Source organism: Mixophyes fleayi, chromosome 6 (genome assembly GCF_038048845.1).
Source record: "Mixophyes fleayi isolate aMixFle1 chromosome 6, aMixFle1.hap1, whole genome shotgun sequence".
In the NCBI taxonomy this organism is placed as follows: Eukaryota; Metazoa; Chordata; class Amphibia; order Anura; family Limnodynastidae; genus Mixophyes; species Mixophyes fleayi.
The window spans coordinates 75,983,161-76,104,640 of NC_134407.1; the positions used below are offsets into that span (position 1 = coordinate 75,983,161).

General features: G+C 40.6%; 1 protein-coding gene across 2 annotated transcripts; it reads left to right on the plus strand.

Annotated features, from left to right (window-relative positions):
• Nucleotides 1-2,199: 2,199 nt before the first annotated feature.
• On the plus strand, nucleotides 2,200-69,864 carry LOC142160299 (putative G-protein coupled receptor 142). Of its 2 annotated transcripts, XM_075215219.1 has the most exons (3): nucleotides 2,200-2,417; nucleotides 38,914-39,075; nucleotides 68,844-69,864. In XM_075215219.1, the coding sequence occupies exons 2-3, from the start codon at nucleotides 38,937-38,939 to the stop codon at nucleotides 69,719-69,721; spliced, it is 1,017 nt and encodes a 338-aa protein (XP_075071320.1). In that variant the 5' UTR covers nucleotides 2,200-2,417; nucleotides 38,914-38,936; the 3' UTR covers nucleotides 69,722-69,864. The 2 variants fall into 2 exon arrangements, with proteins under 2 accessions (XP_075071320.1, XP_075071321.1); XM_075215220.1 differs by lacking the exon at nucleotides 38,914-39,075.
• The last annotated feature ends 51,616 nt before the right edge of the window (nucleotides 69,865-121,480 follow it).

The following is a 121,480-nucleotide window of genomic DNA, read 5'->3' on the forward strand; positions in this document are numbered from 1 at the left end:
TTTGATTCTGGAGGACACAGGGAGCCAGTGTAGGGATTTACAAAGTGGTGCAGCAGATGTGGAGCAGTGAGAGAGGAGAGGAAAATCAGTTTTGCTTCATCATTTAGATACTGAACATGATCATTCAAAATGGTGTGATATTATCTAATGAGCTTCAAAAATGGTTCAAGTTTGATCATTTAGATCGCTTATTACCTGGAAATAGTTGTATTGTTGTGTGTTGTGTGTTGTCACACTGAATGATCACAATTGAGTGTTATATCCCAGTAAAACACAAGTATTCTACTGAAATATATACTATTATAACTTGATATTTAAAATGTGTCAAATTGTTTCCTGTGTGGACAACTTAAAGGAGAACCCTATAACAAAAATATAGGGTTCTTAAACTTTATCTCTCCCCAAGTAGTAGATCCATCTCCTTTCCATGTTCCCAGCGCACATCCAAATAGTTGATAACCCTGCACAGAACTTTTTCTATCTGAATTTCTTCTGAAAATTAGCAAGCAAAACAGTCATAATTATTTAATATTCACGCTGGATTACTTATTAATTTATACAGCAAGCCTCATGCTCCAAGTATTTTGCAATAAACAAGACTAATTTTCCAAGTTCTTTGGAATAGAAAGCAACTCCTTCACTATAAGCTTACTTTGTATCCTGGCAAGGTCATACTTGCAACACTAACTATGAATGGGATAGCGCTGTTCCTCCTTACTGAAGAGCTCTAGGCTACCACTTCAAAGTCCCCCTATTATAATACTATTTCCCAAATGATTTATATACAGTTTACGATATCACCATGAAACTAATAGAGTACTTAAATGCTCACACATTGTAATCTACTTTAGATCATGGATTAGCAATAAGAATTCAGGTTCTTAAATTAGACATGCACCAAATCCCTGATTTGGTTCAGGACTCCATACAAACCTAAAGATTTACAGCAAAATTCGGGTTCAAATAAATCTTTATTATTAAGCCATCTTCTTAGAAATTCTAGTTGTCCTACAAATGAGCCTGAACCGCCTAGAGTTATTATTTCCAGGTTGTAAAAGTAAAGATAACGTATCTGAATAATTAAGTAACGGAAAGAAATACCAATACATGCCATATTTTGTGTAAATCGCACACTGGTTATTGATGATTATGGGCCTGATTCATTAAGGATCTTAACTTAAGAAACTTCTTATTTAAGTCTCCTGGACAAAACCATGTTACAATGCAAGGGGTGCCAATTAGTATTCTGTTTTGCACATAAGTTAAATACTGACTGTTATTTCATGTAGCACACAAATACTTGATAGCTCATTTGTACACTGAAATTTAAAGTTGATATTTGTGTGCTACATGAATAAACAGTCAGTATTTAACTTATGTGCAAAACAGAATACTAATTGGCACCCCTTGCATTGTAACATGGTTTTGTCCAGGAGACTTAAATAAGAAGTTTCTTAAGTTAAGATGCTTAATAAATCAGGCCCGATATCATTAACAGGTGACATACATTGAATTTTTTTTTTCCTGTGCGTTTTTTGGGGACTGCCTATTTCACATATGTATTGGATGTATCGCTACACCGGATCCTTGTTGAATATCAATATGCATATATCAGATTTTTGTGCATTTTTTGTAAAAATGCAAAATATGTTCGGTTTGCATGCCATGATGAATCAGACCCAATATCTTACAGTTTAGGCTCACCTGCTTCAAAACTTTAAACTACTTTAAAATGGAAATTAAGGTTTGATTTTTTCAGCCATTTATCAAAATCCTTTTTAACAGTATACACAATTTGGACAAATATTACACCATGGGGGGAATTTAATTGGCCACAAGGTGCCGCTGAACATCGCCTCCATGTCTGGATGGACACATTGCCACCCGATACGGTACAGATATCTATGCCCATTTTCCCTAGCATCTCCATGGGATGCGAGTGGAAATAAGCAGAGATTTTAGTAAAAACACGTCCGCGTGGTGTCACTGTGGACTGTTCCAGAGACTCATTGTGGAATCTCACGGCCAATTCCTGTGCATCCCTAGTACACATTACCCAGATCTATTGAAGCCACTACGCAGAATGCAATTTAAAAAGACATGGATATAACAAATCATACACAGTACAGAGTCATTTTCTGGATTAAATATTAGCTAGTAAGTTGTTTGTAGAGGATTATAAAGCATTAGAAGATAGAGTGCATTATATACATATGAATACAGATAGAGAAACACACCTCTCCTCTATGTCACACGCACACTGTTTGCTCCTCGCTCCTGTCCCTCCAGCAGCAGGCTTATCCTGCAGTCTCTCTCCTCTCGCAACGTGCTTGGAAATGTTCAGCTCAGTGGGCTCTTGTAACAACAGCAGACACCAACCAATGTGACCCAAGGGATGAAATATGAAAAGGAGCAAGGTAAGATACAATTATTGACCACCTTTTAAGGTGTAACTCTTGTGAGATATGAATTATTATCTGATGATTTTATTTAATCTGCATCACATAAATATATGTAAATATGATTTTTAAAGTAACGCAATACAGTTTAATGTACATGAGGGGAATACATTGTATGTATTTTGAATTTGAAGTGACATATGTAAATGTCATATAACCATGTAGGTACCATGTATACCTTCAGAAAGAGCTTTGTGTTTGGGTTTGACTTTCAAAAGCTCAGTACACAGAATTCTGCATAGTACATAAAATGCCTATGTATTTTACATATAGACAAATGTCTATATATTCACACTGCAGAATATATCAAAATATTATATAATATAGTCAAATACCTTAATTTATCTTAAGGAATATATATCCATCTTTCTAATATAATAACTACCTATTTCATATCTATATATGTATAAGGGACCATATTCATACATTAACCCCCTAGTCATAAGTACAAAATAAAAGATAATGTATATACATCTAGCACTACATTTGTAGACTTACATTTAGTTACTATTAAACTGTTATTGTTTGTAAGCGGAGTGGTTAAGATTTTGGTAGCAATGTTGTCCCATACGTACATATATACAATTTCAGGCAACATCAGCTTTCTGAGATACATGAACTGGCTGTATTCCTGCACACTCTGCAGTTATTAAGACAATGTATAAAGTGCCTCAGTCACAGGAGACATATCCAGTGTTGCCTTCTTGATCATTAAACCTTTTTTTCTGCCATACATTGTTAAGAACATCAGATGACTTGGGAGATAAAATATTTCTGTATGTTTGGACTATAAAGCCTATAAACATAATTTAATTCTGCTTCAAAGCATTCACTTTTTAAAAGAAAATAATACTTCTATACTGCAGTGCTCACACAAAATGTGTTAGATTAAATATCAATTCATTTGTTTCACTAATTCACTTCAGCCATTAGACTAATAGTAATATTTTTGGAAAAGAATTTGCTCAAATCTTTTCTCTCAATCCATCAAACCAATGATCTTCTAAATGCTAAGCCTACATTATATACACTTCCTCCATGTTTGAGCAAAGACGAGATGAAGGAACAGTAATGGTCTTCAAAACATTATAATTATTATGTAACATGTTTTATTGCTTACATCTATGGGCAACTGCTCCATATTTTGCTCTATGAGCAAGCCCCCCAAGGCAATCCTAGTGCATGGGTGGCATGGTGCCAATGCACAAGAGATAGAGCAATTAATTCTATTTCGATCATGCCATTATCTGTGTGGCATGTTTCCTGTGTTCAGGTGACTGTACTCCAGGTGCTTCAAATTTCTCACACAGTCCAAATAGATATTGGTAGGTTAATGTTAGTTGTTTGAGGGGGTAGAGAATATAGATGTCCACTGCTCTGCGTACTATGGGCTCTATATATATTATGAACCTCTCAGCGGCCTTCAACACTGTGGACCACCTTCTCCTGCATACCCTCTACTGCATTGGCCTCTGTGACACTGTCCTCTCCTGGTTAACCTCCTACCTTATCAACTTTTCCTTTTTTGTCTCTAGCTTTGACTCCACCTCCCTTCCCCTCCCCTCCACTCCTCTACATCTGCTTGGCAGGGTCCTCCAAAGGATCTGTTCTTGTCCCCTTCATTTCTCTCTGTACACCTCCTCCCTTGGTGAACTTATCAGCTCTTTCAGCCTCCAGTACTACCTATATGCCAGTGACACACAAATTTACATCTACTCTTCTTCCATGAACTCTCCTCTTCCCAACTGTCGCATGTGTCCTGCTGTTTATATGCTTTCTCCTCATGGATTTCCTAGTTGTTTCTCAAACTCAATATGTCCAAAACAGAACTCATCATCTTATCCCCATCATGAGTCCCTACACCCCCTCTCTCTCTCCATTAACAACATTACACTCTCAGTCCCTCAAGCCCACTGCCTAGGTATTATCCTTAACTCCTTTGCCACCCTGCTGCTTCCACCTTTGCAACATCTCCAGGATCAGACCCTTTCTCACTCTCAATGCAACCAAAACTCTCATCCATTCTCTCACCTCCTGCAACCTACTCCTCTCCAGGCTCCCTTCTACCTGCCTCTTCCCATTTCATTGTATTGTCAACAGCACTGATCAACTGATTTCCCTGTCTTGCCGCTTTACTTCTGCTTCCCTGCTCTGCCAATCATTGCACTGTCCGCTACAGAATCCAGTTCAAACTTCTTACCCTCATCTATTAAACCCTCAGCCACACTTTTCCCCCTATTATTATTAATTATCTTTTATTTATATGGCACCACAAAGGGTCCGCTGCACCATACATAGAGCATGGGACAAAATTGGACATGGCATACAGGGCATTATAAAAATAAAGTGCAGTAAATTATTGACCCAGTTGAGCATAGGAAACAACATGGCATACGGGGCAATACAAAAACACGGTGAAGCAAATTATCAATCCAGTTATGCACAGGTACACCAGGCAAGGAGATATAAGTGAAGGCCAGGACACCAAGAAACTAGAGAGGGGAATGGGGAGGGGGGGACTGAAGCAAGCTGAACCTGTGCTTAGGAGTGTGGATCAGAGCAAGCAGAGAAGATGGGACCAAAGGCAGGGGCCTAGTGATGAGGTGTAAAAATGATATAGGGGAGCCGAGTGCAAAGGTAGTAGAAGGAGGAGGAGACGAGGATAAGAGGTCCCTGCTCGCAGGAGCTTACAATCTGGAGGGAAGGGGCAGACTGACAAGAGACCCAAAGTGGGGGGGGGGGAATAGAGGGAGAATGACAGTGAGCAATATTATGACTGGTGAAAAAGGTGCAGGTTGTAGGGGGCAGGGATAGATTACACAGAGAAAGGAAGGGTAGGCTTTCCTATATCTCCATCCACACTCCCTTGTGCCCTCTATGCTCTGCCAACGACTGCTGCCTTAGCTCCCCTCTGTGCTTCTCACACCTATGGAACTCATGCCCACCCCCAATCAGACTATCTACCGGTCAACAAAGCTTCAACACTTCCTAAAAACTAATCTTTTCATCAAAGCCTACCAGTCCTTTATCTTCTTCTTCTTCTACACCTATCCTGTCCACCTGCACGCCCCGTCAGTCACCTCTGCGTCTCATGCTCTGCATGTTGCATATAGGCTTCTCTCACGCTGGTCTGCTCCCAGCTTGTCCCCATCCCACATTCTGTACTATGTCAATGATTGTTTTATTCTACTTCCCATTTTATGGTGCTGCTGACCTTTGTGGTGCCTTCTAAATAAAAATGGATGATAATAATAATAATAATAATAATAATAATAATAATAATAATAATAATACGGTTGGCAACATTTTAAAACATTGTTGTTGTTTGCCAGTGCATCTAAGCCCACCAAGTGTGCTGCAGACTAGATGGACCTAGGTAACCTGCAACCTCCATCATGGCATGTTCACTGAACATGGTTATATGTCAACTTTTTGATTTGTATGTACTCCTTCTTAATAAATAAGAATTTATAAAACCCACAGAAGAAGGCTAGTGAGAATTGCAGTCAACGTACAAAATAAGAGTAATTTTATTGTTCTGTTGTCACCATTAGAAAAATGGGATGTTCCCAAGGGCATACCTTTAAACCTTGATTTATTATTTTTTTTAAACGTACGTGATTCGGGCCTACGCACGTCCGTATCCAACTACATATGGATTTGCAGATATGGGTCTTGTTGAATACGGTTCTAGATGTGCTCTTCTTTGACAGACACAATACACTGCAGGATATGTCCAATACATATGTGGAATAGGAAAGTTTCAAAAGAGCACAGGAAAAAAAATTATTGTCATCTGTTAATAATATAGGACCTGATTAATTAAGGAACTTAGGCAAGAAATTAAGTAGCACACAAATACTTGATAGCTTATGTGTACACTGAAATTTAACGTTGATATTTGTGTGCTACATGAAAAAACAGCCAGTATTTAACTTATTTGCAAAATAATAAACTAATTTACACCCCTTGCATGGCAACATGGTTTTGCCCAGAAAACTTAAGTAACAAAACTTGCTCAAATTCTTGCCCAAGCTCCTTAATGAATCAGGCTCATAGTCATTAATGTAAAAATATTTTTTTAAAAATTACTCCTTCCCATAAAATACATTTATCATGATGTTATTGATGTCTACTGTACATAAATTATTTTTTACAGTTGCTCCTGATTGCAAACACATATTGTAGCATGCACACACGTCTGTCATCTATCTCTCACTTGCACCTGTCCTGTAGCTGGTGCAAATTATAAGATAGAAAAACGGGTACCTTTTAGATGCCCAAAGCTAGAATCAGACGCTGCTGCATGCACTCGAGCTTGGCGCGCTCTTACTGTACATTGACTATGTCCATACGCCTGTTCCCCTCCCTGTTCTGTTTATGAAACCTTAGTGTCCTTTGCGCTCAGAGATGAATTGGACATTGCTGCATTTACTGGTGTTTAGTTGGGTTCTGGGCATGTGCTGAGCGATTTTATGCAAAATACGCCACGTATCTGCATTTACTTAACGAATCAGGCCCTAAATGCGCGCTTCAAAGTTATTTCAAAAACATTCTGTTGCTACCATTTGCTTAAAAGAGGTGAATTTTCTTGATAGTTAAAATATATACAGAGATTAAAATATTGTAGGTAATTGTTTATATAAAAACTCTAATATACATATGCACTCTCTGCAACCAGGCTATTAGGCTTCTTGGCAGTGAAAGAGTTAACACTTCAGTCTTGATCACACATATCAAACACGAATTTCATTTAATTTATCCTCCCTGTGCGGTGGTTCTGGAAGTGGACAGGGAGGACGCACATATTAACAGCATCAATTATTGCTAATGTCTTTATTTATTTCAAGCAATCAATAAAAATTTGTGTTTTGGCTTTAATGAGATCAGCCAAGTGCAGCCTCTTTGGCTGGGTTAACCTTTTGTTCCCTTCTGGATGTAATGTATTTTTACAACAGCAGCAGCTGTGTGAGGCTTGACTCACGCCGCCGGCATACATTCAGCGCAGTAACCTCATTCAGCAAGCAGACCTCTTTAGAACAAATTAACTTAAAGTCTTTGAAGACACATCATGCAAGTATTAATAATACAAATGAAAAGTCACTCTGCTAGCTTACACAACCACATGCTCCACCTTGTAACAGTTACCATCTAGCTGCCACTGACCTCCATATTATTCTCAAAGGGCCTGATTCATCAAGAAACGCATACTGAATGCAACCTGCGTTTGTTTGAAAACGCACGATATTCGGACATACGCATGTCCGAATTCAACAAGGAGCGGATCTGAACGTACGTGCGCTGATGAATTTAGGAGTGGGTCTGCTCAGCTCTACTACACAACACACTGCGGGATACATCTGATATCTATGTGGAATATAAATTTGCAAAAGAACACACAGAAAAAAAATCTATTCAATTAATTTTACCTGTTAATAACATAGGCATTAATGATACTACAGTTTAAAAAAAAACTTGTTTTGTAATTAAATACATTTATTAGGATGATCTTCATGTCTATTGAAATTAAAATATATTTTTACAATTGCTCCTGATTACAAACACATGTTATAGCATGCATGATAGTCTTGATCACTAGTAATCAGGACTTAGACTAGCCCTGTAGCTGGAGCAAGACATACAGCAGAAAAATAAGTACCTTTAAGATACCCAAAGCTTGAATCGGATGTGGCTGCGTGCTCTCCAGTTTGGCACGCCCTTACTGTACATTGACTATGGGCGAACATCCCTTCCTCGCCCCGTTCCCTCCCAGAACTTAAAAACTGTAGCAAGTATTATTTGCATACGTAGATGAATTGAACGCTGCTGCGTTTAGTTGCTGGTTCTGGGAATGCGCAGATTAAATTTGCGGATCATAAGCACAAAATTGGCATTTACGTTCCTTGATGAATCAGGCCCAGAGTGTCTAGCATAAGTTACACAACAGGCATGGCAGTTGCCCATTGAGAGGTGCATTAATTCTCTGAAGTACAATTCCCTATTTAGTTCTGTTAATGGACTTATAGCTCTCCTTGTTATAAATTATATGGATATTCAAAGTCTTTGAGGAGTTCTGGGACCATATAAAAGAAGGAGGCTGTAGGCAGCTTTTATACACATCACGTAAATATCAGGTGACTTTTAATATCTGTTATAATTTACAGAAGAATCTGCATTATTCCTTATGAGACAAGTTTTTCCAATGAACATTGAATTGATGAGATCAGAACTCTCTGATTATAATCAATGACATGAAAATTTACAGTTTATACAGATATTATTTACAGGAGTGTATACATATAGGAACATTACATTTGTATTATATTTCAATCAAATGCACAAATTAACACTAATATAATATAAATGTCCTTCTTTGAGAGATTATCAACTAATTTGAGGCGTATGTGTTGGTAGATGTTTCACAGGGTGTTGTATGAATGCAGTGGGCCTGTGAGCAATAGTAATGACAAGTAGTAGGTGGGTCATTATGCTGATGATGTTATCCTACTCCTGCACGCTCTCATCAATGATTCAGTAAGTAGAGGGAAGCGGGGCAGGCATACCCACAAATACATGTATTACTAGCTAGCGGCATAGCCGGCTCATCCATTAGGCATCCTAGGCTTCTGATGGGCTTGGATTGCCCTAACTAATTTTTTTTTTTTTTGTTCCAAATGGAGGGAGGACAGGTGACCCAAATCAGTATGTTGCATAGGGTTCTATGGGGTCTCTGGCTTGTGGGGGTGGGGATAGCAAGGTATAATTCTGAGTGCAGGTGAGCCACAGGTCAAGGGGATGGTGCATGCCACGTTGACTCATGGGCCTGTGTGCACTAAACACACTGCACCGCAGGTAGATAAGCCATACATATTTTGATGGCATACGAGGGAGCAAGACCTCTGAGTGTAGAGTGCACCACTTGCCTTTCTTTTCTACATTTTTCAAGCTATAGTGCTGCACTTGACTTCTAGGACATCTTTCTTAATGGCTTACCCCAAGCTTTACTACTCTTTATACATTCGCATGGAAAACATATAAAATTACTAACCATCCACCTCCTCCATGGTTCATATATAAAACACCCTTGCCCTTTGGCATGGAATGAAAATGTATATTAACACTAATCAGGTTATATAAATGTATTTACATCCAATATAATTTAATAAACCAAAAGGTTATAAATAAACCACAAACTAGAGAAAAAAATCCATAATATTGCAGAAACTTATTGTACATTTACATAAAAATGTATTACTCTTAAACACATTAAAAAGTTAAAACATATATAACTGGTGCATGCAAGTTTCCCTATTAATATATACCATCACACCATCTATACAATATCCACACATAAATCCATCAATAGCTCATATATCAATAAATTAGGAACTAAAAGTTGTATCCATGGCTTATGCAGAGCAACACATAGTAGAGTCTGGAATAAAGCATATGATCTAGTCTACAGAACTGAATAGCTAACCAGGGCTTGAGAAGGAGGTGCACTGTTTAGCCTTTGTACCTACACCACACACAGTGACAGGGGGTTACATAATAGCGCCCAAAGTGGGGCTCAAGCACAACAGATGGAGCTAGTGCTTGCTGGACACAGGGACTGAGTGCAGTGCACCCAGCCGGAGCAACACCCTTGGGGCAGCATGTTTAACCGTCCCTAGGTGCCCAACAGAAAGCATGGGGTATATTTACTAAACTGCGGATTTGAAAAAGTGCATATGCTGCGTATGGCAACCAATCAGATTCTAGCTGTCATTTACTTAGTACATTCTACAATATGACAGCTAGAATCAGATTGGTTCTTATAGGCAACATCTCCACTTTTTCAAACCCGCAGTTTAGTAAATATACCCCCAAGGGTGATAAGGATGATAAGGACGAGGTGACGCAAGTTGTTGTGGAGTAATTTTGTCCGGCACAGTATATGGAGCAGCAGTGTGCCCGTTGCTAATACTTATAGTGCCGCTTAACCTAGCTGAGTGGGAAGCAAGAAGAAAGAGGTTCAACGTGTGATGTGTAATTGCAATGTGACGTCTGTATATAAAGCAGTCAGAACTAGTTTTGTCGGAAACTCCACTGACATCTGAAGAGAAAAGCTCTGGCAATAGTAATAACATTCATTATGATGAATGCTGTGGCCATCATTCAGAGTGGTGTGTAATTTTGTGGCCCGAAAGTAAACATAAAATTTTGGCCTGAAAATTGTGCTCATACGTAATTTGAGTTGCACATATCTTAGTATTGAAAGTAGTGTAATACCCTGTGTGGTGTTATTTAGAGTATTACATTGAAATTGCACCTTACCAGTATTAGATAGTTCTCTTTCTGGTTTTAACACTTCAGATTATCTATGCACCAGAGAGGTAAGGAGATTTATCCAGAGATTTAAAATGAAACAAGTGTATTCTTAACTAACTTCCTTTTATTATTATTAATTATTCTGATATTTATTTTAGAAGCAAACAATTATTTTTAAACAATATCTTATCACTTTAAAACTATTTACAATTGACAAACCTTTAAATTCATCATACAAATAACACAGACATCTCTAATATTAATATATATAACTTAATTTCTCAATACAACTTTAAGATCTACATCAAATATTTCAATAACTATTTGATGAAGTGGTGCACGGGGTTGGGGCCCATAAATTTTTAATTTTTTATTTTTTTTTAGTAAGTAGTTCAAGTATATATAACATGTATCTAAATAACTGCTGATGTTTCCAGTTGCAGTGATGTAGTGGTGGGAGCTATGCTGAACTGTTATTATACAACTCCAACTTGTCTCTGTCCTCTCACACTGTCCTCAGTACATAGCTCAGTCTCTGTTGTGTGTGTACTCACAGATCTCTATACTGCTTAGTAATATTCAGCACTTTCTTTTTTCCTCACACCTCTCTTTTGCTCATTTCTTCTCTTTTTTCACTTTTAATCTGCTTATATATCACTTTGTCCAATTTTCATTCTGTTCCTATCTTTTCACTTTCCGTTATCAGACACAGGGATCTCTCCCAGCGGTCCTGAGTATCACACTCTTCTCTCCCTGTCACCCCCGGCAACCACCAACCACTCCCAACTGTCACTTCTCCCTCAAGAATTTTTTTTTTTTTTAAATCTTTATAAACACTTATAACAATTAACAAATGTAACCACATCTAAACAGTCAGGTACATGAACATAGTCATGAGTACACACATATTTACATATAGATACACCTCAGGGTACTCAGGTTTTGGGGTATCACAGTAGCACAAATTTTATATAAGTATGCAGTCGCATTAAAAGACACTTGAAGTATACCCTGTTGTGGTTGCAGCAAAGGAACGCCAATCATCACAATCATTTTCATCAAAACATCACCAAAAATAATAAATAAATAAATACATTTATAAAATGTAAAATGTTAGCTGATTGCATCTCCGTGAACTTGCTGCAGCTGTGCTTGCCATACTGTGATGTAAAAGATAGATCCTGAGTCCTGCATCTAAATGCAGGATTACTGTCAGAAACCCACACCCCCCTCTTAAGGGTGGGCTCCGAACAATAAAAGGTTTTCCCATATTCATATGAAATGTTTTTAAGATTCTAGATGCATGTATATCCGAGGCCATAACCCAGGAATGATCCTCAGGACAGTATACTTTCCAGTCTACCAAACACTTCAAGAGTTGGGTATCCTCAGAGCCACAGGTAAATCTAATTTATATGGTACTGGATTCATTTTTTGGAATATCTTAAAGGGTCTTTTGAACCTAGGTGCAAATTTCACGGAAGGTACCCTAAGACTAAGATTACGGGTGGATAACCATACCCTATCTCCAGGGGACAAAAATGGTGCCATGTGAGTGTTGTTATCAGCAACTACTGTACACAGTCTAGAAGGCTTTTTTATTCCTTCCTCGAGCCCAAATATCTGCAAAAGTTCACAGCAGAAGCCTCGGGTGCTGGAAGGGAAGTCAGCACGGGTAGGACTGGTTGATACTCATAAAGAGTAAAGGAAAGGGTACCTAGCATTACTACCAGGGGTATGAAAATTATGAACAAACTCTGCCCATGGCAATAACTCTGAACAGTTATTCTAATTATCGGAAACATACATTCTAAGGTATTTCTCAAGATCTTGGTTTAATCTCTCGGTTTGCTCATTGGTCTAGTGTAATTATTGTTTATTAGTTAGATATCTATTATTTCATAGTTAAATATTTAATTTATTTAGTGTATTACGTTAGTTTAGTATTAGAGTATTTGTTAGAGTTATCTATATGTTTTAGCTGGTAGGTAGTGTCATCTATTAAAAAGAGTAAATAATTGTTTATTGGTTAGTTATTTAGTGTTATACGTTTATTTTAAACGTGTTCATTCATCTTACACTTTATTTAGTAATCAAGCACAGTAAAATTTTCAATTGTTGTACCCAATTCAAATAAATTAAATCACACATATGTGCAGGGGCTGACTGGCAGACTTTAGCCCGGGAGGCAAGCACATAGCACTGGCCCATAAAGTAGAGGCCCCTCCTTAAAGAATGGTTTGCGGTACACTATATATTTATCAATATAAAAGAAGCCTATTTTAGTGTTGCTTAATCCATATATCAATATTTTTATGCCAAGACCCAGAGCTGGGGGGCCTGGGCACTTGAGACAGGTACCCCGTATGATGTAGCATGGTTATCATTTTAGACAAATACACAGGCAATACTGTGTGCACTACTGTTAGCTGCACACAGTTCTGCCTTCACAAGCAGTACATGGTGAAGCAGGACATATCTCCCAACTGTCCTAAGAGAGACAGTCACCCAAATTCGGGACTACCCCACCAGAGTCAAGACAGTTGGCAGACTGTCCTGCTCTCTCCTACCTGTTCTTGTCACTGTCACCACTTGTGGCTGCTGGTGTATTTAGCTCATTTGCTGGTTGTCTGGATCCTAGAATATTGGAGGCCCTATTTGGGAAAAAAATGGGTACATAAAATTTAGAAAACTCCAACCAGTCCCAGTGTTAAATCAATAGCACCCACATTTTATAATTAGGCCTCCCGCCAGCCCCAGCATTAAAATAATAATATTCACATTAGCTAAATAGATCTATTTCCCTCCAACCAACCCTGACATTAGATAGCAAACAGATTTAATATATAAACCTATTTCCCTCCCTCCAAACAGCCCCAGCAATAATATAAATAGCATTTACATTTAACAAATATAACCATTTCCAACAACAATCACAGGCATTAAATAATACAGAATCACATTTAATAAATCTCTTTTTCCACCAAACAGCCCACAATCAATAAATAATTAAAGATCCAATTACCCCATTATAAATTCATAAGCCCCACTATTAAATTAAATTGCCCCACCATCAACCCACAAATAAAATAGCACCCAATAATTAGCCCCCACCTGCACTCCACAATTAAATTAATAGCCTACCTCCCACATTATATTAAAACCCCCCTCCTTCACACACACACTACATTCATTTACTGTCCCCCTCACACACACTACATTCATTTACTGTCCCTCTCACACACATTACATTTAATTACTGGCCCTCTCACACACAATGCATTAATTTAACGGCCCCTTCACACACACACACTGCATTCATATGATGCCCCCTCACACACAGGGGCGGGCTGGCAACATGCAGCCCAGTGGGTGCACAGTCGGCCGCATCACATGACACGCAATGCGGCTGCATCACTGATGACACGGCCGCATCACTGATGACACGGCCGCATCACGTGTCATGTGATGCGGCCACTTGTGCGCTGTGGCGGCCTCATCGCCTGTCATGTGATGCGGCCGCCTGGTTATATATAGGTAATATTGTATCCATGGGGAGGGGGGCCGCCGGCCCAAACAGGGGTTATACTGAGTGGCCCGGGGGGTGATGCCTTGCTGCCCCCAGCCCAGCCCGTCCCTGCTCACACACACACTGCATTCATATGCTGGGCCCCTCACACACACACTTCCTTCATATGCTGACACAAACACACTATATTCATATGCACACACACACACTACAATCATATGCTGGCCGGCCCCCTCACACACACACTTCATTCATATGCTGGTCCCCTCACACACACTACATTCATATGCTGACACAAACACACTATATTTATATGCACACACACACACACACACACACACACACACACTACCGCACCCCCCTCACTTGCCTGGTTCCAAACAGGGGTTATACTGAGCGGCCCAGCCCGTCCCTGCTCACATACAAACTGCATTCATATGCTGGCCCCCTCACACACACACTTCCTTCATATGCTGACACAAACACACTATATTCATATGCACACACACACACTACAATCATGTGCTGGCCGGCCTCCTCGCACACACACTTCATTCATATGCTGGCCCCCTCACACATACTACATTCATATGCTGACACAATCACTCTATATTTATATGTACACACACGCACACACTACCGCACCCCCATCACTTAGCTGGTTCCATCCGCGCGCTCCATTTCTTCATCACTTCTTAAAAAATGGGACGGCACCAGTCACGTGGTGCGTGTCCCATGTAACTACAGTAGAGAAGCACACAGAGTAAGAGGGAGGGGGGACAGATCCTAATGATCCACGGCGAATGGGAGAAGGTGGCTGGTCCTGGGGGAGCCACCTAGTCTGACTGTAGGGACCGGCCCAAAACAATCTTTTTTTTGTCCGGCCCAGCCCGCCCCTGCTATGTGGTTTGAGAGCTAAAATATTTTCTTTTAATTCTAGACCATATAATGTTGTCATATCTTGAAAAAAAGTATCCTAATTTGATGTCTCTGTAATCAAGAAAAATAGAAAATAATATTTTGTGGAAATTTTTGCAAAAACACTGTAGATCTGATTCATGCTCAGACACAAGTCAGTTTTAGTAGTGCATCTTACGTGAAATAGCTCTGTGCATGCTCAGAAATTGACCTTTCACCAATGGACCCAATTGCCTGCAGATCTGAATGCAATAGACACTTATAACTGCCTATGACTGGGAGGGAAGGGTGGATGAACGTTGGCCATGTACAGTAAGTACGTGCCGAGAGTGTGCCAAGAGCGTGCAGAGAGCGTGCCAACACTGATATTTCTCATAAGTACACCTGGTTTCAGCCATATCACTTGCACCAGCTACAGAGCAGGTGTAAGTGCCAACTGATAGTAATGACTGACATGGCATAGTCTTAGTATTAAAAGCTACACGTATGCATGCCACTAGCTAGCCCACAGTGGGCTACCTTGAGTTGTGTCACTGCCTGCATTTCTTTTCCTATAAAATCCCAGGGCTAAAATTTGCAAGCCAGCCCCGGTGGGTATACAAGGGAGATTTACTATATAAAAGCATTGGATGTACTGTACACATAAGCCGCATCGTTGGGTGAACAGAACTTTGAAAGACTAAGGGGTATATTTACTAAACTGCGGGTTTGAAAAAGTGGAGATATTGCCTATAGCAACCGATCAGACTCTAGTTATCATTTATTTAGTGCATTCTGCAAAATGACAGCTAGAATCTCCACTTTTTCAAACCCGCAGTTTAGTAAATAAACCCCTAAGAGATGAAAAAAATCAATACCAGTGAATCTGGTATAAAGAAAAACCAAGTAACGTTTTGAGGATTTCCTAATCATGGACAGGTTACTCAACTTGTGCCACAAGTTCTCACAAATGGAAATCCTCGAGGCGTGACTTGATGGGGTTACAAAAGAACTGGAGCTGATTTTAGAAACAGTGCTTCATAGTAGTTAAGCAGGGGTGTTTTATGAATTTAGTGGGCCTGTGTGCAAGAGTAGTTCTTGGGTCCTCATATGTAAAAAGGAGAGAATTGTAGGGGGACATATGTAAAAAGGGAGTGGGGATGGAATACATTATGTGACATATGTTCTTCCCATGGAAAATGAAGAGGAGTGAAGGAATGGTTAGGAGAAGAACAGAGGAGGCTGAAAGAGGAGGAGAGAATTGTAGTACTATATTATAAGAGGCTTGAGCACATAAATTGCAATGTAAGTCACCACTGTTTCTATTACACAAATATCAATCGCCTAAAACTTATACTCTATTGTATTGTTTTGATCAAAATGTTATTGGATATTGATATGATGTTCACCATCCAAGCACCACTGTCCACTAATTCTAGGAGCGCAAGGATGTCTCTCAAACATATGTAAGACTGCTATATCACACAAACTATTAAGAATCGTTATATTCAGGGCCATCTTTTCCATTGGGCACGATGGGCAGCTGCCCGGGGGCCCCATGGGCAAGGGGCCCCCATAGGCACGGCTCTTAATGAGAATAAATAATCCTGCAAAAGTAAAAAACCTGAAAAAAAAACCTACAAGGGTCACTGAGCAAGTACATCTATCTATCTCTATCTCTATATATCTATATCTGTGTCTGTATACATCTATATATCTATATCTATATCTAGGGGCCCCGGTGCACTGCTTTGCCCGGGGGCCCATAATGTTGTTAAGATGGCCCTGGTTATATTGGTTTAAGATCATCCATACGCGGACTGCTTCATTATACACTTTTATCAGGATCTCTCTATAGATGTGAGACACCACATTACAGACGTTATGAATTTTAGACTGTGCTCATGTCTTTCCATCTCATGTGTTCAGATTTCTGGATTGATTTCTGCACATTGCTGCATTTTGATATCTGTATAGTGATAGATATTTCTTGTCCTACTTTATCATGGGGGTGGGATACCACTGTATTTGTGCAGCTCTCTTTGCTGCATAATCAGCAATCATCAACAAATTATTTATGTAGCAGACAATTCCGTAGCACTTTACAATTGGGGCACAGGACAGTAATAAAACAATACTGGGTAGTACAGACAGACAGGGAAGTAAGAGGGCCCTGCTCACAAGCTTACATTCTTTTGGACAATGGGAATTTGATACATGATATTAAGTGCTACATAGTGCATATTGGTCCAGCCAGAATGCAAAGGGAAAAAGTGCTAAGTGGACTTTATGATCCAGTCACATAGCAATGTTGATCAAAGGGTTGTTGTTTTGTGTTAACTGTATAAAGGGTAATAATAACGTAATCTAGGTAGCACAAACTTACCTGCTCCAGCACTGCCGATCTCCCATGTCTCTGTGCGGCCCTTCCGGGTTCGGGCTGTCACATGATTGCAGGGGGCGGAATCATGTGACAGCCTGAACCCAAAGCTTGCTCTGACACTGCAGCAGTGTCATAGCAATAGGTTTCTTTTCTAGTATGACGTCCTGTTATGCTGCAGTCTGCTGTTCTGCTTATTCCCCTGTAACTCTTCTCTAGATTGCATTTCTGCCTAATTTACTCCTTATGTACCAGTCTTTAGCTTGAATCACTCTTCCTTCGATCCTGATTTTGCACCTTGCTATCATCAGTGTACTAGTTCTCGCCTGTTTGACGTTTCTCATGGATTTTAATTTTGTAACTCTCTATTGCCAGTGTACCAGTTCTCGGGCAGCTAACCTGCTTTGGATTTTCCCTTTCTCTACTCTCTGCTGTGTTAAATCTAGTAGCTAATCAGAGGGCTACAACCTGCGAGTTCCATCCTGCCTTGCGGCAGTTCTTGGTGAAGACCAGGGAACCTGTTAGACTCCGCACCTCTGCTTGGCCAGCACCAAACTAGGTTAACAAGTGTATTCATCACCTCAGTGCTGATTTCTCTTGGTACATCCTTAAACTAGGGGGGTTAAGAGGGTGGTTGAGCAATTTTATAAGCTTGCCTGAAGAGGTACTATAGGTTTTCAGAGAATGCTTGTAGGTTTCAAGACAAGAGGAGAGTCTTATTGTATGATGGAGGGCGTTCCACAAAGTGGATGCAGCCTGAAAAATGTCCTGTAGCCAGGAAAGGAAGCCTGTAATGAGAGTGGATGAGAGATGCAGATCTTGTGTAGAATGAAGGTGTCGAGTTGGGAGATATTTTGAGACAAGTGAGGAGATGTATGTCGGTGCAGTTTTGTTGATGACCTTGTATGTTATTAGAAGTATTTTATATGGAATTCGGTGAAAAACAGACAATCAATGTAGAGACTGACAGAGTGACTCAGCAGAGGAAGAACGATTTGCAAGGAAAATCAGTCTGGCCACTGCATGGAAAACAGACTGTAGGGGTGAGAGTCTGTTTCTGGGAAGACCAGTAAGGAGGGAATTGCATTAGTCAATGTGGGAGATGATGAGTTCCAAGAAAGTTTTTGCAGTGTCATGTGAGATATGTGCTTATTCTGGAAATGATTTTTAAAGGTATGTGACATGACCTCTATATTTTTTCTGAATCAAGACAGTTAATAGACTGTCACCCACATATAATAAATAGGTTTTCTTCCACCAACTATCCATGTTATAAAAATATAGCCCCCACATTTAATACCATTAATCCACAATGCATTATTAGCCCTTACACACATTTAATAAAAAAGAGACCCCACATTACATTATTAGCCCCTACCTGCGTCTGCATTATATGAATAGGCCCACATTATACTTAGTTCCCATAATACATTAATAAACCCACACCAGTTCCCATAATATATATATATATATATATATATATATATATATATATATATATATATACTCGAGTATAAGTCGACCCGAATATAAGCCGAGGCACCTAATTTTACCACAAAAAACTGGGAAAACTTATTGACTCGAGTATAAGCCTAAGCTGGTAAATGCAGCAGCTACTGGTAAATTTCAAAAATAAAAATAGATACCAATAAAATTACATTAATTGATGCATCAGTAGGTTGATTAATGAATGAGTATAGATGTATTGGATTCGTACAGTATAAAGCAAATATAAACAGTAGACAGTATAAATATGGCACAGTGTTAAACAGAGGTAAATGTTACAGTGTTCAACTTGCAGAGCAGTATTTCTAATGGATGCTGTAGGTATTGCACTGATAAGAGTGTCTGTGCCGCTGGTAGATGGATGTAAATAGTGCTTCTGCCTGTATTAACTTTGGCAGCCTGGAATGCACAGTAGGGGCTGTAATGGTGAATGTGTATCCCGTTCAGATGTGACAAAAGTATGCAATTACCTTCTGATGGTGGTCAAACTACCATTATGGTGGATGCCAGGGGTCTTGTGCGGTCCCGGGTAGGTTGGGTAGATGCTGACCGGTCTGAGCAGGAGCGATGTCGATATGGCTGTGAGGTCAGATGGGCAGCGGTGTCCTGTCCGGGCGGTGTGTGAGCTGGCACTGAGTGCTGGGTAGTTTCCCCGCTGGTGGCTCCGATCTATGTTTTTGCCGGGCAGCATCTGTTCCTGATGTGGCTCTGCGCAGTGTGACGTGATGTCAGAGGTCACACTCTGCTGCATCCTGCATTGCTCTCAGTACGGCACCTTCTCTCCCCACTAGGAATGCCGCTCACTTAGATCACCCCGAGCATCACTCGAGTATAAGCCGATGGGGGGCTTTTTCAGCACAAAAAATGTGCTGAAAAACTCGGCTTATACTCGAGTATATACGGTATATTATATACATATTAAACCAATAGCGCCAGATTATACAGATTACTTAAAGCCAAAGCTTGCTGCAGAGGACCCGGGCCTGCCTGGGGGCCATGGTCTGCCTGTGTAGTGGGAGGAGCTTCCAACCTGATGAGGTCCTGCCCCCTTCTACTGCTTTGGAAGAGGCCCAAGAATTTGCTGTACTGGGGCCCAAAATTCCTCTTGGCAGCCCTGCTGGTAACTGTGTCAATCTGTATACATGTATCAATGTGAGCTACTGTTACTAAGAGTCCTCTCTGTTGTGTATTTCGAAAAATAATGCATTGCAAATACATCAGTTATAATGGATAAACATACCCAAGTTATGACTAATGTGCATCTGACAATGCAATGCAATGTAGAAGTTGGGTTTTTCAAGCTACATCAATGTAAAAGCAGGATTTCAGCACTTGCCAAACCAGAATGAAAAATGTAAAAAACAGCGCTGGGACTAGAATCACTTCTACTCTTTAAATGCATATAAAAAACATATAATCAAGAAAATGTATAGTTTCAAAATCTAATACATAAGCCACATTCATCAAATCCTGTGCTATGTAATTCAAGACAGTCTCTCAGATGGATCCGACATGAATCCTATGTGATCAATATAGGGCAGCACGGTGGCTAAGTGGTTAGCTCTTCTGCCTATCTTCTGGCTTATCTGTGAGGAGTTTGTATATTCTCCCTGTGTTTGCGTGGGTTTCCTCCGGGTGCTCTGGTTTCCTCCCACACTCCAAAAACATACTGGTAGGTTAATTGGCTGCTAACAAAATTGACCCTAGTCTGTGTGTGTGTTGTTATGTGCGTATGTCGCTAACCAATAACGATTGTCGAACCTCGAGTTGTGTTTCCAAAGCACAATGATTTATTCGCAAATAATAGAATAAATATGCTCAAGCGAAGTAATAGTAAATACAGCCGTTACTTATCGCAGGCGCTCTGGATCCAGTGCAGTCATTCAATCCTGAAGTCTGGGGACAAGATGTCTGCACTCTGGATCACAAGCTGCTGCTTATATACACAATCAAATACAGTAATACAATGAAGATGGTATAGCTTGCATCTATTGGTCCGGGTCTCAGGTATGTCCAAGGGGTCGTCAATTATTGGCTGGTTCATCCTAAGGAATCCAAAGGAGGGGGTCATCTCTGCAGGGGGTATGCTCTGCTCTTCCCGCCAGGATTCCTTAGTCTTAAGTAGTTCATAATTCCCTATCATTCATAACTTGCGTATGCACTCTGCGATTCCCTCGCAGAGTGAACCAAACAGTAGGATATGTAACAAGGTTCATTATGATACCACTCATGATGTTATTCCTTCAACCCGTTCCGTGTATTTCACTAATATGCATGTAACTCTGATATAACATATAAATAACTGACTATGTGTTGCAACTACCATTAATGTATACTATTTTATAAGTATGTATGGTAAAAGACCAATTACTGTTGCTGCCACGTGTAGTGGCTGCGTACGCCCTTTCACGCCGTAGCGTGCCCTTGTACGTCGATGCGTACCGTATGCATCTTTTCAGACAAAGACAACCAAGTTTGCTAGACTTTAATTGAAATGACTTTATCCAATTTGCTGACTTCGACAGTTCCACCCTTTGATAGTGTAATAAACTATCACCCAATCACCGTTTCAAGTTCAGGATTATACAATACTTCTTCACAGACCATGATCTCGGTATCTGGTACCACCCTTTCAGTCTCTTTCTCAGTGTCACTCCTAAGAGACCATTTTCCACACTTCAACACAGTAGAAACACATTTGACAACTAAACCAATTGCTAAGATGACACCCAGTATAAGGAGAAGGAGCTTACCTACACTAGCAACCATTTCCTGTACCCACTCCCCTAGACCGGAGAACCATTTTGCTGGGTTCAACCATGAGAACCAACCCACCACCTTTTCCCCGACTTCATATAACGAAGAATTATGGCTCTTTCGAAATTCCCATTTCAGCTGCAAAATTTCATCCATCTTACGGTCTATAACCTCTTTAGGGTCATCAGTATTATTAGTAATGTACGTGCAACATTTGACACCGAACTGGGTGGCCAGTGTCACACAGTACCCACCAGTAATAGAGGTGAGATAATTTAGTACCAGTCTATGTTGCACCAACTCCTTCTTGTACGCTTGTAGCTCCCTTCCCGTATACCTGAAAGTGTCATCATACATCTCGGTGATATTATCTATTAATTTGGCTAGGTCTTGGATATATTTAAAGTTTAATGTTCCCCGAGCGGTCCTGGTGAGATCTAGAGCAACCATAACTTGGAAACCAGCAGTTTCACTAATCAATTTTGTAGCTATGGGTTCCTCACCAGGAATCATATTTCTCTTGCCACGGTGTTCATACTGTGTGTGTATGTATGGTGGTGATGTAGTTTTGTGAATATCAACAATTTCTTCATGAGTAATAGTCATGATTTCAGGAACCAGTTTAGCTAAGAAACACAAGCCCTTGGAACTCGGAGTCACCCAGGAATAAGCTTTTCTTCCACAAACAAAATACACATCCTCAGGGAGAACATAAGGGACAGTATGCCCATGAATTATATCACACAGAGTTTTGATAAAACTACCCATGCCTAGTGTCTCCATCTGCTCTAGACACGTGTCGGCATTAATGACATTTTTACATTTATCTGTAGAGACTTTTCCAATGGATACCTTCTTATGTTTGGTTATACGCCCTAATTTGTGACTTCCATCAATATTCCTGCCTAGTAGTGACCTTGTGAGTCTCCCTCTAAAATGAGTGTGGCGAGCCATTGTCTGATCTGATAGGTCAGCCTCCCAATTCTCCAGGTGCTTTGCATGAGATATGTTTAGGCACAGCAAAGATCTGCCTATGGAGTATTGTCGAAGCGTCAGGCTAGGGGACCTAGTGTTATTGTACCTCCCTTCTATGGGCCTCCCACCCCTCAATTCGAGTACTTCAGATATGTTTAGAGGGAATGGCACTAGTCCTATATTATGCTGCCCTTGAGGCACGTGAGAGCACACCCAACACTCGGTTTGGTTTAGCACCTTACCCACCAGGGAGTGATAATACTCCAAAGGATGCCCGCCTATATTCAGAGTACTGGGGGACTGGCATCGTTGGATGCATCTCTCTTCAACTAGGGAGTCGCAGAACTTGCAGATACAATACTCATCAGACAATAGCCCCTCACACTGCCTCCGAGTTCCTGAGCTAGCAGACCTTTTCATAACCCCTGGACCAAGTTTGATAATGGGCTGCTCAGAGTATCCTATTAACTTTTCTTCGGCCTCCATTTCATCCGTATCACTCCCAGAACTCTCCTCCGTCCTCCATCCTCCTTCACAAAAATAGAATGTCCTAGAAAAAGTAAAAACAAGGAAAATCCTGGAACAAAAGAAAAACAAAAACCGCCACTCCATCGCTGGAAAGATAGTTCTGAGGCAACGTCTCTGGTTCAGGTGTCTCAACTGCAGGCTTTAGGTCTCCCGGAACAGGCTCACAAGTGACAGCTCTATGTCGTCAGTCTGAGTTTTGTCTTGCACTTTCTCCGGATTATGGACTCTCCTGCAGTGGGTGGAATGGACCCAAGTGTCTCTCTCTGCAACCTTCAGTGATGTAGTACTGGTCAGCAGCACTTGGTACGGGCCTTCCCAACGGTCTGTTAAACAACCTGAACGTAAGAAATTGCGGATCATAACATAGTCTCCAGGTTCAAAATCATGACAGTTCGTCTCTGGCATACCAAGTGACAGCATTTTTAGTTTTTGTTGTTGTTGTTTCAGCTGTCTACTCATTCTTATAAGATATTGTACACTCACTTCATTATTACACTTTAAGTCGTCTTGTGGACTCATGATCAAATGAGGTTGTCGTCCGAACAGTATCTCAAAGGGGGACAGATTAAGAGGAGGTCTAGGAGTGGTTCGAATGCTATGGAGGACCAACGGCAAAGCCTCAGGCCATGCCAACCCAGTTTCAGCCATTATCTTACCCAGTTTGTTCTTTATAGTACCGTTTACTCTCTCCACCTTACCACTGGCTTGTGGTCGGTAAGGGGTGTGAAGTCTGCTACTGATTCCCATGAGCTTACACATATTTTGGAAGATATCACCAGTAAAATGGGTACCCCTATCACTTTCAATGATTCTAGGGATACCGAACCTACACACAAAGTCTTGTACAATTTTCTTTGCAGTGAACACAGCAGTATTAGTGGCTGCCGGATATGCTTCTACCCAACCAGAAAACACATCAATACACACTAGCACATACTTTAAATTCCTGCACGGTGGTAATTGGATATAGTCAATTTGTATTACCTGGAAAGGTCCGTCTGTAGGAGGGATGTGGGATGGCTCAGTTGGAATAGTTTTCCCAACATTTTTCCTCAAACAAGTAAGACATGACATTGCTTTCTTACCAGCCTGAGAGGAAAACCCGGGAGCACACCAGTATGCTTTCACCAGTTTGCACATACCTTCTTTACCCAGGTGAGTCAGACCGTGTGCTGCTTCAGCCAGGCTTGGATAGGATGTTCGGGGAGCTACAGGTTTACCTTGTCCATCCCTCCAGAGTCCTGAGGACTCTTGACCACATCCCTTCGCCTTTCAGACTGCCTTTTCCTGCAGGGAACACAAATCTTGCATTTCAATTAATTTCTGCGTGTCTAATGTCTGAAAAACCATCATAGTCTCGGTCGATACAGTCATAGGTTGCCCTGCTGCCCATTTAGCAGCTTCGTCTGCCCTGTTGTTGCCCAATGACACTGGGTCTTCTTCAAAGGTATGGGCTTTGCACTTTATGACGGCTACTGTTCTGGGTAACTGTATCGCTGTCAGAAGTCCTTTTATGTGTTGTGAGTGTGCCACTGGTGTACCTGCTGCTGTCGTAAAGTTTCTAAGACGCCAAAGGGCCCCAAAATCATGCACTACCCCGAAGGCGTACCTAGAGTCAGTATATATATTGGCTGATTTACCCTCTGCCAATTCACACGCTCTCCTTAGTGCTACTAGTTCCGCCACCTGGGCTGAGTGAGGTGGGCCGAGGGGTTCAGCTTCTACCACATCCTGATCGTCTACCACAGCGTAACCAGTACATAGCTCTCCTGTCTCTGTCTGTCTATGGCAACTTCCGTCTGTATAAAATGTAAAATCTACATTTTCTAAGGGGGTGTCACGTATGTCGGGCCTTGCAGTAAAGGTCTGATTCAGGTGTTCCATACAGTCATGCGTGTCAGTATTCTTGCCTAACTCATCATCACCCAGGGTCTCCTCACCTCCTACCCTTTGTGTCTCTTGAGACACATACGGAAGGTATGTAGCTGGATTTAAGGTGCTACATTGTTTGATGGTGATGTTTGAGGGTGCCATCAGGGCTAGTTCCCACTTTGTAAATCTAGCTGAAGAAACATGTCTGGTTTGGGCTGAATTTAACAGAGCTGATACAGCATGGGGTGTATAGATGGTTGAATTATGTCCTAATACTACATCCTCGCTCTTCCTTACTAGAAGGGCCGTTGCTGCTACACTTCTGAGACATGTTGGGAGTGATCTTGCCACATTGTCTAATTGTGCACTGTAGTATGCTACTGGTCTGCTAGCGTCACCATGTTTCTGTGCGAGGACACCTGCTGCACAGCCATCAGCTTCTGTACAAAATAGCTCAAAAGGCTTTTCATAATCAGGTATTCCTAATGCAGGTGCTCTAGTCAGACTATCTTTAAGATTAAAGAACGCTTGCTCTGACTCTTCTGTGTATACAACACGTTCTGGTTTTGAGGAAGAGACTAGCTCCTGCAATGGTAATGCCAGAATAGAAAAACCTGGGATCCAGGACCTACAGTATCCACACATCCCCAAGAAAGTACGAATCTGCTTCTGGCTCTGCGGCAGGGTCATGTGTTGTATGGCCTCAATTCTGTCGGTTGTCAGGTGTCTTAGCCCCTTAGTGAGGCAGTGTCCTAAGTATTTGACCTTAGTCTGAAATGGCTGTAATTTATCCTTTGCCACCTTGTGCCCTGTTTGTGAAAGATGAAGCAACAACAATTTAGTATCATGTAAACATGACATGAAAGAATCAGAGCACAACAACAAATGGTCCACATATTGAATTAGAACAGACCCATTGTGGGGTTGAAAGGATTGCAAACAGTCATGTAAGGCTTGGGAGAAAATACTGGGGCTGTCAATGAACCCCTGGGGTAGTCTGGTCCATGTGTATTGCACTCCCCTGTAGGAGAATGCAAAAAGGTATTGGCAGTCAGGGTGAAGAGGGACTGAAAAGAAAGCAGAACATAGATCAATGACGGTAAAATGACTGGCAGACGGTGGAATCTGCATGAGGATGACAGCTGGATTCGGCACTATGGGGAGTTGGCTCTCAACAACTTTGTTAATTCCCCTTAAGTCCTGGACTAATCTATAGCCCCTCTCCCCACTCTTCTTCACAGGGAAAATGGGACTATTTGCTGTACTGGCTGTACGAATTAAAATCCCTTGTTGTAACAGCCTCTCAATAACAGGATATACCCCTAGTTCCACCTCCGGTTTTAATGGATACTGTGGGATTTTTTGGAGCTATCCTATCACTTTTTAGATTGACCATGACAGGGGCTACGTTTGCCATCAGTCCAGTGTCCTGTCCATCTCTGGTCCATAGGGAACCTGGTATTTCCAGCAACATCCCCTTTACTTGAGATGGACTTTGTTCTATAACAGGAGAGTGTAACATTAACCTTTGAGGGGTGTCCAATATATCCTGTACCTCATGTGCGACCTTCTCCGGTATATCTAAGAACACACCATCAGAAGTACAGTATATGACACATCCCATTTTACATAACAAGTCTCTCCCTAGCAAGTTAGTAGGAGCCGCTGCAGCCAAGAGAAACGAATGCTTAGTATGCAGAGGCCCGATAGTAACTTCGGCGGGTTTAGTTAGAGGATAATGTAACACTTTTCCCGTTACCCCCATAGCTGGAATGGTTTTACTGGTCACCTGTAGATTGAAAGGAGAGGTTATCACAGATCGGGCCGCCCCTGTATCTACAAGAAAAGTTTGTTTCCTACCAGCTATGTCAACTATCATTGTTGGTTCTTCACTCTGACTCTCAGTTAACCTCACTGGCTGTAGACTACAGGTATGACCTGACCCCTAGCGCTGACTATTGATTTCCCGCGCAGCATTTGCTGCCGTAATATGCGCGGGTAGATGTGAGTCTTCTAGTCTATGTGAATCCCTCCTTGGAGGATATCTATATGACCCCCCCCTATGTGTATTGAGTCTTTCCTTTTTACAATCTCTCCTGTAATGTCCTTCCTCGTTACAGTTGAAACACCTGATCACTTTAGGTTTCTTGTTATATGGGTTGTATGCTGGTGGTCGTGTATGCACCCTTTCTAGAGCCTGTATACTTACCGTCATTAACCTATCACTTTTCTCCTCCCTTTTTCTAAAAAGGTTTTTGTCGTGTTCCACAGCAACTTCTCTAAGAGAATCTACCGTGCTGCTTTTCCAACCAGGGGTTGAGGTTTGTACTCTTGTTTTTAGATTTTCTCTAATGCCATCCATCAGTACCCCTACAGCTACCTCTCTGTGATGTGGGTCCTCACTTATGTTGGATATCCCAGTAAATCGTGTTATCGCTGCTATAGCTCTAGTGAAGTAATCCGCTGCTGTTTCACTATCCTTTTGTTTAATGGTGAAAATCTTACTCCAATTTACTACTACTGGAAAATAGATGGCTAAGTGTTTGACAATTTGTTCTATATTCTTTTGGTTAATCTCATCAGTCAAGGTGTCATCTTCCTTCAACAAAGAATCTTCAATGAATTTTTGTATGTTAGTATTGGGAGGAAGACACGCCCTTAACACTACACGCCAATCCTTATTGGTTGGTTCGTGGGCATTTCCTAAGTCTTTAACAAATTTCTGACACTTAGCCAACTCTTTTCTAGGATCTGGGAATTCAGTCATAATGGAACGTAATTCTCATCTAGTCCAGGGACAATGCATTGTAACATTTCTTAAAGGAACTACACCATCCTTATCCGGTTTCCCATTGGGAACTGATATTGTGCGGACCGGGAACGCACCCTCTGGTGCACTGACTTCAGGGGACACTACAGGATTTGCTGGTTCTAGATTTAGAACGCTTTCACTCCTAGTGATCACGCTACTCTCACCTATCTCAGCCATTTTCTCGTACTTGCGCTGAGCCTCTAGTACACTAACAGCATGGGCAATGGCCGAAATCACAGTGGGTTCATCTTCACTTTCAGATACACTTGATTTAAACTGGCTTAAAACAGGATACAACTTAGCAATTTTTCTATTTTCAGTTTTAACAACGGCTGTACTTACCCCTCCCGCCACATAAGGTGGCGGGGGCGCGCTTGCGCTGAGTTCGCCATGCTTCGCAACGGTTACATCTGCCTTGTGCGCGCTTTTCGTCACGCCTACTTCCGGTTTGCATTCGCTGCTCTGCCACGTGTTACCATCCATTTGCCATAATTTTAAACAATCATTATGTTTATTCCTCACTTTCGTTGAGGTAATCAACCATATTTTATCTTATACAGTATTTAGTACCTCTGCATTAAAACTTCCTATTGTTGGGAAAGGCCTATCACAAGCTTTGGTCATCTCGACCCACGTGTCACAATACACAGTTGCGTATGCACCATATTTCTTACACATGAGAAACTTCGCTGAACCAATAGGGCCTTCCTTAGGCAGTACACTGACCATCTCTAGCGTATGCTTAGCTCCCATGTTGAACAATATACCAACTCTTTTGCTACAATCACACCTAGAGATCTCTAATGCTCGGTGAACGTATTTCCTTTAGCCGCGTTCACTCGCTTTTCTCGCCCCTGGCGAGGATCCCTAATACAGAAATATCACTGTGGGCCCCAAGGGCTATCAGCTCCTCGATACCCTGGGTCAACCACAAAATCTGCTGAGTTTATTATAACTGGGAGAACAAAGTCAATACAATCAACCAGCCTTTCCAATATAATTCCTCCTAGCTGCTTCACCAATTCGCACTCAAGATGCGGTTAGATCGCACTGCCTACCAATACTAATTATTAGCAAACCTTGCGATCTATTGGTAGCGCTTTGCGAAAACCCGGTTTTCGCATTCGGTATACCTGCCCTGTATACCGTCCTTCAGTTGGGCAATCAGCCTCGTCAGACAGCAACTGAGCACAATGAATAATGAACAGTGTATCTACGTTACAACATCACACACTATACACCTTTTCTGCGCAGAAAATCAAAAGTTCCCAACAACAGTAATAATATCTCAGAGACTTTCACAAGTAATTATACTATACATGTACAATAACTATCAAAACGATTGTTTAACCACGTGGCAAGTCTACCGGAAGTTCGCGTACGCACAGCAGGAAATACACATACGCTAAGCAATGCAATACAGTTAAAACGCACAATGACAGAAAAAAGAAACAGTTTTCTCTTTTGTCCCTAGGTTCTAGTTAGCGTGCCCTAGATAATGCAAAACGGACATTCGGTTTCGCAACACAGAGTAAAATTCAGGTTTTGAACACCATGCGTTCTTACCCGTTTATGACACGTCTCCACCCTTTGTTGAGGAACCGAAATCCGTTGGTCTTGCGTATCATCAGCAACGAAACCTCCAAAGCTCACGAGCCCCCAAATTGTTATGTGCATATGTCGCTAACCAATAACGATTGTCGAACCTCGAGTTGTGTTTCCAAAGAACAATGATTTATTTGCAAATAATAGAATAAATATGCTCAAGCGAAGTAATAGTAAATACAGCCGTTACTTATCGCAGGCGCTCTGGATCCAGTGCAGTCATTCAATCCTGAAGTCTGGGGACAAGATGTCTGCACTCTGGATCACAAGCTGCTGCTTATATACACAATCAAATACAGTAATACAATGAAGATGGTATAGCTTGCATCTATTGGTCCGGGTCTCAGGAATGTCCAAGTGGTCGTCAATCATTGGCTGGTTCATCCTAAGGAATCCAAAGGAGGGGGTCATCTCTGCAGGGGGTATGCTCTGCTCTTCCCGCCAGGATTCCTTAGTCTTAAGTAGTTCATAATTCCCTATCATTCATAACTTGCGTATGCACTCTGCGATTCCCTCGCAGAGTGAACCAAACAGTAGGATATGTAACAAGGTTCATTATGATACCACTCATGATGTTATTCCTTCAACCCGTTCCGTGTATTTCACTAATATGCATGTAACTCTGATATAACATATAAATACTACTATATTTCGACATAACTGACTATGTGTTGCAACTACCATTAATGTGTACTATTTTATAAGTATGCGTGTTTGTGCGAATGTATGGTAAAAGACCAATTACTGTTGCTGCCACGTGTAGTGGCTGCGTACGCCCTTTCACGCCGTAGCGTGCCCTTGTATGTCAATGCGTACCGTACGCATCTTTTCAGACAAAGACAACCAAGTTTGCTAGACTTTAATTGAAATGACTTTATCCAATTTGCTGACTTCGACAGTGTGTGTGTGTGTGTGTGTGTGTGTGTGTGTTAGGGAATTTAGACTGTAAGCCCCAATGGGACAGGGACTAATGTGAATGAGTTCTCTGTACAGCGCTGCGGAATTAGTGACGCTATATAAATAAATGGTAATAATAATAATAATAATAATAATAATCTAGCAAACTTAATTTCTTCTAATAAGTCAAACTATTGAGTAGTTCTTCAAATGATATAAGTATAAGAACACATTTAATTTCTTAGAACATGTGCATATAAACAAAACAGTCACTCCAATAGCGGAAACAAGCAAACACTGATTATCAAATACTTGCAGATATCTTCATGTGTCCTTTACGTTTTTCATTTGGATCTGGCAAAAACCTTCCAATGCATCCTATAAGAGATTCAGATGACGTATGGAGTAATCACTGTTCACTTAAGGGTCTATTTACTATTGGTGGTCAATGGACTGCAATAGCTAACATTATGCATCGCAACATAACATTGTAATGTATAATGTTGCATCGAAGGTATTGGCCAACACCTAACTTGTTTTCAATGCAATTCAAAAGTCCCACTGTTCTGCGATAGAGGTTGGGACTTCAGTTTGCTCCTTACACAGATGCGCTGGTCCTATGCGATAGTTCTTCTTTCTTCCTGATGATCTTCTGTGCATATGCCGGTAAAATATTCAGGCATGCACAATTAATGTATACGAAAGGCTCTAGCTAGATAAATATGAGAATGACTGAGCTGGCGTTAGGATTTTAATCTTAGCTGCGAAAGGCAAAGCTTTGTAAATTGCATAGCTTCTCAGTCCCCAAATTAATATATGGGGTCTGTGCTCATAATCATTAAATGGGTTATGGCAGGAGAATTCTATAATTTCTCCTGTGTTTAACCCTTTGTAATTAATGCAATGAGATGCAATGGCCATTTTATGGAGAAAACTACTATTTACCAAGAATGGTAACTGCCACAGAACAAAAAATGTGCACATTGCTTTAAATATGTGTATTAACCCATTCTTTATGCATATTTATATACCTGGATTTCAGCCTAATAAATCTCATGCAAACAAAACCCTTTTACATATCCATTTTAGGCTGCAATAAAGTACATTCAAGCAACTAATAATAATAGTAATAATAATATCTCTAATATTTCTTTTTCTATTCACCAATTAATTGTGAGTCTTTGCACACCTTAAATGTAATACATCAATTTATAATGGAGGCATGCCAATTATGTACTTACTACACTTACTCCTGTCCACAGACAATGTGGAACAGAAGGCAAGAATATGAAATGCAAACACTGTGAACGTGCCATAGTAGAGTAGAGTCTGCAATCTGTGTACTTAAAGAACCATACGCTGTGTATGTGCAAAATGGGACATGACAAAGTGCATGCAGCAAAATGTTCTATGCCTTGGAAAAAACCTAAGTGTGAGTTACAACATGGAAATCAAGGACAAGACAGCAGTTACTGCATTTGGCACATATTCTGAAGTAAATTTATCTAGATAAAGCAAGATGAAAACATTAGTTATACATTGTGGATCACTATAGCAATTGAACTGCTGTTTTGGTATTTAGTGAATCTGTAGTATTGAGCAAATTGGATGTAGAAGAAATTATAGGGGAGAGAACCGAAAAGCTAAATATTCTCAGCTTACATCCTACAGAGGATAAATACTAAATATAGAACAGATCTCGGTGTGGTAAATATAAAAAAAAAGTAAAAATAAATATAATTCACAACATTCCTACCTATGGTCTTTGCTCCTATAGTATTTACCATTAGTAGGAATGTGCCATTTGTATCTAAGAGAGAGACCAATGAAGCCATATAAAATTCAGCCTACCTGGGAAGATATATGAAAACACAAGTACCCAACTAATAAATAGGTATAAGGGAGAGTTGTAGACTAAAGTGATTGCATATCTGGTCAAACTAATCTCCCTATCATGTTACATTGTTTCCTCAACAAGTGGTGAATGACGTGGCAGATATATTCCCCTTCATTTAATGTAGTTACTTTAATGTCAGAGCAACAGGGTCTGTGGTGATCTTATTTCTGACCAAAGAAATATTTAAAAGATTTAAAGGGGTTCGACACCCACAATTCATTTTTACACATCCTCCCCACATGCAATGATTGTCCTCTCAGCTACGGGCACAGAGCTGCATGGAAATTTTACAGACCCAAATTCCCATGATGCTCCTCTGGCTTCCCTACTGTACTGCAATGTACCACACGTGAAAGCCCATTATAGTAAAGTTAAGCACTATTAGCTTGTAAAAAAAAAGTAAATAATTGTGCCATCTATGAATAAAACAGGTTAAATAAAATTTAATAAATTGGAGCTATGCATAGGTAGCGATATTTGTCATGGGAGGGGTGACATCAAATGTATTTGATATTGCAGTGATCATTTTTCGGTATGTGGAACAAAGACACTATATTATCCTCATCTGTTCCACATAAAATAGGTCTGTTGGTCACAAGAATCTAACAGGCAATCAAAAACTCCAATAATTGTGGTTCTAACTGAATGCAGCCCTGATACTTCAATGTATTCAGTGTCTTTACCCCACATTTGTACAATCCCAACTTTATATCTTGTAGCAAATGGTTAGGGGTCCTAAGCTTGGGCCCTCTGCCATTACCTGAAACTTGGAGCCAGATTGTACTGCTTAACTGAAGACACTGAAGTTCATAGCGCTAGAAAGCCTAAACCGTCCAACCTGGTTCAATATAGCAGAATGGTAACATTCTATTCTGACCTATTTAATTAGACTACATAGATCGTGATCTGCAGCATTTACCTTCAGATAGATACAAAAGTAGTCAGTCAATTTATTCGAGTCATGGGCTATTAGAAAAATATTGTATATTCATTTCTAATACACACGTGGGGGTAAATGTATCAAGCTGAGAGTTTTCCGGCGGGTTTGACAAGCCAATCAGATTCTATCTATCATTTATTTAGAACATTCTGCAGAATGACAGCTAAATCTGATTGGTTGCTATAGGCAACATCTCCACTTTTTAAACCCGCCGGAAAACTCTCAGCTTGATACATTTACCCCGTGATGTTAAATTATGTATAAAATCCTATAAATAATAGTTATAATGTCATTATTACATGTGATCACTTCAGTGTTCATTAGGAAAGCTTTTGTACTATGAGGAATAATGTGTTGAAGAGGAGCGTTACACTCCGTCTCTGTCTCTGGTGGTCTAGTGGCCGGAAATGCGGCTTCGCCTGGCTCCGAGCCACACCTGCGCTAATGTGCATGCGCGGCCTCTCTTTTAGTTCTTGGCTCTCTGCGTGACATCCGGCTAATCTGTGCTGCGTATATAACAGGCCCTATAGGAGGGCAACAATGCTACTGCAGTACAGTGTATAGTACCTGAGTCTGCCCTAAATGTAATAAACAGCAGTGTAGTACATAGAGACTACATGAGTCTGCTCTATATATCTGTATCTACAAGACTGTTGTTTACCTGTAAGGTATATATATATATATATATATATATATATATATATATATATATATAAACCAATGTTCCTGGTTAAGTTTTCAAACGTTTGGATTCACCTCACTCTCACATTCTGTTAAAACTTATTGCATAGGTACTGTGTCACGAACGCCCGGCCTGTCCTAGATACAGCAATCTGAACAGCTGGCCATTACTGGCCTCACCTTATTCACTTAGCAATGAATACACCATTTCTGCCACCCCAAAGGATTTATTATGGTGTCCTTATGTTCATCGGAACCACTTATTAATGTTTCACACTTAAATCACATACACATGTAGCATGAGCTTCCTAACTTCACAAAGAATCACGGAGAATACACTAGATTAAATTTATTTAATCTGAAAAATATTCCCAAGGTTTATTTACAAAAATTCCACATAGCCCTCACCCCCCATCTTTGGAGTTTAGCTGTCAAAGGACAGATTGATCTCCCAAATGTCACAGGGCTTTTCGAAGGGAGCTAGGGATGTCCTGAGAACGGAATGTTCACACAACCAGATTTCCCACCTTTGCTCGCTCTGCTTGGCTAGATGGTTTACAACTTTGGGGGCTTCAAACTCCTCCAAGATCCTATCTCTCCCTGGTCTGGCTATTTTCAACAGATTAATGACACTTGTATAAATTCAAACTCATGTCATCTAGCAAAGCACACGTTGAGATTACATTACAAGATTACATACAATATACATTGTCATACATGAATTCAACAGAAAATAGCAACCAGTCCTTAGATATACTCACATTCTGGCAATAGGTTATCCCATTATGATGCACCCCCAACTGTAAATAATTACAGATATTACAAGTCACCTCAGATTCATGTTATTTGTGTAAAAGCTACCTACTGATTCTTACTCACAAAACTTTATGGTGAGTTCTACCATCCATATGCATAACTCCCAATCCTCCCAATTTAGATGGGACAGTCCCGATTTGAAGGCTCTGTTCCACCATTCCAATTGGGTTAGCTTTGTCACGCATGTGGGAAATTTCTGAGGTATTGCCTGTTCACTTCTGTATGGTGAACGAAGGCCAACAGAGGTATTTGGAGGGAAGGAGAGTACAGGGCAGCCCAGTACTTCAAAGGCATCCAGGTATGTCCATGCCCCAATGTGCCATGGCCACACCCCTTTCCCAGTGACAGATACTAAATGTTGTGAAGTATGATATAAATTACAGTAGAGTGCAATGTCCCATAAAGTCAATAATAGTTATGATCATTAAATTATCTAACATAAGATAAAGGAAGTGGTGTTAATAGTTATGTCCCACATGAGTGTGGCCATGCAAGCAGGAACCTCCTGGTAAATATATTCAGTTGACTTTATGCAGCAGAAAAAAATGCCATCTACTAACCACAAAACTTGTGGACACATATTTTTGAGCAAATGCACCTATTTGTTTTGCTAGTGATATATTGTATAAGTGCACGTCCATTTCCCTTTTTGGGAAGTGCCTCTGTGCACATGCTCTGTGCGACATTTTTGGGATAGTAGCCAAATGGAAATGCACATGATGGAGAAAGAAATAAAACGTCACTTCAAAGTCCTGTTATCACTTTTGGACAACCTCCTTATGTAAGCACAACATACATTTTTCTCCTAAAATACTCTTTAATTATGTCCCAAATAAATCATGACAACAAGGAGACATTGTCTTTATTTCATGTGTCACATTTGTACATCTCAGTGTTTTTATTCCATTTGTACCTCTAAATGTTCTTTCCGCTTGAAATGCACCTGGATGGTACAAAAGGTTTCCCAATGTAAATATAATATGACATATCTGAAGACTCGTAAAAATCAGTTAAAGAGGTCTTGTGGTCACTCGCTAACCCAGGAACACCAGGAAAAATGTCTTCACACCTAAAAGCTTCAATTCAAGGCACATAACTGGCATTTAGTTAGGAATGTTTTAAACTTATTCCCACCAGAAGAGTTGCTGCCATCTTGATGTGCAAATTCTTGTGCTTTCTGTAACATCACAAATGGGGTATCTTGCATTTTGCAGTTGTATGAATGACCCTTTATACACACCTCCCAAATGTCCGGATTTAGATGGAAGGGTCCAGATTCTAGGGGACTTTTTTTCCAACTGCTGGGATCTGTTGGGTGATGTGGGACCTCTACCTGTGGAGGTATTTTAACGGAAGTGGAGAGGTTTGGGGTCGACCTAGTCACACTCCCAAGGGACCTAGACAGACAGTAGTCTCAACCCCAGCCAATAATTAGAAATATATAAGATCAATACCACACACAATGCAATCCCCTGCTAAGACATACCACAAACATATCTAATAGCACAGATAGTAGCTCTCTTAGGAGAAATAAGGTTGATAACATTTTATGAATTATACGTTTCTGCACAAATGATTTACAAGACTTTATTCTCAGTTGTTTTTTTTTACTTAAGTGGATATCATTGTGTTTATTGTTTTATATAATAAATATATTTATGTATTTTGAATGTTTTTATTTGATTACTCATTTGGTGGGGGGCGGGGGGTACTGTCTGCTCTTTCATATCTTTTTGAAGTGACAATGCATGGGTAACTGTAGCATGAATTCATTCCCCTAATTCCACACCTTCAAATTTTGAGAGGTATGTCTTATACAGTATGGTCTCTAGGGGCTAACCCCTTTCAGCCATTGAATGGTCGTAAAATGCAAGTGGGAAGCAAGGATATAGTGATAATACTTGGTCACAGGGTAGGAGTCGCACCTTTCTATAACATAGGAGACAACATACCTGGGATAGAGCCCTGGGTGGAATTCTCATTTTATTGAAAACTGTTCTTTTAACATGTGCATCTTTTATTTACTGAATCAAGTACTTATATCAACTTGTGACTACAGATCCACCCTCCACCAATTCATCTACATCTATTGCAATTAAGTAATGTTCTTACTTTTATATGTATGTGCTTCTGTTTTTTGTTAATGAGTAGCCTTGCAGAACCAAATTTACTACTATATAAATGTATATTCATTGGCATTGTAGATAACAAAAAGGCTTTCACTTTCAGATTTTGTATTTCAGTAGAGTGTGGTTATTTCAAAATGATCTTATTTCTAATTAATATAAAAAATGCTGAAATAGGAGTTACCCAAATTACACAAAACTAATCACCTATTCTAAAAATAGCCAAATATAAGGGGATGTTTTATAATAAAAAAACATATATTTTAATTTGCGTTTATTATCATGGGTGGTAGCTGCCATTATTTTCACAGGGACTTTAAAATGAAATATCCAGACTTCTACAGAACACTGTCCAGCTTATTGGTACAATACCTGAGGAACTTTTTCCAGCAATAACATTTGAAAAAAACATCTATCAAACATGACAGTATTGTATTGTTTCATAAAGGAAAAAGGTCTGCACAAAATTGGAGGCATTTGTGTAGTTCTACAGGCAACTGTGCAGAAAAGGTTGTGTTGCCCATAGCAACCAATCAGATTCTGTCATCTTTCTAGTACTCTACAGTCTACAAAATGAAGGAAAACTTCTGATTGTATTTAATGGATTACAGCCCCCTTTCTTAAATTTGGGCCAGTTTGTATAAATATTTTCCATATTGATTATTAAACCAGCAATATTTCAACACGTTCCTTTAAAATGAATCAATGACCTACTCACAGTGGAGTAAAGCTTATCAATTCACTAGTTACTCTGAATATCACACAGGTATACGCTACAAAATTATATCAATGGGTGCATTTTGGAGGAACATATTGAAAATATTGTGTCCAAGTGATGTCATGAGGACCAATAAATGGACAAAATGGCTGCCTCCATTGTGTGTATGAATTTCCTACATCAAAAGTGCCAATCAAAAGATCTAGGGCTAGATTTACTAAGCTGCGGGTTTGAAAAAGTGAGGATTTTGCCTATAGCAACCAATCAGATTCTAGCTTTCATTTATTTAGTACTTTCTACAAAATGACAGCTAGAATCTGATTGGTTGCTATAGGCAACATCCCCACTTTTTCAAACCCGCAGCTTAGTAAATCTAGCCCCTAGTGTTGGCGCTACACAAATAAAATAAAGCCATATTTGACTTTCCGGTAATCTGAATGTACAACATAAACCCTTTTGTTATGTTGAGCCTGATTTTATCATTATCCGGTTAGCGGGAAGTACATGAAACATAAAACCATTTCTTTACTTACCAAAAACCACAAAGCATAAAGCAAATAATACATAGTAGATAACAGGTCTATATTAGGCAAGGGCGTTGCTGCTATGAGGCCACTAGAGCACCTTATCTCAGACAGCATGATCTGAAAGATGACAGTGGGAGCTTATAACCCAGGGTTTCCCAAACCCAGTCCTCAGGGCTCCCTAACAGTGCAGGTTTTCCATATCTCCTTGCTGGAGCACAGGTGTATTCATTACTGACTGACACATTGTAATAGATCCACAGGTGGTCCTAATTATGTCACAGAAAACCTGCACTGTTAGGGAGCCCTGAGGACTGGGTTTGGGAAACCCTGTATATCCCTTTAAAACATCCCCAACTTTCAGTCACTGCCCCGGGCGCCTCAGACGAAAAGTTCCTAAATATATGCTCTCGCTGTTCTATAAAATACTACATCAGTGTAGTTCTCTTTAGTAATCCTATAACCTTTAATTTTTAACAGTCTCCTCTGCTTTTTTGTAAACTGCCACTTGGTCATTTTACAGGTACCTTGTGTTATATGAAATCAAACATCTCTCTATTACACTAAACATCACAACTATATCAGAATTGATGGTAGTAAACCCAGAGTCGATATGATATTCATACATATTTTTGTCTAATAAGTAGATGAAGTCACCACTTCTAGTCATCTTTCTCTCACCAGCGCTGCCCTGATGCCAGCTGACAATGATCCCTGTACAGAACACCAGCGATTCTCCATTACTAGACGTTGAAGAAGACGACCAAAAAACAAACCCTTCCCCATGTGTGCTGGGCAATATACCAATTATATACTACAGCATACTGCTTGGTGTTGGTTTACCAGGTAAGTTTATCTATATAATTCATTCCACAGTCATCATTCTAGTCCATCCTCTGAGGGAGCAGACTATGGCAAACCTGTCAACAGTCCCAATTTTCAGGGTTTTCCAGCAAATAAAAGGTGTGTAGCCTCATCTAAAATAAGCATGGTTTGGAAATATTTCCAGTGTGGAACATTGACAGATATGCTATACAAAAACAGACATAGAGAAATCACTTTACACCGATAATGAATGTACCATATAAAGTCTACAATGTTTATTTACTCACAAAGTAGAAATGCTCAGTACCCCATAGCGCAACTAACATTCCTGAAATTTCTGACCGGAAAATTGAGCACAATTGACCAGGTGGTTTCTTGCTTGAATGCAGGCTAAAATTCCACGTCCAAGTTCAAAAAAAGGATTTTGTGTTTTTTTTGTTGTGGAATGAGATAATTAGCTTAACTTCATGGAGTGGTGAATGCACCTTTAGTGAGGAGTTCCAGCTTTATTATTTTATCTTATTAATATAATGAGCACACATATACCAATTATATACTACAGAACTACAAAAAGCAATAGCAGGTCGCATAAGCACTCGTCTGTCTTGCATCTTTTTTTCTTCTGTATGAATGGATTTTTCACTATTAAAGGTCAAACAAAAGCCTGAGACAATTACCTGTTCTGTTTATGGTTTAATGCATTTTTTTCGTTTTCTATATATTGAACCAAAGGAATCTTAATAATGTGTATGGAGGAAAATAGAAACAAAAAAATATTATACACCATCTCGTTTCATATTTAAACCACTAGAAAGATATTGGTTTTTTTTTTTACTGCTTTTTTTCCATTGCATTTTTGTACAATATTCCTGTTTAATAGTTGTATCATTTCTGAATTTTTCTCGGATTTTTCTCGCTTTTTTTTTTATTGTATTCCTAAATCATTGTATATATTTATTTATGAGTCAATCAATAGGAGGCAGAAAATGTTTAAAAAAATGCAAAACAACCTCCAAAAAACAATCCCCCAACATTGCTCTATTTTCTGTGCCTCCTTAGAAAGTATGTAAAATAGGTTCTACAATAGACAAAGCAGCAAAAGTCATTCATTTGTATCCTAAAACATTTGTGTACCTGAAGCCAACAGCTGGTAACACAAACAAAATAACATGCCAAAAAATGTATGGGCATCTAATAAATGAATGTGCATTATTAAAAACTCCTTTGATCCCGAGGTCTATGCCTATTTTGATAGTTGCCGACTGCTCCTAATATCCAGAGTAATTTAAGTTTACAAAACTTTCTACCTGTGATCCGAACTTCCTTGGTGTCAATCAGACGGTAATAAGTAAAATATTTGTAAAAATAGCTCTTTAGTATGTGGCACTTCTGGTCCGAAAATTCCGTCATTTTGGCCAAACGTTTTGGACCTAAATCTGCCCACTTCACTAGGAAGTGGGCAGATCAGAGAGATTGTCACACTCTCGCGGGAGTCCGGGAGACCCTCGCGAAATGCGGGAGTCTCCCGGACATTGCGGGAGAGTTGGCAAGTATGACTAAATGAAGAACTGCATATCCCAGTGATGGGCAACCTGATATACTTCAATGGCCGCATGTGCAGTCCTCCATCCTTCATAAGGGCTGCACATTGCCCTTTATTTCAAGAATGAAAACAACCTTGGCATGCCCACATTACTCATTACAACATTTTCCCACATGCCCCTCACTTGCTTCAAAATTCCATAACATGCCCTCAGACCTACACAAGCCATTATATCCCACATGTGTTTCCATACACCCCCACATGTTACTTAGACCTCCTCACATGCCCACTCAGTCCTGCTTACTTTAAGCGGTCAACTATGCGCTCATCTTGCCGTGTGGCTTCAAGGTGGCCTAGTATCATGCAACGTACTGTGCACCATCATGTCACGGCCACAACTATACCAACGATAATGATTACAGGGGCCCCTGAGAGTATTTGCGTGTGTGAAAATGTTTACCTATTTACACATACTGTATATTGATATTAATGCTCTTTGGGGACAGGGCCTACGGAGAGTTGGGCCTGGCTCAGTTCTGTAGTAACAAACTCTGAACCATGGAAACACCACTTGTTACTAACTTATTGCAATATCACAGAAGTTGCAGATGTGTTGCAGATACTGTTATGGGTATTGTGTTGTAAAGTGAAAGTATAATTAATATTATGTTTGAAATTTTACACAGGGCTAATTTATCAATGAGTGACAAGCCCTATTCAGGGGAAAATGCAGGATTTCTAGGACTTTGGGATTTATGTCCTGCTTCACATTGTACTGCTTATTAAGAGCGAGCCACTTTTCTCTAACTGTAGTGTATGTTGCTTGCCCTTAACGAACAGTAGTGTGAAGCGGGACATTCATCTCAATTTCCATTGTAGTCGGGACAAAGTCCTGACTTATTAGGATAGTCACACAAAACCTGGACTGTCACACCAGAATTAGGACAGTTAGCAGACAGTGCTGTGCTCTCCTACCTGTTCATGTAGTTTTCACTACCTGCAGCTGCTGGTGTCTTAAGCTCAGTTGCTGCTTGTCTGGAACCTGGAATGTCGGGGCCCTGTTAGGAAAAAAAGGGAGATGCATAAAAAATGGAAAGTCTAGCAGTGAGTGAGTCTATTTAGGCCTCCCTCCCCCAATCTGCCCGGACATTAAATCAATAGCACCTACATTTATTAATTAGGCCTCCTTACCTGAACCCAGCTCAACTGTAAAATAATAGTATTCACATTTACTAAATAGACCTATTTCCTTTCTACCAGTCCCGACATTAAATTAATAGCATTCACATTTAATAATTAGATCTACTGCCCCGCAGTTGGATCCAACATTAAATAAATATAGTGAGGAATGCGCTCCCACTGTCCGTGACTTTGGGTGTTTACTGTATGGTGTTACACATGATTCCAGCAATTTTCTCTCACCTATCACACAGGTTAAAGATCTGATGAATCAACCCCAAACAGTGCTCACACATCCACACACACTTAGGTTATGCCACCACCTATTGAATAAGGGTAATAGAACCCCAATATACTGTCCCACACTGTCACCCAATGCTCCTTGTTACACACAGGTTAGCAATGCACACACCAGCAATCAAAGGGTTAACACCTAACACCTCAAGACTCTGTTACAGCAATCTACACGCTGGCCCACACTAGGCTCCTAAGTCAAATCATCATCATCATCATCGTTTATTTATATAGCGCCAACATGTTCTGTAGTGCTTTACAATTGGGGACAAACACAGTAAACTAATAAACAAACTGGGTAACACAGACAGAGAGGTGAGAAGGCCCTGCTCGCAAAAATGCATTAACAATTCACACATCAGCATTCAAAGGGTTAATGTGGTCAAGCAACACTCTTCATAAACAGCTAATGGATTTGAGTATCAAGGCCAAAACTTATTAAATGTTAAATTTAATATACAGGTACAGGGCATTTGGATATAAAAAGAAACACAACAATTGACATATAAATAATTAATACATAACAGTTATAAAAACGAATGGGATTAAAATTACAGAGAATAAATTTATGTATGATAATCTGCATGCCTGGGGCAGGCTGAAGGGATGGACAGTTCCTTCAATTAGATTGAGACCCCAAGAGTTGACCCTTTGCCACTTCACACATGGGCTTTTCAAGCAAACTGAAATTGGACAGCTTTCAGAGGGGCCGTGTTCATGCTAATGTGGGGGAGGAAATGTCAAATATGGTTTGCTCAAAAACATTCCAAAAGTGTTGAACTTTCTTAACTTTTCTTAGACATATCCCAGGGACATAACTCTCCCTTTGAATATACCAGGCATAACCTTCTGCACATTTACATACTAAATATGATGAAATTACAACAATATTGAATATTCCAAAAGACATGTGACTACTGTAATTTCCCTGTACATCACCATCATCATTTATTTATATAGTGCCAACATATTCCGTAGCGCTTTACAATTGGGGACAAACATAGTAAACTAATAAACAAACTGGGTAAAACAGACAAAGAGGTGAGAAGGCCCTGCTCGCAAGCTTACAATCTATGGTACAGTTGGTATCTATACAGAGTGGTACAATTATTTCCCAAAATATGAAATATAAAGGCATGTTCTTTAAAGCTGATATTTCTATATGCCTGCATAGATAGCCTTTATGTTTTGCCTTTGCCTACAAGTTATTCACCTAGCATATAGTTTTTCTTCATTTACATCTTACAGTGGTTACATTGTGTTACCCTGCCTTATTAGACAGTCTCATCTAAATAAAAAAATACAGGATCAAAGGCAATGCATGGCTGTGATCTGCATATGTTAAGTGAGTATACTCAAAAACTGTCTCAGCTTAACCTAATTACCTGGGCTCACTGACCAAATGTTTTAAACAAAAAAACCTTTATCCGAGGGGGACTCATGTACATTTCTATTTATTAATTTAATATTTTATTTGGGGCTCTGCGATTCAATATTCTATTTAGGCTTCATCCTGACAAATAGGATTCAGAATTAATAGATAACCCTATTTCCCACCACCATGCACTGACATTAAAACAATGCTACTCACACTTAATAAATATACCTATTTTCCTCCACTCAGCCCCAATATTAAGTCATTAGTATTCCCATTTAGTAATTACACCCAGTGTCAGACTGGGGCATGAAGGGCCCACCGGGGGAATGCAACACTAGGGGCCCACCAGAGGGGGTGTGGTCAGCCATCATAGAGGCGGGACCAGACACTAGAGGGGGAGTGGTCAGTCCACGAAGGACAGCTAGCACCTTAGTGTAGTATATAAAGAATGCAGTGTGTGTATAAAGAATACACAGTCTTGACCTGCCCCGTAGATTGGGCAGTACAGTCACCAAAAATCAGGATTGTCCCACTAGACCAGGATTGGCTAACCTGTGGCACTCCAGGTGTTGTGAAACTACAAGCCCCAGCATGCTTTGCCAATATATTGCAGCTTATTGCTGTAAGGGTATGCTGGGACTTGTAGTTTCACAACACCTGGAGTTCCACAGGTTAGCCAAGCCTGCACTAGACTCAGAACATTTGACAGACTGCCCTACCTGTCACGTTTACCACCTGTGGCTGCTGGTTTCTTTAGTTGCGGCTTGTCTGGATCCTGGAATGTTGAAGGCCCTATTTGGAAAAAATAATGGGTACATTTAGAAACGCCAACCATCCCTGCCATTAAATCAACAGCACCCACATTTAATAATTAGGCCTCTCCCCAGCCTCAACATTAAAGTAATAGTGCTAACATTTGATAAATAGATCTATTTCCCTCCAACCAACCCCAACATTAAATTAATAGTATTCCCATTTAATAAATAAACCTATTACCCTCCCTCCAAACAGCCCCAGCAATAAATTAATAGCATTTACGTTTAATACATTCATTTCCCACGACCATTCCTAGCATTAAATAATTGATATTCACATTTAATATATAGCCCTCCTCCCCACACTCAGCCCCACATTCAATTATAGACCCAAACCACCTCAGCATTAAAGGTCCCATCACCCCCTCCCTATAGTGTTCTCTGTGCAGCCCCCCCTCACTATAGTTTAGTATAGTCAGCCCCCCTATAGTTTAGTATAGATAGGTAGCCCCCCTATGCCACATAGTAGTGCCCCCAAAACAATGTTATGCCACACAGTAGTGCCCCAATGTTATGCCACATAGTGCCCCCAATGTTATGCCACACAGTAGTGCCCAAAATGTTATGCCACATAGTGTCCCCAATGTTATGCCACCCAGTAGTGCCCCAATGTTATGCCACAAAGTAGTGCCCCAAAGTTATGCCACACAATAGCGCCCCAAAGTTATGCCACATAGTGCCCCCAATGTTATGCCACACAGTAGTGCCCCAAAGTTATGCCAAACAGTGCCCCCAATGTTATGCCACCCAGTAGTGCCCCAGAGTTATGCCACATAGTGCCCCCAATGTTATGCCACCCAGTAGTGCCTCAAAGTTATGCCACATAGTGCCCCCAATGTTATGCCACACAGTAGTGCCCCAAAGTTATGCCACACAGTGCCCCCAATGTTATGCCACCCAGTAGTGCCCCAAAGTTATGCCACATAGTGCCCCCAATGTTATGCCACCAAGTAGTGCCCCAAATGTTATGCCACGCAAGGGACCACAATTCACACACACACACACACTATATAATATATATATATATATATATATATATATATATATATATATATGTGTATATATATATATATATATATAGTATAAACAAATGGTTAAAGAATAAACTTACCGAAATGTTGATTGCTGCAGGGCAGGCTCTCTGCTCCTTTTCTCTTCTTCAGTGGCGGCGGGAAGATAAGCTGACAGGGGGGGGGGGGGCGGGTCACATGATCGCAGCTGCGATCACAATTGAGCAGCGGGGACGGCGGGTCCTCGTGAAACGGGTAAAAGGGTGTGTGGCCGTAAGGTAGCCGGGCCTACTGGTGGTTTTACAGGTAGCCCGCTGGGCCAGTCCGACGCTGATTACACCTATCTCCCCCAATTTGCACTAATTGGTATTCACAATTAATAAATAGACCACCTACCCCCTAATCTCTAAGCCCCACACTAAATTAATAAGCCCCAAACCACCCTAGCATTAATGAAATAATGCCATCACACCACCTTAATTTAATAGTCATTACTATGACCCCACTATTAAATATTCCTCCCCATGAAATGAATTGCCACACCAATACATTTATATTTCCAACCCACTATTAAATGATACTCACCTAACCTCACCATTAAATTAATACCCATTCTCCACACCTATTAGAGTAAGAGCCCTACCAGACCATTACTTTCTTCCATTTGGCACATATCTGCAGAGACTGGTAAGAGGTATGTTAATCCTTACCGTTCCAAGCCAGTATCGCCAAGGCAGCATTATCCATTGTTTTTAATATGTACATTTTTTAATGATAAAAAGAAAGGTACTTGTTAATTATATGGGACATTGCCGCTTTAAATGAACATTCGTACAAGTCGCGATGACATCAGAGTGTAGTGCCGAAGAGCTCCCATCGGTGATGCGCACAGTCGTTTTTTAGGTAAGTCTGCTTATATTTAAATCGGTTTTTACTCAATTCGTTTTTTCTTTGTAGGTGTCCTGGCTGTCGGAATTCTCGCCATCGTGTTAACGATTACCACCGGCGTTCACATTGCCGCCCCAGCAATAACCCAGGTATATGAACCTGGGATATTGCCGGGTGACAGGGGCCTCCCACCCCGGGAAATTCCCAGGTCGACCAGGTTCACACTGAACCCGGGTCTGCCCAGGTCTCCCTAGGCAACATCACAAGAGGAGCTTTGATTGGCTCCTCTTGTGATGTTGATTTTATTTTTAGATGCAGGGGACCCTGCAGTAACCATGGTTTTGAGACAGTGTGAATGAGGTATTACTGACCAGAGAGTAGACAGGACTGCTTGCCATTTCACAACACTTTCTGTTTTTTCCCTAGGTTTAAACTGTTTATTTTTTTCCCCTGTAAACTTTAATGTTTTAGTCCTTGCTGGAGGAAAAACTTTTATTTTTCACAAATGCCAAATAATCCAACAAAAGGCAGTTGTGAATGGCTGATTTTAAGTTCAGCCATCATCACTTTACTATACTGCCCTCGGTTTCCGATCTGTACAGTGCCCAAGTAGAAAACACAGATCCCTCTAATTTTCCTGTGTACGTGGGAAAGCCTTGTGTGATTAGTCATTAATTACATTCAGTTACATTGCCCTGGTAACGTAAGGCTGATTACGTGAGAATACTCACTAATTGTCACATTACTCCTAATTCCGTTATTAAATGATTGTAAAACATTTCAGGGGAAAACAGGCATAAAAGTTGGAATAAATGAGGTAGATTATTTGTCACTTTGTACAGGAAGCACGTATCAATTGCTGCAGCCTTGTTAACCCTTTTAAGAGTAGAAATAATGTGAATTGAACCTTAAATCATAATGAATGAGCACAGAATGAGATTAAAGTTTATAGATGTAAAATTAAGCGCCTGGAAACCTTTCCTTAGGAGGAAAATGGCAACAAGCAAATCACACAACTTAAACACATCTGGAGCATACAGGTGCAATACATGCTGTATGCAGTGGAGAGCGGTATGTAATCATTATTTCACACAGGGGCACTAACTATATCAATATAAGGGGAGTGGAGGTATTAACATTGAAAATGGAGGCAGATAAAGAACTGTACAATCTGCTTAATTATTTATCTGTGTTAAGAGCACTTTTATTGTTTATCCGCATATTTATCCAAATCATTTTAATTTTCAGACTATTAAATAATGGAGAATCAGAAAAAGTCATCTATGAAGTTCAAAACACCTGCAGCGCAGTGCAAACCCAGCTTAGATCTGCTGTGCGCCTTATTTTGCACAAGTGCTTCTAGATTCCTGGCGATTTGCATGGCTTTAGTGAATATAAAAGCAGTGAGGACAGGAGGAGATGGGCAGCGTGAGAGCTTAAAAAGTATGAAGTAGGGGCACAGGTGCTGCAAATTTTGCAGGGCTGAAATGAGTTTACATTTTGCAGAGCACAAGTATCAAAATGAGACGAACCAGTGGAGAGGGTACATTTCTAAGGCCTGTGTGTGCGGAAGCACAGCCATTCCCAATCTGCAAAAGGACTTGAATTTTGCACCCATTTTTGGCTGGTGGTCGTTGAATCTCGTCCTATACTTTTAGTAGGACCAATTTTGTGCCTCAATGTTGCACTTTGTCCAGGTGCATTCTAATCAATGTAATAAAACAAATGACTCACATACAAAATTGCTACATGTAATAAACACAGTCTCCATGTCCCCATGCTTTGATGGTTAATTTAAGTCTCAAATGAGGCTTAAAGAAGCAGTAGTTTATGATAAAACGGCAAAGTATATTTTATTGAAAGAGGTAGCACTAAAGTAGTGGGAAGTTGGACTTTAAAGTGATATTTATACTTTTACGATGTGCACCTCTGGAGACTTTTCCGTATCACTGGGTTCCATTTCTAGTTGCGGAGGCGTCTCCTGAGAGCAGGGCATGCATCTTGGTAACCGGTGGGTGGACCACCCTGACGCCCAGTTTAAAATGAACACTTGAAATTTTTTCATAATGACCAATTAATAAAATAATGTATTTCACCATGTACAGAAAAAGTTCCTTTCCTCTTCACATCTACGATGTCTGGAAGTTATCATTTAAGAGGGGAACATTTGGGTCGATCTTGTCTGCTGAGTTCTTCCCATTAGAGAATTTTATTATTATTCTACTGGAAAAATAATTCGGATAATAAAATCGGATTACTCATGTATGACGTCGGCTTCCTGTAACTTCCTTCCTGACTCTAATTAGTTGGATCCATCTGACTACCCTTATGGATCTTGACTCCTGGCTATGTTCTTAACTATTTTTTTGCTTGATCCACAAACTACCTACCTTTGGAGTCTACTTCTGCTGGCGCACGTACTTGATAACAGTCAAATTCTCAGGGGGTTTAGATAAACATACCCCCTTACTGCAGTGTTCACAAACCAAAACCCAGCGGAAAGTGAAGTAAAATCCAGCTGCACCACTTTTGGAGTCTGCAGTGACCACCAGTTAACCTGTCCAGGTGCCCCTTTGCTATGCATTTCAACAAGCAATCTATAACACCTTGAATAGGACGGAGTCTTCAAATAAATGCAGCATGAAAGCATTTGAACGGGTGAACCCAGATATGCTTGTGTAACGGTGTGACAGCTGTATTAATGTCCAAAGCATGCTGCATATTATGGATAGGAATGAAGAGGCCATTTCTGTGTTTCCATCTGGACAGCTGTGTATGCAGATGCATTGAGGTGGAGGTGGGCACCGAAGCCCAGCATGAAATAGAGTGTAAACACAGAGAACCATTACAGCTATACTAGTAATGTCAGTGCCTGGACATATTTATGTAGAACCTATACAAGTATTATTGGACTGTTTGAAGACATAACACTGTGTACACCTAATTGCTCGTTATAACATATACATAGCTGATGGATTATTTGAGTACTACCTAAAACCATTGAAACCTGGGACTACCTATTACAGATTTCCTGTTTGAAGTTCTGACTAACCTGGTTATCTCACATAGATCTAACTAATACCTGGGGGTAGATTTATCAAAACCTTGCAATGCATTTAGCGTTACATATTTAGGCCTCGCCCCCCAGTGACGCAAGGCAAGTCACCAGGGGGGATGTTTAGGGATGTTGGGCGCCGTTGATGAGGAAGGTCACTTCACTGGCTAGGCATTCCCATGCGATGATGTGGGTGGCCGCGTCATCGGTGGGTATGTGGCCAACAGCATGGTTTAAAAGCACCATTGCTGGGTAAAGGGCAGTCAGGTGGCAGCCAGAGTCTATAAATAACCCTGCCACTGAGGAAATCGCATCTTGGTGATGAAACGCGTCAGTCTCACTGCACTGTGACATGTGCTCTATATACCATTCCTTGGAAGAAAAGTCAGTTCGCTGGTATTGGATCCCTAATTTCAGCCTTTCCTGAAATCCGGCTGCAGCTCTACATTTCATTGCCATCCATACAGAGCTTAGACTCTAAGAAAAGGCAGAATCCATCCTCACTTGCTGGGGGAGCCAGTTCCTTTCCGCACCTCCTAAGTTCACCACAGTGATCAACGTGGGTTTGCTGCTAAACGGTTTATACTCTAGCAGGTCATTATCCAGGAATCTGGTAAGATACCAGCAATCTTTGAGTTCTAAAGAGGCCATCATTATATACAACTTGCAGGGCTGGCTTCTTTGCTCTATTTTTCTATTTATGAGGTGTGCACATCTGGAGAAATCATTGCTACACATTGAAGCTTGTACAAAATAATGGAATGTAACTCACGGCGCTAGGAGGGTCACATAAACACAATTACCAGCATCATAAAGGATAGCTGTAACATAAAACAAATAAACATAGAACAGTAAAATCCCAACAGTGTGGTAAAGGGTCTATATATGGGTCCTGGAGACAAATCCCAATTCAGGTGTGTAGTAAATGGCCAGCTTCTAGATCACCATGTGAGGGAATCCCCCTTGGACATGCGCTTACAAGTAGTATTCTTGGACCACAGCACATCAAAAACACTTCTGATAGAACCTCTGCTCACTTCCTCCACTGAGATCTCCAATGTTGAGGACATATGAACAAAGATAGAGATCATAGCATAATAACATTTATTAAATGTATAAAAGTATAAAATACACAGAGATTAGTCTGCTTCTGGGAGCGTACCACAATGAAGAGAAAACACAGCATGTCAATTGGAAATGGAGTGGGTTCACCCAATGGAGTTAAACTCCCCAATGGTTGCAGTTCTCCTAGGGTAGTCCTAGATAAATGTCTCCCTGTTAAAACCAGGGAATTCACACATGCGCAGATGTGTATTAATTCTATAAAGTTCTTGCATCCAAAGCTCCCGTCAAGATCAAGCGCTGAGAATATATTCATGTGATTGCCAAGGGAACATTGAGCTGGCGTGATTCGTTCAAACATACCACATGACCGGACTACAAGAGTATATAAGGATATTTGAGTATGTTTCCCGTTACCTTGAAAAAGAATCTGTGCATTCGAAACGCGTTGGTTTTAACAGGGAGACATTTATCTAGGACTACCCAAGGAGAACTGCAACCATTGGGGTGTTTAACACCATCGGGTAAACCCATTCCATTTCCAATTGACATGCTGTGTTTTCTCTTCATTGTGGTACGCTCCTAGAAGCAGACTAATCTCTGTGTATTTTATACTTTTATACATTTAATAAATGTTATTATGCCATGATCTCTATCTTTGTTCATATGTCCTCAACATTGGAGATCTCAGTGGAGGAAGTGAGCAGAGGTTCTATCAGAAGTGTTTTTGATGTGCTGTGGTCCAAGAATACTACTTGTAAGCGCATGTCCTAGGGGGATTCCCTCACATGGTGATCTAGTAGCTGGCCATTTACTACACACCTGAATTGGGATTTGTCTCCAGGACCCATATATAGACCCTTTACCACACTGTTGGGATTTTACTGTTCTATGTTTATTTGTTTTATGTTACAGCTATCCTTTATGATGCTGGCAATTGTGTTTATGCGACCCTCCTAGCGCCGTGAGTTACATTCCATTATTTTGTATTATCTATCTAGGGAGCAGGTGGCTCCTTATTTATGTTTCTCTAGGCTGCTTTCAGGTAGAAGCATCAGCGCTCATTCTTGATATAATTGTATATTTTACATTGAAGCTTGTGACTAATTGATTGGATATCCAGGGATTGACTTTTCTTTTTCCTCATGAAATGGACACTAGAGTCTAGACAAATATTATTTTCCATTTTGGGGCAGTTGGTCATGTTATAGCATCCATATGCTGTTTTAAATAGTCCATATGTGGTTTATTACAGCATTGTATTTTATGCATATCCATTAATTGTATTGGTTTTATGTGTTAAAAAATAGTGTAAAATTATCTATGGTTCACAGCTGTTTTGTGGTCACAAACTCACGATTGCATATTTCCTTTGTTTTCTATAAGTACTCTGGCTTCCCGCCTTTAAGAGATCAGCAGCCATTTTAGGAGCCGGGTCCCAAGAAGGAGGAGGATGGTCCCAGGTCCCCAGCAAGGGGGATCTGCGGCGGGAGACGCAAGGTACAATGTATGGACCCCATTTAGGTGATAAAAAGAAAAGCCCCAATTTATTGAAGGGGAGTTCGTCATAGGTGCTGTGAGGGCATCCATGAAGGAGGAATAGACAGCCCCATATTGAAGAGAGCCCATCCTCAGGGGTGCCCCAAAAAGAGGTACCAGCGGGAATAGGTTCATCAAATTTTGACACAGTAACAAGTGGGCACAAAAGGGGGAGAGTCCCCACCAGTAAAGGTCCTAAAAGGAAGAGAGGAGCCTTTGAATGTGAAGTTGTCTGTGAGAGCGTGCCTGGAGAGAGAGAGGTATGGAATGGCAGCGAGAGACCCTTGGATGGGGTGAGTGCATGCCAGTTGCGAAGGGATGATATTTTGTCCCTAAAGAGTGGGAAGTTTTCATGGACTGCAGCACAGTTGAACCCTGCAGTCAGGGGAGTGTTGAGAAATATTAAGAGGCTGCATGCCTGCAGTGGAAGAATTCCTGGTGTCTGGAATGTAATATCTGAAGCAGTCCGGAAATGTTCCTTAAAAAGTAGTTGCCAGCACCAGGAGAATTGTGATAGTATGTCCCTGGTTATTTGGGACTACTGCTCAGCACTAGTAGGAAACTCCCCTTGGAAGTACCCCCCAAACACATGGTGGGGGTCGCCTCATGAAGGCAGCGTGCTTAAAGGTGTAAAGGAGGGTTACTGATGTAGGGGATGGAGTGCACGAGAAAAGTCAAGAACCTCTGGTCCATACCTACTGTGTGCCTGAACTCATGACTACACTGACTGCTTGCTGCATAATAACTTCACCAATAACACTGGATATGTGAACTGCCAGTTTTATATTATTTCTGCCAAGCGTGAGCTGGAGGAGTTGGTGATAGAATGTTGCTACATTGTAACCATTATGCCTAAATGCTGGAGGAGCTAGCGTTAAAGGAACAGAATTTTATTGCAACCTTTATGATTATGTACTGAAGGTAAAATAGTTAAAATAAAGTTTATGTTTATTTGAATCGAGATGCCCTGGCTCCTAATATTTATTTAAGTTTGCACAGCACCTCCACTAGTGGCCACTCCACATCACATGTGTTTAAATTCCTAAGTATTCAAGGGACCCCTGATTAGGGATATTACACGCCATAGCTGGAGCAGAAGAGGGGGACGACAGCGAGTACGATATTATGCAACAACAGGATACCCCAAGTAATACCCCATTCATACTGCACCAAAAACCCGGGGTTTTGCAGAGGCACGCTGAAAAACCCGGGTCTTTTTGCAGTATGAATAGTCCAACCACAAAATCCCGGGTCTAAAATCCCGGGACTTAGACCCGGGATTTTGCGAGGGGTAATTCCCGGGTTGGACCCCGCTCGCCTGCAGTATGAATGGTGCAACCCGTGTAATTCCCGGGTCTCACCATTCATACTGTAAAAAAAATAAATGGCAAAGTGTAAAAAAATGTTGCCGGCTGTCAGGGGGACCTCTGGGTACTAAAATGACGTCATTTCTAATGGACTAGAAATACCTTCTAAAAAGGAAATGTGGAGGTGTTGCCCATGTAAAACAGTCAATCTCAATCAAAGATGTGCGTACATTTGGAGTAATTGCGTTATATTTTGGAGTCCAAATGCTATTGATTGGATTGTTGGTGATGGAATGGTTTCCATCCATCAAGAGGCCTTAGTGTCTAGATAATTATATTCCCTCCTAAATTGGAGTGTTTTTTACGTATTGCAGCAAGTACATGCAGTTTTAAATATTCCACATGTGGTTTATTGTAGTGTTATATTTTATGCATAATTACTAACTTTATTGGTTTATATATTAATAAAAACAGTAGAAATTACTATTTACGGTAAACGGCTATTTTTTGGTCACAAATTCGCTGTTGCAAATTTCTTGTTTTTTTATACATCATTTATTGGTTGCTGTGGGCAACACCGCTCCTTTTCCTTTGTAGAAAGTTTGATAAATCTACCCCGGTTCCCTCTTCCCTGCCTCCCTGCACCTGGGCCCACAACTCGCTAGTTCTGCCTCTGGTCCTGTGACTATTCTAATACAATTGTTCACTGCTAATAGCAGTTTTTTTTAAAACATAGTTTTAAGTAAAATTGGTTCTCAACCGTGCTGTTTTTCTGCCATAATCAGAATTGAAGGTTACATATCATTTAGAGAAATCCTTTTTCCATCACTATCCATGTTTCAAGTTAGTCTTGTCCATATGTCTCTCCATCCTGCCAGTGTGTCTCCTAGTCTTGGCAGTGTGTCTCCTAATGCTGTCTGTGTGGCTGTTTCCCAGTCCTGTCTGTCCATACTGTCAGTTTGTCTGTCTGTCCTGCCAGTCTGTTTACCAGTCCTGTCAATATGTCTATCTATCCTGCCAGTGTGTCTCCTAGTCCTGTCAGTTTGTTTCCAGTCTGGTCTGTAAGTCTTTCTACTTTATTAATCATAGAAAAGCCTGATCTCCAGTGAAAATGGGCACACTAGCCAACCAGAGAATGTGGTCTTTATTGCATATTGGGTTTTGCATATGGTTATTGTGCTAGTAATGTATATTGTTTGTTTCGGGACACAGTGCTGGCATATTATTGAGGGTCACTTCTCGTATAACATACCTCCCAACTGTCCTGATTTAGGCGGGACTGTTCCGATTTGAGGGCTCTGTCCTGCTATTCTGATCGGGTCAGCTTTGTCCCACAGGTCGGAAATTTTGGAGGTATGTCTTATTCACTGAACTTGATTCTTCTTGATTTAATCTCTTATTGAAATATCCTCCCCTCCAATGTTTTTTACTTATTTTATTGCCATTAACTTCAATCCCAATAGATCCTTATCATGTATCCTAAAGTGAATCAACAGATTATGAGTTTCCGGTCCCATTTTAATATCCCGAATATGCTCATTTATTCATGTATGCATATTTATGTATAGGTCTAAACACCAATGCATCTACCTGCATATATAAGGGAGTAAGTTATAATTCATTGCCAATAATAATACAGATATTGACATTTGCTGCACAGGTATAGGTATTTTTATTTTATTTTATTAATTATGAATATATAATTGATTCTATACCTGGCAGGTAGAAACCTTTGATACTAGTTTGCTATCAATGCATGTTAGAATTATTGAAAGGAGTATATAAACATCACGTTTTACATAAACATAACCTTTTAACATATGGAAATATACATCATATACTATTGTATGTTTTAAAACACTTCGATCACTCACACTTTTCCATTAAAACATTCAATTTAACAGCTATATGTGAACATATTAGGAAGGAGTCACGCAAGTTATTTTGGAAAACATAATCAGAAACATACCTTCCACACTCCCTTCTTCACCTATCCAGTTGCGCCCCCATCCCAAAAATATAATTCTCACCTAATACTTGTGGGGCATTAAGGCAACCCCAAGGAGTCGGTGGCAGTATCCAACTACCCTTCCCAGAAAGGTGGAGGAGTGCAAACCCGGCAACCAAGAAATATATGTCTTATTCACTTCTGCTCTGCACAGCAGAGCAACAGTGAATGGGAGTTGTTCGTACTGGTCTGCATGGCAATGAAGGTGTTTGGAGGAAGGAGGAGTAAAGTATGGGGCAGCCAAGCACATCAAACGCACTAGGCACACCCCCAGGGGGTGTGACCAGCCTCCATCATGACGTGGCCATGCTCCCAATGTAATGCGTCACACCACCTCTCCTGATTAAAGAAAAGGCAAAGTTTGGAGGTACAGTATAACATGGCTAAGTTTAGTTTGTGGGATATTGTAGAGTATAATGTATGACTGGATGATTATTTTTAAATTACTTGTGCCATGGAAAGATTTCTTTATAAATACCTAGTCACTCTAGCTAGTAGAACCTGTAAACTTCCAGATATCTTCATTCATCACTCTGATGTCTGCTAATTTTAAAACTTGTTCAGGCTATGCTAAGCTAGGAAAATTCAGGGACTTGATCAGGCCAACAGAGAAACTATAACCCAATGTTGGGGATACACAGTTGTCTTAGTTTATAGAGTTCTATTATTCCCTTTTGGATGGAGTTCTTTTTTTGTGTGTAATTTGTGTTTATTAAAGCAGCAAGGTTAACAGTGGATTACATGGGCATTTTAAGTACAACAGCTGAAATGAATATGGTTTTTTGCAATGTAATTCAAAGATATTGATGAAGAGCAGTAGAGAGAAAAGAAAGAGGAAAGAGGAAGGAGCGTGACCACCTGGGCAACGCTAGAAAGTGTAATAAAGTAAAATGGAGGGGGGAATGGAGCTATCTGATCAAGGATTTAATTAGGAAGGAGCACTACCTGCTGGTGAGGTGGGGGGGGGGGGGGGTTGAGCTTATCAGCGGTATCAATTTTCCTGTGTCCTGATATGTGAACCAGAGACACCATGTGGCATAGTAGTCTGCAAAAATATCGGCTGAGGAGAGTATCAGCTCATCCATTGATCTACAAAATCACAGTCTCTTTGGCCTTCCCTGATGGACTGGGAGGTAATGGACATCTAGTGGGTCGGTATCACTGCTTTGGCGGCTGATATGAGGTATTTCAAGATCGATTTTTTTTTTTTTTTTGAAGGTGGAGATTGGGGAGTTAGTCTTATTTAGTAGCCAAAAAGCAGGATTGTCAGGGACCTCGTCTCACAAGATATCAGTACAGACCACTGTGACAGGATGGACCGCCTATGCCACCCTGTCTGTTGTTGCTGGGAACCGGCTGGGCTTACTTTGCCACTGTTCCCTTTCGTTATCCCAAATGAGCCCTCTTGCCTCAGTAGGGGGGGCTTACTATGCTGCCACCACTGAGCTCCTTCTATGGCACTCAGAACCACTTACATTCTGGGTAACTAATGCTGCTAGTGTACCTCGTTGCTGGTGCACCCGGACTGGTACTCCTGACCTCTCACTATAGATCAGGGTTGCTGTGGATGGATCCCCCCTGGCCTATCACACTGACCAGAGCTGCAGGTAGCAGGCAGAGCGGTGGTACTAGAAAGCTTGGGTTCAAACCTTTAGACAGAATAGAGATTAGATTAGATTTTGGGTCTAATCTGCAGATCACAGGAATACAGCAATATGGAAGATGTTTTCAAGCAGGTCTTGAAGCAAGATGTTTATTTGCTCGCACTGGTTAGAGGTACCAGTGATCAGGTCAGATGTTGAAATCAGAAGAATACATACAGTGTATGTCACGGGCACTAGGAGTCTTTACCCAGGGATCACCAGGTGGTAGGCTTACCAGAGCAATGTAGGTGGTAATAGGGTACTCTGGTAGCAGGGTGATCACGGAACAGTAAATAGCAGATGATGAGATGCTCAGGAAAGTCTATGACTAGCAACACTGGTAATATGGAGGTAATAGTACACGAGGAACTGTATGGACAAGGACACGTGCAGGTAGTCAGTGGTCTGCGATAGCAAGTTGTACCACTGCTATAGTGAGGAGGAATGTCCAACAGAAACGAGGAAGTGATGAGAGTCAGCGGTCTGCGGATAGCAAGTTGTACCGCTGTCTGGGTGAAGGAATGGAATCCAAGTGGAGGTATCCGGGGAGTCAGTGGTCTGCGATAGCAAGTTGTACCACTGCTATGTGAGAGGATACTGGAACAGGTGATACTGGAAACAGGGATCAGTGGTCTGCTACTAGCAAGTTGTACCACTGAATATATATGTGAGGAGGTGCACGGGGAGAGACTGCAACACAGGGTAAACACGGCACCTTAACACGATCCACAGTAATATGCACAATATAGATATGTATATATGAATGACTGAACAGCACTGCAAATATGGAAAGTCTCTTGAAGTAATCCGGCACAAGATAGTACAGTCAATGATGGTAATAGTCTCAGCGGATAGTAAACTCCAGAGGAGAACAAACTCAGTCCAGCAAGGTATGCAACACACCAGCACAGTCAATGAGAAGTATGCATACCGTGGTTCAGAAGCAGGCAGTCAGACAATGTAGCGATACCTGAGCGGCAGGAGGCCGGCAGGATGAGAAGTCCCTGGATAGATGAAGCAGAGGTCTAGTAGGTGCAGCGCACAGGTAAGTAAACCAACAGGGACACGAATCCACAGGAATCGGTAGAACGCGGACTGGACTCTTGGAGGACCCAGGAGAATGGTGATGATCTAGCAGCAGGATAGCGGATGAGACAAGAATCCAATGCTGACAGACGGGTAGAGACCAGCGGAACACAGGAAGGCGTGGAGAGCGGATCAGCAGTAGATGGACGATTAGCGCTGGCAGCAGCAGCAGGACTCTGCGGATCCCCGGAGGTAACCAGTAGCAACCAGCAGGTGCAAATAGCGATGGAACACGGGTGAGCAGAGTAGACCAGGAGCTGTTGATCACGGAGAGTAGCGGATGGCAATAATAGCAGCAGTCTCGAGGAAGCACGGGAGAGATGAGATGAAGACTGCAGTGCACAGGAACAGCGGATAAGAATCAGCTAACAGTCACGATGATGAAACACAGCCGAGTTGCAAGCTGGAGTCTGTAGTGCACGGAGGCAGCGGATAGGAATCAGCTAACAGTCACGATGTGGAAACACAGACGAGTTGTACGCTGGAGACTGTAGTGCACAGAGGCAGCGGATAAGAATCAACTAACAGTCACGATGTTAGAACACAGACGAGTTGCAGGCTGGAGGCTGTAGTGCACGGAGGCAGCGGATAGGAATCAGCTCACAGTCTTGATGATGAACAGGTGAGTAAATGTGGAGAGTGGCTGAAGTGCACGGAGGCAGCGGATAGGAATCAGCTCACAGTCTTGATGATGAACAGGTGAGTAGATGTGGAGAGTGGCTGAAGTGCACGGAGGCAGCGGATAGGAATCAGCAAACAGTCACAATGATATGAGATAGAGTTGAAGTGGCTTAGAAGACTGTAGTGCACGGAGGCAGCGGATAGGAATCAGCTCACAGTCACGATGATACAATTGATGGTAGAAGTGGTATGGGAACCACAGTAGTAGAAGTGGTTTGGAAACCACAGAGGTAGAAGTGGTTTGGAAACCACAGGAATCAGCAGCGCTGAACAAACGAGGAAACACCTTCAGAGACTCATGGGGAATGAGACTCCAAGATCAGGCAACGTGGTGTTGACCACAGGTGCTTAATATAGGGAGTGTTGCCTGATCTGCCAATTAAGTTAAAGGGACATACACTGAAGGGTAGGAAAGGGCTGCGCATGCGCAGACCCTCAGGATGGAGGACGGCCACGGTTCCTAAATGTCCGGGAAGAGGCACTCACGGTCCGGTGAGTGACAGTGTACAAGTCAGTGCATTTATACAGATTTGGACACAGGCTATTTTTAGAACCAGAATGTACTCTATTTACACAAACATGGATTTACATGCATTGGAAAGCTAGCCATATTTACACTTATATGTGAAATTCTAGAAACACTCTTATGTCCTACACTTGATTTTCAGATGCAGAGAATCCAGGAGCCAGTCTTAATTAAAAGTTCCTGCCTTCAATGTTGGACCTTCACACATTAAAAGATCTAATTAACATGGGGCTTTTCTTCAGACCGTTCGGAATATATATTCACACAGAACAACAAAAACCAAAAACAAGCCAGTTTCCGACATCACAATACACAAGAGGCTTTGTAAACAAAGGTTCATTGAATCAGATATATACATCAGAAGTAGGCATATCCTATAGCAAGGTTAAACAAGAGACAAATTTCTTCCCCTGGTCTCAGAAATAACGATTTCCTATCTCACAATATACACAATTTCAAAAATAAGTGCAAGTACAATTATATAAATAAGCACCCTGCGCTATGTCCTTAAAATAAATTTATACCAAAAGTTATTTATCAGTGATCCAGTTACAATTACTATAACCTGGGTCCAGAAGGGTCGGAGCATTATACAGTCCCACCATATATGAAGGGGGGGGGTACCTGAAGCATTATGGCATCTCCAACAAACAACATCCGTGACCCCCGGGTTTATTCTTGCTAATTGGGCTGGGCATTTGTACCAGCTTGACAGTACCTTGTAGTGTGTTTCCACAAATGCTACACTAGTGGAACATGCATGTATAGTTTCAAAGATATTTGACCAATTTGCATCCTGGACCCGGTCATCTAGATCTTGTTCCCAGGCTCTTGTGAATCTGGGTAAGGAGTTATACAAATTTTCGATGAGGAGTTTATAGATTGTGGAGAGGAGATGGAGAGGGCAGCTGGAGACTTTACAGATCGATTCAAATACCGTGAGATCCCTTACTGCATCTTTGCAAGGGAGCCCCGAAGTCAGGAAATGTTCGGTAGTTCCCATTTAGCTTGGACTATTTCAAAGGAAGACACACCCGAGGGACTAATCAGTTGGCCGACAGGTGCAATTCCAGTCTGTGCCCAGATCTTGAATGGACCAACCTGTAGGTCAAGTGGTAAGAGTGGATGGCCAAAGATGGGAGTTCTTATTTTAGCTACAAACAGGTGGATAAAGAGAAAAAGTAGAGGGAGACATCAGAAATATGATTTCTGTATGTGATGTCTTTATTCCAGTATCTATTTGACTGGTTCGATAAGACTGTCAAGTCTGAGCTTCCCAAGTAAAAATAGTTTAAATTAAAAAAAATTACACACAAGTGATGAGTCCTGTTCAGCTTTAGGGAACAGGCACAGCTGGATGTCCAGGTCAATCCTGGCCTGAGTCATATACACATATCTTCTGTCTGTCAGACATCGTGATATTTTCAGAAGCTTGGGGATCATAAGCACAAATCCACTTAAGTGTAAGAACAGCACAAGCCTAAGGCATTCTAATCCAAGACAAGGCTTTATTGTCTTGTTACAACGTGCTTCCGTCTGATGAGATTTACTCACATAATGCAGTTACAAGATGCTGCCCAGACAGATAGCTATATGAATTAAATGCCATGACAAGTGGGGTAATTAAACAGTCTACAAGCAAGTGTTAAAGGAAAATATAATCTATTTACATGTTTAGTAAATCCTATGCACATACATTGTTTTGTATCTGATTACTCAGTATTAAAATTACTTATCTTAAGGAGTGGAGCCTGACGCATACCAGAATGGATGCATGCTAACTTTGTTCCATAGCATACACCTCTTCTTCACCAAATGTCTGTGGCTGATTACCCCAAAAACTGCTCCTTTCTCTGAATTATAAAAACCTGCTTATTAATGTCTTCTCAGAAGCACAATAAAATGTGAGCCAGCCCAGTTTCACAGTTTTTCAAGCCCAGAGCAATGCACTTGCAGAACCTCTAGTGTGGCGGATCAGTGAAGGACTCAAGTCTGACAGACACTGACAGAAAATGGAGTGAGTACCCTTGACCTAAATAAACCTTCAGGGACACTTCCCTCTCTCCAATCCATGAACCCAATTGTACTTCACCTGGTAAGAATGGGCTGACACCCTGAGAGAAATCCGCATGGACTCGGCAGAACTATAAGGCAAGACAGAACACTAAGAGGTTTAACTTTCCTTATTAGCTTCCTCACACAATGAGCAGGATGATAATCTTCAAAATATGTAAAACAAAATAGCAGATCTAGAAGATCTTTCCAGATGAAAGAACATCAGTATAAGAGGTCTATCAGAGTCGATTGATTGAAGCAAATTGGAAAATTGTGTGCAACATGAACTTTGTCAGTTACTCACCAGGTACTTAGACCTTGACCTGACAATAGATTGTATTAGTTGACTACTTAAACTGAGGGCCTTTGATATTATCATTATGTGGTACATGGAGGCCCTTACAAAAGCTTGCTATGGAGCCTACAAATATCTAATTATGCCTTTGCATCACATCCATTGTATATCGCAGGGTTAAGGTCTATGATCCAGCTGGGAAAAATATATCTGTTTCTGTTTTCTTCAATAATGTATACCATTTTTATTACATCTATCCTTTGGTAACTGAGTACCCTTTTCTACCCCAGTCCCCGCCCTCCAGTCAGGAGAGTACAAATTCAATTCTCTTCTATAACAATTTATACCAAATGCCATATTGACATATTATACCTAAGAACTTTAGTCCAATATGCAAAGTTAATCTACACCCAGTTTTTCCTCTTTCATGGATTACATGTTACTATCTCTTAATACTAAGGCCCTTAATTGCCCCAACAAAAAACATTAGTCTTGGAGTAAGTTCATGAGTGCAGTTCTAATGTTGTGGGAGTTCAGGAGATAAAGATACTCAGCTAAAGTCACTCCAATGTTTCATCACAGGCATTATCTACTAGGCTTTTCTTAAATTCCCCCATAAGCGGAGCACAGTAGGTATTCTTTTTCACAAGGACAGTGGAAAAGCGGAGATGTCTCTTAATAATAGGAGAGCTAAAGACCAAATTATGTACATTTGTATTTATGTACACTCCCAACATCAGACAGATCTTCTGTGACTTTAAAATCTCACCCTCTATATGGATAAATAGATCATCTAGCCCTAAGACTTGGTGCCCAGTTTAAACTATTGTTCAAACTTGGCTATGATTTTCAGGATCTTTGAAGCAGTAGTATGAGCACTAGCGATTCAAGCTGTCTCTCAAAAGAGAGTACTTAGCTAATCCTACCTCTCTTACAACTCAAATTATGGTGATAGACAAACACAACATGGCATTTTTCTCTAGAAAGCTCACTAAAAACTACTGCTTAGAGAGCAATTAAATTATCTTGCTATGATTCATCTAGTGAGAGCCATCCTAAATATGAAACATAGATATTACTTAGTGGACAAAGAAGATAAAATGCTGGCCTCAAAACTTAGATACCAACAAGATTGCTCTCACATTCAAGCTGCACCGCAAAGTTGCCAGGGAAAAATCCAAGCACAGTTGGGAATATGTCTGCAGTGTATTATACTAAGTTATCAACACACAATCGTCCATGTCCTATTTTCCATATGAGATGATGGAAGCGTAGATTGTTATTAAACCTAAGCCAGACCAAGGCCCAGAACACTGTCAGAACTATAGACCCTTCCATATAGGTTAAGTCCCCTATTTAGTAGAAATATAGACAGTAATAAAGGTGACACCCCCAAAAAAATATTTAGTGCAGTTCCTCCTATCCTTCCTAATTGTTTTTCATGTCTCTTCAAAGCTCAGCTAGGCAGAGGGAGAGTAGGGAGGTTTTTATTATTTTCTCTAGGATTTAGCTTACCTGGTTCCTGGAAAGGATCTGGGAGGCTCCCAATGTTGCTTCTTTCGGGGAAGGGTGGCTTCCCTGGAGCTGTTTCTCTTCTACCCAGGGCCGGATTAAGGGAATGGAGGCCCCTGGGCTAAGGGGGCCTCCATTCCCCCATGAGGGCCCTCCCCCGTGATCCAAGCCACCCTCCCTCCCCCTCCTCCCCGTGATCCGAGCTGCCCCCCCTCTCCCCTCGTGATCCGAGCCGCCCCCCCTCCCCCCCGTGATCTGAGACGCCCCCAAGGCACTTACCTCCTTCTCCTGGCATTGCGGTCCTTCCCCGGCGCGCTGTACGCTCCTTACTGAGGAGATCTCCTCAGTAAGGAGACTACAGTGCGCCGGGGAAGGACTGCAGTGAAAGTGCTCAGCAGCATTGATTGGGCCAGGGGGCGCCCCCGTCCCCGACCGATCAATAATGCTGTTGAGCACTTTCAAGGGCCACCTGGATGCCCGAGGCCCCTGGGCTGTAGCCCAGTTAGCCCTATGGTTAATCCGGCCCTGCTTCTACCAGATTCCATTTTAGCATTCTTTCAGAGCCTTTGAGGGGAAAAGAAACTGGAAAAATGTATAAGTGGGTATGTAGAGTATGTTATAGAAATCTAGCAAAAGATTACATGGAAACATTATGTGTTATATGTATCCATAAGGAAGAAAACTCAAACCAACCCCCAAAACAGTTTAATGAATTAACAGACTGGATGAGAAAAAACTTTGTATCAATTAATGTAAGTCAGAAAACTAAAAGAGCAATTTCACATACAGGTTTGGATTGGGATAAAATGCAGGAACTATCGCCAAAGAATTAATAGAATCAAGCAAAGCTAACTCATCTACTGACAATAGAAAGGGTAGAAATTAAAGAAGAATACAGAATTTATAATCCTGAAATGGAATTTATACTGTAAGCTCCAGTGGGGCAGGGACTGAACTGAATAACACATCTTCTCAGGACAGCGCTGCAGAATTGGAGGCACTATATAAATAAATAAATGATGATGATGATGATAATAGCGATATCAACAGATTCCAGCTCCAAAGGTTGGGGTGCATGAAGTCAAAAGGAATAGACACTACAAGAACATATCCTGGAGCGAGAACAGTGTGGCGTAATACAAAACTTTATGCCTCAATTCATAAACAAACAAGGATCCAGCAAGAGCAAGGTCAAGAGCATGATGGCAGAAATATATGGAATTATGCCATGGACAGAGACAAATATGAAGTCCCTCTCAGCACTTTATACAGAAGGAAAGGACAATGTAAAAGATTAATCCTAGGGTTATGGGGTTCTAATCTCCCTAATAGTCTGGCAAATGTATGGATGACCATTTAATAACATCATTTATTACTATTACCATCAACCAACTCCTCGCAAATAAAAATATTTACTACTGCTGAAGAACTTACATGGGAGATGGACATGGGGCACAGACATTAAGATTTGGTCCTCCTCCCAATGTACTAGCCATATAGAAGCCAAACTGAAACTGTTACTGAGATAGCACTTAGACCCATGCAGATTGAATTTTGCCCTCTGTCTCCACCTTTCTGTTGGAGGATTTGTGGGGAAACTGTAGACTTAGGTCATGTCTTTTGGTTCTGATTCAAGGTTCAACCACTGTAGCTTGCAGAGTTCAAACAATATCTGAGTTTTGTGGAGTTGTTGTCCATCCAGACCCTGCTTTAGTCATAACCCATGCTTTCCTTTCAGACTGTGATAGACTGTTGAAATAAATACTAGGACATATCTTACCAGCCACTCTGACACCTATCAAGCCTGTAAGTCCCTATATCCAACTCACAGTTTAACTTGCAAGGTCAACTTGCAAAAAAAACCTTAGTTTTAGGAGGATTGGCTGCTATATATTTAAATAACTGGGAATGGTCTATTGGTCAAAATTGTATTACTTCTGATTGTCTTCTCCCTCCCGTTTTACCTTTTTTTTTACTCTAATCTTCACTGTGTCTAAATTCTGATTTAAAAAAAAACTGGAAAATAATGGAATATTGTATTTCAAATAAGATATGATTCAGTATAATAATAATTTGCTTATCAAAAACTGTAAAAAATATTGAGGTCTATGAAAGCATAACATCAATTGAGCATATTAACTGTGGTTGTTCCAGGCTACATTATTTGTTCTTTTAATATGTCCCTAATCCAGATAATGAAATAATTGTAGTCAGCTCGTGCTCTAGAGGACTCAATCCATTCAGTATTCTTCAGTAGAATGTCATTGAACAAGACTGTATGGATTGCAAAACCAGTGTCAGCTGCGGCATCGATTTAGCAAAAATGGGCTGATCATGATCTTGATTGCTGGCAAGTCATTTTGTTTACCTGACATAAATAATATTTAGAGAATGAACAAAAAAGAGTAATAAAGGTACACATTCTCCATTAGTAGATCATTTACAGTAAGCTACAATTGTGCAAAAGTTGAAGTAAAATTACAGCTGCAAAATTGGGACCTAATGTGTGTATTTTTAGTTGCAAAAGAAATATATGTGCAACTCAAAATACTGTGTATGCGGCTAAAGTAAAGATACTGCAGTCTTCATCATCGACTTGATGAAATGGAGGGAGACTAAATAAAAACGTTTAGCCCCTGGACAATGAATGAACTTAACTGTCCTGACCTACAATTAAGTTCATTCATTGACAATAAAGGATCAATACATCAACAGCCAGGGGCAAGCCAGTCTGATTGGCTATGTGCAAGGTCACTCTTCACTCATTCACATCACAGCTCTGGTAGGAGCAAGTTCACATCGCTCATTAAGGATTTTTTTTCTATTTGTTTCTTAATGGCTTACTTCAGGATAAAAATTTTTTTATATGGATTTAGATGATTAATAAGCTGAAAATTTAAGGATATAGGTGACTGTTTATTTCAAATAAAAGTTTAAAACATTTGGGGGCTGATTCATGTTCAGAAATATGTCCATTTTGCGTATGTCCATTATCTTTTGTGAAATAACTGTGCATGCTTGGAAACTGACTTCACAGCAATGAATGCAATTGCTTGCAATTTGTGACTAAAAAACATCCAGCTGATGACTTCCTACAACTTGTGAGACGGGACGGGGGAGGGAAGGGGCGGACTAACGTAGGCTATGTACTATAAGTACGTTCGGACGCAGATACGGCCTATTCAAGTCCTGGGTTTCTCATAAGTATGCTTGGTTTCACCCATATCATTTGCACCAGCTACAAGGCTGATGGGGCATGACAATGGCACGACTGGGGGCATGACAATGACCCAGAGTGCTGCTTAGCACTGTAAAGCACTCAGTTGCTCATTACATACCTCCCTTCCCCAACATTCCCACTCGCAGAACAGAGGGACAGAGCCCTAAAAATGGGACTGCCCCAATAAAATCGGGACAGTTGGGCACTATGATAGACCCCATGTTGCAAGAGGTGTGACCAGTCTAGGCTGGCATAGCCTGCTGCTGGTTGCTGCATTGCCAAAGGAATGCTCTTTGTTCCCCTGCATATGCACAATCAGTCCAAGGCATAGCATTAGTTACTCATTTTAGGAGGAAGGGTGACATACGTTTTTTACTTATTTAATTCTTACATTAAAGATACATGTTGATCAACATCAGTAGCAGCATATATCTTTAAAGGTATAAAGAAGCTTCAAAATATGTGCCTTCTAAGAGGCGCTTGTGTAGTTGCAGTCTACCCTAAACAGACTGCAAGCAACTTGAGCTTGCAACTCCCCAATCCACCTCTCCAGGCATAGTGGGCCACAAGTGCAAGTAATATTTAACTTAAGATTATGTTATGTTTTACTGCACAACCATTTTGCAGATAAAGTTAGACCCATAGCCAACACTGGTGGGGCGATGGGCAAGAGAGACACAGGGGGCACCCTTTTCACATTGGAATGCTGAAAGAAAGGAATGCATCACTAAAGTACAATAAATGTGCCAATTATACATATAAAATGTAATTTCTCATAAAGAAAAATAAGGCAGTACTCTTTGTACATACAACCCAAGTGCTGGCAAATATCCACGAACTGTTTGCCATCTTAGTAAGGGCACCTGGTCTTGGACTTTGGTTATCATTGTGTATATTTACTTTAGAAAACATCCAGAATGGCTTGTAGCTACATCTCCCTAGTGAAAACACCAGATGTGACACTGATAACAGAACGGATAGCTGTTCTGTATTGCATCCCTGCACCACATGTTTCATTCTAAAGCCACAATGGTGGACAGGTGGAGTGTAGCTGATGTAACTGATTGTACAAGTATACATTTTACAATTATATGTAGTTTGCCTGACAAAGGAGGGTTAGCAGTGGGGAGGGTTTACTCCTGTAAATAAATCTCAATTATGTACAGTATAAGGATATATTATAACACATGAGTGCTTTGAATATATGTACAAGGAACAATGACATAATGTACTATATATACAAAGCAATAATAATAAAACACAATAACAATAATAAAATAGGCTTATCAGGGACATTCTATGAGTATAACAATCCATTTGCCATATTGTATAGGTTTAAGTATCAAAATTGCAAATACATGATTTTGTTATTGAGTGAGATATTTAAGAGAACTAACTTCAAATTAACCTTTGCAAGGATCATATCACCGTTTTTTCATTATCCCTCATCTCCTATTTGTCCCTATGATCCACTTTGAAGTGGGTGGGAATAACCTAATTTATTAATTATGTTGTGGAAATATCGCACAGAAAAAATTGTGAGTGTTCATCTATCTTTATAAAATAGATCTATTAGACATCTTTCAGATTCAAAATTACCAGCTAAATGGTAATTTAAGAAAAACATTTAGTAAAATACAACTATATAAACAATTATACGTGTGTTAAATTACATCTGTCTTGTATGTGTATTCTTCTTGTATGAATGCTGCATGTCACAGATAAGGGAAGCCACAGAGACTTAGATGGTGGAAGGAGCAGGGTGCTCCCGCAACATAAAGTAGTAATGTGAGGTGAAGATCCTGTAAACAATACAGTAAAATTGTGATGTCAAATCCACCAATTTAATTCGGCCATCTTGCTATTGTTGGCTTATTACTTTTAAAGACAGTCACAGTACATTTCATTGCGAATTTCTTAAATTTGAAATGGATTATTACCTTCTCCCACCATGCAGGGCCAGACTAAGCCAATGTAGGCCCCTGGGTTAGGAGGCTCCCAGTAATTTGAAAGGTAATTTAAAGGCCACCCCTCCCCCGGTTTATCACCTCCGCTCCCCCCATACATAGAAACCTACCTGGTCCTCTTCCCTGCAGGCTCTGGGCGGCACCTCTTCTTCTTTCGTCTTGCCCTGCTATCAATGCGGGCGTGGTCAGTGAGGAGGTCAGGTCAGGCTATACTATGTCATAGTCTCACGAGACCTCTTCGCCAAGCAACACTCTATGCACCGCACCCACACTTACAGTAGAGCAGCTAACAGCATCAGATTTGCTGTTAGTTGCTTCTTCCTAACTTGAATCAATCAGACCCGATTGTCGGCATTTAGTAAAATCCTTTGTTAGGAGCCCCCGGCTGCCCGTGGCCCCTGGGCTATAGCCCAGAAAGACCAATACGGTAAACTGGCTCTGCCACCATATCAAGTAGCACAGGACATACCCCCACAATTTGCACTAAATAATGAAAAAGTTTCCATTATTTAGGAGACTTCAAGCTAACCACAGACCTATGAAACTTATTTATTTTCCCACTCTATAATAATGCAAGCAATACAAGCCTCCATTCCTCTATATTACAGATTACTCAAATTCTGTATTTAGCCACCATCCTTAAACAGTTCTGTTCCCATGAAATTAAATATAACAATAAAATTATAGATGTTCCACTTTGACTGACCAGATTTTCTTTTCCAACAGTGAATATATTAACAGCTGTGGCCCTCTCAAAGTTGGCATCCAGGACCAAGAAATCCTCATACTGCTACCTCCTAGCTCTCACCACGTCTGATATCCTCACCCAGATATTTATCATCTTTGTAGGCTTTATTTTGCAGAATGCCATCCTCCATCGCAAGGTGCCCAATGCCTTCATCCACATGGTAAGTGTCCTTGAGTTCGCCTCCAACCATGCCTCCATATGGATCACTGTCATCCTCACTATGGACCGATATGTAGCCCTGTGTCTTCCCCTGCAGTATCGCTCTCTTTCCTATCCAGAACGCACACGGAAGGTTATTATATGTGTCTTTCTGGTATCATTTGTGACTGGAATCCCCTTCTACTGGTGGAGTGATGTTTGGAGGGACCCTCGAGCACCAGGATTATTAGACCGTGTCCTCAAGTGGGTCCATTGCTTTTTAATTTACTTCATTCCTTGCACCATCTTCCTCCTTACAAACTCTGTAATTATTGTCAGGCTTAGAAGGAAAGCGGAGTCAAAGAGGTACAAGCTTCGCATTGGCAAGACCACAGCCATCCTCATAGGCATCACAACTGTCTTTGCTGTACTTTGGGCTCCCAGGACTATTGTCATAATCATTCACATGTATGTGTCCTCCATCCACAAGGACTGGAAGGTTCACCTGGCTTTGGATATTGGAAATATGTTGGCCCTTCTCAACACAGCTGTCAACTTTTTTCTCTACTGTTTTGTGAGTCAGAGATTTCGGGACACGGTGAGAGAAATCCTTGGAATGCAAAGAGCTGGCCACATAGCAGAGGGGAAAAAATCCCAGAGCGACAACTTTTCCGACTCTTTGAAGCCCATGGAGATTCCTCAAGCAACCGCTATTTAAGTCAAACTGCATACATGTTAAATAGAAAAGAATGTTCTTCATTTTCTACCATGCATGTGTATTGCACTGGCCTGTAATGATTGCATGTAAAGTGTAAGCAACAAAATAAGCATGCATGAAATAAACATGTTTGATTTAATAAAAAAAATGGGTAACAACCTGTTCCAGGTGTCTTCAGTAATGTGTTTTCCTTTTTGAAAGAAGGATCATTAAAGTTATTTGAAATACTGAAAACAGTCCAAGGTAACATCTGTAAAGGACGCAGAGACTGAAAGTGGTAAATAGGGAGATGTCAGTTTTAAAAGAGAGACTAACGAGGCAATTGTAAAGCGCTACGGAATTTGCTGGCGCTATATAAATAAATGATGATGATGATGATGATAATAGTGAGAGATGTCTGATATGGGCTTGATGAGGTTCAATATGCAGGGAACAATTCTTAAGATCTGCAAGAAGTATAAAGTGGGAAAACTCTGGGGGAAAATATTTGCTGCAGACATATGAAAATAAAACACAATTATTTTTTGTGGAATAGTTTTCTTCCTTCCTTTGTTTCTCCATCAAACTTCTTTCACACCCACAAAACCACTACTTTTACTTTACCAAGAAGTTTCAAGACACCAATTTCATGAAAAAATCCCAGAGCAAGGCTTTGAAAACTGAAGCTGAAAATTGTTGGCTATCACCACTGACTAACAACTTCATTGTTTGTATGGATGCTTCTGTGGACTGCATACAGACACTTCCATAACTCTGTGCTAAACCTGTTTTCTGTTACAAACCTATTCTACAGAATTTGACATACCTGATTTTAAATGATGGTTGATAATGAATAAATTAGTTTAACTCTACCATTCACTTCAATGGTATGATTATTCCACACTTACCTGTATACACGGATACATAGTAGAATCTACAAGGGAGGGGCGGCTGTCCAGGACTACCATTCCAATGTATTAAGTTTTTCTCGAGTGATCGGTCAACTAGATAATGGATAGGACATTTATCCTTAATTTTTTGGGCTTTATTTGAGGTAATATAGTTCTAGATAAAGTGGACAAGCTGTCATAAACATCTCCCTGCATTGATGTGTGGACCAGTTGAATTAAGCTTTCTGTATATTACTAAATTTGAACTGTCGGGACTTTTATGACTAAATGGATACCAGGAATGTTTCTCTCAACTATTTATATTATCCAAAGGTGCCGATATGGGTAAGGACAAAAATTTCTGAACTATAGGATCACTTTGTGAATGTACACTCACCATCGAGATGATTCACATATATATTGAGTGCAGCACTGAATAGCACTTTATAAGAAGGTCACAAATTAAGACTTGAAGATGTCAGAAATGCACAAAAGCAAAACAATAATACAAATCTAAATATATGTTGCTATGTGTAAATCATACTTGCCAACTCTCCCGGATTGTCCGGGAGACTCCCGCATTTTGCGAGAGTCTCCCGGACGAGTGTGGCAATCTCCCTGATAGGAAGGGGGAAAAATTTAGTTTAAACGGCACGATTCACCCGGAATCGCGGCGTTTAGCCCCGCCCCCACTGTAAAATGACGCGATTTGCATCATTCCGTCACGGGGGCGGGGCCAAAATGACGCGATTTCGCAGCCCCGCCCCCTGCACGCCCACGTCCCAGCCGGCATCTCCCGGAAAAAGAAAAAAAAATGTTGGCAAGTATGGTGTAAATGGATGAATAATGAAGTAGTTAACAGGGGACGTATCAATTGCAAATGTGACTGGTTTCAGAGGAAGAGGAGACTTGGGCAACAAACCCGTATGCTACCAATTGCCACCCTCTGAGAGCAGAAGGTGAACATACAAACACCTCTGCTGAAAATACTGTAACCCAGGCCCCACTCTCCTACATTGACTACATTAATTTGGGGAGTGAAGTGCAGTAGTGTATTGTTTTCCAATATGACACAGAACCTCCATGTTACTGTCTTGAGATTCTGGCCCCAGCAGAAAGACATCCTAAGCCCTATGAATGTATTTTAGATCACAGAGATAACAGACTTAATAGTAGAGGATCCATATAGAGGACACACGCCATATCAGAGAAAACATTAAAAAAATTATTTTAATTTCTAAATCTCTCACACCTTGCATATGACATATTTTTAACAAGTTTACTGGCACAGTAACTTTATTACCCTAATTTTGGAATATAACCAAAGTATGTAAGTACAGACAATTTAAAATGATATGAAAAATAGACTTTATAGTCAATGCTCACTGGCCAGGTGCAGGATTTTCACAGAGTGGGCTCATCTTAACAGTTTTTCAAATAAAAGACTGCCACATTACACACTTCATAAATGTCTTACAGCACTTAGCCCCTAGGTTTGATTATGAGGGTGATATCTATTTTTAGGTTCTCTAATGTTCATTGCAGATGACGTGTGCAGCTAATACTTTGGATGATGGACTACAGTGGTACAGAGTTAGGGACAACAGTAATGCACCCACACAGAGTCACCTCCAAATTAGATGTGACCAAGGCTTGAGGACCTCTAATGGTAAAGCTACATAATAAAGTGAGTGTAGCACTAAAAACGGAGATAACTTCCTCCAGTAACCTGTATGGTATGAAGCTCGGAGAAGTGACAAGGTTATGTCTGGAAGCAGATTGTTGAGTGGTGGAAAACTCTGATTCAAAATTTCATCAATAAGTTTTCAAATTGGGTTTGAAGGGTGGTGACTGGAACGGCCATTGCGTATGGTTTGCATTGTTTTCTTGTTCCCCAAACTATTCAGTGACCACTCAAGTGTGAGGATGGGATATTGTCATCCTGAAATATTTACCTCCAATAAGGATAGAAATTATTCACTATAGGATGCAGGTGATCACTCGAAAGGGTTTGTAAACAAAAAAAATATACCCACACCGTAATAGAGATGCCAGAACCCATCACTGGGACAATAGAAAGCAAGCATTGGAGACTGTTGGCTTATTTTGGCATGTGTACAGCCGCAGTTTTCAATAAACCACTGTCCGTGTGCTTTATACTAAATCATGTGCAAAAGGGTATTTTATATGTAATAAGGGGTGTATGCATTGCAATGAATCCAACCAAAGCATTCCTCTCTGAGAAGCTCTTGCCAACTATACTTTGTTAACACTACCTGCTCAATGCACAAACATCATAGTCAAAGCAATCCACAGTTTATGTGAGTTAATGCTGTTTGTCACTCAGATTTCCTTGCCAACATCACCTTAAGAACTGTTCCTTGTGAAACATCAGCACAATCAGCCATCTACATTAATGCAGCTCTTTTGTTTTTCAAAAACATAAAGGGATACAGAAAAAGAAAGGGGAAAAGGACACGTCCAAAAAAGCTGTAAGGGTAACAGAAAGGAAGGGAGGACACATTTTAAAACAAAACCGTTACTAACAAAATAATGAATTTATCACATGATTTTAGCTTGCAAAATTGGGATATTAGTCAAACATATAATCTTAGTGTTAGCCAGGTTCTTTTAAATTGAAGGGGATTGGTCTGAGTGTGGACTATACCAAATAATACTCGAAGCTTCCCATCTGCACTGGCTAGGTTTTTTTATACATGACATTAGAGGTTAATTACTTAATTATCTCAGGAGCAATACCTCTGGAAGTACCTACAACATTCAGTAAGTGTTGTATCCCTTAGTTACTTATTTATTTCTCTTATTTTTGTAGTTACCTGTATGTACACAGTCACAAATATCTGAGTTTTGAAATAATGCTTCTTTACAAGCTACACATCAGCATTGAAGTTAACCCAAATATATAAAACACATATTGACTATGTAAAGTGGAATGAAGTGTAACAAATCAAAACACTTCCAGTCCAACGTAGGACCCGATATGGATTTTACCCATAATATGGCATCACCCACTTATGAACTAATAAACAATCTTCGGAGTAAACAGAGAAAGGTAAGACTGTACATCAAGACACCTATCAAGTACCAAAACAACAAAATTATATATCTGTCATCAGCCATGACATTAAAACCACCTGCCTCCTATTGTGTAGGTGCCCCTCGTGCTGCCAAAACAGCTCTGACACGTCAAGACATGGACTCCACAAGACCTCTGATGGTGTTTTGTGGTATCTGGCACCAAGACATTAGCAGCAGACTCTTTAAGTCCTGTAAGTTACGAGGCGGGGTCTCCATGGCTCGGATTTGTTTTTCCAGCACATCCCACAGATGCTCGATTGGATTGTGATCTGGGGAATTTGAAGGCCAAATCAACACCTTAAACTCTTTGTCATGTTCCTCAAACAATTCCTGGACCATTTTTGCAGTGTGATAGTGTGCATTATCCTGCTGAAAGAGTCCACTGTCATCAGGGAATACCGTTCTCTACAACAATGTTTAGGTAGGTGGTACGTGTCAAAGTAGCATCCACATGAATGCCAAGACCCAAGGTTCCCCAACAGAACATTGTCCATAGCATCCCACTGCCGCCTCCGCCAACTTGCCTTCATCCCATAGTGCATCATGGTGCCATCTCTTCCCCAGGTAAACAACGCACACACATCCGGCCGTCCACATAATGTAAAAGAAAACATGAGTCATCAGACAAGGCCACCTTCTTCCATGGTTCCATTGCCCAGTTCTGGCACACCTGTGCCCATTGGAGGCAATTTTGATGGTAGATAGGGGTCAGCAAGGGCACTCGGACTGGTCTGCGGTTAAGCAAGCTGCGATGCACTGTGTGTTCTGACACCTTTCTATCATAGCCAGCATGAACTTTTTCAGCAATTTGTGCTACAGCAGCTCTTCTGTGGGATTGGGCTAGACGGGTTAGACTTCTCTCTCCACGCGCATCAATGAGCCTTGGCGCACCTATGACCCTGTTGCCGGTTCACCGGTTGCCTTTCCTTGGACCACTTTTGGTAGATACTAACCTCTGCACACTGGAAACACCCCACAATACCTGTCATTTTGGAGATGTTCTGACCCAGTCGTCTGCCCATCACAATTTGGCCCTTGTCAAAGTCGCTCAGATCCTTACGCTTGCCCATTTTTTCTGCTTCCAACATATTAACTTCAAGAACTGACTATTCATCTGCTGTCTAATATATCCCCCTCCTTGACAGGTGCCATTGTAACAAGATAATCAATGTTATTTACTGCACATGTTAGTGGTTTTAATGTTATGGCTGATCGGTGTATGTAACTGGTTGACTTATGACTTTTACCAGCAATTTAGGAGATGAAATAGGTATTCCAACATTGAGGAAACTTTAATCTGTTCACGCCACCTCTTGCAAGGATTTACAAATTGTCATAATAGTCATAATAACTAATTAAAAAGGTAAATAAATAAATTCAGTGTACCTTTTAAAACATTTTCAAATCCTAATAAAATATTTTTGCCTTGGATTCTAATCCAGTATTGTAATCAATATGTGACTTTAGTTCTCTTAGTATTCAGTAGTATTAGATGTTAACACTTCATAAATAAAAAATGTTAACAATTAAAACAGATTTTGTGGATATCCCCATGTTAGATTTAATATAACCACTAGAGGGAGTATTACACATAGGTTTGTTTGCATGTCTAGTATGAGAAATCTACTGTTGAGCACTAAGGTTTTGCTTTGCTTTGTGCTTGCATTTGCTTTCTAAACTCATTTTGTATGAAAATATTTTTACTATTTAATATCACTATTTTATATTGCACCTTAATAAACATTGTTTAATATATTTCATATTGATACTGAGTTGCAAAACAACTATATTTTTAACTATGTGATCTAGCATGCTTCATTGTATTATCTAATAGTGATATTAGATAAGTATGTAACTTTAATAATAAATAATGATTATTGGTTCTGTTGGTATTTAAGTGTCAATACAATTTTGCTGTTTTAAATGATAACAGTGTTGCCAACACCTGTACAAAGTGGAGGCAGTCATTTTGTTGACTGAGGCAATATTCCCGAGAATGCATCAGTTCACTTAGACATTGTGACATCAGTGAGGCACGAGGCACAGTGACACCTAACGTCACTCATACTTGCCTACTTTCAGTAGGTGAGGTCCGGGAGAGGGGTGTGACTAGAGGGCGGGAGGGGGCGGGAGCGTTGAATTGCGTCATTTTGGCCCCACACGTAAAATGACATTTTGTCGCGGGGCGGGGCCAAAATGACGCGATTCTCGGCAAATCTCGTCATTTTGCCAAGGGAATTGAGGGATGCCGGAGAAATGCCAGCTCTCCCGGGTGTCCAGGAGAAGGACCTGAATTTCGGGAGTCTCCTGGACTTTCCGGGAGAGTTGGCAAGTATGGTGATTCCACTAGTTCTTAGTGACTGGGCCCACATTGATATATGTAGTGTCATCACCATTATCAAAATTTAAAAACAAAACTTTATTGACAATCTCACTTACTTACCAACTTTCCTGATTGCAGCAGGATAGTCCGAAAGGGGTGGGACCTTTAGGGAAGTGAGGGTGGCATTGTAGCAAACTGGTGAGGTTGTGTGGATCAATGTGGTGTTTTGGTTGAATTGGGGGTGTGGTTTGCATGGATTGGGTGGGCTTATTTTTACTCAATTTTGCCAAGAGAAATGTTGGGAGATATGTGAAGGGTGATTTGCAAGGTGTGGTTTGAGAGCACTAAAGCATTTGCCTATGATAATTGTTCCCATGACAAGATAACTATTTGTGGTCATAACAGACAGTGTATACACACTACTACATGATTTGTTTTTCTGTTTTATGCTAATTGCACTTTACTTTTCTTTGCTTGCGCCTGACCTCTTATACTTGAATTCTGCTTTGGGATGAGACACTCCCCAATATATAGGTCAAATGGAAGCATGTAAGAATGTTTCTAGTTCTCCATAGACAGAGTTCTGACCTGTAAAACATTTAAAATGTTTTATGTTTGTGTCTGTCCGTCTGTGTGTCCCATGTGTGTGCGTGACATGGGAGAGGTGCGGCACAGAGCCATAATTTTAGATGCTTTTATACAATATTTAGTCAAATACAAATTAAGTGCTATCACTTTGTATTTTATTAGATAGTGTTAAAAGCGTCTAACATTAGGCATTAAATTAATTGAAACCTTTTGAAATCCCTAAAGTTTTGGAGGCTAGATGGCCCCTGACCATTAAGTTATATTTTACTGTAGTTCCACTTCCAAATTTCCACTTCACACTGTTGATGACTATTTTACTCAATAGCTCATAACAAGGGTAGGACGTGGCAGGAAAAATAGCCTTATATTGTTATAGAATATGGAGTACAAAGAAGAAGAATCCTTAAATCATGCCAAAATGTCCAATTATCCTATTTTATAGAATATCCATAATGATTTTTTTTTCTACGGGGAAAACTCAATTAAGAGCAAAGTCCATAGGAATCTCGCGTGAGATACCTTTGCAGGATGTTCCTGGTTAAAATTTTTGCAAACATTTCTCTACCATATTTGCCACTACAGTGCAGTGGCGGATCCAGGGGCGATCGCCCCCCCCCCCACCCCTAGCGGGGGCTTGCTGCCGGCGGCTGCACACTATGTGCAGGTCCGTTCGGCAGTGACAGTGTGCTGCCCGGCTGCTCTGATTGTGTTTAAAACACAATCAGAGCAGCGGGACAGCACACTGCCACTGCCGAGTGGATCTGCACATATTGTGCAGCCGCCGGCAGCCTTGAAGTCAAAAAGGGGGTGGGGCCTAAATCGCCCCCCCTAAATCGCCCGGGGTAGGATACTTTTCTAGATCCGCCCCTGCTACAGTGTGCACTCGTCACACTAATCACCTTACACTAATTTCCTACAGGACTTTGAATCTTCCCCAATAAACCATAATGTGCCAATGAGTGTTGTGAATAGTTTCCTAAAGATTGCTTCATCATAGTGACATGCTACATTTCCAAGGAGAGTTTTCAACTATCTGTGTTTGTGCACAATGTCTCCATGGATCTTTAATGACTGTCCATTTCACTGCTGCAATTTCTCACATGTCAAGACTCGTGATGTCTCGCTCTGTTTGTGGAGGTGACGTTGGTATGGATGAAGTTCTTGGCGGATCACACAGACAGAAAGCTGTAGTCTGTTCCCATAACAGTCATCATCAAGGACTGTACACAAACATACCCCTCCTTCACACAGCCCCTGACACGTAGTTAGTATTGTGCTGAAACTGACCTTCCCCTGACAAAGTGTACAACACACCTTTCTGAGAAGACAATGAGGCCTATGTAAACATATTCTTACAGAGAAGATAAAGCCAATACAATTTGACTGATAAGAGGCACATAGCACAAATGTGCTGTACCATAACAACCAATCAGGTATTACTTTTGATCCACTGGTCATACCCCTGTCGTCGGGTCATACTAAGTCTCAATGTTCTCTATGCCTCCTCAGGGAATCATATAGGCTGCACGTATGTATCTTAACAATAAGTAAGTCCCAACATGTGCTTCTGATAGTGATTCCAGGAGACGTATGCTGTTGGAGTGTCTGAAGACCTTAATTATTCTAGTGAGCTCAAGCTGAATTGATTAAATCAATTATCTAAGTAGTTTCCATACTTAAGCTAGGTACACACTACAGGGTTTTTGTCCGATAATCGGCTCAACCAGCCAACATACGACCGCTCGTTCAAAAGTCATTGTGTGTAGTGACACGATGGTCGAAAGTCTGCCCAAATGGACGATTGTCGCCTCATTTGGTTGGTCGTACCGTTAAATATTTTCGTTCCAATCTCGTTTCCGTTGTGTAGTGTGTATAAACTTCCGACCAATGCACGACAATCCTCCGATACTTCCTCGACCTGGGGGGCATGTGTATGTAAATTTGTGATGCCTGTACCAGTCCCACGTGGTGCGGTATCCGCACATCACTGATTTGTGTTTTGTATAGATGTATATTGCACCTGTCTGGCTGCAGACCATTACACTTGTATAAAGCATGTGTGTTATTACCCTTTGCATCTATATTGGGAATCTATTCATATTTATCCTTTATAAACTTATACCTTTATAAACTATTAAAGTTATAAAGTCATATTAACCTTTATTAACTAATATTTGTAAAACACCCAGAATAAACCACACAGTGTTCATGCAACAGTTTTGATGCAGGAAAAAAAAAAAAAAAATTTTATTGCAGAATATGGCAAGTGAAAAAAATAGTATTACACTTTAAGGGGTATATTCAATTCCGATCCCGATTCGCGGGATCACGCCGGAACGGCCGCGAATGTAATCCGCGGTACCGCAATAATGTGGATTTTCGTTTGCAGCCCATAGGGCTGCGTACAAAAATCCGCGTTATTGCGATACCGTATTACCGGCAGTTGTGCGCATTTTCCGCGGCAACGCGCGTTACCGCGAATCGGATCGGAATTGAATATGCCCCTAAAAGTGCTACTGGTTTGTGGCAGAACAGTTCCAAACAGCATACACATTTCAACAAAATTTTTCTCAAGGTTTTTAATTTTTTTCTTGATGTCGCATGGGTTTCTATTCCCTTTGATTTCTTTACCTATGAAACAAGGAAATAAAAAATGTTTACCATTAAACTTCTATATCTGTAATTTATATCCAACGCCAGAAATACTCTCATTTTCTCACCTTGCACACTGCTCGAGATCAGTTTATGTTTTGGTCCCTGTGGTGCAATCGCAATAATAGCGGGCTTAACCTCCATATATTCTGGAAAACAGGCGCCATTTTGGTTATTATAATGGTACAGGTATGTGGCCAAAGCATTTAGTTGTCTATACATGTTAACTGAAATACCTTCGTGTCTAACTTCTTTCATATCTTGGGATTCACCATCAATTTTTTCTTGTTTGATAACAGGTGTTACATTAGTGGTATCAGTGGTATCTAAACAGGCCTTCTTACCGTTAATTCTTCGTTCTGACAAAAACAATTCTATGTTACAAATTAGGAGTTTACATTACTTTGTGTGAAACTAGAATGAAATAAAGTCCTTCAAACAGGTACACTACACGTGCTACTCACCTTTTTTAATGTTGTAGTCGTACTGGTCCAGTACTTTGACCATCATCTGCACCTCTCTTGGGCTCATTGGATTTGCTCTTTGCTCTTCTTGAGTATCTCCATCCCCCACCTTAACTTTTTCAACATTTTTGGCCCTTCCAGCACCATCTCTGACTCAATCTCCGTCTCCATAGCTGCAACCCCCACTGACAACTTCTCCTCACCCGCAACCCCCACTGACACCTTCTCCTCACCCGCAACCCCCACTGACACCTTCTCCCCACCCGCAACCCCCACTGACACTTTCACCTCACTTGCCATCTTCTCACGCTCCTCGGCGCCAGACAGGCTCCTGTTATTTTATACACTCAGACATGGGCGTTCATTTCTGCTGTGAACCAATCGGCGACGATGCCCGCAGAGAATGGAGCATTCCATTACATACGAAGGGATTTTATTATTAGGGAATAATTATTGCATTGCACTTTACCAGTTAAATGTTTTTTCTAAATTTTATGTATGGTAATAAACTTCTATTTTATAGGAATGAATGAAGAGACAGTGTTGCCTTCTCTTTTTATGCGGCTTTGGGTGTTAACTATAGTGAAAGTTCTGCCCCTTTATGCTAATGACTTTGGTATATCGTTAGATGCCCCGCAAATGATGCTTCAGTGTTTACGAAATGAAAATTATTGCTCACGACAATATGGCTGTAAAAAATCGCTAACGGGTCGGCCGCTCTTCCCTTTATCGTCTAAAACAAGGCTAGTGTGTATGCAGTCCATGGACCGAGCGATCGGACCATCAATCGCATGTAAAATCGATCGGCATAAAAAGTTGGTGGAAAATTCTGTAGTGTGTACCCAGCTTTAGGCAGGGGTGCAATAACTCACACACGCCAATGGCAGGAGTTTGGCGAATCAAGGACATCCTTACTAAGCACATAATAGAAGCACAAGCGAACTTTTAAAGAACAGAAATGATATTTCATTTTGCAGGGCAGGATTATTTAAATGAGATAAAGGGAATATGAGATAAGGATAGAGGGGAACATTTAGGAGGGGTCTCCCTTGCTTTGCCTTGGGGCTTATAGTCATTTCTTCCCCACAAAAGGTCATAAACTCCCCTTCATACTGGGTATCATATACATACATATATATATATATATATATATATATATATATATATATATATATATATATATATATATATATATGTATACAGTGGTGGGATTCAAATAACTTAACAACCGGTTCTCTGCCCTAATGACCATTTAAAGTATACAAAAATATATACTGAAAAGTATTCTGATATTTCATGAATTTGATACTCAAATAACAACAATAAAATAGATACACAAAACTAGATTGTTGTAAGAAAGAGTTTTAAAATGTTAAAGAAAAAATATTAAAGAGTACCTTACCTTACAAAAATCAGTTATTTTTTTTAAATCCAGTATTTTTATTGAAATTTTTTAAGATATAAACATACTAAACAACAAAAAGAAAAGAAAAACCATCGCATACATATCGGAATTAAATGACGGAATTTACAAGATTACATTAAAGCATAATAATAATAAATGTGCTATATTCATTCAGGATCATACATCGTAAATGCTTATACATAAGTATGTTACACATGCAGGGTTTATTACATGGACTCAGATACTTATTATAAGAACTGCGGTAGCCATACATTTAAGTAGATAGAGCATCTGTACTAGATGACTAGATCTCTTCTCTTCTTGTCTTGTCTTCTGTCTTCTTCTTGCTTGCCACCGCCGCCGCTGACTCCTCTCTACGCCGCTCCTCACGGAATGTCGGGCATTACGTCATCACGTCACACCCAATATTCAGTGTGGATGGAGCAGGGTGGAGGAGAGAACCGGCTAAATCCCACCACTATATATATATATATATATATGGGTGAACTTTGAATCTTGCACTTGCAATTCTGTAAGAAAGTACCTTGACTAGGCACACTTCATGCAATGCAATAAACTCCTCACTCTAATGATTAATTTTAAACATAAGTTAGGCTATGCCATCCTGCATTTTAACAGGAAGCATTTAAATAAATAAAGGAGTAGATCATAAATTGTTAGTTGGTTGAACTTTCATGTGACATTTTTACTGTTTCTAATCTACTTTTATTGTTTTTTTTATTCAAAGACTGTAAAGTGGGTAGGCACCTCCAGATATGCTAGGCAGACAAGAAGGTGCATAAGCCCACATAATGAAGAATGACAGTCCATTAATGGTTTGTAAATGACCCTTATTGTTATTAAATAAGCCTATTTTATCACATTTATATTTATTTTCCCTTAAAATGAAAACAAAATCATTAAATCATATTTGCTTTTGTGCACAAGGCACACAGTGCCTTATTTAGAAGAGGTACATAAAGGACAGGGCAAATATGAAAGACTAGTCCTTCTCTTGAACCATTGATACACCTGGCAGAACCCTAAAGTGCATTATGTCAGGGTATGTCAGGATATGTTCCACATCATTTTTATGGAATGTTTCTAAGCTGCTCGAGATGCCTCTAAAGACTGTCTGTCCTTCACTATCATCCTTTCCACCCTTAGCCTGATTAGTGGATTGGAGGCGTCAGTCCTGAGTTCTGTATAGTACAGCCACCATAGGTGTGGGGACTTTCTAGTAGAGCCATCACAGAATTGGAGCAGTCTGCATTATAAAGCAACCAGAGATTTTATTCCGCACTGTAATGTCACTAAAGGGTTAAGGGGCTTGCACTGTAAAACCACCAGAGATTTGGGGATCTGAATTTTAAATCCACCAAATCAGTGTTCGAAGTGGGATCGCATATGCTGGTATACCCAATTTCCTTGAAGCACTGGCCCTGTAAAAGAAATATTTAGTGCTCCATCCAGCTGCATTGTCCTTCTCCCTGCTCGTCTGCTTCTTTCTCATTGACTGTCGGGCATGATGTCATTAAGTCCCCACACTGTCACTAAGGAGCCGCGCGGAGAGGAGCCAGAGGAGCCAAGAGAAGAAGACAGAAGAGGAAAAGAAAGAAGACAGAAGAAAGAAGGTCATAGAAAGGAAAGTAAAAAATGGAGGGGGCATTAGTGTAATGAAGAAGGGGGCACAGTATGATGTTGCGGGGACACAGTGTGATGAAGGAGGAGCACAGTGTGATCATGAGGGGACACAGTGTGATAAAAGAGAGGGCACAGTGTGATGATGCAGGGACACAGTGTGATGAAGGAGTAGCACAGTGTGATGATGAGGTGACACTGTGTGATAAAGGAGAGGGCACAGTGTGATGACGTGGGGGGGCAGTGTGATGAAGGAGGGGGCCCAGTTCGATAATGAGGGAACACAGTGATGAAGGGGCAAACATGTGATGAAGGAGGGGGCATAGTGATGAATGAAGGAGGGACACAGTGGGATGAAGGAGGCTGCATTGTGAAAAAAAGTGTGAATTCACTAGTGAGAGGGAATAATATGAGTTGGAACAGGGATAGACAGAGAGGATCAAGAAGTAAGGGAGAAGTGAGAGAAGCAGTATGTGAGGCACAGGGGAGAGCAGGTAGGGAGGGAGAGAGGGGGATATCTGCAATGAAGATATGGGCACATAGGAACAGAGAAAGGAAACAGAAAAGGGAATGATAAAGGATAGCATGGAAAATATAAGGGAGATATTATGGAAAGTTATATTATAATACTATGGAGATATGTGGGAAAATGTAAGTACACAAAGTAGACATAAGGGAGGGGTGAAGGGACACAGAAGAAAGGTAATTTGACACAGGAGAGGTGGGGGACACAGGGTTGCATCATTTTATATGTTTTATGTTATACTAAATAGTGTTAAAATGTATCTAAAATTAATTTCACTCTAAGAAAACCACTAAACCTTCGGGGGGCATAGGTGGCCCCCAGGCATCTGACTGTTCATTTCTTAGTGAAAGTTCAGCACTTCTAAATTTCCACTTCAACCACTGCACCAAATTGCAAAACAACCTGAGATTTGCAGGTGTTTTTTTTATAGTGGTATCCTGAAGTCATTGTGATTTTACTAGTTGACACAAATATGCTTCCTGTGTTGTATGTAGCTTACTAGAATGCTTTATACAATGTATAGAGTTCACTTGAATGTTCTCAGTAATGCATAATGTTTTTTAGAATGCATTTTGTATTGTATAATCATTAAGATTCTCAACTTTAACAGAATGCTCTCTTTATTGTATAGCGATCAGTAGGATGCTCCTTGTAATGTATTGATGTCAATAGAATGCTCCCTGTATTATATAGAGTTCACTAGAATGTTCACTGTAATCATTGATATCGACAACCCCACTGACCCTGCGTCCATTAAACTGCTCACCCTCTCCTCGTCCCTTGGCCTCACACAATGGACCCACTGCCTGGGTCACTCCCTCGACCTAGTCTTCTCCTACCTCTGTAATCTCTCTGACTTCTCCATCTCTCCCTTTCCTCTATCCGACCACCACCTTCTCTCTTTCTCTCTCTCTTCCTCTCCCCTCCCCACGCCCACTCCTGCTCACTCCAGGCGCTACCTTGACGACCCTCGATCCTGCTACTCTGTCCTCTACTTTCGACACTCTCCTTTCTCCCCTCTCCTCCCAGGCCTGCCCCAACCTGGCGGTCTCCTTCTACAACCACACCCTCACCTCTGCTCTTGATGCCATCGCCCCGGCCCACTCTGTCAAACCCCGTTGCTCCAAACCTTAACCTTGGCACTCCAAATTCACCCGCTTCCTCCAAAAATGCTCCCGTACGGCTGAACAACACTGGAGAAAATCCCACTCCCTGGCTGATTTTCTCCACTTCAAGTTCATACTCTCTTCCTATAGCTCCGCTCTCTCTCTCGCCAAACAATCTTTCTTTAAATCCCTTATCTCATCCCAGTCCTCCAACCACCGCCGCCTCGCCACCTTCAACACCCTCCTGTCTCCCCCCCCCCCGCCCCTCCTCTCCTCCCTGACCGCCACTGACTTTGCCTCCTTCTTCTCCTCTAAAATCGAGGCCATCCGTCTCGAAATCTCATCCTCCCCATCCTCATGGCTCACATCTTACCTTGCTGACCGTACCTTCTCCGTCACCACCTCTGGATCTATCTCCCCCCCTCCTGCCTTCCAATAGGGGTCCCCCAAGGCTCTGTTCTCGGACCCCTACTGTTCTCTCTTTACACCTCTTCCCTGGGTGAACTCATCAGCTCCTTTGGTCTCAAGTACCACCTTTATGCGGATGACACCCAACTCTACCTTTCCTCTCCCGTTCTCTCTCCCTCCCTCCTCTCCAGGGTGTCCGCCTGCCTCTCCGCCATCTCCTCCTGGATGTCCTCTAGATTCCTCAAACTTAATCTCACTAAAACCGAACTTATTGTCTTTCCCCCCACTCACTCCCCCTCCACTTCCGACCTTTCTATCACCGCTCTCAACTCCTCTATTTCCCCTGTCTCTCAACTTCGCTGCCTCGGCGTCACCCTGGACTCCTCTCTCTCCTTTGCCCCTCATATCCTCTCTCTTGCTAAGTCTTGCCGCTTCCAGCTGCGCAACATCGCACGCATTCGGCCCTTCCTCTCCCAAGATGCCACTAAAGCTCTTGTCCACTCTCTTATTATCTCCCGCTTGGACAACTGTTACCTCCTCCTTACTGGCCTCCCCCGCTCTCATCTCGCTCCCCTTCGCTCCGTACTCAATGCTGCCCCTCTACCAATCCCTCCACTGGCTCCCCATCCCCTACAGAATCGTTTTCAAGCTCCTCACTCTTACTTTCAAGGCCCTCTCCAACTCCACTGTTCCCTACATCTCCAACCTTATCTCCATTCACGCTCCATCCCACCCTCTGCGTTCGGCTAACGACCGCCGCCTCTCTTCCCCCCTGATTACCTCCTCCCATGCTCGCATCCAAGACTTCTCCCTCGCTGCCCCCCTCCACTGGAACCAGCTCCCCCGCTCCATCAGAACTTCCCCCAACTTGTCCAGCTTCAAACGGGCCTTAAAAACCCTCCTCTTCCTTAAAGCCCTCCAGTTCCCCACCTAATTGACATCCTCCCAGTCTCCCCTACCCCCCTCCCACTTCTGTCCCCCTTTTACCTCCCTCCTTTTCATTCTCCTCTCCCCCCCTCTCCGTCTCTGCCTCCGTTCTCCCCATTCCCTCCTCCCACCATTGCGTCTCTGTCCATCCTACCCTACCCTTAGATTGTACGCTCCTTCGAGCAGGGCCTCCTCTCCTTCGGTTCTCCACCACCTTAACTCTGCTCTTCAGCTCCATGTCTCTTCCGTGAGGTCCTCCTGCCATTCTACCACCCTCTCTACCCCGCTGGGGGCTCTCACCTCTCATCTAGCTGTACATTGAGCTTCTGAGTTACTGTGCTTTTTGTTAACTGTACCGTGCTGTCTCACCCTGTATCGTGTTTCTGTCTGTCCCTGTACGGCGCTATGGATACCTAGTGGCACCCTATAAATAAAAATTAATAATAATAATAATTGATACTTGCTGTCCTCACAGCTAAGGATTCCATTAAATGTCAGCTCCACTTTTTTTTTACCCAAAAAATATTTGGCTATGGTATACTAGGCTGGAGCCAGTTAATAGCTATAGTGCAGGGAGCTGCAGCTATTAAACATAAATGTGAATTAAATGTCAGCTAAGGTGAGGTGAACAATAGTGCTTCTCACAGGTCTTGTGTGCACCTAATCTCAAATACCAGTCTGTAAACTTCCCCAAACATTTAACTAATCTGCACAACCCCCAAGTATGTACCATTTCACAGGTATAAAAACAATAGGGCAATTAAGTGAGACTTGTAATTAAGTTTATGTACACAACCAGATATTCTTTACCATTGAAACATCACCTTAACAGCAGTCTTTGTAGCTGAAACACAAATAGAGCATTGTTGCACTTAATTTATATTTTAGTGTGGAGTATGGCTTAAATTTAAGTTTGACTAGCTTGTACCAGTTCATACTGCAATTTCTTGTACCTGATCTCTCACACATTGAATTTCTAACCATAATTTATTGAATTTCTCTTACATGAGTGATAAAAAATAGTACTTTTTAAAGAAAGAGAAGAAGAAAAACTATTAATGAAAGAGGAATTACATTCCATTAATTATAGTTATTGACAATGATAATGGTCATTGTACCAGTAGAGACATCCACGCCTGTTGTTTTACAGAACAACAGAATGAGCAGGTAAACCAAAGCACAATAAATGGATATTGGAAAGTATTGTACTGTATGAGACACATTCTCTGCCCTGACCACAAAACCTGTTGGAGTCTTGGTGATTCCAGCCTATTGTAGCTGATTCATGTCTGCCACTCCTTGCCTCTCTACCTCATTCTCCTGTCTCTTATGGATGTGAGAGGTAATGACCTCAGGTAACATTACACAATAAGACACACCTTGTACTCACACAGTGAAAAAACAAACACAAAGGTGTATCTGTGTGCCAGCTCTAATGCTATAAACAAATTAAATTTAGCCTGAAAATTAAAATTATGACTTTTACGTGCATGTAAACATGGGCCCATACACTTACATTTCCGGATACGTGCAGCTTTTAATTTAGCGTATAGATATGTCTGGCACAAAAATGTGTCCTTCATCATCGACTCGAAAACTTGCAGCAGACCTATAGGATGTCCACAGATTTGCAACCCAAATGGTGTATTGCCCTTTGTATATGATCTCCTATGTAAGGTTGGAGATTACGATTAAGGTTGCAAGTGTATAAGACATTTTGATCCAGGAGTTTTCATCTACAATCATGTGAGGTATGTCTACATCATAGGATTGCAGAGGAAAACTCCTGGACCAAAAATCACTGCACCCTGCCCCATCCATGTTCCATCCAACCTTTTCTCTGAGACCACAGCTCCACTTGTTAATCCATCCTCTCTAGCAGCTGAAAATCAGGCTTAGGCTAGGTACACACTATAGGAAAAACAAACAAACAATTAGCAATTTACAAAGGACAGGAAAAAATAAAATCCCAATTAGCGTGCCAATTCATGTGTGCACACTCTACACGATTACCTTCAGATTCGTACTCTTCATCTGTCATAACCATCGGCTGGCTGTCAGACCATTGCTCAGCAGGGTTCGGCTCCCATGCTCTCAACCTGCATTTCAAAGTATGTGTGCCTGTCCTTCCCCCTCATCTGTTGTTCCAATTCTGCAAAGTGCATATACAGTGCAGAACTGGAACAACGCCGTTTCATTGTTGAACAGACAGTTTGAAAACCTCGATCAGTGATTTCAGTGGCTTTGGAACGACCATCGGTCATCGTTTCACTGTACACATTAAGGTGATATCAAGCAGAACTGACGTTTATGGTCTGAATGACCCAATCCTCGACTGAAAATTCTGGCTAGGTACACACTGAAGAATTTTCTGACCAATTTGCTATCTACAATGATTGTACCTGCAACTGAAGGTCCAATCGGTCAGACGATTCATGTATACACACTAGATAGATTTACCATCAGATCTGTGTTCTTCATCTGCTCCTCTAGTCGTTTACAGAATGACAGCACAATATTCATTCACTCTTTCATTCCTGTCACACTGATTAAAACATTAAAACCGCCTTGTTATAGGTATCCACATGACATAACGAATTTCGTTAGCTTCTATGACCCTGAAACGAAATAGTCAGTCTCAGAACGAACAAACAAATTATTCCATCTACAGGATCTCTATATTTATTCACCAGGTCATGTTTATTGCAGGCATCGGCTGAAAAGAGCACGACTCTGTAAACTCTATGGAGATCGTGAGTGCATACACACATGATCAGAAGGTGATTGGAACGAGATTATTAAACAGAACGACTAACCAAATGAAATGACAATTGGCACTTTGAAATCATTGTCGTTCATCATGTGAGTATATACACGCTATAATGCGATATGTGGCCGAGTGGTCGTTTATCGGGTGATTGTTCAATACAGGAAATACAGTGTATTTAAGGTCTAGCCATCATCTTTGTTATTCCTTAGTAATCACAAGAGGTATTTGCTCAGAAGTCACGGCACTGATTATATAGCAATTGTAAGAAATTCGTTGCAGGTTTGAATCCCAGCATCACTTCTTTTTCACCTTAAATCTCTTCTTTGTCTGTATATGGCCTTTTATTAAACAGAAAAAAAAATCCTATCTCCAGCAAAAACAGGTATTTCCTTCAGAGATAGGGCTTCTCCCTGTCACCACTGGCAATAGCAGTGCTATAGACCCTGCCGTAGAAAAGATTTGCTGAGTCTCTGCTTTAAAAGCTTCCCCATACAAGGCAGGAGGAAGCCTACTTAATAAGAATTGTGGTGGTAAAAGTACAGACGCAAACCTTCAGCTATCGTCATCTCAGGATGGCGATAACAGGAGATATTCAAGCCAGGTGTTAACCAAGAGAGTGTCACCCAGGTGCATATCCCAGGAGACTGACCTGGCAAAGCTGCTAGTGGCTATAAAAAAACATGTTTAAGTATTACAAGTATTTGAAATAAAAGTAAACTTTAAAGTAGGACTTCATATTGCAAAATTGTTCATAATATGCGTAACTTTATCATGTCGAACATCCAGTATGTTGTATCTATATTTATCACAAATTATACACTAGACTATTCTATATAAGGTATATTTGCTATGTAAATATTTCTTTAAGGAGTAAAATCTATATTTAATGCATCATACACCTACGTCAGCCTATTACATCGTTACATTATCTCACTGACCATTATCTCCCTGACCAGGCAGCTCTCGCTCTTATCCTCCTCGCCCTCCTCACGCCATCCATGCATAGGGAGAGTTCTGTCACAGCTGCTGAGTAATACATTACTCGTTATTCTTCTAGAACCTAATTGTTCCAATGTCAACAATGTGAAAGATTTATTGCAACACCTTTCAGGGTTTGAAAAAAGAATACACAATACTTTCATTCACAGTGACACACAAACATAATGCAGAGGCTTAACTGATAACCCCACTCTCAGTCCAACATCTAATGGTTTAGTCAGAAACACAAAGGACTAGTACCATATATAGAACATGCATTATATTACAAGATATTAAAGCAAGCAATGGGACTCAAACCCAAAAATATTGTGTAACTGCACCTATTTTTTGTAAATTTCTTCACTATTACACGTGGACCAGGTAAAAACGGACACAACACTTGCCTCTGCCAGTTTGCAATTTCACAATAGCACATGCTATCCTTTGCACTATGCCACTCAATTCTAAATGACTTCAAGTATTATATTATGTATTAGATTATGAAGACAATCAGGAGGAGATGGAATAAGGGCGTAGAGCAACGATGGGCAACATGATACATGTGGCCCTCTAGCCTTCAAGAGGGCCACACATCACCCTTAATCTCGATAATGAGTTAAAACTACATTATACTTGCCAAAATTGGCAAGGACTCAGATAATTTTGTCCCGCCCCCAAAACATCAATAACAGCTTCCAAACAACGGCCAATTACAGCAGCGGGTGGGGCCTCGATGATGCGAGATTCACATCACAAGCCCCGCCCCACCACTTAACTATAGTAGCGATTAGTAACCAGGAGGTTCCCTTGCTCTCCCGGGATTCCAGGAGGTCTCCCAAAAATGCGGGAGTCTCCCGGACATTCCGGGAGAGTAGGCAACTATGAACTACATCTAATCAGTAAGAGATACCAAACTTAATAACATATCACCAGACATTTTATTGTAAGATATGTAAATCCTACAAGCTATAACAAATATCTTACAATTCAATGTGACTTCTGGGTGACCAAATATCAAAGCATCTTTTGAAAACTAGGTTTGACTTTGAACAGATACAGTGCAATTCTGCAGAGAGGTTTCCTTTCATCAATGTGCTGTAATAATTGTTTTTACCCCAAGATAGCAAATGTGTGTTCACATGTGTAAGCGAAACCGAAAAATCCCTTACTTTGTTTCAATGAAATAAGCAGGAATCATGATCAAGTTAAGTCATATTTTCTGCTTTATAACTCACCAAACTTCACCCACTACTTCAACTCTTATTAGATCAGAGCAGGGGCTGTTGATTATGGCATAAAACAGAAAACAGGGCTGATAGGACTTAAAGCAGGAAGGACCTGGGACCATAAGCAAAAGTGTGGAGGATTATGTGAAGCACCAGAGACTGTGATCATTTTTCCAATTATGTTTGTTTGTGATACTGCTATTTTATTTTATTTATCTATTTTATATGTGTTGCAACATAAAGTTACAGCACAGTTTTTGCACAAGATGATTAAGCCGCACATAGCTCTAATAGTTAGAATTTTTGGGGGAGGCTTTTAAATATATAGCCCTATAAGTAGTAACTGGCTGAACTTGTTTTGCTGTTTCCGAGTGTACAGTCACTCAGGAAACAGAGACTTAAGTGTCTGTCTGCTGTCAGAATGCATCGTGGAGTGCAGGTGTAGGTCAAGGGAAAGTTTGAGGAACTAAACAGTGCAGGTTGTGTTCTAAATCCGAACATACATAAATGAATCTCATCAAAACTTTGACTCCTAAATTAAATTCTAGTGAGTTCGGTGATCATAGCTGTATATCTTACAGGAAACTAAAAATAGGTTTACATATTGTAAAACATCATTTAACAGTGAAAACATAATTTATCATATAACTACCCCTGACTCTCTCTCTCTTACACTCAAGGCCAATCCTTGCTATAGCACATTATGACTATCTATAAATAAATGATGATGATGATGATGATGATGATCTATCCTCATTGTGATTGGCTGAAGATGATGCATATGTGTTTCCCTTGTTTCAAACTACCAACTGCTCTGTTGGTTGGGTCTGTCCCATACCCTCAAATCTTGTTGGCACCCACTCTCTCCAGGTAGGTAAGAGTTCTCAATTAATTGAAAATGTTTGACCTATGTGAGATTGTCTTCTCTTCTTTTAAGAATCTATTGATAATACTGATTCATCATCTTCTACTAGCCACCTTGGGCCTGATTCATCATACCGTAGCCAATGTACAGCAGTAGCGTTCACAACTAAAGTGAATGCAGCCACAACTGAATCAAGCTCTGAGCATCTCAAAGTTACTTGTTTTTCTGCCATATCTCTTGCTCCAGCTACAGGGCTAGTCTAAGTCCTGATCAGTAGTGAGGACACTACTTTTGTTCATTTTTTCACTGTTTGGTCATTAATAACTTTTTTTTTTAACTGGTGGCATTATATATATTTATATATATATATATATATATATATATATATATATATATATATATTTATCTGCGCGTTCTTTTGCGAATTTATAATCCATATAGGTATTGGACATTTCCTGCAGTGTCTTGTATAGCAGAGCACAGCAGACCTACATCCAAAATCAACAGCACATGTGTCTTGAGATCCATACCTTGATGAATTCGGACATGCGCAAAGCTGGAATATGTGCATTTTAAACCATGTGCTGGTTGCGCTCAGAATGCATGCCTTGATGAATCAGGCCCTTGTCTTTAACCTTCTTTTTATCAACACTTTCTCTAACTTGTTAGTTCTCCAATAACTACGCTCAAACTTTCTTAAATCTGGAGACCACTGAAACCTCTGTCACTAAAATTTCTACGATCATTTTGCTGCTAAATCTATGGGTTCATTTAAAAAAACACAGAACTACATTATGTAACCTGCTAGGCCATCTGTAAGTGCCCGTTACATATAGAATCACCTATATAAAGCCCAATTGTTCTATTAATATTCAATTCTAAGGTGCAAAGGTATCCAATCCCACAGGGGACTGACATTTACAGATGTCCCGACAGGACACATGCGACAGAGGTACAGCAATGCAAAAACAGACACTCACTGTGTCACATTCTGCTGAACATATGCACACAGATATTGCCATTTATATACATATGACATAGACATAGCCCACTGCACACCCATCAGCACAGATAATCTAGTAGCATCAAATGAGACCATGACTCAACTAATCCTGTGCAGACAACTTCACTCCGCTAGCTGGGACCATGGAACACATATGGGCAGCATAGCATCTGATACTGGGTGCCCTTTGTTCACTATGGCAGTATTGTATGCTGGCTCTGACTGTCAGTGTGGCTGCATTATAGCGGATACTTACATATTGGCCACTACTAGCATTAAACCCTTATCTACTGCATTCTGAAGGAGAGATCCGAGTACATCATGGGAAAAGCTCTGTGTGCTTATCACACTGTCTGTGTGTTCCATGGCTGTAATAATTATTATTATTATTATCCTTTATTTATTAGGCGCCACAAGAGTTCCGCAGCTCCGTACACAGCACAAACAGTAGACTAAACAAGGGGAAACATTACAAACAGTAAACAAAAAATAACAAAACTTCAGAGACTCCAGGCAGGCTAATGCAGTAAAGACGGAGCAGAAGAACAGGTATGGAGAACAAAGGGAAGAGGGCCCTGCTCAAATGAGCTTACATCCTAAGAGAGGGTAGACAGAACTCAGGCACACAGGGAGCAAGTTGAAGTAAGTGGGGAGAGAACAGGGGGGCTGGGAGGAGAGAGAGAGAGAGAACAGGCGGAGGAGATGAGGGGGTTAGGTGGAAGGCCTTTAGGAACAGGTAAGTTTTGAGTGCCCTCTTGAAGAAGGACAGATTGGGAGAAAGACGGATGGAGGGAGGTCGTTCCAGTGAAGGGGGGCAGCACGGGTAATAGAAGTAGCTTGGATATATAGGCCGTGGTAGTAAGGAAAGGAACAAGATCTGTGGGGAGACAAACTCGGCAGAGAATGCAGGTATGAGGATGGAGGCAGTGGGAACCATTGCTAGAGTAGGACAGGAAGGGTGCCCTAAGGGATGAAACCAGGGGACTGCTGACTGTGGGTACTGGTGGTAGGAGGAGAGGATTGGAGTGGGTGTAGGCCCTGTGGTGATATTCCGTGCAGACGTTTCAGTGGATTGAGGAGAAAGCAGATGCTGGACATATGGTGATGTAGGAAAGGGGTCCAGTATTTCTGGTATGGAGAAGGCGGCTGTCTGGAATCTTTATAGAAGCCATAACTTTCCTCTGACACTGCATGTTAATGTATTGGAGGGAAGCATGAATACACCGTAAGACATTTCCAACATTCCCTGCCTATGTTTCTCTGTTGAGAAGCATAGGCAGGGAATGATACAATATATCCCGCTATAACCGCTATAATACAGCCTCTATTAGCGCCATAACTCTTCCCATGTGCTCTTCCACACAATTTTTTGCACAGCAATGTTGGCGTATTGGTGACACAAATCACTTTGAATCGGGTCATCATAGCTGGACTGCTTCAGAAGAAAGTGAAGCAGGATCTGGGAGAGTGGCCTACTCTGCCTGAAAGGCTGGAAGGGCTCCCCAAAATTCATGAGTCTTCTGGACTTTCCGGAAGAGTACGCAAGTATGTGCTACATGACTCATTTTGAGAAGCAAACTTGCCAATCTCAGCCCCTTCCTGTGATTCACTCAAATCACGCCCTGTCCGCCCAAACTACACCCGGATCTGCCCAAGCACATCACCATTCCCATAAAGCCCCGTTCCTTTCTTAGTCCAACAATATGGACTATCAGGAGGTATGCAAATGGTGTCTCAAGCAGGGCCATCTTAACAACATTATGGGCCCCCGGGCAGAGCGGTGCACTGGGGCCCCTACTTATACATCCACTCACAGGAATAAAAATGTAAATTATCGATAAAATTACGTTTATATTTCTTGTTACCTGCAAAAAAAAGACATTAAATAAAACATGCTGTACTACAGAGATTAATCCAAATAAACATTTTTTATTATAAACAAAATTATTATAAACTATAATAAGAATAATATGTGTGTATATTCATATACACAGTATAAACACACACATACGTGCATACCATACACACCTATATAGAAAATATAACATCATTTACAATATCTTGCTAAGTGAAAAAGAAAATATACAAAAATGCAAAAATTTGCACAAAAATCACCAAATCAGTACAACTCAAAAGCCCTATCTATAGGGCCCCCTTGCGCATGGGCCCCCCGGGAAAGACAGCCCTGGTCTCAAGCAGTGCAGAGATTCAAACTTTGATATATGGGTTGAATATGTATAGAATGTAGCAAACCCTAAGCACTTCTCCCATGTTTATCGTGATTATTATTTTTGCTGCTTTGTAAAGTGCCACAGTGTTCTGCAGCACCAGACAGTAGTGAAAACAGAGCATAGATAAACAGGGACATACAAAGAAGACAAAATAAAGAGTGGAGAGGACCCTGTTTACCATCCCGAAAAGATTGAATCTCCAGGCTGCTAAAGTGCCAATTTAAAAAAGTCTTTAAAATAGCAGAGACTACAACAATTCTGAGGTATTGGTAGTGTTACCAAAGGAGCTGGTATCTAATGAAGAAGATGTCCTTAATTTATATTGTAATTGTAGTTAAAGACAAATGGCAATAACATTTTACTGTAACTAGCACATACCATGCATTATTCACAGTTTGTTGCTGATCATTTAAGTTTTACAGAGGAACTTCTCAGTCTACATTTCATCATCTAATTATTTTTTCACACGGTTTCTTGACAGAAGTACAAAAAGATCTTCAATATCCATTGACAGAACTTGAGTAATCTGCTCATTTCTCTTTCAGTTCCGTTAACGTGTATATATATATATATATATATATATATATATATATATATATATATATATACTTTTAAGAACGTTCCCTTACTTTTGTTATGTGCACATTGTCATAATACATGTCAAAGCTTAATAAAATGTTAGCACAGCTGGTCATAGCTGTGTTTGTACATTCTAGAGTTGCCCACATGGTCAATTCTACCCCAATGGGCAAGAACCTGGGTCTGCCATCGACTCGGTCATAGTCATCGACTAACAAAATGAATATTTTACAGATCCCAGATTTTGATACAGCAGAATGTTTGTTTTGAGAACACACGGAGTGATGTTTGTAAAAAAAATACTAATTTGGTTGATCAGATCTACCCATTTATGGCAAGCTTAGAACAAAACCCCATTAAGTGATTGAGGATGAACCAACATCCACCGGCCTACATAACGTCTTGTCTCACACTACTAACTTTTGTGTCAACAGATTGTACTGCCCTTCAAACCCCCCCATTCATATTTCTCTAAGGACCTTACACTACAGTTGTGATATAGTGTAAATCTAAGTTCTTCTCTTATAATGGCATCATGAACTTATTTTGTGTTTGTTCTCTAGATTTTGAAATGTTTATCTCTCTGTTTTATTAATGTTGAATGGCTATCTGTGCCTCTAAACCTATCTCCTCAAGAACCTTATCTGGTAATATCTATATCTGTATTCACTTAAGAATTCTGCTGGAAAAACTGATCTATCTGATCTATAGCGACACAGCAAGGTAATTAGTGATAATACAGAAACCTACAGGTTTGAAGCACAAAGAAAAGTATCATGACACTTTTGCTGAGAAAGACAAACTATAAAGATAATAGCCATTAGCCTGGATGTGTGTGATATTTGAACTTCATTACATCAGTTTAACAAGCGGCTCACATAACTACTCTGTGCTGCTATAAATCCCAGCCCTTCCACCATCCAACGCTCAGTCTTTCACTTTCTGCTTCTCTCCATTGCCCTTCTCACTTCATGACACTGCCCCATCACATGCAGCCCTGTCCTGATTACAACCATGTGAGTGTACAGGTCACTGTCTCCCATAAGATCAGCACACTCCTCAAACAATATGTGCTGCTTTGAACAATCTGACACGGTGTACACCCACTTCAAATCTGGGTACACAAGCAAGATATGAAGAATGACAAAAAGGTGCTCTATCACTAATCAAATACACCTTACAAATATAGCTACTTATACAGACATTTATCTGCACAAAATACCTAGCCACAATGTTATCTATAAACCTTTTAAAAATAAACATATTGTACACAATTCTGGAAGTCATGACGACTCCTAAGACTATTAATACTAACTCCTATTGAATTTCATCCACAACCAGTGTCAATGATGCATTGTTTGGAAGAAATAATCTGGGACCTATTAAGGCTGATTTTCTATCCCCAATCACTTATCACCATAATTTATCAATAAAATATTGCCAGAACAGCAGAGCAAATCAGTTGCCTTGGATATACTGTCCGTGAGTGATAAGACTTAACGTAACGGGCCAGTCCCGGGGGATATGCGCATGTATGACCCACATAGCCGGTTCATTCATTATCTTCTGCTAACACCATCCTGCAAATCTTTGTGCAGTAAGGGGCCTATTTCTGGCAGTACGATTGCTGCCGTAAAGCCCTAGATCAGGGTTGTCCAACCCGCGGGCCGCATGCGGCCCAGCACGCCTGTAAATGTGGCCCAGAAAGAGTTTGGGTTGTGGCAAGGGGGCAGCACTGTTAATGGAAAAAAAAAATCCTGCAAAAAAAAGAAAAGAAAATACTTACCTTGCGGTCATGCGGTCACGTCAGCTGGTACTCCGGCTCCCTCCCTTGTCTCCTCCTCCGTGCGGTGCTCGCAGTGAATGTCGGGTGTGATGTCATCGCACCCAACATCCATTGCGGAGCGCAGCACAGAGGAGTCACCCACACGAGAAGAACAATCAGCAGCACAGAATTGGAGAAAAGAAGAGAAGAGGACAGGAGAACAAGCCGATTAAAAAGTAAGTTAAGGGGGATTTTTTTTATTATTTCAAGGGACGCTGACCAGTGAATAAAAGTCACCTGGTCCTGGAGCATCATGGAACTTATCTCCCTGCTACATACTTCTACTTGTAATACTAATGGGGCATTATATATTATTCTCTTTGGCTCATTATAAGTTTGTATCCCTTAACTAACATAGTGGTGTAATTAGCAAAACAGGTCACAATTTGGGGTCACAGTGATGTATATGTCAGGTACCGCAGGCCTGGTCAGGGCACCCTGATATACAATGCCTGGCTTAAATGCACTTTATTGATATTGCATCGAAACAATACAAAAAGTGATTATAGTATAATAACTAGAGAGGATTTTTTGAACATGGCGATTGAAAGGTAAGTTCAGGGGGATTTGAATAAAAAGTTATATATATATATATATATATATATCACTTTTTTTTCTCATATATATATGTTAACTATGTTTTCTATGGTTTTTTGGATGATCAGCTATCGTTATTGTTAGTGTATCTTATGTGCGGCCCAAACCAACTCGTCGTCTTCCAATGTGGCCCAGGGAAGCTAAAAGGTTGGACACCCCTGCCCTAGATGGATGGTGAAGTCCCAACTCTGGTTTTTTGCCCTTTAATAAATAGGGCACATAGAGCAAATTTCCCTTTGAACAAGACTGTCCATAATAATAGTAATGTTTTGTACTAAATTTTTGAAACTATAATGGGGTTTAAATGGTCTAATATCAATTATATTTACTTGAAAACTGTAAAATCTATAAATTAATCTATAGATTAATGTAATATTCCTAGAAAAATATAAATATAAGCAAAGAACACAGAAATTATATTTAAGGCCCATTACCAATGGTGTTAAAAAAATAATGGTTTTACCAGTGTTTTGTAACGCTAGTAAAAGCATGTAAACAGGTGGAGGAATGGAATCTCATACTCACTTACGCTTGCTATCAGAAGCGTTGGCAGTCAGATCCATTGAATCTCTACTGCCACTACAACAAGAGCAAGTACTGGTTAGCACCGCATGTCAAACACAATCGCATTTTACATGCAGTGTTTATTGATGTTTTCCTAATTCTAGTGGGTAAAAAGTCTAAGGGCCATATTTATCAAAGTGTGAAAAGCCTTATGGACAGGTGTTTTCGTCAGCAAGAGAGCTCCGCCCTATATATGAAGGGTCCACTTCCGGATGTATCACTGCTATTGGCGACTCAGGTTGGCACTAACAAAAGAAACTTAATTTAAAAATGCTTTATTCTATAAATAGTAATAATTTTTAAAATATATATATTTTAAATACTTTAAATTTTTATGATTATTTTTTTCTTTTTATTAATGGAACTGAAGTCTAGGCTTTCAATTCTTCTGTGCATGTGTAACCCAGATAGCTGGCTCATCTATGAACATGTTCCCTGAGACTGGTCCGGAGAAGCGATAAGTTAACCCTTACCCATACGGGCAGTAGAGTATCCCTCAGCTGCCTCAGCGATATGTTATTGATAAATTAAAGCAATAAGTGATTTTTTTTTTATTACCACAATAAGCTGCATTAAAAGAAGCCTTCTAAAGCCATTTTCATTGATTATAGATATGAAAGTAAGATGACTGCCCAAGTAGATCCTGGTTTTGGTCAAGCACCAAACGGCAAAATCAACGTAGGTGGCCAAATTGGATGGCATCCGGTCTATTGCCAGATCACTTCCAACATATCTAAGACATGCTAGTGTGGTGGTAAGATAACCGCACATACAGGTTGCTAGCAGCCATCATGTAACCGCAGTTAATACAACATGCCATATAATCTTATGATCAATCTAGATTGAATTCATATTGGGCACTGTGGTCATAAATAGGCCACACTTGCTATATAGGCCAAGTCCCTGATATCTCTCTATATATTGCAGTGTGTGTGTGATCAGCATTACTCAAAGACATCATAAAAAAAGGAAGTTACTCCCTGAATTATCTTTACCTTAGGGTGTTTCAGTCAGTAGGCTGCTTTTTACATGATTTGACCTTTAGCCAGTTTGAATGTCTTCGTCTTATTAAAATATCTCTAAAGTCACCCGCTTATACAATAATCTTTCACAATTGTGCAAATACTGTTACTCCCATCAGTATTGATTCAAACTAGGGAGAGGAGACAATACCCAGTTTGAAATTACCTACCAGGAAAATACAGTTTGCACGGGGGACTTTCCATTCTGCTATTTAGGAAAAAGGCTTAAGCCACGTACACACACTGTTTGATTTTCATTGGTCAATTAAATCAAAGTCGTACCATAAAAAAGCTTTTCTTGCCAGATTAAAATCCAAACAGATTGCAGTCACTGGGTATCATAGGAAACTGGATGAAATGATGACCCCCAAAGCTATGCGATTGTCATCATTCAACCTGTAGTTTACTAGTCAATGACAAAGCCAAAGCTGATTTTTCAGAGTCTCACAAAATGTTGTCGAAAAGCTCCAATCCATTCAAAACACACCCAAAATTCACACAAAAGACTCCCTAATCCACCCACCCACACCTGCTTTCTGATGAAGCCCCACTCCTTTTGAAGGTCAACAAATTGTGACTGTCCAACCAAAATCAGGACAGTTGGAAGGTAAATACTAGGGTGGATTTTCCCAATAAAAATAGAGAGGATACTCTTCCTCCCCTCTCCCCTCTTGTTTGTTATCATGTTTGTATTCCCTTCTGCCATGTTTTTTCTCAAATGGATAATACTGTGTGATCGTGCCAATGCACTTTCGTTTGTCTTTTGAGTCTTATTGACATTACTCACATTGTAATACATATCTGTTTTAATAATCTTTTACCTCATTAAACTCCTTGGTGTTCAATTCCACTTTATTATGTTCTATATATATAAATATATGGAGTATCAGCAAAGTGTTATCTAACTTTTTCCTGCCCTTATCCATTTATCCTATTGTTCTACATTACCTGTAATTTATGTACGGTATTGGTTTACAGGTTTCAATAAAAAGATATTATACAAAAAATAAATAGAGAGGGTTTTTTTTAATAATAAAAAAAACATCATCCTGTTAATATTCTTTTATGGAGATAGAATCCCGTGCTTACATCCCAGTATTTATTGAAATGAACTGGGGGATTTTAAAGGTGCCCCAGTTTTGGATGTCAGCATGATGTAATCGCCCCTTATCCTATCATGGAATGCCCACTTAGGTCCTGTAAGCCCCACTGTTGCCCAGTCCCAAGACCAACTCTACTAAATATTGTGATGTGGCTGAGGTTTTATCCCTGTTAAATAGTCACTGTATGCCACCGATAAATACATGACATTTTTAGTTTAAACATAAAGCGTAAAAATGTGGGACTTTCCCTACTTCATGGGGGGGAAAAAAGCTATCTATTAGGCTGTGATTCAAACTGCTTAATCACTAGTAAAATAATGACGTATATGCTTTTGTCACCATAACACAGAGGGTACAGACTGTGATTCCTATTTTCGACTTGTGTTGATGCAGAAAGGTGGGGCGGATGTACAGTTTATATTCTAGAAGCTTTCTTAGAATAAGAATTGCAGGCATGCATGAATCACACCATTGTAAAAAAATTAGTCAAGAAGCAGAGTTAAGGAAGGACAAGTCAATATTTAAAGAGAGGGAGAGAGATATGTAAGTGCTGAGGTTAAGTCATGCTTTAGAATAAAGGAGTGGTAACTTGAAAGTTTCTATTTATATCTAATTCTGCCCCAGGGCACTTATTTAATTAATGAGATTTATGCTTGCGCACAGTTAAGTCAGTGGATAACATACAGCGGGGCAAACCTAATACCAATGTCCATATATGCTGGGCCTGCTCACACAAACAGAATCTTGTCTTAGAACTTGCAGTACAAAGTACATCATACTTGCCAATCATTGAAAAGTTATTCCGGGAGATCCCGGGCAGGGGCCGCAATAAAATGCAGTTTTTTTTGCGGGGGCAGGGCCAAAATGACGCGATTCACCGCGAATCGAGTCATTTTGACGAGCAAGTTGCCATATGCGGGATACTTGCCTGCTCTCCCGGGAGTCCGGAAGACCTACCCTAAATTTCTGGAGTCTCCCAGACATTCCGGGAGAGTTGGCAAGTATGAAGTACATTGGAAATACATTATATATATACAGTAGAAATAAAGCCAAAATAATATAAAATATATATACATGACTCATATTTAGAAGTTTTGATGCATTGATATATATCAACAAGATTGTGTTACGGACTTACCTGTCATCGCTGCTCGTCTGGATGTCGCACTTCCAGGTTCGGCGGTCACATGACCGCAACCCGGAGGCAGGGAATTCAAATCCCTGTCAGTATAAAACATTCACTCTGACACTCGGTGTCAGAGCAACATCTCTTGTTCCTGGCTCCTGTTCCCTGTGGATTCCTGCTTTCTAGACCCCTGCTGTTTCCAGTGTTCTGACCTCTGTCTGTTTTGACCATTCTTCATCTTCAGTCCCAGTGTACCGACCCGACTTGCTGACTACTCTTCTGTTCTAATGACCCGTGTACCGACCCGGCCTGATTGACTCCAAGCTTGCCTTCTGATTCTGCCTGCATTGCCTTCCTGTGTACCGACCTGGCCCGTCTTACTACGCTACTCCTGCTCCTACTACGCTGCACTACATCTACGGGTGAGCCTGAGGACCGCGACCTGCGACTCCTGGCAGCAAAGCCCATCCCGCCTTGCGGCGCATTTTGGTGAACACCCGGGAGCTCGTTAGACTCCGCACCTCAGGTAAGCCAGCTATATTTAGATTGTAGTATATCCAGTAAATCCGTTACAGATTGATACATGTCGACAAAAAATATTTGAAGTAATTTAATTTGTTGGCCTGTATATGTCCTCCTTTAACTGTAACATAAAAAATAGCTTTACCTCCTTATCTTCCTTCTGTGTTTAGGAGCTGAAGGTTATTACATTTAAATACATTACATAGAAAGCATAAATTATTAAAGTATTTAAACATAAAGGAGATCATTCAGAGATGCGCCTACCCCCATTTGCTTAGCATAAAATACACACATTCGTACTGCACATGTCCAAAAAAGCAGCTACGTCTAGGTCCATATGCAGATTTGTTACTTACGGTTGGAAAGGCAGAATGGGGGAGGCAAAGAGCATGCAAACACAGACAGACTATTAAAATGACATAATATCACACACCCTCTTAATGTGATGTCAGTAGAATCAGAATTGTCTAAAAAAATAGTACATTTATTAAACTATAAAAACATGGAGTTAAAAAGAGAATATTACTAATGCAACACTTCTGACACCTCTTGTGACATGGGTACCCTTAGATGATGCACACACGGACATCAGTCACAGACAGCTTCTTGTTGAAAACAGGACTTTTATTGTTCCTTCACAATAAACAGCATACTTTTGCCAGGTTGACACCAGTATATAACATCAAGTTGCATACACCTCCTTCTGACCCTAAAGCTAACTAACACAGTCCAGCTCTCTAGCCACTGGCCGACTAGTTCAGCATCAGTCACGCCTTAGAATTGTAAAGAGAAGTTTAACTAGACAAAACTCCTCCCTTTGGTCTAATTACACCATTAGACCTTATTCTCCACATGCATGTATTAAATCTAGGGTACTTGGTCTGAAAGAGCTTAACCCTTTCTGCAGCCTGTACCTGCAGGCTTACCGTGTCCTCACCTGCCCCTATGCAGGAGAGGTGTGGCAAATGGGCCTCTTTGCTACACTAAAAATAAATATAAGAAACACAATTAATACATAAGAACCAACAACAGGTTTGTACCCAAGACTGTAGGAACACAAGAATCACATCCAGTTTTTTTCTAATGTTATAGATAGTCCAGGAGTGCAAAAATGAACCCATCACCTTTCATCCCTACAGACTTTTTCATGGGGCTGGCAATACTATACCTGGTGGCTTCTTAATAGGAAATTTGAATCCACAAGGCTGGGACAGTATCCATAGTAAGGGTCCTTACACTCTTATTGTTGGTTATTAAAATTGGCATAACAGCACTATGTTAAACCCAATAAAATTAAATTCATGCCACCAATGTGTGTTAGCAATCAAAAGTCAAAAAGATGAAGACTCACAATGCCAATTAATGAATCACAAAGCCTCCTAGTTCTTAGTACCATATTTAAAATACAATTTCTTGTATAAATATGACAAACAAATGTATTGCAATAAATGAATGCATTAATAAATACAATATATCTACCTAAAATAACCTATTAATATGGATAAAAACTCACTATCAGGCCGAGCGGAATGGTTCAATCATATCCTAAAAAAAGGAAAGGCAAGAAAATAAGATGTTTGTGTATGTGTATCTCTTATTCTATGTATAAATATTGTATATTTGGCAACAAAAAAAAGAGTATTAGTTATTCATTAGAAAGGAAATAAAATCAAAATCTATAATAAGCCCTTTCAGGGTTAGGGTTCCTAAATTAAAAATCCATCTGGTTTCTTCTTGTGAAATAAATCATAATCACCTCCTCTCCGTTGTTGTCTGCATTTATGTATACCCATAAAATTAAGGCTACTAAAATCTCTATTCTGGACTTAAAATGGGCTGACTTACTGTGTGATTATACTCCAAGATGTACATTGCTCGCATGTTCATATATTCTAGTTTTTTATTTCCTTTTGGTCCACCTTACATATTGTAATACCACACGAACAATTTAAAATATAAATAACTCCTTTAGTTTCACAAGTGATCTTCCGTTTAATCTCAAACATTTGCTTATTTATAGCAGAGACAAATTCCTTTTTTACTTTCAAAAAGGGAATCTTAGTATTAGTATTTAATAAAACTGTAAACTAATTTTTTTTTAAATAACCTTAGGTTTTGTGGGAAGGTCCTTCAGGGCTTTATCTTTTATCAAAATATGCCAATGGTTTAATAATATCCGCCTCCTGCTTTATAGGTAAGGAGTTGAAGTCTGTCCATATTTTTAACTTCCTCAAAACCTGTCTTAATTTGAGTGATGTTATTTTCCTTCTCTTCTAATTTTTTCATAAGAGTAATACCTTGTTCAATATATGTTGATAATTAGGAACAGTTTTTAGGAATTCATTTAAACTGTCCCTTAGGGATATTGTTCAACTAACTCTTGTAATGGTTGCTCAATATTGGCATAAATCCATTGCAATAAAACAATTTATTAAATGTTTTTGTACATAAAACATTTTTAATAAAGAGCTTCAAATCAATGAATCTAATTTTCACTTTAAACACCACATTTAGTATATTCCAATTAATGTAATAATATTTTCCAGAGATGATTAGTCACCTTGCCACACTACAAGGACAACATCTATATATCTGTGCCATTGTATGAGATGTTCCATATATGGAATGTTGACCCAAATCTTATTGTCTTCCTAATTGGCGAAACTTGGGGCAAAAGTAGTCCCCATCGCTGTGCCTGTGGTCTGTCTATAGTAGGAACCCCCAAACCAGAAGTAGTTGGGCATCAAAATAAATTTGATGTTTAGACTCTTTGGGTCTAAGCCATTAAGGAGAGCAAGACAAAAAAGGGGTAAATTTAATGCTGGACAAGCCATTTTACAATGCAAGGGGTGCAAATTAGTTTATTATTTATTATGTAAGGCTGTTTTATCATGTAGTCCACAAATACTTGTTCGCTTTATTTTGTACACTAAAATTTAAAGTTGATCTAGGACATGCCCTACCCCAACTATAAATCTGTCCCCACATTTTAAATGTACCTCCCCCTCCAAGAAACATGATTTTGCCAAGTTACTTCTTTTTATTGCTTTTCTCTCCTTAATGACTGAGGCCCTTTGTCTCTCCTCACCATTGCAAAGGGGCATGATCTCTTCTCTCTATAATTTACTTTTTGATTATAGGCCAATCCCTGGGAATAGACACAATCGGGTAAAGGAGAGAAACCATGGCCCACCCCCAGAGAAGGATTGTTGGGAGACTATTAGGTCAAGTGTTGCCTCTAGCTCCATGTCTACTTTAATTAAAGAAAACACCTACAAGGTCTATTATAGATGGTACCTCACACCTGATAGACTTACTAAAATATATCCGACTGCCTCTCCTGTTTGTTGGCGGGGTTAAGGACATAGTGGTACTTTCATACATATCTGGTGGTCTTGCCTACTCAACTTCTCCTTCTGGGATTAAGTTGGACACCTGCTGTCCTCCCTTGTCCAGTGTCCTATCAGGAAAAACCTGTGGTCCTTCTGTCACGAACAGCACTCACCTGAGTCTGCGTGACGCTTACGTGACACAGGGTTAACCACACAACAACCACTTGGTATGTCTAAAATGATTAAATACTTCCCTATCTATGCCACACACTAGCTTTGCGATACTAATTACCACCACCAAGGTTTTTTCGGATAAGAGCTGACACTCTTATTTAGGAAGCCTTCGGTTCTCCCTAGCATTAATCCAACACAATTTACTTTAATCAGAGTTCACTTAAACCACAAGGTTTGCACAGTTTCAATTAGGTAGCGTCTGGACCAAACTGTCGCGTTAATTCATAAGAACACAGAGACTAGAACTTATTAAGTGTAATTTAATATGGAACACACATCCACAATGCTTAAGATAAAAAGATAATAAAATGACATACAAATATAGTGCAATTGTTTCTTATAAAATAAAAAGGATAAAACACAGAATTGATACCTCACTTAGAATCAAGTTTGTGGTGCCGGGAGGAGCAGGAAAAAATGGAACCTCTTCAATTACTCCCTCAGAAGAAGAACCCAGAGTTACATTTTCAATACAGTTTTAAAGTCAAGCTACAGGGCCCCCAGCCCCCTTCCCTGTGAGGTCAGAACCAACAGGAGGGGAGAATGCAAATTAGGGTCTTATGACTTTGCTGTTTGAATACCTCTAAGTCAAGTTTTCTTTACACCGTCCTAACTTTTCAACAGTATGGTTTACGAACATGATTTTACCTTCACACAACAGGTCCTAAGTTTCCCTTCATCTGCATACCACACATGCCTCTGGTATGTATGATATTGGAGAAAATGATATGATCTTTTCCTGTGCCCTTATTCAGCTTGAATCTGTCATTAACATACAACCCAGTCTCTGCAGTCGGCCTGTCTGGGGCCTCCCAAACATGTGTGAGATTTCATTGTCTTGCAAGAGATCTCCTCAAAGGCATTCACATTTGCCATCCTGCCATAAATGGTATAAGGTGCTATCCTTATCTACCAGCCCTCCTGGGTGGTTTAACATCCACAAAACCCATTGATCTAACAGCTTCTAAGAGAACCAGGTCACACTATTTCTAGGAAGTAATACACAAATATATATTTGCAGATTTATGCCTAAACATTAGCTTGCACATGACACCTTCCCTTTTTAAGAGATGGCATGGGAATTGACTGACAGGTCATTGCCCAAGCCATCTCCCACAGATCCCACCTGGTTCAAATGGAATAGCCGGGTCTCAATAGGTTCTCTGGGGAGAAGGGTTAAAAAGGGGTTACATATCTCAGACAGCTGGGACTTCTGGTCTGGCAATATCTGTGGGCTAACCTCTGTATTCTTAAAGGGTCCTATCCCTTGCGCTGAAGCTACTAGATCCAATGGCAAGTCCTTCTTCCCCTCATCTGGCAATCTACAGAATGTCAGGGCACACGCATCACTGTCATTAGGAGCCTTCAACAGATTATCATGAAAATTTCTCTCTATCATCCTGGCAGGGGGATCATACCACTGCTTCTGGCTTGTCTGGGCCTGCGTCATGTTCTCATGTACCAACCCTGTTGCAGTGTGCACTTTGTCTCTAATTCTCATGTCCTCTAAGTTAAAGCCTGAGGGAACAATGGCCTGGGATTCCTGACACTGCACTTCTAGGTGGGGACACACTATGCAATTCTTATCTTGAGGGCTACGGAACAGGATGCTCCCCTCCCTCTTGGACTCATCTATCTGGGGGTGTAGAGTAACAGGGAGTTTGGGCCCCTCATCTACCTCCTCTAAGCTGTTAGACGGCTGGCTAAGTGAGAGTGGGCTAGCCACTGACCCCCCTGTCTCTATAGAAAACTCAAGTGAATGGTCAGAACTCAGATGTAGATCTGAGTGGTGAACATTCGAACTACAGGTCCCAGCAGCAAGGTAAGGATTGCTGTCACTCGCTATTTCCCGTTGGTCAGGACTAGGTGTCTCCCCCCCATGCTCACCAGCTCTGTGTGCAGCTGGTTCAGGCACAGAATATACATCTTCACTCTGCCCGCCCTCCCAGTTACCTTGTACAGCATCTTCTGGGCATATTACCTGGGTAGAAACATTGTCTTTCTCTAGCACAACAGAAGTAATCACATGGGCATCTGTCCCATTTCTAGTAAGCATAATATTTACACCAGTATTAATGCCAATTTCTGCAATAACAATGTCCGCTGTCCCTATCCCATGACAAGATGTCAGTGTGAAGACAGGTTTGGATTCTAACACAATACTGTTATTGGCATTATCCTCATTATTCGCATTAGGTACAATAATACATTCTCTTTCCTTGTCACCTCCTGGTGCCTGGGAAAAAACATGGTTACTCTCAGCAGGTTCTGGTACTGTAACATGGGTGGCATTAAAATCATTACACACTTCAGGTATAATATGGCATTTCCGTTCCCTGTCACACCCTGCTGCCTGGGAACAAACGTTGGTATTCTCAGCTGATTCTAACACAGTGACATTAGTATCATTACCTACATAAGATATAATAAGACATTCCCTGTCCCTGTCACATCCTGGTTTACACATTTCAGGTGCAATTGAACAGACCTTTTCCTTGTCACCTCCTGCTACCTGGGAACAAACTTTGGTACTTTCAGTTGATTCTGACACAGTAACAGGGGTGGCATTGATATCGTAATTACAGACATACTGAGACAACATTCTTCCTAAATCTGTCCCCAGTAACACATCTATAGGCATATTATCTGAGACCCCGACATCCCTTATACCTCTTCCAGCACCCCAATCAAGGTAAACTTTGGCTACAGGTACAGTTAGGTGAATTCCACCCACCCCTTTCACAGAAATACATTTTCCTGGAATGAAGTCCTCTAACCCTACCAGTTCTGAATGAACTAATGTAACATCCGCACCAGTGTCTCTTAACCCCACAGTTACCTTGTCACCCACAGTGACTGTTTGTATGTTGTCCTTCCGGCCCCCTCCTGGTCCCGCAACACACAGGACAGCTGGTGAAGATTGCAGGGAAGGTACCCCCCCAGCGGAGGGTGAACGGGTCTTCTTCTCTGGACAAGCGGTACTAATGTGCCCCACCTGGTTGCACACAAAACACCTGCGGGTGTCTCTCACAGCAGGCTTTGCCCCAACCCTCCCAAAAGATGAAGAAACAGTGGGTGATGGCGTTGAGGGGGGTGGCGTTGATCCTCCTGGCCGGCCCCCTTTCCAGGCCAACTGCCCTGGCACAAAAGTTCCTCTTTTAGCTGCAGGTGCCCAGGTGACAGTGTACTTGTCAGCCAGTCTAGCTGCTTCCGCAGATGATGTAGGGTCACGATCCACTACCCATTCCTTCACATCAGCTGGGCACAAAGTCAGAAACTGCTCCTGGATCATCAAATCTTGCAGAGCATCAAAGGTAGCCCTCCAACCCACTGTTTGAAGGAAGCACACAGCTGGGCCACAAGTCCTGAATATGTGTCAGAGGCACTGCGTTTTAAATCTCTGAATTTCTGCCTATGCGCCTCTGGGGTGATGTTAAAACGTTGCAACAGGGCACTTTTGATTGCCTCATAATTTCTGTCCATCTCAGGTGGAAGATCTGCAAAGGCTTCTAATGCTTTACCTCGCAAACCAGTGGTTAAATATTGTGCCCACTGATTTTTGGGCAGACCATACTGTCGGCAAGTCTTTTCAAATCCTCGCAAAAAAGCATCTACATCCCCGTCTTTTTCCAATACATGGAAATTCTCAGGACGGGGTCTGCTAATACCAGTGTCTTTGGCTTCTGGCTGGCGTTTGAGCTTGGCAAGCTCCAGCTCATATCTCCTATCTGCCTCTCGCTCGGCAGATTCTCTTTCTGCCTGTCGCTCTGCTTGGCGCTCCGCTGCCTCCATAGCAGCGCGCCTCTCTGCTGCCTCCATAGCAGCATGCCTCTCTGCTGCCTCCATGGCAGCGCGCCTCTCTGCTGCCTCCAAAGCAGCGTGTCTCTCTCTCTCCTGACGGTCAGCAGCTTCCTTCTCCTGGAACTGCTGTATAAGTTGCATTTTAGTTGTAATGTCCGCTGGGCCCAAATATTTCAGGGCGGTTTGCATATAAACGTCCATAGCAGTGTCCACACATGAACCTTTAGAATCATCCGAAATTAACCGTCCCTGGTTTTGAGGAATATCCACAGTCAGGTCCGCTCCTGAGTCCTGGCTATGCTCTTCCTCGGACACAGCTGTGAGTTGATGTTCATCCCTCTGTACAAGAGCTTCAATCAATTGCTCCTTACTTTTGCCACTGGTGGGAATTCCTGCATCCTCACAATCTGAAATCAGCACCTCCTTTGTCAAACGTTTATATGCAGCAGCCATTTCCTCAGTTTAATGCCAAATAAAAAAAGATAAGAAAAAAAAAGAGAAGGGGAGGGAAAGAAACAATTGCTGTATGTCTTATAATGTTTTAAACATTGAGTTTAGTCTCTGGTGAATTAGTCTGTATTTCCTCTCTCAGGGATCACACAACCCTAATTCACTTAAGTTCTTAAAAAAAAATTAAAAATATATCCCACAAGCTTGCCACCAATTTGTCACGAACAGCACTCACCTGAGTCTGCGTGACGCTTACGTGACACAGGGTTAAACACACAACAACCACTTAGTATGTCTAAAATGATTAAATACTTCCCTATCTATGCCACACACTAGCTTTGCGATACTAATTACCACCACCAAGGTTTTTTTCGGATAAGAGCTGACACTCTTATTTAGGAAGCCTTCGGTTCTCCCTAGCATTAATCCAACACAATTTACTTTAATCAGAGTTCACTTAAACCACAAGGTTTGCACAGTTTCAATTAGGTAGCGTCTGGACCAAACTGTCGCGTTAATTCATAAGAACACAGAGACTAGAACTTATTAAGTGTAATTTAATATGGAACACACATCCACAATGCTTAAGATAAAAAGATAATAAAATGACATACAAATATAGTGCAATTGTTTCTTATAAAATAAAAAGGATTAAACACAGAATTGATACCTCACTTAGAATCAAGTTTGTGGTGCCGGGAGGAGCAGGAAAAAAATGGAACCTCTTCAATTACTCCCTCAGAAGAAGAACCCAGAGTTACATTTTCAATACAGTTTTAAAGTCAAGCTACAGGGCCCCCAGCCCCCTTCCCTGTGAGGTCAGAACCAACAGGAGGGGAGAATGCAAATTAGGGTCTTATGACTTTGCTGTTTGAATACCTCTAAGTCAAGTTTTCTTTACACCATCCTAATTTTTCAACAGTATGGTTTACGAACATGATTTTACCTTCACACAACAGGTCCTAAGTTTCCCTTCATCTGCATACCACACATGCCTCTGGTATGTATGATATTGGAGAAAATGATATGATCTTTTCCTGTGCCCTTATTCAGCTTGAATCTGTCATTAACATACAACCCAGTCTCTGCAGTCGGCCTGTCTGGGGCCTCCCAAACATGTGTGAGATTTCATTGTCTTGCAAGAGATCTCCTCAAAGGCATTCACATTTGCCATCCTGCCATAAATGGTATAAGGTGCTATCCTTATCTACCAGCCCCCCTGGGTGGTTTAACATCCACAAAACCCATTGATCTAACAGCTTCTAAGAGAACCAGGTCACACTATTTCTAGGAAGTAATACACAAACATATATTTGCAGATTTATGCCTAAACATTAGCTTGCACATGACACCTTCTTTTTATGCTACCCTATCCAGGATATCGATACTCATTCAGCTAAACTGACTCACATGTTCTGGCTCCTGCTGGCTGCCTAATAGCCAAAACCTGGAAACGGCCTGAATATCCCCGCGTCTCCACTTTGAAATCCTACATGTGGTTCATAGTCAGTATGGAGACAATTACCTACCACCTGAATGGTAAGGAGGAAAAGTTCCACCAAATTTGAGCCCTCTGCTATATAAGTAATGTTGCCTAATCTCTACAGACCACATACCAAGCATTATGCCACCCCCCACCCCCCTCATCTCCCTCCTAAGCTCTGAGTTAAGTCCCTCTACCTTCTCTTAGTGATACCTGTGAGGCATATTTTTCTGCTTCTTCTTACAGCTGGCAACCGCCCCAACCTTCTACCACCCTTCCCATCTCTCCTGTATCCTTTTAATATATTGCATTTGTATTGTTCAGTTTGTATAACTACTTCCATTTTGTCCTGTATGTGACTTTTGTTTTTTTCATATTGTGACTGTGCCTTTATTCTTTTATCTTGTAACTTCTTTTATCTTGATTGTCACTCATGTTTGTTCAATATCATCCTCATCAGCTATTCATATAGCGCCACTGATTCGGCAGCGCTGTACAGAGAACACACTCACTTCAGAAAACTAGTTTTTTTTGCCACTATGGACTGGAGGAAAGTGTCAATATAAGTGGAAACTTTCAATGTTAATGTACCTACAACAGAGACAATTGGTCTCCCTGGTGGTTGGGATAGGTTCTGTTTTTTAGGGAGATAGTAGAACATCAGCACTCAAGGGTGTTCGTCCATCAAAAATTCACATTGTTTTCGGTTAATATTCCCTAATATTTACCTTCTCCCTAAAGTTCAAAAAGTTTATTTTTAGAACCATTTGCAGGATCCTTGCTAAGTACTTCATATGTTCCTTCATCAGATAATAGTCGTTCAACCTCTTTTGTTTAATAAGATGACTCCTCCACCCTTATCTACTGGTTTTATAATAATTTGTTCATATCATTGTTCCTTAGAGCTTTTCAATCTTCATTGAATAAATTATATTTAACATATTCTCTTTCGTCAACATTAATGATTTCATCAACTAGTTTTTCAAATTTTGCAATAAATGTATTTTTCATAAAACTTGGATAAAATATAGAATTGTTTTAAGACTCGTATGTACAAAATTAGAATTTTTTGCATTTGGATTGACGATATAAACATTGTCTGTCTTGCGTTTCATAAAATACTTTTTCAATGTAAGCTTTCTAATAAACTTATGCAAGTCTATAAAAGTCTCAAATTTGTTTAACCTTTTATGTGGAGCAAACTTGAGGCCCTTATTTAAAATACCAATATGTCTCGGTTCCAGTGGAAAACTTCTTTTTGGGTGTTTTTGTTTTTCGCGCATCTTCTTTCTCTCCTAGTTCTAGCAATCTGTTTTTTGCCCATATACCTTCCTAACCTCCAATTTAAATATTCTTTTATCGGGGGTTTCTCTAACTGCAGACTTGTTTCTAAAAAAACATAATAAATCTGATTAATAAGGTCAGCATGGTCACTAGAATAATTCTCCTAGCCTACCTCTTCATATGTAGTCAATTTATGATTCTCCTTAATCTTGTGTATTAAAGCTGTAACTCAATTCATTATTTTTCGCCATCGCTACAACACTCAATCAAGAGGATTCAATTTGAGTGTCATTATTATTTACATCTGTCGACCTTTCGGTCTTCTACAGACCAAGTATAGTTGGCACAATTGTGAACTGAGGCAGACTATTGCAGAGGGCCTAAAGGGCCGGTGTAAAAGCACTCTGACGATGATGACAGTCACTTCTGATTGGCCTGTTGCGGTTTCACCTCTGAAGCCTGATAGGTGCTTTCTTCATTGCTCATGCCTATATTATATGATCTTGGGTTTATATTATTTTTTTTTATAAATTTTCATTATTTTTTTGCTACTTTCATTTGTACACGAGAAGAAAGATTGTACTTGCTGTATTAAGCCTTATATTGAATGCATTTTTCACTATCAAAATAAAATGTTAAAAAACTATTATGCTTATGTCCTGGTTGCATGTAACTGTATGTTCATCTTTTATGTCCAGCTCTAAATCATCCAGCATACGCATCAAGTGTGAATTTGTCATGTGTCTCTAGCCTTAGATAAACAATACATAATTTAAATGCACCCAAATAATATTTTATGTTTACAGACATATATTTAAAAAAGTTTAACAAGCTTGATCTTTGTACCAGAAAGGTTTATTTTTGTAGTTATTTATCTTTTATAATCTCCCTCCTGTCCTGCTGACATTTCCTGCATAATGCTCTTGTCTTAAGTATTCAAATGGGAGTGTGTGATAAGATTCAGCACTATTCAAATAACGTAAGTAGCACAACAGCCCCATCCAAAGTGCATTAGGGAGAAAATAAGAAAAAATAAATAGAAAAGTACCTGTGTCTAGTTAACAATACAAAAGACACAAATGAAGATTTATGCTAGGTGACCGTAAGATATTAACCTTTAGTTGCTGCTGAATTACCGTGTTTTCTCTGTATGGATAGTGTAAAATACAGAAAGTACATCTAACCTGACATAAAATGAGAACCTGTTCATACTTGACCTTTTTTACTTTTGTCAGAAAAACATATAAACAATTCTTCACTTATTGAACATTACTGTACCCAAAATCTGTATAACAAATTGTTTATAGTTTTTATCCCTTGAACATAGCATATTGTAAATATGACTACATGTATTGGATTACCTTTCTGGAGACCTTCACATCATCAGGAAGAGTTGTTGACTTTTATTGCCCTTGGATATGGCGCAGCTCTGTTATGTTCTATGATTTTGATACAGTTGTAGTGCGAGTGTAACAGAAATAAATAACTCTGCCTAACGATGAAGTACGTAAGAGACAGAAAGGTATAGGGGAAAGTTGCAAGCAGGATTGTATGGTATGTACAAGTAAATAAAGGTAAGACTTCTGAACATCCCACTCCACCCTGTTTTATCTTCTGTATATTTGCATAAAATTATTTTTATCATTTGGAAGAGAAAGTATTCCATCTCCGAAAATGTATGAAGGGATATAAATGGCCTTACATGTATGTATGTCTTTACGCGGCCAACAAGCACAACGTGTCAATAGGCTCCTATGTTTATTCTAACCTCTCAAGGTATAATAAAACAAATGCAACAAACTTGCGTAAATATCCCGAGTGCATTCACGTCATAATAAACATATCACACATGACACTCTCAGCATTTTCCATTCTCACGTCTAGAGTCATAGGCCCACAGGGATGACTAAAACAAGAAGATACAATATTCAGTCACTCCTTTTCATTTCTCCAGGAAATGTTCTTTTCTTAACCTTCTCAGCAACCCCTGTGGCACCCCAGGGTTCTCATGGGGCATTCCAAAGTAGGTGTTATATAATGACACACCCTAATACAATTCCAGCAAGTCTCCAATTCATAGTACTCTTATCATATCACAGAAAGCAAAAGTAGAAGTATATTTTTAAAACTTGAATCAGATATAAATGTAACCCCCTGCCACTGTGTTTGTGGTTTATGGGGTGTGTGAATCTAGCTCTTTGGTCGTGGGTATAAATGACCAGAGGGTCTCCGCACCCCCTCTCATTAAAAATAAACTCTTTCTTTATACTCCTCTTCATTCCAGCATGATACTTGAGTTGCAAATCTTGTTTCTCACTCCAACACAGTAAATCACCCCTCCTCTGTGTGGGCCTTATCCCTTGGGCTATAACACATTCTCACTGAGCTCTCTCTGACCCTCCTGGGATTTTCACACTCACTCGAATTTGCCCAGACTCTGACACCCTCTCCAGCCAGTGCACTCTCAGCCATTCTTGGTAGATCTAATACTCTCAGAGTTAAGGAGTGCACACTGTTTGGCAGTCAGATGGGCGAGTCTGGGATTGGCAGATGCCGGGAGAACGTTACCTGCCTGACTGCATTATGCCAACTGCGAAGTTTAGTGGATGAGGGATAATGGTATGAGGCTGTTTTTCAGGGTTTGGACTAGGCCCCTTATCTCCAGTTAAGGGCACTGTTTATGCTTTTGCATACCAAGTAATTTTGGACAATGCTATGCTTCCAACTTTGTGGCAACAGTTTGGGGAATTCCCTTTTCTATTCCAACATGACTGTGTCACAGTGCACAAAGCAAGGACCACAAAGACATGATTTGATGAGTTCGGTGTGGAAGAACTTTACTGGCCTGCAAAGAGCCCTAACCTCAACCCCATGGAACACCTTTGGGATGAACTGGAACGGAGATTGCAAGCCAGGCCTTCTCAGAAAACATCAGTGCCTGACCTCATAAATGCTCTACAGAATGAATGGGCACAAATTCCCACAGAAACACTCCAACATCTTGTGGAAAGCCTTTAAAGAAGAGTGGAATACATTTGAAATATATTTATTAGGATGTACTCAATGTCTACTGTACATAAAATATATTTTTACAGTTGCTCCTGTTTACAAACACATATTATAACATGCATACTTGACTGTCGTCATTAGTAATCGAGACTTAGAATAGCCCTTTAGCCGGACCAAGAGATACGGCAGAAAATCAAATATCTTTGAGATGCCCAAAGATTGAATTATTCGTCACCACATGCGCTCGAGATTGGCACGCCCTTACTGTACATATAATATGTGCATACGCCCCTTCCCTGTCCATTCCCTCTGGGAAATTGTAAGCTGCAGTAAGAGTCTTTTGCATATGAAGGTGAATTGAACGTTGCTGCGTTTAGTTGTGTATGGCCCGGTTCTGGGCATGCGCAGATCAAATTTGTGGACGATATGCTCAAAATCGGCAGATACGTGCCTTGATGAATCAGGCCCAGGGACACTATATGGCAGTGCCTCAGTGCTGCCCCTATTAATTGGTTCCACACTGCTTTGACAGCTCCCCCCTTTGTTATTTGAGTCCCCCCAACTTTATTACCTCAGGGGCTTTTCTTTATCAGTATGAGGACTCATTCTTGGGGCTCTCTGAATTTGGGGACTCCTTCCCCTCTTTATATGCAACCATACTCTCAGGTAATTTCTCCCTCAAATCTGTCCCATTTCACTCATATTCTCTCAGTTATAATGTACATTTGTACCCCCATGGCAGCAGGCCATGGATCCGCTCCCAAATTTAACGCAGGATCCCAGGACATTCTCCCCTCAGTCCCGGAATCCTGGCTGTCTCTCTCTCTCTCTCTCCCTACACACCTCTCCTCAGCTCATACCAGCCTTGCTAAGCAACTGTTCCTGGTGTGTCTCCTCTGGGTCCTAGCGCTGGGGCTACACATTCAGCCACTTGTTGGCATGAATAATAATGTCAGAGGGGGCTTTACATAAAAATCCAAAACAGAAAAGTACATATAGGTAAAGGCATATAAAAAGCATATAAAAGAAACCAGAGTTAGGGAGTGCAATAGAAGGAAAATAAGTCATATTAAATGCTAGAATGGGAGACATCTTAATGCACTAAAAATTCATAAAAACTAAAGTAAAAGCTAGTTTTTACTGAACATTCATTAATATGCCTAAAACCAATTCCAGACCTGATTCATTAACAAACCAAAAACAAACGTTATGTGCATACACACGTCTGTATTCGACAAGGAGTAGATCTGAAGAAACGTCTGTTGATGAATACTGGTCTAGGTCTGCTCTACTCTAACAGATAATACACTGCCTAAGTTCAAATCAACAATCACGGAGACCATAACTGACTGCTTTCCTAACAATCTACATAACTAAACTAGAATCCCTACACTGTGCAAAACACATAAGGCAGTTATCTGAAAAGAATGAGAAATCAATTCACTGGTTAAACTTACACTTTTATGAAATGTGCAACAGAGTCGACACAATGTTGGCAAACGCACTTAAGGCCCAAAGAACATTCCACACAATTCAATTAATAAAGGATGTGAGAGTCACATCTCAATATACCCACGATAAATTAATAAGATCTTTAAACATTACTTTAAATTACTATAAAATATAAAATAATCTTACCAAAGCCAACATCTTGAACAAAAACAAATTTAATGATTATTCATTCTCAAGCAATCTATTAAAAATTGACTCAGCAGGGACATAGACAAAGAGGAGATCAATGATGCCATAACATCTCAGGAACCCTTCAAAGCCCCAGGTCCTTGCCACCAAATCTGGACTGACATCTCAACGTATATGTTTTATATATCATATATGGAATATTTCACTAGCCTACAGAATAACATTATAAAAATTCCATAAAATTTGGAACCTTGGTATAGTTTCAACAGCACTCCAATCCCCTTCCCACCTCCCCACGTTTCCCTCAACACTTCACCACATTTACACCACCGGCACATTGCCTTTTGTCAAGCTACTACATGGCACTACAGAAAGCAATTCACACAGGAAATGCTTGTTATGTATTGTCTATTTAATGTGATCTATTTTTAAATGGTTGCAATTCTATGTGAACATTGTAAACGGTCTAAGGGCTAGATTTACTAAGCTGCGGGTTTGAAAAAGTGGGGATGTTGCCTATAGCAACCAATCAGATTCTAGCTTTCATTTATTTAGTACCTTCTACAAAATGATAGCTAGATTCTGATTGGTTGCCATAGGCAACATCCCCACTTTTTCAAACCCGCAGCTTAGTAAATGTAGCCCTAAGTCTTTGTTACTGTATAACTTGAAACCCTATGTCATAGCAATTTAGAATTTAATGTACCCTGTAAAACTTTAAATAAAGAAAAATGAAGTTCACAGTTCATGCTACAGACTTTGAACTTAAGAGGGATGTAAAGAGCTGGCTACAATGCAATATTTACCTGATTGAGCAGGGGCAGAACAGTGCATCAGAACTCTATAAGCAAAACTTGGGTAGGGGCCGGTGATTCCCGTTATGCACTTTTAAGCTAAATATTGCCATTTTAAACAGTATTAGATCTACCAATGAAGTAAAAATTACTAATTTAGACATTAGCGTGAAGAAAATTGACATTTTAATATAAATGTCCTTCATTTTGCTACCCCTCATCAGTTGCTTCAGGCTGACTCCTTAAAGGCACTTCTCTCACTGGAGGGCACATCTTGGCATTTTAGTTGCCACTGTCAGAATACTCTGAGTCATTAAGGAACCAGGGGCGGATCTAGAAAAGTACTGTACCTGGGGCGATTTAGGGGGGGGGGGGGGGGATTTAGGCCCCGCCCCTTTCTAAAATCTTAGGCTGCCGACGGCTGCACAGTATGTGCAGGTCCGTCCAGCCGTGACAGGCAGGGACAGTGTGCTGCCCGGCTGCTCTGATTGTAATCAGAGCAGCCGAGCAGCACACTGTCCCTGCCTGTCACGGCTGGACGGACCTGCACATACTGTGCAGCCGTCGGCAGCAAGTGTCTGCTAGGGGGGGGCGATCGCCCCTATCGCCCCCCCGGATCCGCCACTGTAAGGAACGTACTGTGTGTTAGTTTGACAACCCCGCACAAATCATCTCTGCATACCCCCATAGTCAACAAGGAACGGATCTCAAGATACATTTATTTTTACTCTACTTTACTCTATTACATCCGACACAGCGGGGTATGTACAATTCCAGGCCAGCGTCAGACTGCGGACCCCATGCAATTACAGGCCGCAGACCTGCCGGCATCATACGATATAAAAAAAAATAATTAACAGCGTAACCCCCCCAGAAAAAAACCAGACTAACCCTACTGCTGTCAGCCTAGGCTGGCAGTAGCAAAATCGGGGGACAAAAAGCACAGGGGCCCCCAATTTTACTGTAACCAGCACTAGGCTTTTCAGCAAGGACAAGTCGCACTGTAGCAGGAAAACCCGCAAGGTTGGGTCCCTCTGCCATAATGACAACTAGCCCCAGGCTGGTCACCATGGGGCTGGATTTCCTAGGGATATGGGGCCACCAAAAAAAAAAATGCGGGCCCAACTCTAGAGGTATGCAGCCCCATGCTGAAAGTACTAGGGCTCTTCCGACACTCTCGAGCAGTGTTTATGGGCTAAAAAAATAGAATTTAATAATTAAGAAACCATTTTGTGTTGGTGCAGTACAGGTGCCAGCAAGCCCAGGCAGCCATGCTGGGAATGTTGGTGCTTGTAGTACTACAAGGCATGCTGGCACTTGGAGAACCTGGCCCGTGGTAGTAGTATTCAAAACCAAGGACATTGGGGACCATTTACAATGTTAACAAATGCGACAAAGCTGAATTTTTATGCTCTATTGCACCTATTTACTGTATCATACACAGAAAGGTCCACCCACCCCTTTCCGCATTTTCATAGCCCACTTTGGCAGGTGCTTTGCCAACCTTCAATCAGAGTGCTTCCTACTGTTACATACAGTACTTACATGTCCCATGACCTTCATTATGTATTATATATCTCATGCCGCTGAGGAGATTTCTGAACTTTCTTTACTTCATGTCACAAGTTTACATTTTTAGTTTACTATAATATGGTTTACTGTGCCTAAACACTTTATGTGTAAAATGCATTAGTATTTGATAAAATAATTCCATAAGAATTCCCCTCTAAGGTGGTGTAAATATCTGCCCGTGTTATGGGGTCTGAGCTCTTCGCACTCCCACTAGAACAGGAATAACTAATTACTATCACTTGGAATCCATTTTTAGAACATGTCAAAGCATATACACTGCTCAAAACTTCCTAATAACCCTGTTAGCCCATGAGATATTAATCATTCCCCTATTTATTCTTAGACATATAGGGACATATTCAATTGTTGGCGTTACAGTCAAAAGTAACGCGCCCCACGCACTATTACCGGCATTACGGTAATAGTGCGCGTAAATACCATTATTACGGTACTTTTCACGCTGGATTTTAGCTCGCGAGCCGAAATCTGACTTATTATTACCGTAATAAAGGTAATAGTTTTTCCGGGACGGAAACCGCCAACAATTGAATATGTCCCATATGATCCTTTTTCATTACTGGCGAATACAGTCTTGACAAAACCCTTCTGCTCCCAGATTACCCTTGCTATGGCCTTCCTGTTTTTCCCCTTTCCTATTTTTAGATATATTTAATATTTTAAATGTTTGATTATATAATTAATCATTTACTAATAAATGATATATAGTTACATATTCTCTCTATAGCACTGCGTTATATGATTGGCAATGTACAAATAAACAACAGTAATACTATTGAAACATATTTTTCTATGGTTATCTGTTAAGCTGTCTACAAAGCTTAGCCCTTGCATTTAATAGTTTATATTTTTAATATTTAATTATATTACTATAAACAATAATTTAATCATATAAATGTTTATATAATTTAAAATTCCTTATTTTTACAAGCTTCAATTTATTATATAAACAACACTTACCGGTATCTGTTTTGTGTTCACAAACTCTTATATTGTACTTATTTTCAGTTATGCTCTATATTAACATTTCTCAATGAAAGATATCTCAATGAAAAAAGAGCAAAAAAACATACTGCTGTACTAATATGTGTGCAACTCCATAACAGTGTGATTTTAATAGACACTTATGGACCTATTTCTCAACCTCTGATGAGGTTAAAATCAGCAGGATTACTGCACTAACTGGTACCAAGGCATTTTATCATTATGATCTCCGATATCGCAGCCTCATCATTCGCAAATCCAGGTTCCATAGGTGTCTATGGGGACTGCGATTATGCACTATTTATCAAGCTCCGAAATTTCGAAATTTGTAGCTTGACCCCGACAGTTGTAGTCTTTGTGGAGAGCATCGCAAGAGAGGGACCTTCGGATTCTTCCCCAGCTAACTTCGTGCTCTCAACATCGCAAATTCTGCCTGACTATAGGAACCTGTAAGTAAATTGCCATCACATTACTCTAAACTGTAGCTGCTGCCCCGACTGAATAAAGTTACTAAGGGCCATATTTAAGAAAAAACGGTATTGCACTATCGTGCACTTACCGTGTAATTTGGTCCAGAAAGTGTCCAACGCAAATTTATTAAAGTCCCATCGCACTGATGACTGATGAAAATGACTGCTTTTCACTTCAGATCATTTTTGCGAGCAGTCACCATACAACAGTATGGTGACTGCTCCTGGCCGCAATCTAACAAGTCCTGAAAAAACATTTTTTTCGGGA

Excerpts from the sequence above, each read along its gene's own strand:
- LOC142160299 (XM_075215219.1), top strand. The coding sequence starts at position 38,937 with ATGATCCCTGTACAGAACACCAGCGATTCTCCATTACTAGACGTTGAA. Across the intron at positions 39,076-68,843 it reads GCTTGGTGTTGGTTTACCAG|TGAATATATTAACAGCTGTG; the intron begins GTAAGTTTATCT and ends CTTTTCCAACAG.